This window comes from Schistocerca cancellata, chromosome 5 (genome assembly GCF_023864275.1).
Source record: "Schistocerca cancellata isolate TAMUIC-IGC-003103 chromosome 5, iqSchCanc2.1, whole genome shotgun sequence".
Classification (NCBI taxonomy): Eukaryota; Metazoa; Arthropoda; class Insecta; order Orthoptera; family Acrididae; genus Schistocerca; species Schistocerca cancellata.
Genome location: NC_064630.1, coordinates 561,612,464 through 561,734,359, shown reverse-complemented (window position 1 = coordinate 561,734,359; position 121,896 = coordinate 561,612,464). Strand labels below are relative to the sequence as shown.

General features: G+C 41.6%; 1 protein-coding gene across 1 annotated transcript; it reads right to left on the bottom strand.

Annotated features, from left to right (window-relative positions):
* Positions 1–4,497: 4,497 nt before the first annotated feature.
* LOC126187529 (GTP-binding protein 2) lies at positions 4,498–55,707 on the bottom strand. The gene is made up of 9 exons (XM_049928671.1): positions 55,553–55,707; positions 54,644–54,814; positions 50,236–50,460; positions 48,836–49,045; positions 25,541–25,864; positions 15,262–15,444; positions 14,713–14,824; positions 14,366–14,553; positions 4,498–7,733 (listed from the first exon to the last, which is right to left on the bottom strand). Exons 2-9 carry the CDS (start codon positions 54,806–54,808, stop codon positions 7,470–7,472), a joined length of 1,671 nt encoding a protein of 556 aa, XP_049784628.1. The 5' UTR covers positions 54,809–54,814; positions 55,553–55,707; the 3' UTR covers positions 4,498–7,469.
* Between the last annotated feature and the right edge of the window lie 66,189 nt (positions 55,708–121,896).

Here is a 121,896-nt window from a genome sequence, read left to right as displayed (position 1 = left end):
TAATATCGTCACTTGGATCAGCTACTTACATCGACAGTAAATTACATCCATTCTCTCTATCAGAATCTTTCATTTACTTACAGATCTTTTCCAGGGAAATTCCATTGTCTGAAACACCTTTCTGCCAAGGAAAATGGATTTTTTATTTTATGGCAGAAAGTAATTCCCACACTTCCAGCACTGTTTTTTGATTTATGTAAAAGTTCGTTGAATGACTGATTTTGTGAAATTGTCTATAACAGTGGGTTTCCTCCCAAAATTATTAGTTTTCCCTTCGTGGCAATTCTTGTAAAACATGTGGTTTATTTTCACGTTCCTTTCTTACAAATCCTATTATGTTGAGGCTGATGTTTGCATAAATTTCAGCCCTTTGATTGGGACTGGCAATATTAGCCAACAGTTCTTTTTGTGTTGCCTCTTTAACATGTTGTTGTTGTTGTGGTCTTCAGTCCTGAGACTGGTTTGATGCAGCTCTCCGTGCTACTCTATCCTGTGCAAGCTTCTTCATCTCCCAGTACTTACCGCAACCTACATCCTTCTGAATCTGCTTAGTATATTCATCTCTTGGTCTCCCTCTACGATTTTTACCCTCCACGCTGCCCTCCAATGCTAAATTTGTGATCCCTTGATGCCTCAGAACATGTCCTACCAACCGATCCCTTCTTCTTGTCAAATTGTGCCACGAACTCCTCTTCTCCCCAATTCTATTCAATACATCTTCATTAGTTATGTGATCTACCCATCTAATCTTCAGCATTCTTCTGTAGCACCACATTTCAAAAGCTTCTATTCTCTTCTTGTCCAAACTATTTATTGTCCATGTTTCACTTCCATACATTGCTACACTCCATAGAAATACTTTCAGAAATGACTTCCTGACACTTAAATCTATACTCGATGTTAACACATTTCTCTTCCTCAGAAATGCTTTCCTTGCCATTGCATCTACAATTTACATCTTCTCTACTTCGACCATCGTCAGTTACTTTGCTCCTCAAATAGCAAAACTCCTTTACTACTTTAAGCGTCTCATTTCCTAATCTAATTCCCTCAGCATCACCCAACTTAATTTGACAACATTCCATTATCCTTGTTTTGCTTTTGTTGATGCTCATCTTATATCCTCCTTTCAAGAAACTGTCCATTCCGTTCAACTGCTCTTCCAAGTCCTTTGCTGTCTCTGACAGAATTACAATGTCATCGGCGAACCTCAAAGTTTTTATTTCTTCTCCATGGATTTTAATACCTACTCCAAATTTTTCTTTTGTTTTCTTTACTGCTTGCTCAATATACAGATTGAATAACATCGGGGAGAGGCTACAACCCTGTCTCACTCCCTTCCCAACCACTACTTCCCTTCCATGCCCCTTGGCTCTTGTAACTGCCATCTGGTTTCTGTACAAATTGTAAATAGCCTTTCGCTCCCTGTATTTTACCCCTGCCACCTTGAGAATTTGAAAGAGAGTATTCCAGTCAACATTGTCAAAAGCTTTCTCTAAGTCTACAAATGCTAGAAATGTAGGTTTACCTTTCCTTAATCTATTTTCTAAGATAAGTCGTAGGGTCAGTATTGCCTCATATACTGTAATAACATTAGAGACCATTGAAAGCTCATTACTCCACAAATACCTCCTCTTCTTTGTATTCTGCACATTTACTTGAAATGCAGGGCGATTATCCATCACTTCCAGATACCAAAGTATATCAGTAAGTATACAGAGTTAACTGGCTGATGCTGGCAACTAAGATCCCACAAACAGAATTGTCATGTATCACTGCACGCCGATCTACACCGCTAGACAGGTAATGGGCAACTGATCTTGGATGCCCCTGTAGGCCAATGGAAAGGTTCTTCTGGGAAAGGCCAATTCTCCCACCAAAAGCGAGTTCAAAGACAGGCCATACCTCTGTCCATGTCAAACCTACCAACCACCAGCAGTGCCTCCACTTTGACAGCTGCCATCCATTCCATACCACAAAGTCCCTTCCATGCAGCTTACACATCCGTAGCTGTCACATCTGTAATGAAGAACAGTCCTCCTCCAAATATATCAAGGGGTCTCACTGAGGTCTTCACAGACCTAAATTACCCTCCCAACCTGGTACACAAACAGATCTCTTGTTCCTTCTCTCTCCAGTCACCCACCACCTCCTAAAGTCTCACCATGTGGCCACAAAGAAGCATTCCTCTGCTGACTCAGTACCACCCTGGAGCAACTGAATCACAAATCACATTCTCTGTCAGAGTTTCAGCTACCTCTCGTTGTGCCCTGAAATGAGGAATAGCACGCCCCATCCCTCCCACAGTGGTATTCCACCACCCACCAAACTTAAACAATATTCTCATTCATCACTACTCCACCGCTGCTCCCAACCCCTTGCCTCATGGCTCATATCCCTCTTGTAGATTTAGATGCAAGACCTGTCCCATACGTACTCCCACCACCACATACTCCAATCCGGTCAAAAGCATCACCAATTCCATGAAAGGCAGGGCACCTGTGAAAGCAATCATGTGATCTACACTGTAAACTGTGACAATTGCACTGTGTTCTACCTGGGCATAACAACGAACAAGCCGTCTGTCCACATGAACAGCCACCAACACACTGTGGCCAATAGACAGCTCCACCAACCAGTTGCCAAGCATGCTGCCTACTTTTGTGATTGCTTCACAGCCTGCGTCATCTGGATCCATCCAACCAACATCAGTTTTTCTGAATTGTGCAAGTGGAAACTCTCCCTGTAATGTATCCTATGTCCCAGTAACACCTCTGGCCTCAACCTTTGTTAGTCACTGTCCTTCACCTGTGTATCCCTTTCTCTGCTCCCACTCGAGCACTACACAGACTTCTACTCTACAATGCATCCACTGCCGCTTTACTTCTCTCTTTTTGTGCTCCCTTCTCCCCCCCCCCCCCCCACCACCCTGTCTAACCTCTTTACCGCACCTAGCTGCTCTACCCTGTCCCCACCACATCCTTGTATGCTCCAACAAGCAACACTTTACTGCCTCCCCCCCCCCTCCAACCAGTCAGCTAACCCCCCCCCCCCCCCTCATGCCCCAGCCTCCTCCTTACCCCCATCACCAGGGTTGCTTCTCCCGTTATGCTCAGTTGACCACAGCCTGCCCTCGGCAGTTGTCATTTGTCTGTTGTGTTAGTTGTGCTTTTATGTGTGTGTGTGTGTGTGTGTGTGTGTGTGTGTGTGTGTGTGTGTGTGGTATCTCAGTGAGTGAGTGAGAGAGAGAGAGAGAGAGAGAGAGAGAGAGGGAGAGGGAGAGGGAGAGAGAGAGCATTTTGTGTGATAGGTTATAATCATGTGGACCGGGTCGTTTTACATTCACGTCGCAAATTAATTTGTGCATTTGGTTACATTTTGAACATTTCCAAGTTTTTCAATTTTTTTTTATATCAAAAAAAGGAAACCTGACACCTGTGAATTAGCAATTCCTACCCACTACCCTTTACACATTACAGTAATAAAAAATCTTCTACAGAATAGATGGAGTTGTCAGGAAGAAACTTTCTCAGTTTGTTTCCAAATTTTACTTAGCTGTCTTCCAGACATTTTGTGTCACTGGCTAAGTGATCAAAAATTTTTGTTGCAGCATTGTGCAACCCTTCCTACGCTAAAGACAGTGTTAAAGTAGAGCCCTGAATGTCATTTTTCCCTCTGGTATTTTAATTACATACATTGTCATTCCTTCTGGACTGTAGTGGATTATTTACATCAAACTTCATGAGGGAAAAAGTATACTGTGAAGCAGTAATAAGAATGCCCAACACCTTAAACAAATGTCTACAAGATGATCATGGGTGAGCACCACATTTTAATCTTGCAGCACATTTTTGTGCAATGAAGACTTTCTTTCTTCAAGATAAGTTACTCCAGAACATTATTCCATATGACATTATTGAATGAAAACATGCAAAATACATTAACTCACTTAAGTGTCTCTCCCCAACATTTGCAATGATTCTAAGTGCAAATGCAGGTGAACTAAGTTGTTTTAGGAGTTTCAAAACGAGCTTTTTCTAATTTAAATTCTCATCAATCAGATCACCTAAGAATTTTGAAGTCTCCACCCTATTTATTATCTCCCCACCATGTGTTACACTTATCGCTGGTGTAATACCCCTAGATGTGCAAAATTGAATATGTTGTGCCTCTTTAAAATTGTGGGTGAGACCATTTGCTGAAAACCAGTCAATGATATTTTTAAGAATTTTGTTTATGATTTCTTGTGTTTCTGCATGTATGCTTGGACTGATTACAATAATAGTGTCAGTTGCACAAATAACTAGTTCTGCTTGTTGTGTATTACATGGAAGATTGTACATATATGAGAAAAAACAGTGGATGGAAGAATGAGCCTTGGGGATTTCTACCCAGTCGGAATTATGTACCCAGACTATGCTGGTTGAATCACTAAGTACAAATTTCTGCATTCTTTCAGTTAGATATGACATCATCCATTGGTTGGCTACACCGTCAATCACATAAAACTTAAATTTATTTATGAGAGTACAGTGACACACACAGTCAAATGCCTTAGACAGGTCACAGAAAATGCCAACCAGCACTATTTTATTATTTAATGCTTGTAAAATCTGCTGAGTGAACATGTAAATGACATTCTCAGTAGAACAACATGGCACTGAGAATGAAACAAAGAGAGTATTTACTAGCTTAATTTATTATAATGCAATCAAAAGCCTGGAGCAAGATGATGATACATCAGTTACTACACAGACTGACAAGTAATCAGATACAGTACTTTCTTTGCTCTTGTGACAGCACACAGCATGATACAAAAGATGTGTGTGTTTCAGCAATTATTGAAAATGGCATGTAATGAGTCAAACTAATATTTACACATGCACACAATATAACACATTTACACATTAATGATTGACTTACAACTGTGCAACAAAAATGTACATAATATATACAAAATATGTTCTCCATACAGGTACATGGGGTGAAATGAAATATATGAAATCATATTTTAAACAAAAGACCTAGAAACAATTATTACAATATGTTCTGCAGAAAATGTTGATTCCTTGAGCTGTATCATTATTACACTGCACCTATACACGTATTTCAAAAATATAGAAAAGAATAAGACTTTCACCATACATAAAGTTTACCAGCATTATCAAAGAAAGAGACATAGATTTGGCTGGAGTCCAAGAATCCAAACATAAAAGCATTAAGTACACAATGTAAAATTTATGACATATAATATACAACTCATTTTCATGAATAGAGATGTCAAAGAGCTAAATCTTCACTGGCAGCACATTTCACTTTCTGTCCATGCAGTTTGAAATGGGACCGCAAATGGAAATTAAATATAACTCACAGTACTCAAATTATACAAAAAATTTGCACACAATTATAACATATATTTAAAGTGTTATGAAATCATATTTCTTATGATTTTCAAATCTGTTATATCCAGCATTTATAAAATGCTTCATTAATTATTTCAAACAACATCACCATCAAAGAAATGACTGTATTATTTTAACAAAAGAAGCCTTCATTCACACAACATCAATACAAAAAAACCACTACTGATCTTCAGTGACAAAATCAGAGGTGGTATAACACACATGTTACTATGAAGATACAGACATGGTAGAGGAACATCAGAGAGATTTTATATGAAAGGCTAGAATGGATTTGTTTGTACTTACATTCCATCCATAATCCGTTGCCTACAAGATGAATTACTACTGTGAATTTCTTTTCTTCCCTAACTTGACGACTCTATTACTGGGATAGCATCTTTCCTGTTTGATGGTATTGTTGTTTGAAATTCGCAATCAAGATTATGTTGCACATACATTAATATTATGGTATTTTGTATGCATTTCAAAAGCAATTCCATTTTCAGGAAAATTACTTTTCTGCAAAGCACTTTCACTATAGTAACTACAGGCAGCATTGATCAGAGATTATCTATTAGAGTGGAAACTTTCACAAGTACACAACTGTTAACGAGTCATTTCATCACTTTTACAATACAGAGGAATATCTTTCCCAGAAAAGTAAACATCCTTATTATGAACTTACACCATGAACATAAATAACAAATAGTCTAAGCTTTCTAAAAGTAAACAAAATCATATTTCTGATGACTCAGATTGTCAAAATATGATAATTTTTCACATACAACACAAACTTTCCTTCATTCATACTGCATTTTACTCTTCATTATGAGAATGCATAAAATTCACAGTCAATGAAATATTGGATATTTTTAATTTTTCATAGGTAAATATCACTGACTGGAATACTGCAGAAGCAAAAACAACACAATGACACTGAAATCAGATCAGGACAAAGACAGAAGAAAATGTGTCTCGTGAAAGGGCTGAGTGACTATTAAAACTTGTCACAAGAAAATTAAATAGTAAAACAGTAACTATATCTCTGTAGTATATAATCTATACTTTTGGAATAACTTATAGTGAAACTAATAGCCTTTCCCGTGTAATAAACTATGTAATGCCCAAGCAATGGAATTTTCTCAACTTTAATTGCAATATTTTTTATGTGTCTCTATCATAGTTACAGAAAGTCATATTAAAGAAGATGAGTTTTGATAACCTTGACTATAGTGCTCTAATAAAAAGAGATTTACTTTGCACAACACTTTGTTATTATATTATGTGTTAGAGGGGCTTTACTAATGAATAGTGTTCAAAGAAAGTTTTTAACAATTAAATGTACATCTGTAAGATTATTATTAATATTAAAACACGAAGGAGTAAAGCCAGTACTGTTCATGAGATACTGAACTACTAGTTAGAATAAACAAAAACATATGATCTTTTCAAAAACATACACAGAACTGATACATCCAAAATTAGACCTATACATGCATCTTCATTGTTCAAGAATGCCTCCGTCAAATTTAACAAAGTCCTATTGCTCCATTTTGTACAAAAGCAACTCAGTCTCACAAATACAATGCTATTACTAAGACAGTACAAGTAAGGCTAAAAAAGAAAATGTCTTTAAATGGCACAATACATTAGGTCCAGTATCTATAAAATGACATTTTGTACTCTTGATTAAAGATCAGTGCCGAAATGAGAAAGGTTCATAAGCATTTTAATATTTCATAAGTAACTCAAAACAGTATTAAAAAATAACTTATGGCTCTGTATAATTAGAATGCACGGAATCTCACACATTTCAGAGCTCAGTCTCACAGCCATATTGATAGAATACTACCAGTGGGTTTTACTACTGTTTTATTTAAGAGAGACTGATTTATGAGAAAAGATAATAATAAAGCACACTCGAAAATGTGTGTGTATATATAAATGAAATGACGTGCAGTTTTCTTTTGTCTCATTGTCACTTCTTTGACTCTATGGGAAGTGAATCAGTACTTGTTAATTGGTGTTTCTTTGCAATTTTCAATTAAACATTTCAATAGAAAAGTTTCACTGCTGTTGGATTGGAAATACTTGTGTTATCTTGCCAATACCCTTAGTAACACCTTCTCTAAAAAGTAGCCTCATACCAACTCTAACATGTTCTGGGTGCCTCACAAACCTGAACAATACAGACGCTCTGTCATTCGTATGAATACCACCAACACCCATTATACCTACTATTACAGCAGTCTGGCGAATGTTTCCTATGTGGACAGTTGTCTGGAAGCCTCTGTATATTGCTGTGGTGTGAAATAAGACGTAAACTGTTGCCTGAAACAAAAGTAAGATATATTTTAAGTTCCAGTTTTGAAAATAAAAATAAAATCTTTGTTTATTAAAAAACAAAGATGCTGTGACTTACCAAATGAGAAAGTGCTGGTAGATAGACACAATAAAAAAACATGCAAACACACACACAAATTTCAAGCTTTCGCAACCCAAGGTTGCTTCATCAGGAAAGAGGGAAAGACGAAAGGATGTGCGTTTTAAGGGAGAGGGTAAGGAGTCATTCCAATCCCGGGAGCGGAAAGACTTACCTTAGGGGGAAAAAAGGACAGAATCTTTCCACTCCCGGGATTGGAATGACTCCTTACCCTCTTCCTTAAAACCCACATCCTTTCGTCTTTCCCTCTCCTTCCCTCTTTCCTGATGAAGCAACCTTGGGTTGCGAAAGCTTGAAATGTGTGTGTGTGTGTGTGTGTGTGTTTTTTTATTGTGTCTATCTACCAGCGCTTTCTCGTTTGGTAAGTCACAGCATCTTTGTTTTTTAATATATTTTTCCCATGTGGAATGTTTCTTTCTATTATATTAAAATCTTTCTTTGTATGATACGGGAAAACCATTTTTCAATACTGTTATCATATAAATGTCATTAGAGCATATGAACATTGCAGTGGGTGTGAACAATATTATAAGGACTGAAATAACTAATTTCTGAACAAATAAAGGAATGCCAAACCTAACCTAAATCTAACAATATTTCACAGAATGATTTAATGTGGAGGGAAGCAAATGGGGAATACCTGTTAGACAGTGGTATGAATTAACTATGAGGTAGTGTGTGTGTGTGTGTGTGTGTGTGTGTGTGTGTGTGTGTGTGTGTGAGTGTGTGAGTGTGTGTAAAATATAAAAAAATAAGTTTTTAAAATAATAATTATTATTAGAAAACACACACACACAGTTGGCAAGTGGCTGAATTCAAACGAGAAAGGTTAGTATCTACAAGAGTAGAAGTTGAACAGATGTGGAGAACAATGGCCTGAGGAATCTGCACTGAATTATTGCAGCAGAAAGTTACCCACACGTGGCAGGTCTCCAGAAATTTCATAGTAAACTGCAATTTCCTGCAAATGCCAACTATCAGCAATTTTGTGATCTTGATGACCTGTACTATTTCTGTTGTTAAGGTCCCACATCACATTTTATCTCTATTTTGTTAACAGAAAAACTGGGAAATACTGACCCCAGCAAAACAAGGTTGGCAACTGCTAGTTAGTACCTCCTAAGATGTACCTTAGGGGGAAAAACGACAGAATCTTTCCGCTCCCGGGATTGGAATGACTCCTTACCCTCTCCCTTAAAACCCGCATCCTTTCGTCTTTCCCTCTCCTTCCCGCTTTCCTGATGAGGGAAACATTCCACGTGGGAAAATATATCTAAAAACAAAGATGATGTGACTTACCAAATGAAAGCGCTGGCAGGTTGATAGACACACAAACAAACACAAACATACACACAAAATTCAGCCAACGGTTGCTTCATCAGGAAAGAGGGAAGGAGAGGGAAAGACGAAAGGATGTGGGTTTTAGGGTAAGGAGTCTTTCCAATCCCGGGAGCGGAAAGACTTACCTTAGGGGGAAAAAAGATCAGGTATACACTCGCATACACACACATATCCATCTGCACATACACAGACACAAGCAGACATCCTTTCGTATTTCCCTCTCCATCCCTCTTTCCTGAGGAACCGTTGGTTGCGAAAGCTGAATTTTCTGTGTATGTTTGTGTGTCTATCAACCTGCCAGCGATTTCGTTTGGTAAGTCACATCATCTTTGTTTTTAGATATATTTTTCCCAAGTATATATATATATATATATATATATATATATATATATATATATATATATATATATATATATATATATATATATATATATATATATATATATATGTGTGTGTTAACGTGCCACAGCAATGCCTCGGCGACGTGCATGGCGACGTCGCTTGCGGCACAGCGTTCCTGTGTATCGTTGCATTGAAGGCAATTGATATTGATCTGGCTGGACAGTTCAATAAGCAACAATTAATATATATATATATATGTCTGTATATGTGTGGATGGATATGTGTGTGTGTGCGAGTGTATACCCGTCCTTTCCCCCCCCCCCCCCCCATAAGGTAAGTCTTTCCGCTCCCGGGACTGGAATGACTCCTTACCCTCTCCCTTAAAACCCACATCCTTTCGTCTTTCCCTCTCCTTCCATCTTTCCTGATGAGGCAACAGTTTGTTGCGAAAGCTTGAATTTTGTGTGTATGTTTGTGTTTGTTTTTAGGTATATTTTTCCTTCGTGGAATGTTTCCTTCTATTATAACCATATATATATATATATATATATATGGTTATAATAGAAGGAAACATTCCACGAAGGAAAAATATACTTAAAAACAAAGATGATGTGACTTACCAAATGAAAGTGCTGGCAGGTCGACAGACACACAAACGAACACAAACATACACACAAAATTCAATTCAAGCTTTCGCAACAAACTGTTGCCTCTGTCTGCTTGTGTCTGTATATGTGTGGATGGATATGTGTGTGTGCGCGAGTGTATACCCGTCCTTTTTTTCCCCTAAGGTAAGTCTTTCCGCTCCCGGGACTGGAATGACTCCTTACCCTCTCCCTTAAAACCCACATCCTTTCGTCTTTCCCTCTCCTTCCCTCTTTCCTGAGAGGCAACAGTTTGTTGCGAAAGCTTGAATTGAATTTTGTGTGTATGTTTGTGTTCGTTTGTGTGTCTGTCGACCTGCCAGCACTTTCATTTGGTAAGTCACATCATCTTTGTTTTTATATATATATATATATATATATATATATATATATATATATATATATATATATGTGTGTGTGTGTGTGTGTGCGAGTGTATACCTGTCCTTTTTTCCCCTAAGGTAAGTCTTTCCGCTTCCGGGATTGGAATGACTCCTTACCCTCTCCCTTAAAACCCGCATCCTTTCGTCTTTCCCTCTCCTTCCCTCTTTCCTGACGAGGCAACCATTGGTTGCGAAAGCTAGAATTTTGTGTGTATGTTTGTGTGTCTATCGACCTGCCGGCGCTTTTGTTTGGTAAGTCTCATCATCTTTCTTTTTATATAATAGAGGGAAACATTCCACGTGGGAAAAATATATCTAAAAAGAAAGATGATGAGACTTACCAAACAAAAGCGCTGGCAGATCGATAGACACACAAACATACACACAAAATTCAAGCTTTCGCAACAAACGGTTGCTTCGTCAGGAAAGAGGGAAGGAGAGGGAAAGATGAAAGGATGTGGGTTTTAAGGGAGAGGGTAAGGAGTCATTCCAATCCCGGGAGCGGAAAGACTTACCTTAGGGGGAAAAAAGGACAGGTATACACTCGCACACACACACATATCCATCCGCATATACACAGACACAAGCAGACATTTGTAAAGGCAAAGAGTTTGGGCAGAGATGTCAGTCGAGGCGGAAGTACAGAGGCAAAGATGTTGTTGAAAGACAGGTGAGGTATGAGCGGCGGCAAATTGAAATTAGAAATTAGCGGAGATTGAGGCCTGGCGGATAGCGAGAAGAGAGGATATGCTGAAGGGCAAGTTCCCATCTCCGGAGTTCTGACTGGTTGGTGTTAGTGGGAAGTATCCAGATAACCCGGACGGTGTAACACTGTGCCAAGATGTGCTGGCCGTGCACCAAGGCACGTTTAGCCACAGGGTGATCCTCATTACCAACAAACACTGTCTGCCTGTGTCCATTCATGCGAATGGACAGTTTGTTGCTGGTCATTCCCACATAGAAGGCTTCACAGTGTAGGCAGGTCAGTTGGTAAATCACATGGGTGCTTTCACACGTGGCTCTGCCTTTGATCGTGTACACCTTCCGGGTTACAGGACTGGAGTAGGTGGTGGTGGGAGGGTGCATGGGACAGGTTTTACACCGGGGCCGGTTACAAGGGTAGGAGCCAGAGGGTAGGGAAGGTGGTTTGGGGATTTCATAGGGATGAACTAAGAGGTTACGAAGGTTAGGTGGACGGCGGAAAGACACTCTAGGTGGAGTGGGGAGGATTTCATGAAGGATGGATCTCATTTCAGGGCAGGATTTGAGGAAGTTGTATCCCTGCTGCAGAGCCACATTCAGAATCTGATCCAGTCCCGGAAAGTATCCTGTCACAAGTGGGGCACTTTTGGGGTTCTTCTGTGGAAGGTTCCGGGTTTGAGGAGATGAGGAAGTGGCTCTGGTTATTTGCTTCTGTACCAGGTCGGGAGGGTAGTTACGGGATGCGAAAGCTGTTTTCAGGTTGTTGGTGTAATGGTTCAAGGATTCCGGACTGGAACAGATTCGTTGGCCACGAAGACCTAGGCTGTAGGGAAGGGACCGTTTGATGTGGAATGGGTGGCAGCTGTCATAATGGAGGTACTGTTGCTTGTTGGTGGGTTTGATGTGGACGGAGGTGTGAAGGTCAGGTGGAGGTCAACGTCAAGGAAACTGGCATGGGATTTAGAGTAGGAGCAGGTGAATCTGATGGAACCAAAGGAGTTGAGGTTGGAGAGGAAATTCTGGAGTTCTTCTTCACTGTGAGTCCAGATCATGAAAATGTCATCAATAAATCTGTACCAAACTTTGGGTTGGCAGGCCTGGGTAACCAAGAAGGCTTCCTCTACGCGGCCCATGAATAGGTTGGCGTAAGAGGGAGCCATCCTGGTACCTGGTACCACCACCTACTCCAGTCCTGTAACCCGGAAGGCGTACACGATCAAAGGCAGAGCCACGTGTGAAAGCACCCATGTGATTTACCAACTGACCTGCCTACACTGTGAAGCCTTCTATGTGGGAATGACCAGCAACAAACTGCCCATTCGCATGAATGGACACAGGCAGACAGTGTTTGTTGGTAATGAGGATCACCCTGTGGCTAAACATGCCTTGGTGCACGGCCAGCACATCTTGGCACAGTGTTACACCGTCCGGGTTATCTAGATACTTCCCACCAACACCAACCTGTCAGAGCTCCGGAGATGGGAACTTGCCCTTCAGCATCTCCTCTCTTCTCGCTATCCACCAGGCCTCAATCTCCGCTAATTTCTAATTTCAATTTGCCGCCGCTCATACCTCACCTGTCTTTCAACAACATCTTTGCCTCTGTACTTCCACCTCGACTGACATCTCTGCTAAACTCTTTGCCTTTACAAATGTCTGCTTGTGCCTGTGTATGTGCGGATGGATATGTGTGTGTGTGTGTGTGTGTGTGTGTGTGTGTGTGTGTGTGTGTGTGTGTGTTTGTGTGTGTGTGTGGGCGCGCGAGTGTATACCTGTCCTTTTTTCCCCCTAAGGTAAGTCTTTCCGCTCCCGGGATTGGAATGACTCCTTACCCTCTCCCTTAAAACCCACATCCTTTCGTCTTTCCTTCTCCTTCCCTCTTTCCTGACGAAGCAACCGTTTGTTGCGAAAGCTTGAATTTTGTGTGTATGTTTGTATTTGTTTGTGTGTCTATCGACCTGCCAGCGCTTTTGTTTGGTAAGTCATATCATCTTTGTTTTTAGATATATTTTTTTCCCACGTGGAATGTTTCCCTCTATTATATATATATTACAAATGATTGAAGTGATTTCATAAATTCACTGTAGCTCCATTCATCGACATATGGTCACGACACACTACAGATACGTACAAAAACTCAAAGTTTTAGTTCGGCTGAAGCCGCACTTCAGGTTTCTGCCACCAGAGCGATCGAGAGCGCAGTGAGACAAAATGGCGACAGGAGCCGAGAAAGCATATGTCTTGCTTGAAATGCACTCACATCAGTCAGTCATAACAGTGCAATGACACTTCAGGACGAAGTTCAACAAAGATCCACCAACTGTTAACTCCATTCGGCGATGGTATGCGCAGTTTAAAGCTTCTGGATGCCTCTGTAAGGGGAAATCAACGGGTCGGCCTGCATTGAGCGAAGAAACGGTTGAACGCGTGCGGGCAAGTTTCACGCGTAGCCTGCGGAAGTCGACGAATAAAGCAAGCAGGGAGCTAAATGTACCACAGCCGACGGTTTGGAAAATCCTTCGGAAAAGGCTAAAGCAGAAGTCTTACCATTTCGAACTCATTGATGGGGACATGCTGTGCCGAGTGTGGGAGGAACTTGATTATCGGTTTGATGTCTGCCGAATCGGTTTGATGTCTGCCGAATCACTAAAGGGGCACATATCGAACATTTGTGAATGCCTAAAAAAACTTTTTGAGTTTTTGTATGTGTGTGCAAAGCATTGTGAAAATATCTCAAATAATAAAGTTATTGTAGAGCTGTGAAATCGCTTCAATCATTTGTAATAACCCTGTGTATATTTCTTATGTTGATAGGGAGTTGCTTCCTCTGTCCCTCAGTCTAATTCAGGACAATTCAACTCACTTCATTTCATAACATATTTTATGCTATTTACTATTGATTCGTTCAATTTATGTAAGTTATGAAATGCCCCAAAGTTATTCTAAAATAGATCTACTTCAAACAGCAATTATCAGCCTTCCTGTTAAAATATGTAGCTAAAAGCTGCACTTTTATCATCGTAATGACATGATGCAATTTCAAATTACAAGAAAATGAAAAATAAATAAACAAAAAAAATTTATATGACACAACTCGTTTTGGTATACCTGAAAGAAATAGCATCCAGATGCATCTGAATCTGGACTTAGGAGTACCATGCCGCTCCTGAGTCCACTGACCTCTCGACTCAGACCAAGAGAGGCACTCTGGCTTGCTCGAACTACCCGACATGGGGCCTTGTTGCGGTGAATCGACTGCACAATTACTGGCAAGAACTCACCATCATCAAAGGGACCTGTACACACAACACACATTTATGTATCAAAAAATATAGTATCATGATGTTATTATATATCACCTTTCTGGTAAGCTGAAAACAATAACAGAATGCACCTATGACCACAGATATTTTCTTGGTTTCTACATTTTACAGTAATGATCCAGCACCACGTACCTATAATTAATCTTGTTCCTTCGGTAACAACACCCTTTGTAAGGAGGCCACCCACAACTGTGCCCACTTCTGGTACTCTAAACGTTTCATCTATTTGAAATTCACACAATTCCTGAAATAAGACAAAATACATAGCTTCACTAATAAATAAGTTGCATGACAGTTCTTCAGTATTATCAAAATTACCATTTAAACTGTGCATTCTAAAAGAAAATCTGACAATATAACAACAACTACATTTCTTCACAGTTTGAACAATTCCATTCATTTCTGCATACAAGTAAAATATACATCTTTCAAATATGTACAAGCTGCATTTCACACACATCGACAAGCTTGAGATTGCAGTGGCAGTAGAAAACCTGTACTTCAGGAACTGACAAGTTTGATGTAGGTTTCCAAAAGATTTACTTGAAAATTGTGGCAAAGTATAATTAAAAACCTGAAATCACCTATACAAAGGGAGAGGGGAGAGCTTTTGAAGGGCAATTAACACATCTATTAAATGAAAAGGGATATTTTAATTGTTGAAGTGAACTATTCACTTACCTGTTCTAGACGTTCCTTCTCCTTAAGACTAATGCCTGGTGGAATGACATGCAGAAATTTTGTAAGCAGTTCAAGGCCTTCACCTGTGACACTTGATACACAGAAAATTGGTACAATATTTCCCTCCAACTGGTTAGAGCTTGCAGTAATCACATCATCTTCATTTTGTATGAGAATAGGAGCCTGTAAAAAATTGATATCAATTATGCTTTGTGACTACAAAATAAAACAGTGCAATAAAACAGACACTGAGGAAACTAACCAATTCAAGAAGTTTGTATTTTCTGTACAGTAAAATGTATCTGTACCCACTTAATGGAAACAGCAGCAACACATGACTTCACAAACTAATGTATAAACTCTTCCTATGTTACAAAATTACTATTTTCTTTATTCTTACAGTGAAAAATTACTCAAATAAACTGTTATGCTGACATAATAAAAGAACAGTGATTCCCTTATGTTAGAAGTAGGACATCATCATTCCATTATTTATGCTGATAGCCACTAAAACAGCAACACATGAAAGAATAGAAAAAACGAAATTTCACACAGTGCTAATACACCGCCAGGAGGGGGGAGAATTAGTACATCCTGTTAGAGGTTCCAATTCACTAAAAATTTATTGTTACAACAGTGCATGTTGAGTAGATGAAATGATTATATTTACAGACCAATGGCACCAGTGGTTCAGAGGTACCCAGTGTCGACCTATGCTTTAACACCCATATTAGTACATGGTGTAGCCTCCACAGGTGGCAATGCAGGTACTGACTGGCTTCCAGCCAATTGTACAGATGGTGAATACTGTCCTGGGATATGTTATTACATACCTGATTGACCTGTTCATGTAGTTCTGCAAGAGTTGTTGGTTGACTAGTCGCATGAACCACTTCTCATCCCATCATATCCTACCATGCTAGACTGGAGACGAGTGTGGAGATTGTGCTGATCAGAGAAGCTGCTACAAATTTTACAGAGCACAATGAGTTTCACAGGCAGTGTGCGGGTGAGCAGTGTCCAGTTGGAACAACACATCACCTTCCTGTTGCAAGCATGACAAAAGAATGGATCTAATAATATTCTGCACATACCGAGCACTCTTTAGCAGCCCCTCCAGAAACACCAAAGGTGAACAAGAGTTGTAGCTTATCGCACCCTGCGGTGGGGCCAGTATGTCTTGGACATATGCACTCTATGAGACAGTGCTCACCAGTTCTATGTCATATGCGCAAATGACTATCAGTTGCAAGTAGGCAGAATCTGCTTTCACTACTGCAGAGCACTGCACACCATTCCATCTTACACGTGATTCCCTGGCGCTACCAGTCGAGTGGTGCATGCTGATGATGTGGTGTGGGTGAAAGAAGGATTACAGGTGTGCATGCCCATAGTCCCACTGCTAATAATTAGTTTGCAACATTTCATGTTGAGACGTCTGGACTCACAAGCCTTCTTGTCTGTGCTGTGGTAGCTGTACGATCTGCCACTGCTGCCCTAACAATTCCACAATCCTGGCTAGTGCCTGTGCTGCATGGTCATCCAGAACCTCGTCTAAGGGTGTGAGAATGTTCACGTGACCACTGATATCATCACTGTTGCACAACTGATGCAGCAACTTGTGTGGCAATTCTCTGAGGAACCACCCTGCCACTCGGAAGACCACTATTTGACGCCTTTCAAACTCACTCAGTTGGCTGTAGGAAGCATATCCATGGCTTGGTTGCCTGGGACCCTATTCTGTATCTTTCTGCCATTTTGCCAATTGGTTTGGTACGCAAGTGCACCGAAAGGTCTTGTTTTCAAAACAGACCCCCAGCATTATTCAGTAAGCATTTCGAAAGTGAACCAAAATGCTGTTGTCTGCTTGCACCAATCAATGAAAAGCAATCTGCCTCAGATTTCGTGTGCACTGCAGCGCCACAAACTCGAAGCGGTTAGCAGCTGACACAGGCATGCCATTCTTCACAGTACCGAAAAGTGCAGTTAGAGTACGTAATACTGTTCAAATTTCGCTGACCATGGGCTTCCATGAGTGCATGATAATGATAGAATATTGACTGTGTTCTGGAAACTATTGTAAATGTCACATTATGTCATTTCATTCTCATTCAGATCAACATCTTGTTTTGGATTTTACATTTTGGCATATGAGTTAGGAATGGAGTGTAGCACCACATTGCACAAATACATCATAGAAACAACCAAAAAATTTGTCATTTTTTCTGTCGTTCCTTATTTGCTTCAGAATTCATGGAGGTGTGTTCCGTCTATGTAACTAATTGAAGGCAGTTTGTTTATTGCCACAGGCATTTTGCTTCCTATATTCGTGATGATGCTTCACAGATAAAAGAAGCAAAACGCATATGGGGATAAACTGACTACAATTTGTTGCGCAGACAGTACACATCTCCATGGACCCAATTTTTTTTTAAAAGAGTGTCAAAGAATAAAAAGATGCACAGTATGTGGTTGTAGCTCGCTCCTAGAGATCCAAATGATGAAGTAGCCTAGTGCCCTATATGATACATCAACGATTTGGTTCATAAAAACAAAATTTTAAAAATTGCCTTTTAAAGAGCATATGGCAAGCGCAGCTATAGTCTGAAAATATTTTGGCGGGAACCATTCATCTCTGTCTACTGTTGTTAACGATTTGATCGAAGATAAACACTCGGAAATCGCTATATATTTTTTTTTTTAAAAAAAAGGTCACTGTCAGTTGTTTCACGCACAGTAATTTCATCTTTCATTTCTTAAACATTTGGAAGCCACGAAATCGGAGATAACTCATTACTGAGAAAGCGCGCTCTTACATGTAAATTCCAATGAATATTTCAGAAAAATTCTTAACTTTGATGATTAAGGAAGTCTCAGAATGTGTTACAAACACGAAGAGGAAAAAAAAAAAAATATTTTTGCATCCAGTAGTGTATGAACCTAGGCCCTTTGCCACAGAAGATTGTTGCCTTACCAACTTCGTTATTACAAGTCGCATGGTGTCAATGCTTTATGTTATGTAATTCCATTCGAGAGAGATGCAGGCTGATTTCTTTGCGGAATGATGCAGTCATAAGCTGTAAATGCATGAAATTTTTTGAAGGTTTCCTCTATCAGACTTCAAAAAATTCCTTTGCATTGTTACTTAAAAGTTTTAAATGTATTTTGATAATTAATAAGTAAACCATTTGCAGAAAAGAGTACACGAAGTCACTAATAATTTCTGCAAACACTCATGTAATGTAACAACCTAATGTACCCATATCTTTAACAAAGGAAAATGGACTGTTAAGAACTCACTTTCCAACTGGACACGTCCTGTGGTGATTCTCTAGTAACACAATCACTAAATCCAAAGCTAAAACCATGCAATATGTTTAAAATAAGAAATTATAGGTGTAAATAAACCACAGCTAACCGAACGACAGGGCCATACCAAAATCCAAAACCTCTTGCTACAGTTGTTGAAAAATCGCCTGGAGGACCATTTGGTAACAGGTTTCAGGAGCTTAGTGATTATGAAATTTGGATGAAGAACCAAAAATGACATCATTACTGAGACTAACCTACTGTACCGATTGGTATGAACGATATAGAATAGGGTCCCTGGTTGGTTCACATGTTTGCACCACACTGAGCCTTCTGGCTGTGAGCAATCCATTTTTTTTTCTGTCAGTGTATATAAATGATTTGGGGATGTATAGGTTGTGAAATTTAATACACAGAACTGACACCTCTGGCAGCAACAATGGCTCTAACCCATCCGGTCATAAAGTCGCACTGAGACACTGAGCTTGGGTGACAGATACAAGTATGTCAATTTATGATGCTTCAACTCCATGCCACAGGTCAGCACCCATAATAACTGGCAAGTGGTGGTGTGCCAGCCCCTTGTCAGGAATCGAGACTAAATGTTTTAAATGGGTGAAAAATCTGGAGAATGTGCTGCCTAGGGCAACAATTGAATGCCCTCTGTTTGGTGCTAGATCAGAACAGCATGGGCAATATGTGGTCTTGTCATATTCTGTTGGAGATAATATCGTGAAAACCCCAAAGATAAGAGTACAGCCACTGGTCCTAATATACGAGGGCTATCCACAAAGTACATTACGTTTTGGAATTAAAAATAAATAAAGAATTGGAATTTTTTTATTATATACAGATGAAAGCCACACTTAAATACTACTTTTCTACAAAGTTGCCATTTAAATTGAGGCACTTATCGTAGCGATGGACAAGCTTGGAAATTCCTTCGTCGTAAAATTTGGCCGCCTGCGCCTTCAACCACGTGGTTCTTTTGGGACAGAAAAGGTGTGATTTTTGTGGATTTCCTGGAAAGAGGCTCTACAATAAACTCTCAAAGGTATTGCCAAACTCTGCACAACCTCAGAAGAGCAATACAAAACAAGCACAGGGGAAAGTTGGGCTCAAAGATCTTGCTGATTTACGACAACGCCCGGGCCCACATGGCAAATGCCACTCGTGAAGTTCTCGAATCTTTTAAGTGGGAGTTGTTTCCTCATCCGCCGTACAGTCCCGACCTGGCACCGAGTGACTTCCACTTATTCCCAGCAATGAAGAAGTGGTTGGCTATGCAGTGTTTTGATGATGACACACAGCTTCAAGAAGAGGTAACTACGTGGTTGAAGGCGCAGGCGGTCGAATTTTACGACGAAGGAATTCCCAAGCTCGTCCATCGCTACGATAAGTGCCTTAATTTAAATGGCAACTATGAAGAAAAGTAGTATTTAAGTGTGGCTTTCATCTGTATATAATAAAAAAAAATTCCAATACTTTATTTATTTTTAATTCCAAAACATAATGTACTTTGTGGATAGCCCTCGTGTAAGTGTAATGCTTGCTGTCCAAATTACTGGAGATGCAAATCTGAGGTGATCAAGTTGTGTTCCCAAAGGCATCCCTTACCTTTACACCAGGTGCTGGGCTGATATGATAGTGTCAAACCATGATGCTACACGCAGAATCAGGATTTTTCTGAAAATATGATGTGACGTTAATCCATGTCCACTGTTGTCATGGGACAAACAATATGTATGTGTGGATAGCTCTCTTTCTACAAACAAGCCCATTTCGTAAATCATGGTACGTGACATGGCTGTAAAATCCTGCGCATCTGAATTGTATGTCCATATAGTGAGGATACTATACTAAGTCACAGATAGGCACAACCAAAAGAGCTACGACTCATAGTCTGGCTTTAGCTGTCAGAGACTGTGCATGCGTGTGTGTGTGTGTGTGGGGGGGGGGGGGGGGGGGGGGGGCTGTTGTCTACTTTCAACGAAGGCCTTGTTGGCCGAAAACTCATTTTGTGACAGTTGTTTTGTTGTGCCTATCTAGGACTCAGCATTTTTCTGCTATGTGATGTGTAGCAACTATCCTTTTCATAATATTGCTATATTCCATCCTGGATATTCCTTTGTTTGAATTGTATGTCTGTCCTCTTGAGTGCTGTTCACATGGGGCCATTAGGATGCTGCTCAACATCGAGTGTGATCCTCCTGAGCCCATCGAATCTATATTCATATGACAGTCATAGGATCCAGACCACAGAGCAATAAACTATAGTCTTGAGAGGCTACAATGCCACCACTGTCAAATTCCAATAGCTGCTGGCAGACATTTCTCATTTTACATGAGCATAATATCTCCTCACAATCAACATGATTTCTGAACGAGAAACGTACAGTGTAATCCCCCCCCCCCTCTCCAACACACAATATGTAGGAGGACTTACCCCTACCTTCCTTGTGCAATTGTGCTGAAATGCTAATCAAGCATGTAGTACACTTCAGTCAATTTGATGTGTGTTGCATGGCATTTTCATAGTATTGCAATTTGAACGTCAGCTGGATAGTAGGAAGAAGTGCACCAACTATAGTTGGTCTAAAAATGTACAAGCTCATTGTTAAGGAGAAAATGAGAATATCTGTAGAATCAACACTTGAGAAGGAACTTTTTTTTCCTTAAAAACCTCAAAGATCAACTACTGACCTCAGTTTTGCCACAAGAATGCTTTATGAGAAGTACTGGGAAACAATTATAAATATTGTTCTGGGTGCAGAGAAAGCTGTATACTAGGTATGCACAAATGAGAATGTATGTGACACAAGAAAGTTCCTGAAAACATTTCTGAGATACAAAAGAGGTACAGAAGCATTCCAAACAGGATCTTTGTCAAGAAAAAATCCTTAATATGGGTCTTAAAATCAGTTAATTTAGTGCTGAGTTAGAACTATGCAACAGGTCATCTAAGAATTGGAGCTGAGCAGATAGATATGGTGGACAACTTCCAGTACTTGGTTAGTGTTGCCTCTTCAGACATTATATTAGAAGCAGAATACAAAAAGCTTCAAAAATTCTACCAGGCAGTGTGTCAGATACTTTAGGATAGAGCATTTTCTCAAGCGTCTATGACAGAACGTACCTCCTCTCTATACCAACACATGTACTAGAAGCAGTAACAGTTACTGGACTAAGTTAGAATTGCTTCCAGTCAAAAGAAATGAAGTTTCTCCATCCTTATCAACAGAAAACAAAACAGATAAAATAGGAAGGGGGATCCACATTACTAAATGGCTACAGTCACCTGGTCTCAGTTATGGATTGTCTATCTAAAGACTTCCACAAAGCAGGAAAAGAAAAACTGATTTTGCAGATCATATAATTAGCAACTGGATTCCACAATTTAAAATGCTGTCACAATCTACTCATTAAGAGGTATAATATTGCGTTAAAGGTTTGCCAAATATAGTCAAGTATTAAAATTAGAAACAGAAATGAGGCAGCTTAGCGTACGGCAAGCAAATGACACGGGGATCGATTCTTTAAAGAATCGGAGAGGGAAGGTTTACTAGTATCCAACTAAACTAGGATTAGGAAACACTGGCAAGAGGTCCTTGAACTTAATTGATTGCAGTGGTATGGGCATATGATGAAGATGATAATTCCCCACAAGTCTCCCTGGGCATACATTGACCAACATGTTCGTTGGTTCGCTTGGGGAAGGAGACCAGACAGCCTGGTCATCGGTCTCATCGGAGTAGGGAAGGATTGGGAAGGAAGTCGGCCGTGCCCTTTCAGAGGAACCATCCCGGCATTTGCCTGGAGTGATTTAGGGAAATCACGGAAAACCTAAATCAGGATGGTTGGAAGCGGGATTGAACCGACGTCCTCCCAAATGCGAGTCCAGTGTCTAACCACTGCGCCACCCCGCTCGGTGACCAACATGTCCCATGGAAGAGAACGAGAAGAGGTCCTCATGAGAGCAGGGAGAAACAGATTGTCAGGGATCTCAAAATTTGAGATGCCAACTAGCTTGAGAAGACAAATGAGCAACAGGGAGAGAAAGAGAGAGAGAGAGAGAGAGAGAGAGAGAGAGAGGCACTGAGCAAACTAGCTGAGGGAATCATTCATGACCACATCTGAAGGAACCAGCCTGGTAGCTGCCTGAAGTAGTTTAGGGAAACCACAGAACTAATTAGAGCCTGTACAATAACAATACTGGATTAATACTGACTGGTAGTGTAATGGTTGTCTTTGTGTAGTTACATTGTGCTAGTTAGCCTTGCCAGGTAATATATTGCAAAACTAAAATTTAGGAAAGACTTTATCATCAGCATCTCGAAGAGTTTCTAGCCCCAAGCTGGATATATTTGGCACATAAGCCTCTCCACCTAGTCCTGTTTTCCCACCATCTTTCTGTGTTCATTCTGGTTCAGTCCTCAGTTCTTTTTTCAACACACTCCTCCACACCTTTCAACCACCTGTCCCTTGGTCTTCCTCTTGGTTGTTTCCTTCGCATCTCCATGTATGAATCTTCTCGGGAATTCTCTTGTTTTCAATTCTCTTTAAGTGCCCATACCATCTTAGTCTCAATGTTTGTATCCTGCACTGCAAGGGCTCATCTTTCACTATTTCCCCTGCCCTTTCATTCCTCCTCCTATCTCTACTTGTTGCTCCTATCCTACTTCTGAGGAACTTCATTTCACTTGCTTGTAATCTGCTTATACCTCTTTTCTTCATTTGCAGGTGCATAGGCCAGTTGAGATGTAGTAACTTCTATATATTTAATTCCTTGCCTTTTTTATGTGACATCTTAGTTCCAAATCAAGCTCCTGACACTTCACATACGTACTTCTGCCTGGCTGCCACATTCACTGATCTCTTTCTCATTTCTTACACTTTTCCACTACTGCACTTCCCAACTACTTGACACTCTCCACCTTCAACTGTTCACTTCCAGTTCTTATTCTGCTTGTTGGTCTATCTTTCTTTCTACTTGTAACCAGAATCTCACATTTGTTTACATTAAACTTCAATCCATATGATCTCAGAGTTCCTTCCCAAGCATTCAGCTACTTCTAGATCTCCTCCTCCCTGTTTCCCCAGATCATCAAGTAATCTGTGAACGCCACTCTTTCATCTTGTCTTCTCCGGTTTTTTCTACCACCTTAGTCATTATCTACCAATGACCTTGTTGCAGTGATAACACCATTCTCGTCAAATTAGCAAAGTTAAGTGCTGATGGGCTTAGCTAGAACTTGGACAGGTGACTGTCCGAATCTGCCGAGTGCTGTTGGCAAGCATGGTGCACTCAGCCCTTATGAGACCAACTGAGAAGGTACTTGACTGAGAAGACATGGCTCTTGTCACAAAACTGATAATGGCCGAGAGAGCGGTATGCTGACCACATGCACCTCCATATCCACATCCAGTGATGCCTGTTGTGTGAGGATGACATGGTGGCCAGTAGGTACTGTTGGGCGTTTTGAGGCCTGTTCAGATGGAGTTTAGTCATTATTTCATCCAAAACCCCAAAGATGGGGTGAGGTGACAATGCACTGCTCTGTTTCACACCACTTGTTTGCTGGAACCAATCTGTCCTTTCATTTCTCACTTTCACACTATCAGACTTCCACACTACACCTACTCCACTCTGCTTGTTGTCTCTTTTTCCACTCTTTTCTTTTCTAATGCTTTCAAGACTTTACTTCTATAGACACTATCCAATACCTTTTCCGTATCACGAATAGCCATCACATGGTCTTCCCCAAGTTCGTAGTGGTACTGCTACAGTAGTCCTCCCACGTCTGAAGCCATGCTCTTCCTGTCTCAATTTGTTTTCGACCCTTGTCCAGATTCAGGTCCCCAGGATCTTTTCATATACCTTGGCACAGTGTAGTTTCCACAACCCTTCCTACTCCATTTCTTTCATACAGGGACAAAAAGGGTCCTCTTCCAATCTTCTGGTGTCTTCTCCACATTTCAAACCACCCCATTACATAATACAGCCACTGTTTCCCAACCTCCTCAGCTACCTTCACCATTTCAACATTTGCTTTGTTCACATCTGGTACCTTTCCTCCTTTCATATCGGTTTGGATTTAGCGAGTTCTCAAAGTACTCCTTACACATTATCTACAGTGCCTCTGTTGTTAACCTTTTTCCCACTTTCACTGCATGCAAGAGTGTATGAGATTCTTAAATGAAATTTTTTTAATACACAGATCTATTTTCCATTCCATTTTTGTACTGTCTTGGGTAAAAAGTGAAGATAATTTGTTGGAACCTGACAAGGTGAACAAAAAAAAAAAAAAATGGAGAAATCATAAAAAATGCTGAAAATTGTTGTTAACAGGGATACTTAAAACTCCCTGATTGCAACAATCTCTTAAGAAAACTTCATTGAAAGAGTACTCATGAGAGGGAAAGTTTGGCATTTTCCCTGTATTGTATTAGACACATATCTTAGATGTAATGTGTCACCGGGGATCAACAAGTTGAAAAACAAGTTTAAAATAATGTGTGTTCTATTTATTGACAACAAGGTAGCTGTGGACAATAAGGAAACAAGTAGATACAAGAAAATAAAGAGATAAGTGAATATGTGATCTGACAAGGATAAGAATGAAGCACTTAAGAAAGAATGGCAAGAATTTTGCAGGTACCCATGCCCTACGAGAGGAGAGAAAGGGACATCTGAAAGAGGCTTCCACAACAGAATGTACCAAGACCAGAGATGAAACCAACAGAATTGTTTAACAATAGCAGCAATGCAACCAGCATGCAAAAGGTGGCATGACCATGTAACAAGGGCGGAAAAGGAATGAAGGTTAAATACATAGTGAAATAGTAAACACTGAAAACATAAATTAGCATGCAGAGAAACATTTAAATTTGATTAACTTCAAAGTAAGACTGATTTTATTATGGCATAGGAAACAACGGAATATTTTAGACAAGAAATTTTTATACTTACTTTTCGGCAGCCAACGGATTTCAGAACTGAATCAAGTGATCGGACAGTTGCAGTAGGTGATGCAAGATCAATCTTAGTCACAACAATGAAAAATGGAACATCCAATGCAAGAGCAAGTGCCAAATGTTCCTTGGTCATGCCAACAATGCCTGCACTCCCGCTAACCACCAGCATTACATGATGTGGAGAGTAACCAGTGAGACCCAAGACCGTGGTGCGCAGGTACTTCCTGTGTCCTGCCAGATCTATAAAGGTCACCAGCTTTGTGGAACTCTCGCAGATTTCCTCTGCTGTCATTAGCTCACTGTAGTTTATGACCTGCCCCTGTATGAAAAAGAAGCAGCCACAGAAGTTAACAGGAGATCAGTATTATCATTTTGAATGCAATATGTAACTACGCTTTTATATGTGTGTGACAAAGATCAATTTTTTCAAATGATGGTACTTCTAGCAAGAAAAATAGTTAAATTTATGGTAGCAAATGCCATTAAGTACACACAAGTGAAGCATCTATTCTGAAATCATTCACCGAGATTTTTCAATACCAATACTGGAATACAACCACAACAGGTGAATTTACAACACATATTCACACAAGAGGGCATAGATTTCTTAGTCAATATGCTTGCTTGCAGTCATCATATTGTAAAGCATTTTAATGTGGGAGATGTGTGTTATTATTCTAGAGTACATAATCTTCTCCCATTTCTTGGAGGAGAAACTAAACTGGTTAGTAATTTGAGAAAAATAACTGCATTCTTAATTTCTCAGAGCATGGAGCAACTGTGAGTTTATTGTATCTACAATGAACTGATTCTTGTATATATTACATTGCTTTATCCCTTTGAATTGTGCACATATTTCTTCCGATCTACTTCTAAGAGAGTATGAAATATGTCAGCTATCTGGTTACTGTCACTGCCACATAATATGGTATGAAGCAGCCTCTGCAACATAACACACTATAAAGCAAGCTCTGCCACATAACTTCAGTAGCGTGTACTCTCCACCATTCAACACTGGTACACTGAGAGAGATGGTGCAGTAGTTAACACAATGGACTCACATTCGGGAGGATGACGGTTCAAATCTGCGACCAGCCATCCTCATTTAGGTTTACCGTGATTTCCCTAAAGCGCTTCAGGCAAATGCGAGGATGGTTCCTTTGAAAGGGCACACCTGACTTCCTTCCTCATCCTTCCCTAATCTGATGGGACCGACAACCTTGCTGTTTGGTCCCCTTCCCCAACCCAACCAACCAACTAAGACTGGTACAATGCACCCTTTGTCATGTAACATTGGTAAGATGCACCCTTTGTACTGCAACCTTGGTACGAAGCACCCACTGCTACACAACATTAATATGAAGCACCCTGCCTCATCCACTGATACAAAGCACTCTCTGCCACATAACATTTGTGCAGAACACTTTCTGCCATGCAACTTTGGTGTGGAGCACCCTCTGCCATGCAAGTATGGTATGGAGCACCCTCTGCCATGTCACGTTGGTAGAGAACACGCTCTGCTGCATAACACTGGGAAGAAGCACCTTCCACTAAGGAACACTGGCATGAAGCAAACCTCTGCCATGCACCATCAGTATGACGCACGCTCCATCATGCAACATCAGTACAAAGCAACAACATCAGTATGACACACCCCCTGTCATGTAACATTGGTAGACAGCACCCTCTGTCATGTAACACTGGTACACACCCGACAGCTGCTACAGCCTGCGCAAGCTACCATGATTCCAAGGTGTTCTGCCATTCACTGATAGGAGGCAATGCCATTGTTTTCTCAGGGGCAGGATACTTTTAATTCACCAAAGTTCAGCAAATTTGCACGAAATATTTACAAATTATATATGCAAAGCTTCATAGTAAATCTTATGTTTAGTGAAAGTCATATAAAAATTCTTACAGTAAGTCCCGAGATTAGCCTGAACATACAGACAAACCTGTGGAGACAGTTGAAGACACACAGATTATTAGTCTTGTTGGTAACTTGTTTTATCTTACCATGTGCATATTACACTGAAAAGCCAACGAAACTGGTACACCTGCCTAATATTGTGTAGGCCCCCCATGAGCACACATAAGTGCCGCAATACGAAATGGCATGGACTTGACTAATGTCTTAAGTAGAGTTGGAGGGAACTGACACCACAAATCTGCAACAGTATATTGCAAGGCATCCCAGATATGCTCAATAATGTTCATGTCTGGGGTATTGGGGTCTGACCAGCAGAAATGTTAACACTCAGAAGACTGTTCCTGGAGCCATTCTCTAGCAATTCTGGTCATGTGGCGTGTTGCATTGTCCTGCTGGAATTGCTCAAGTCCATCAGAATGCACAATGGACATGAATGGATGCAGGTGATCAGACAGGATGCTTATGTACGTGACACCTGTCAAAGCTGTATCTAGACGTATCAGGAGTTCCCATATCACTCCAACTCCACATGTCCCACGCTCTAAAAATCCGCTGCTGAATGCAGGGTCCATGGATTCATGAGGTTCTCTACATACCCGTACACGTTCATTCGCTCAATACAATTTGGAACGAGACTCGTACGACCAGGCAACATGTTTCCAGTCATCAACAGTCCAATGTCGGTGATGACAGGCCCGTTGGTATTGACAGGCCCTGGCGAGGCGTAAAGCTTTGCATCGTGCAGTCATCAAGAGTACACGAGTGGTCCTTCAGCTCTGAAAGCCCACATAGATGATGTTGTTGGTTCACACGCTGATAGTTGTTGATGGCCCAGTATTGAAATCCGCAGCAATTTGCAAAAGGATTGCACTTCTGTCACACTGAATGAGTCTCTTCAGTCATTGTTGGTCCCACTCTTGCAGGACCTTTTCCCGGCTGCAGCGGAGTCAGAGATTTGATGTTTTATCAGATTCCTGATATTCACTGTACACTCGTGAAATTGTAGTATGGGAAAATCCCCACTTCATCGCTACCTCAGAGTACTGTGTCCCATCGCTCGTGCACCAACTATAAGGCCGTGTCCTACGTAAATGACAGAAGCGACCGACAGTGCGCAACACCTTCAGATGACAAAACGCTACCACACCTATAGCTATGAAAGTGTCCTGCATGAGCAACATTCAGGGTGCTGTCTGTCCTCTGCTACAACTAGCAACGTTTGAATTCAACCATGTTTGAATCATGTCACTGCAGCACACACAACAGTGAGAGCAACAGCAACGAGCCTTCTCGGCAAAGCAGTGGAGCGGACGTACCAACAGCTGCAAAATACTTATCATTCGATTTTAAGAAAATTATTTGATGAAAAAATTTGATTCTTCCTTATCTTACAGCTTGATATCTTTGCTCAATAAAGGTCTGAATTTATTTCCATTAGTCATCATAATTACTGTGCTGCACAAAACTGAGTATATGGCTGCACGAAATTTTTAAGAGTTTGCAGAGGTAAAATCACATTGCGTAAATGGTATAGTTCACTTTAGGCCATACATTCTTGCATATGAAATGTAACCAATACATCTAAATTGTATTTAAAGTTGGGAGCAGAATGATATATCTTTTCATTCTTGAGATATTGGTTGTTATATCTGTAGATGGGTTGCTCGTGGCGCAGCTGAATCCTTTCCTGTGCATCAGGAATCAAGTGACCATAAAAATCATTGTATCTCATTTCCAAAAAATGTTGTTTTGATATCTTAACTGTTTATGACAGCGTGTAGAAAGGACTATTTTATCACATGATTAACATGTGATATGTTTCTGTCAAATGTGTGAGCAGAGTGAAAACAAGACTCCCTATAAATTACACAATAAGATTTTGTCTGAATTTTCACAGCCAAACAAAGAGAGAGAAACAGGCAAACAGGATATCAAAGTGACCAGCGTGAGGTCTAGTTTTGCATGAAATTATTTAATTGCTTGAAAGTAATCAGGGTAATTAAGGAAAACGTAATTAGTGAGTTGAGGAAAAAATGAAATATCTCACGAAAAGCTGCTGCAGGCTATGTAAATGAAGTGTCAAAAAGTTCATCTATTCAAGGCTTAGCTATTTTACACATAAAAAGACACATTGGTGCGATATTTAAATGTCAAAAAGGCTTCTTCTGAATCGAGTACCAAAATTAGGATTTTTTGAGAACAGAAGACATTAGGAACACAAAGCTGTCAATAAGATCATGCTTTCTGAATAAAAGGTGAAAATAAAAAATGTAATAAATCAGTCAAATATTTTGTGAAATAATTTGTGTAAAAGAATTAAATAGATCAGAGAAACATTCAACATGTCTTTGAATGATGTTCATAATTGTAAACAGGAAATGAGGTGCATCAAATGTTTCTCCAATATTTTTTTATTTCATAATTTGAGACAAATCATTTCACAAAACGTTTGACTTTTCTTTTCAAAAAAATTGTATGTGTTACTTACACAGACTATTTAGATTAATTCAAATATCAGTAAAATTTCATGATTGCTCATTGTATTTTACTAGGAATTAAATGTTGTGATATGCTGGGATAAGTGTGTATACACTTAAAGATCAAGTACTTTGGCAAGACCTAAATAATACACTTAGTGATGCAGTGTAAACAGTATACATAAAACTTAGTATATACAATTGCAGCCGAGTCAGTTAAAATATGAGAAACAGCCGGGACTGAACACAAGTCTTTATTTCAATCACAATTTCAAACAGTGTACACTACCGCTACACCACAGATAACTCTAGCATCCTCGAGGCATTCTTTAGTATTTACCGGAGTCAGTCATTCTTTCACACTTATTGGCTGTTAAAAGTTCTTGATCATGTAAAGAATACTTGTCTTTCATTTATTGATGAGATAGTCGAATGCTGCTCTGCTCATTCACGTGTATTCGAAGAATTTATCTGGTGATCTCCATGGTTGATGATACATGTTATGAAATTCTCCGTGAAGATTCCTCCTTTTGCAAAATCCATGCACAGCATTCCTTTTCACTTTCATTTCCTAAGTAAAGCTAATTTTGTAGCCTCACTCTCACCTCGAGCTACAATAGTCTATAGTTTAGGGGCGCCATTTTATAGAAATGGCTGGTTGGCTCTAAGTAGCCATCTTGTAGCGGGAGATGGTCGCTTGCATGTAGGACACCCAAGCTTCTCCCCCGATGCAGCTGCTTGTTGGAGTGTTGCATATCCAGATGTCGCCTGCTGTCGGACACTTCTGACGCTCACATATGCCATGGCCTAACACCACATTCAAACTCACTTTAACCTTGACAAACTGCCATTGTAGCTGCAGTCACCGAACTAACAACTGCGCCAAACACTTGTCATATACAGGCATTTCCAACTTCTGTGCTGTATTCTGCCTGTTTACATATCTCTGTATTTGAATACACATGGCTATACCTGTTTCCTTGGCGCTTCAGTGTAAATCAGCTTCTTCAGGGCAGGGAATAAGCACTAAATGTCTTCAACAGATTTGTTACACAGCAAACTACCTACCACTGTATCTCTAAGAAGCTGAAATAGCTCTGTTTAGAGGGGGGGGGGGGGGGGGGGTTGCAGTGGGGGGAGGGGGGGGGGGGTTGTGCATGCAAATGTTACAACTAAATACAATGGAGGTATTTCAGCAATAGAAAATATCAACAGAATTTCATTGTAAATTATTAACTTTTTTTTCAGCAAATGGGCTGTCCCTGAAGTTACTACCAATTTCATAAAGTTTGACCCCCAGGCTTCGAGTTCCTTGAGATTACACTGCAGAAGCACAACAATGTGTTGCATACCTTTTTCTAAATCGTGGAAGTATAATGTCTCACTTTAGAGGTAAATATTCTAGTCTGGTTGGAAAGGGAGTAACATACATGGAAATATCTACATAAAAGTATGCCTTGTGCACTGTCAATTCAGCAGGGTTGCAGATTCCACAGCATATTTTCAAGAACAACTTCCTTTTCAAAGTTTCAAGATATAAAGGTCTCTGTTTACTGGCTGATTTTTTTTTCCTTTCCAGTTTGTTGTTTTGTTGCAATAATGGTCTAGGAAGAATGTTGCAGACTGCGTCGTGGTGAAGTGTATGAACAATGCAAAAAGTGGAATGGAATCTCAGCTGTTGTGATTCACAGCTATTTTGTTTTTATACATACACTGCTACATAAAATGGCAATATCACTTTTAAATTTTTTAGCATCTCCATCCTTGTGCAACGTGTACTACTCGCAGATGCTATGTTTTCAGATCTCTGAAGTATATTTCATCTGTAACTGTCGACACAGTAATGTCAGGGTTTCTTGTCAGGTAGGTAAAATCATGTTGCCATTTTTATGGTTTTGTTCTCAAACGAGATAGATGATGTGATATACTTTCCTGCTTTGGCCTTGTATGAGAACATGCATCACTTACAGAGCTGAGAGAGATCCATGGCTATGATCACCCAAGTATTACCGAAAGTACGATAACCAAATTTCAAGAAGGGGGGCAGGGGGCAGGGGGCACAGGTGTGGGGGGAGGGGGATGAACAAACCCTACTTCAAAGAAAGGAAGAAGAACAGTCCAGTTATATGCCAGATGTTCATATGGGACAAGCTTTCACAGGCTTTGAATGATGGAAAATACAAGTTTCTTTGTGGAAAAACGATTTTCAAAAGTAATGGGCATCCTGGAAAAGTTGAGAAATGAAGTGGAAGATTTGATTGACTTGGGTAACCCTTTGGCATAGTGTTCGGAAATTGATCTTCAAATGCAAAATGCTCAACAAAAAGCTTATGCTGATGGAAAATAATTCAATAACAGTGGTAAGATATTGATTATTGTGGGAATTTAAAACACAAGTGATATACTGGATGGACTATTTGATGAAATTTGGTGTGGTCCAAATCTTTGCAGAAAGTTTTTATAACAGATACAAAAAATGTCTTATGTATAAAAAAATTGATATGATTACCACAGAGGACATGTTCAAGAGTGGAATGGCTGGAAAAACAGAATTCAAACTTTATACAGTTCTGGAAAGAAAACTGTAATATGACACATTGGTAACAAAGATGGATTAGTGCAAAATGCTGGCTAATGTGTATTGTTGGGAAAAAATGTGGTGCATATTACCTTTCTGACATTGTGAAAAGTGATTCAGGAGCATTATGAAGGAAAGTTCCTTGAAAAGTTACCCACTGGATCTCTGATTGTTATACATCAGGATCAAATCACAAATAGTAAATACACAATCACAAAATACATCTGTGAAATGGAAGATGGATTGAATTACTGGAAAACAACAATGTAGAGCTTAAAGGATGGCACTTTCCATCTATGGTTATAGAAGCTTTTATTCTCCTATAGCAATTTCTGGCATTATGTCATCATCAAACAGTTATGATGTCTAACACAATACATCAACTAAATATAATCATAAAACAACAGTGTGAACAACAATCTAGGGAGTTTGCTACAATGCATGTAATTACAAATCATCAATGCCATGAAACTTCCTGGCTCATTAAAACTGTGTGATGGACCAGGATTCTAACCTAGGACTTCCACCTTCCATGGGTAAAGTGCTCTACCAACTGACCTATCCAAGTACGGCTCTGAAGCCATCCTCACAACTTTACTTCCACCAGTACCCCATCTCCTACCTTCCACACTTCACAGAAGTTCTCCTGCACATCTTGTGGGACTAGCACTCCTGGAAGAAAGCACACCATGGGGACATGACTTAGCCATGGCCTAAGGGGCTGTTTCCATGATGAAATTTTCCTCTGGAAGGTCACAGGTCTGAGTCCAATTTTAGTACATAATTTTAATCAGCCAGGATGTTTCAAATTCAAGCAAACTTTGCTGCAGAATAAAAGTTTATTCTGGAAATTTGATGCCATGTCATGATGCAGATACAAGTTACAACTAATGGTATCCTTGTAGGGCTAAGACTCATTTTGGAACCTGTTAAAAGACCACTGTACGCACATTAGACAAAATGCCATGGATTCCAACTGCATGTGAGCACTAAGGGTATCAGGTAGAAAGAATACTTACAATGAAGACAACAGCCGTGATTCTTACCCAATGTAACATAATGCCTAAACCTGAGCTATTCACATGCAGGTATAAATACAGCTGAGGCAGTATGGAGTAAATCAATGTGGGGGCGACAATAATTATGAGGGACATATGCATCTCACTCACAGACTAACTGTGTACAGCACCACTGTGAGTAAATAATAATGGTACACAAGGAAAGTAAATATTTAATGAAATACTTATCTCTAATACATAATCTAAGGTTAAATGCAATACATTTATCGTTTATAATTACGCAGCCTTGTAGAATATAAACATAATGTTTTCACTGTAATACTGAGTAATGAAACGATCATGATATGCCAAAGTAGTGGGACCATCAACAGGAGTAAAACTGCATTGGTCAAAGAATGAACAGTTACATTTGGGGATTGGGCAGGCAGATTTTGCACAGAACAAAGGTGACTGATACTTAATTGCTAAAAAGGGCATATTACAACAATTGCATAAGTGCTACTTTTCCCACAAGTGCACACACCACATCGCTATCTACCTACACAACAGAGTATGTGCTTAAAACAATATAGAAATCTCTGGTTTTTGCAGTCTGTTTGTTCATTGAGGATATAAATGTTCATCATGTCTTCAAAGAGCAACCAAATCACATTCTATATTCTCTCTGCCACAATACCTACAACAGTAAATTTATCCCAGAATCTTGAATTGGACATTACTGTGATGAAACAAGTAGTCAGTAAACAATGAAAATCCTCCTGTAAATACAGAATTATTGTATCTTTAATCTGTGCGAAGGAAATTAACATAACCTGTGTGCTTTCATGGGTCCTTAAAAGCTGACAAGCCTCAAAATATCACTACGTATGTCACTGCCCATTCAACCAAAATATAATATTCACATCTGAAATAAAAGTAAACATTTCCATGATTCCAGTGAGGTTCAACACACTGGTGTTCATCATGTGATGTAGACAGAACAGGAGTTCGAAGCTCATTGTCAATCATTATGAAATGTATAATAGGTGTTATACAATGGACTGGCAAATTCGTAAAATAATAAAGGAGGGGAACCAACAACTCAATAAAATTTTTTTAAAACATTGATTAGGACCTGAAATGAAAGTTGTATGTTGTAGTTCTTCTTCCAACAAACAGCCCATCAACTGTAGTATAACTATAATAAATGACTTTGATGATTTAAATAAAAGAAAGTGGACTGATTTATCTAATTTTTACTCTAATGAGGTAATTCTTCATTAAAAATAAAGTTTTCATTGCACAGAAGCATGTTATAAGGATAATAAGTGGTGTTCAGGTTACAACTTCCTGTGGGAAACAAATATAAGTGGACAAGTGATACAAATGCCAAAAATGAAACGAAACGTCCTCCGAGTACTGCAAAAGAAAATTAGTTTTTAATAATAGGTGACTCCATGTTAAAAAACATCATAGTTCTAAACTCAAAAATAGACGTTCGCCCAGGAATCAGGACTAAGCAATTACAAAAACATTTCAGCAATATCCTAAAATCAGCAGCAAGCGCTACTAAGATATGTGATAGAAATCCCAAAGGTCTATTTATTCACGTTGGAACGAACTGTCTAAGAAGCAGCAGTGAAGAAGAAATCATCAACAACACAAGAAACCTAATAAGAACTGCCAGAAACGTCTACAACACCATGAGAATTATAATCAGCGGCATTGTGTACAGAAGGTCGGTAAGTGACAGATACATACACAGAATAAACAACATTATTAAAGAGGAATGTAATAAACTGGGTGTAATATTCACTGATCCAAACAAATTTCTTGATGACAAGTGTCTTGGTAAAGATGAATTGCATCTTAACAGACTGGGTTCTAGAATATTTAGTAAGATGTTCATATATGTTTGTCAGATTATAATGAACAAGGGAAACTTATAAGCAGTAATAGGGGTGAAAATACATGCATGCAAATACATTCCAGAGAAATGTTAAATTCCCATTGTAAAACATCTCCCTGTATATAAAATTTAAAAAATACCAGAAATGATGTATCAGATGAAATTCAGACCTCCGTCTCACAGCCAGGATTTTCTGTGGGGACACAAAATAAAAACTCACAAGTAAAACACAAAAATAGGAACTTGGTTCTTTTTCACCAAAATGTGCAATCACTAACTAGTAAAACAAGTGAAATCCAAATCCTATTAGAAAACGATTTAAGAAGTACCTCATTATTGTGTCTCACAGAACACTGGCTTGATGACGACAAGTTACATATTGTGTTCCTACCTAACTTTGTGCTAGGTGGTTATTTCTGTAGAAAAATTCTTAAACATAGTGGCAGTTGTATATTCATAAGAAATAATATAAAATTTCCTGTCGAAATAGTGAAGGAAAAAGATGTAGAGCTATCAGGAGTCGGATAGTAGACATTAAACTAGCATTATTTGTTTATACAGAGCTCCAACTGGTGACATAAATACTCTCCTAAAAAGTTTGGAATATTCACTTAACAGAATAACACAAAGAAACAGAAGAGTTATTCTATGTGGTGATTTTAATATTGACTTTGCAAAGAACACCAAAGAAAAGAATGAATTACTGAATCTCTTGCAAACATTTAACATGCAATCCACCATAGAAACAGCAACTCATATCACAAAGACTCCACGTACCACGATTGATCAGATTTTTGTAAATGTAGAAATGAACTGTGTTATAACGTCAAGTTTAACACATATATTTCAGAATGACACAACACATATAAGTCACAGAGTAAGTTGACAAGCAAGACACGTGTACACGTTAGCATTCGAATGAACACTGAGTCCCAGTCTAGCGGCCACTGATCGGCTGGCCACTTAGGTGGCGCAGCTGCTGCATGGCTGGCAGACAGCGCCGCACATAGAGAACGCACGTAATTGCGCGGCGGCGCTTTGAATGATCGGTGAGTCACAACACTTTTCTCCCCTCAGGCATCGCGATGACGGTCAGAGGGCTGCGTTGTGAGTATTGAGAGATGCCAAGATCCCGAGCGTCAGGTAGAGCCAAAGGTGGTGTAGCGGCATTCGGAACAGGCGTTGCTGGCACACGAGGCTGAAGCTGGCCGAATGACGCACTGCAACACCCATGTCCGTATGGATTTCATACAGGCATTGGCCACAGTGTCTTAAGATGTGGCCCGGGCTCCATTTTGGCCGCCTGGCATATCCCCGTACCCAGACGAGGTTGTCGCCAGTGAACCAGCCAAGTGAAGGCACCCGTGGCCATGAGGTGGAAGGCTGCAGAAGCTGAAGTAGCGTGCGGGGCTGTCGGCCATGTAAGAGCTCAGCCGGGCTGTGGTCGCCGCCCATGGGGGTGAAACGGTAAGACGCCAGAAACTGGAGAAGTGCATCATCAGCAGCAGGAGAAGAAGTCAGAAGTTTCGGCATCTGAGCTTTAAATGTGCGGACCAGTCGTTCAGCCTCACCGTTGGATTGTGGATGGAACGGCGAGTCCGTGACATGCATAACGCCATGATGAGCACAAAAATCCGCAAATTCGGAAGAGGAAAATTGTGGACCATTATCAGCAACAAGAGTAGAGGGGAGGCCTCCAAAGAAAAAATGCGGGCGAGAGCACTGGTGGTTGCCGCGGTGGTAGGCGACGTGCAACGGATAATGAAAGGAAAGTTAGAGTAGGCATCAATTACGAGGAGCCAATAAGTACCTAAAAAGGGTCCCGCAAAGTCAGCATGAATGCGCTCCCAGGGCTTCTCAGGCGAAGGCCACGGTGACAAAGATGACTTCAGGGCAGCGGCCTGTGACGCACAAGGGCCGCAGGCAGCGACCATGTATGCTATTTCAGAGTCGATGCCAGGCCAGTACACATGATGGCGCGCCAGAGATTTTGTGCGAGACACACCCCAGTGCCCTTGGTGAAGGAGGTGCAAGACCGAAGCACGCAAAGATGCAGGTACCACAACACGCGGCAAAGCATTGTCAGTGGAGAGGAGGATAACACCATCCCTAGCCGTGAGGCGGTAGCGCAAAGCATAGTAGTTCCTCAACGGATAAGAAGTCTTAGCAGACGGGCAATCTGGCCAACCCTTCTGAATACAGCGTAAAACCCGGTAGAGGGTAGAGTCAGAACCCGTAGCAGCCGCCAGCCTGTCCCCAGTGATGGGGAACCTGTCCAGAACCCGCTGCTCGGCAACATCCAGGTGGAAACACAAAAGTTCGTCCCTATCGAATGCCTGATCAGGACCCACGGGAAGGCGAGACAGAGCATCAGCATTTGCATGTTGAGCCGTTGGCCGGAAATGAATCTCATAATTGAAACGAGACAAGTAAAGAGCCCAACGCTGGAGGCGGTGTGCAGCCTTGTCGGGAAGTGACGTTGATGGATGAAACAAGGATCAAGTGGTTTGTGATCCGTAACAAGATGAAATTTTGAGCCATAGAGAAAAACACCAAACTTATGAAGAGCATAAGTAATGGCCAAAGCTTCTTTCTCAATTTGAGAATACTTTTGTTGGGCATCCGTGAGCGTTTTGGAGGCATAAGCAATGGGTTGTTCCGAACCGTCAGAAAAACAGTGCGCAAGGACTGCAGCGACCCCGTATTGAAAGGCGTCTGTGGCAAGAACAAGATGTTGGCCAGGTCGATAAGTAGCCTGTTTCAGCAGAGTCTTCAATTTCTGGAAAGCCGCTTCGCATGACGCGGACCAGTGAAAAGGCACGTTTTTATGTAACAGGCGATGCAATGGCTGAGCCACCGAAGCCGCCGACGGTAAAAACTTGTGATAGTATGCTATTTTCCCCACGAAGGCCTGCAGTTCCTTAACAGATGTAGGGCGAGGAAGGGCATCGATCGTAGCGACAGTTTGCTGAAGCGGACAAATACCATCCCGAGAGAGTTGAAACACCAAGTATGTGATAGATACCTGAAAAAATTGTGATTTCTGAAGATTACACTTAAGACCGGCAGTCTGTAAGACATGAAAAAGTGTGCGGAGATTCTGAAGATGTTCTTCAGTGGTGGAGCCAGTGACAACAATGTCGTCCATGTAATTGATACACCCAGGGACAGGGAGCAATAATTGTTCCAAGAATCGCGAAAGAGAGCAGGGGCTCTAGCAACCCTGAATGGCAAGCGTTGGTATTGATAGAGGCCGAAAGGCGTGTTAAGGACCAGAAACTGCTGGGAAGCAGAATCGAGAGGAAGTTGATGATAAGCTTCCGACAGGTCAATTTTAGAAAAATACTGGCCTCCAGCAAGTTTAGTGAACAGTTCTTCAGGACGGGGCATAGGGTAAGTGGCGATGAGGCATTGAGCATTTACAGTGGCTTTGAAATCGCCACAGAGACGAATATCACATTTGGCTTAGCAACGGCAACGACAGGAGAGGACCACTCACTGGAAGTGACAGGAAGCAAGACTCCTGAAGTAGTGAGATGATCCAACTCTCGTTTTACCCGATCACGAAGGGCCACAGGAATGGGCAGAGCCCAAAAAAACTTAGGCCGAGCAGCGGGTTTGAGCGTGATATGAGCTTCAAAGTCGTTTGCACAGCCTAACCCAGGAGAAAAAAAGGGACGAAAATGTCGTCAACAAGGAATCCAGTTGAGCATAAGGAATAGCATCAGAGACAATATTGACAGAGTTATCTATGGAGAACCCAAAAACGCGAAAGGCATCGAAACCAAAAAGATTTTCTGCATTGCTCTGGTCGACCACAAATATGGGAACAGTGCGAACGATGGATTTGTAAGATACCTCAGCATTAAACTGTCCCAAGAGAGAAATCTTCTGTTTATTGTATGTCCGTAATTGCCGAGTGACAGGTGACAGGAGTGGAGAACCCAACTGAAGATCCGCCTGAGAATTAATTATAGTGGCAGCAGAACCGGTATCCACTTGTATGCGAACATCTCGACCAAGGATTTGGACAGTGAGGAGTAACTTCCCTGAAAGGGAAGACGTGCAATTGACAGACAACACAGAATCAGAATCAGCGTCTTGTTCATGAACATCATGTATGCAGTCGGATTTGCAAACGGAAGACACATGACCTTTCTTTTTGCAATTGTGACACACAGCCCAACGTTCGGGACAATCCTCGCATGAATGTTTCGTAAAACACCGCCGACATGAAGGAAGTTGCCGGGGGTTTTGCTGCAGTTTCTTAGCGGGTTGTTTATACTTAGGCCGAGGCTGCGCGTGGGAGCACACTGCGGCCAAGTCGGCCGGCGGGGACGCGCTGCACGCGTCATCAACAGCACACAGAGGTTGTATTTCCCCGACATCACACCACGCCTCTATTTGCGCCCCAGCGGTGCAAGAAATTTCAAAAGACTGCACAATGGAGAGAACTTCATCTAGAGTTGGATTCGCCAACTGAAGGGCATGTTGCCGAACTTCTTTGTCGGACGCCGACTGAGGCCATGAAGTTCAGCAGTCCGAGCGCGATAGGATTGATGTGGCTATTTTTGACAACGATAAAAGGAAAAACGAGAGGCAACCACATACATTTGCTTTTGAAAATAGACAGACAGATGTGAGCACATTTCAGCAAAGGACAAAGACGCAAGGAGCCAATTGCGACAACAACCGATACATTTGAGGTGAAATCCAGGAAAGGAACAGAGACTTACATGGTTGTTCGTCCATGACATGAAATGCCAAGAAGTGCTGTCGAAGACGTTTTTCATAATCAGACCACTCTTCTGCCGTCTCGTCATAAGGAGGAAAAGGAGGTATAGCCAATGACGAGAAACGCCCCACATTTGACGCCGCGACGAAATCGCGAATCGCCGCTGTTAGAAGCGTTTGCTGTTCAAGGAAATTTTGCAATAGTTGCTTGACAGTAGCCATGGAACCCTGTGGGTCAACGGTGAAAAGGAAAAATCCACTACCTCATCGCCAATTGTTATAACGTCAAGTTTAACACATATATTTCAGAACGACACAACACATATAAGTCACAGAGTAAGTTGACAAGCAAGACATGTGACACATTAGCATTCGAATGAGCACTGAGTCCCAGTCTAGCGGCCGCTGCTCGGCTGGCCGCTTAGGTGGCGCAGCTACTGCATGGCTGGCAGACAGCGCCGCACGTAATTGCGCGGCGGCGCTTTGAATGATCAGCAAGTCACAACAAACTGTACAATAGAAACACTAAACACAAGCTTTGGGATCACGCAGCTCAAAAACTCTCTCCGAGTATGGAAACCGAGCTACAGCTTAAACACTGCCTAACAATCACCAGTAGAAACTACAGTAATGAAAATATAAATCATTTTCTCCATTACTTGAGCAAAGAAAGCTGGGAAGAGATTTATAACTGCGAACACACAGATGGAAAATATAATAACTTTATTAACAATTTTCACTACTATTTTGAACTGTGTTTCCCTTCAACCCAGAGGAAAACATACACAAGGAAAACAAAAAAATAAATGGATTACTCCTGGTATTCTAGTATCTTCAAACAAAAAAAGATTACTGCACAGATTGTCCAAACAACTCACATCACCAGAATTTGACTTATTACAAAACTTATAAAAAGATATTCAAAAATGTTGTCAAACAAGCAAAAATAATGGCAAATGACACATACATAAAAAATTCCAAGATGAAAGCCATATGGAATATTGCCAGGAAAGAAACTGCAGCAGAACAGATAGACTTCCATAACATTAACTGCCTAATGGAGAACTCAACTCTGATAACTGAACATACAAAAATTACAAATAAATTTAACTACTACTTTACACAGATAGCTGAGCATCTTATAAATCAAAATTTACAGTGTACTCCTATAAATCAATCCAGATGTACTATAAATAACATATCTATTTTTCTATACCCCACCAATGAAAAAGAAATACTTAATATAATCAAAGAACTGAAGCCCAAATGCTCTGTTGGTACTGACAATATCTCTGACTATATCTTGAAGAAATGTGCTCCCCCTCACAGCCAGGCCACTTATCAACATCAGTAACTGGTCTCTATCAGAAGGGGTGTTCTCAGAAAAATTGAAAGTAGTGAAAGTAAAACCCCTGTTCAAGAAAGGGACAAAAACAGAAGTATCAAACTACAGGCAAGTCTCACTATTATATGGTTTTTCCAAAATAATTGAAAAATCTATTACAAAAGACTAATCAGTTTCATAGAAAAAAATAATTATTTTCTCAAACACTCAACATGGATTCCGAAAATCTAAATCTACTGAGACAGCTATCTTTGCATTCCTAAATGAAGCCTTAAATGCAATAGACAATAAAGAACATATCTCAGCCATATTTTCCACCTCTCTAAAGCATTCGATGTCATCAATCACAACATCTTGCTTCAGAAACTTGAATCTGTAGGTATGAGGGGCCCGGCCTATGAATGGATAAAATCATATCTCCAAAATAGAGAGCAATTAGTTGAGCTTACTATCCAAGACAGGAACAAGATAAAGTCCTACTGCTCAGAAAAGCAGAGCATCAAGTATGGTGTACCACAAGGCTCCATTCTGGGACCAGTTCTGTTTCTACTCTTTGTAAATGATTTGAAACAGACTAGCCCATGCCATAATTACATAAAATTTGCGGATGGCACAAATGTGGTAATAAAAGGAAGGACTAAAGAAGAATTACTATATGAGATTAAAAATTGTACCACACACATTACAGACTGGTTTTCTGGAAACAACTTAGTAATAAACACAGAAAAAACAGTTACAATGCATACACACACAGTGCAAAATAAATGTCCACTACACCAGACATAGAGTTGTATACTAGAACCCTCAAAAATTTAAGCTCTACAAAATTTCTTGGGATATGGATCCAAGAAGATGTAAAATGGGTCCAATATACAAAATACATTACAAATAAATTAAATACCATTTGCTATACTATGAAAATTCACATCGAAAGAGACACTAAAAGATGTATACTTCGCCCAGGCAGAATCCTTACTGCAATACGGCATAATCTTTTGGGGAAACACATCTGCTAGCAAAAGATATTTTATATGCCAAAAGAGAATTGTAAGAACCATAGAAAATGCTGCATCAAGAAGCTCATGCAAGCCCTTATTCAAGAAACTACATATCCTTCCAGTACCATGTCTGTACATTTTACAAGTAATCATATTTGTAAGGAAAATCTTAGAAAATAGCAACAATCTTGTGTTAACTAACCAGAGTATCCACCTGTATAACACAAGGAGAAAGCAGGACATACATGTTCAACATGCACACACAACACTAAAACAGAATGGACCACTGCAAACAGGAAACAGACTATACGATAAGCTACATACAAACATTAAAACAATATAAGACACTTCAAAATTTAAAACTGCTGTCCATAAACATTTATTGCAAAAACATTATTATAGTATAGATGAATATCTTGAAACATAAAAATTTATTGCCAAATACTAAAAAAATTAAAAACATGTATTGTAAATCACAATGACTTGTCCAATATCATATTGTATGCCTTGTAAAACAAATGATCAAAAGGACCAATAAAAAGTATTGTAATGTAATGTAATGTCTTTAAATAGCTGTTCACACTACCACATCTCTCCAGGTGACACCACACTGTAGAAGCACTGTCCATGTGGGTGGAAAGGCTTGTGTGTTCACAAGATGCTAAGTGCTGTGCAGATAGTAGCACAGCTACTGGCAGGAGGTCTCCCAGGCCAGACAGGCCTCAGTGGATGAAATTGATGATGAGTGCTCCACTATACCCCACATCTCTCTGGTTGACTCCCTACATGCCCAACCCATGATGTGATGCACCCCCATGCCAACGGGTGTGTGGGACACAGGAGATGTATCAATGGGTCCTCAGAGGTACCGGGCAACCTCTCCAAGTAATTAGCCTTGCACCACATGGGGTTCTGTGATGTCGACGAAATAGATCCCCAATTCCTGTGGGATCAAAAACCGAGGGACTTGATGAGACCTCAAACACCCAAGGATTGGGGTTGGAACTACTGGAAACTGATTCTGCAATTAGACCTGTGACAGACCAGTCCAAAAAGTGGAAACAGTTACTGAGAAGTTGGACCAGGTCAAGATAAAATCCAAATCTCAGGCTCAGAGGAGAGAAACTCCTCAAAGAACAAACAGAAAAGGAAGGTAAAAAATGACTTTCCAAAAGTAAATGGAGGGAACTAAAAGCTCTTGAATCTGAGAGCTCCATAAAATGACTGTCTCAGAGTGTAAAGACCCCTTCTACGTCTACGACAGGCAACAAGAGAAAAAGGAACGAGTCTCATATTCCCACTTCTCAGAATAAATGGATCCAGGAAAAGCTAGGACAGGAAATAAGGAAACCGACCTTTAGTACTGCAGTCACAGTTTTCAGGACGGCAATTATAAAACAGGGAGATCTACTGGTCAACATCATTTTGCAGCAGATGGAGGTTGTTCAGTTGGCTCTCTTGAGAAGACTGGGGATGCCAAGTCCAGGACTCAAATTCCAGAGGGGGGGATATCTTGAAAAAAGTGCTCTTATCTTTGTGAGGGGATGGGAACAGTGGAGTGGCTTAAGGTGATGATCTCTTTGAAAGGAGGCAAAGCTGTTGATCAAAAAAGTGGGTGAGCTCTTCAAGACTGCAAAGGTATCAGTTTGAGTATTAAAACACCTTAAGGTTATTCCTCTAGAGACTCTGCTCAAGAAAATAAGGGCATAGAACCAGAAGGTCTCAACAACAGCAGAATGGAAGCTAATCAACAGGGAAGTTGTACCCGATGGCCAAATCGTTGTGGTGAAAGTTGGCAAAAAATCCCTGGTGACAATGTGAAAACAGGACCCAAAAGTGTGCTTGGGTTCTCACAGCTTGCCATCAGGATAATCAAAGACATGAGAAGTGAACATAGCAGAAAGTTGGAGGTGGCAAATGTTGCAGATAAACCTGCAACACAGTAAAGTAGTAACTGCTGCCCTGGGTCATCTTGGGCAAGACAGGAGGTGGACATGGCCATGATCCAGTAACCCTGTCTGTATAAAGAGGCTGGAGATAAGTTGATTTATGCTAGAAATCTAAAGATCTTCAGAACATGCATTTATATTTAGAACAGAATTTCATTCTCGCCAATGGCAGACTTCTGTTCCAAGAACTTAGTGACTCTCAGGATGAAAAATGTGAGGAAGGAAGCATGAGGGAAATTGTATTGGCCTCAACTTACTTTCCTTACAAAGACAGTACTCCTCTCCAAGAAGTGAGGAGACTGGCAGATAGCTGCTCACAGCAGAATGAGCAACAGCTGGTTTGTTGTGATACCAATGCTCACAACCTAGTGAGTGGAAGCAATGACACCAAACAGCAGAGTTGAGCACCAACTAGAATTTCTACTACAAAATAAAGTGGAAATCTTGAATAGGTGTAGGAAGCCTACCTTCATGAATACAAGAAGGGAAGAAGTAACTGGCATAACTTTTGGGTCCACTGTAATGGGTAGTTATGTCAACCAATCATGTAGTGATGGAGCCATCCTTATCTGACCATATGTGCATTAAGTTTGAGATTGAAATGGGAGTAAAACAGATCATGGCCTGTAGGAATCCTAGGAAAGCGAGCTGAGACTCATATGGGAAAGACGTAAACTCATGCTTATCTGAAGTTAGAACTTCAATAAGGTAATGACAGATGCAGTGAACACTGCCATTACAATCTCATCACCAGGAAGTGCATTCATACTTGCAGCTACTTGTGCTAGACGTCCTGAAATCCCCATTAGAATACCAAATAATCCAGGAGGAACTTTTAAGGGAGGTGGATGATGGGTATACAAGGACAGCGAGTGAGGTGCTGGATATGGTACTCGAGACTCACTTCTCTCACTGCACTCTGGCAGATAACACAGACCAGGAGTCAATCCCTCAGAGACACTGGTTTACAGGTAATCAAAAGGAAAGCAGTGAATCTGCCAAAGAATGTGTTGACTTAAAAACAAAATCCAGTGGTCAGTGTGAACACTTCACCTGTTTAAGTCTCCAGACCCACATGGTCTCCTTCAAGCTCTACTGTAACAAGCAAGGGTCAGCCTAGCAGCACGGATCATTCCTACTGCTTGGAGGACAGTGAGGGTTGTTTTCATTCTGAAGCTGCAGAGAACTGATCATACCAAGGCCAATGATATGAGACTGAGTCTCCTGTCTTTTACAGATATCAGACACACACATACTAGGGAGAAAATGTTAACTGATGTTCCTCTACATGTAAACCAACACACATCTCAACACTGCAGCACTTCACCAAGTTTTCTTGGACATCAAGAGAGCTTTTAGCAATATGGCCTTCAAATAAGTGGTTAGAGTTTGACAGGGGCATGGCACTGAGACCACCATATGCAGGTCAATTAAGACTATGCTAAGTAGAAGAAAGGTCAAAGCCACCATGATGAATGAAAACATGATGATCAACACCACCAGGGAGTGTCTAAAGGAGGGGTCTCTTACTCACTACAGAACTTAGTAGAGAATGAACTCATTGAAGAGTTAAATACTAGTGGCTACTTTTGCCAAAGATACACAGATGATTTAGTCACAGTAATGCTTGGCGAAATTTGCTAGTACTGTTAGAAAACTGGCACATATTGCACTAGTCATTGTGGAAAACTGGTGAAGAAAACAGGATTTAAGGGTCAGTCCAAAGGAACCTGTTGTAGTGCCATTTACGAGGAAGCAAATACAACACACATACTAGAATCTCTAGCTCCTTGATGAAACTCTAGCGGTAGAGGAAATAATGAAGTATCTAGTGGTAATCCTGGATGTGAAGCTATCAGGGGCACTTCATATACAAATATGTGTTCCAAGGCAAAAAGTGCTCTTATGAGAACTAGGTGGTAAAAACTAGGGTCTACACTCCAGGAGTATGTATTGGACATATGCCATATAATATAATAATTTATGAGGCTAGAGAATGGTAGAATAAAGTGGAACAGAAAGTGGCTGCTAAGGAGATTGGCAAAGTTCAGAGGCTGGCCATAACAGGCAGAATTAGCAGCATACCGATACAGTGAGTGTGGTAAATATAGGAACGGTGGAGAAATGTCAGCTGATCATACAATAACTTCTGGCTGCTTCAATAAATCGTTCAGTGCAGTGGACGAATGAAGCGTGACGCTGTTCAGGAGAGAGTCTGATGTACTGACAGGTCAAAAACACATGAAGGTGTTGGGGCCAGAATATATGGGGTATAGCCTACACTAGAGACAGCAGTCTCTTAAGCAAAGCTGGTCACAGAATACCAGGTGGAAACAAACACAATCAGGGTGTGCGAAGAGGAGAATTTGTGTGGGTGCTACAAGGATCATAGCATTTACATTTACTCAGGCAGCCAAGCAGCTCTTAAATCTCTATCAGCTCATGCTACAAGATCAAAGACTTTTGCACAATGCCATGAAGCCCTTGTGAGGCTAAGGGAAAGCAGCACGGTAAACCTGTTGTGGGTCTCTGGTCACACAGGAAGTAGTGACAGTGAACTAGTTGCCATGCTAGCCACAGCAAGTGCAGTGATTCCATTATTGGATCGGAACCCATCCTGACCATCATTCAGGAAATGGTAAAATAAAAACTAAATCAGTGGATCAGGAGGCAGCACACAGAATATGATCTAAAAACAAAAACATCACAAGCTAACAATTATGAAGCCATGTTCAACGAGAAGTTCTATAATCCTGGACTTGCACAGGAGACAGATGAAATTTTTGGTAGGACTTATGACTGGTGATGGGAACTAATAATAAACACCTACACATGGTGGTTATAGATGAAGAAGCCCCTAAGTGTAGACTAAGTGGTGAGAAGGTTAAGCACACCACATCTAATCTTCCAATGTGAAGTTCTGGAGGGCAAAAGACAAAGAATAATTGTGTCAGTAGAACCTGAATAAATTGTGTCTGCCAAGGGACAAGTAAAGGTCTCCTACTACTTCTTAAGGGTACTACTTGGCCTTACTAGAATTACAGAGCAAAACCGCACAATAAACTATTTCAGTGTGTCCAGCAGTGGGCTAAGAGCACTGTTCTTTTTGTCTCCCTGCATTAATCAAACAAAATCAATACTGACCACATCCACACTGCACACTTTCTTCCATTGTAAATTTGCTATCAACATTCGCTCACAGCTCAAAAACAACAGTAATATATGTAAAGACAATACTAGAGGCATAATGACTTACACTATAACAGTCAGTCTAAGTATGGTATAGAAACAGGAAAAGGATTCTACATCTACATGATTACTCGGCAATTCACAATTAATTGCCTGGTTCACCAAAGCACCTTCAAGCTATTTCTCTACCATTCCACTTGCGAACAGCAAGCGGGAAAAATGAACACTGAAAGCTTTTGGTGCAAGCTCTGATTTCTCTTATTTTATTATGATCATTTCTCCTTATGCAGGTAGGTGCCAACAACATATTTTCGCACTCTGAGGAGAAAGTTGTTGATTGAAATTTCATGATACGATCTTGCCGCAATGAAAAACATCTTTGTTTTAAAGACTGCCACCCCAACTTGTGTATCATATCTATGGCACTCTCTCCCCTATTTCGTAATAATACGAAATGAGCTGATCTTCTTTGGACTTTATTGATGTCCTCTGTCAATCCCCAACTTATGTGAATCCCACACTGCACAGCAATAGTCCAGAATAGTCAGACAAGTGTAGTGTAAACATTCTGTTTAGCAGACATTATGCCATAAAGATCTTTGATTATTTACCCAGTGACATGAAAAGCCTGACAAATAATAAAAATAAGATTCAACACAAATTACAATCACAACTGCTTATCAACCCCTTCTACAAAAGTCAAATACCATTGGAAAAAGTCCAATCATGTGTGATTTAGCTACGCCACTATACTAGAAGGAAAAAGAATTTTTTTCTCGCAGTGTGATCGAAACTGGAAAAGTGTTTATTGCATCTACTTGGAGCCTAAACAACAATCCATGCAATGTCTGCATTGTAATTCACCAAAACGGAAAAAGTTTAAACAAGCACATTCTGTACAGATCATAAGCTGTGCAAGATTTCATTGCGTAAGTCTTTGACAGGCAATGTTGTATTTAATCAAGGTTCAGAGATTATTTTCCCAGTGTTACATACTTCACTTCATGTCTCATGAATGTTTAAAGCAGGATATTGCTTCTATCTGTAAGTACTTTTTCAGATCTTACAGGAAGGTAAATACGATACAATGTGAGAACATATGACAAAATGCAATAATGTATTTGTCAAAAATAAGTAAACAGTAAATTGTGGGTAAGCAAAATAATTGTCTATATTTCCTTACCTGTGAATCAAATCCAAGAATTTCATGTGATATAGATGATGTCCTTCCTGACTGTACTTCGTGGAGATGACGGAACATGTTGAGCCGAGCACAACCTCTGCCATTGTCCAACTGTCCTTGGGTGAGTACTCCAAGCAACGTTGACTTTCCAGCATCTGCACTTCCCATTACAGCTACACGTACCTCAATGTTGTGTTGGTCATCAGGTACCTCAAGTAAAATACAACTGTTTGTCAATCATACAATACGATACAAGATTGACAATGTTTAGTCAAAACTAACACAATCAACATGAAAATATGGAACTACAACAAGCCGGTGATTAAAAATAATGATCTAATTTTAACAATTTATACTAACTGAGAGCCATACACTACAAAACAGGGACTAAGTGCAAAATACTTACAAAAATCATGCTTTTCTTATATTTTGCAATGTTATTATTATTGCCCTATGATCCAGTTATATAATATTCTAAATTACAACACAGTACATATTCCAGGAAAGAAAATGGTACCAATGACCTCAGCAGTTTGGTCTCATAAGACCTTACCACAAAAGAAATTTGTGTTGAGAGAATGGGTATGGCACAGAGTTTTAGAGAAACCCAACTCGATGTTGATCCATCAGCAATTGTGTTTTAACCTCAGTCTGAAACATGATGAGAACTACTCAACTGAAGGCTTTTCATATACAAGTGCCTTGTGTTAATAATAAAAGCAAACATGTTGGTGCCACCAAAATGCTCTTAGAGTATAGATTCTGTGGTTAATTTTCAGTGATGTAACATTTCATGCAGATGATAAATTTAACTGTCATAACACCATAACCTGCATGTATGGGGGGGCTCAGTGGCAGCAGAAGGAGTGTGTGTGTGTGTGTGTGTGTGTGTGTGTGTGTGTGTGTGTGTGCAAGAAGTGAGGGTGTTTTTGAGAGCAACACAATGACTGGAATGAGCTGCAGTTATGGTTTTTGCCACAACTCCATGAATGAGGACTATGGCAATTTCATACTCCAACAGGATTCCCCCCCCCCTTCCTACACATGTAATCACTGGCACAACTATGTATGGCAATTTCTAAATGACGCACTGTATAATTATAGACTGAAAGCATAGTACCCACATTCCAAATCTTTAACCTGTAAGCCCAAAAAATCAGTGGCAGTAACTTTTGTTGGTGGAGAGATCTTACATAATGTGTATGACAAATTTAGTTATTGCCTAGATATTGCCCTTTCAACTGTTAGCGGACATAATGAGTACTTGTAACAACATCGCAAAAAACTTCAGGTGTTTTGGGTATTTTGAAAATTTTTCCTGTTTTGTAGCATATTACCATCAATAAATATAATCAGTTAATTCTTTTTGAAACACTCAGTATTATTAGTATCATTCTTACCTTTCTGACAAGGACCTCTGCTACTTTTCTGCCATTTCCATTCTCATTATCAATCAGTCTCTCTCTCAGTATTGTGGTTGTGGCACCTAACTTGAAAGCCATCTGCTGAAGTGTCTGCAGGCTTGCAGACATTTCATAATCTGACAATCCTGCCAAAACTCCATTATCTTCTACACCAATTTCATAAATGGCTTCACCCTGGCCCTCACGCAGACGCCATTTCATCTTTGAGGAGAAAAGAACATAATTAATTATTTGAGAAACATAATATAAATAAAAAGTACTAGAAACAATTATTATTATTATTATTATTATTATTATTTCAAATATGAGATTTTCATTAAGTTTCATGTCAATGGCAACTGATCAACCTTACTTAATTTGTTACACTGATGTAAAGTGAATGACTTCCTCTCCTGATCTAATTCTAAACATAGCACATTAAAGACTGCAAGGGAGAGAAATTATTTATTGTGGACATATCTGAAGAACTGTAATCAAATTTATTTTCTCCACTGTACTATTCCATCTTCTACAGGTACAACCAAGTCACTTACTATATGAAAAATTCTGAAATCTACATGAAGCAAGACTGTATCACTAAGGATCAGCAGCACCACACAATTAATTACTTTCATAAATTTGAAAAATCTGTCTTTACTCAGAATGTAAATGATGAAGTGACAGCCCTTGGGTAACTTTCCAACTGCGAACATAATATTCTTTTATTGGAAGCTACAGGGAAAACCACAGAGAAAAACAGTTTATAAATGTGAATAAACCAATAAAAGAAAAAAACAAAAGGTTAAAATGCACATGAAAAGTCCACAACAATGATGGAATACAACACGGTTGTCAAGTACTAGTTTTCATTTAATTCATGTACAACTTCTAACAGATGAACCTGCACAATGACAAATGTTTTTGAATTGTGACTGTGACCTCTCCTAAACAGTTATTTCAAGGCAACATAAGAATGTTCACACACATTGATAAGGTTTTAAAGGGAAGGGAGGGAGGTTAAAGAGTTCAGCAACTCAATGACATTGAATTCATTAGAAACGCAGGACCTTCCTGCTTCCAGGCAGATATGATTGCAGTGCTCTAACCATTGTGCTGCCCGCCATGGGATGTATGTATTCACCATCTAAAATATTTCTACTAGAAAAAGGTGTTTCCTTGTTAACAGTTTTGAGTGTCCATCCGTGTAACAGCTGCAAAATACATAGTAAAATTCCCACTTACTAGGTGACAGGACTCACAGAGACAAAAAGATATATACAGGGAGAGTCAAAAATTACTTTACAACTTTGGAATGGTATAGAAATTTATTGAGATATCTTACAGAATCAGTAGACGTGTCATTTTGTAGCAAACAACCTCAAGTTTCCCATAAAAGTGTCGTGTCATTTTGGTTCGATGCAACTACCATTTGTGATGCAACATACATCCCGGTGGTAATCAATTTTCTCCCACACTCATTGCAGCAAATCAGGCATAACTTGTGTAACAGCAGCATAGATTCAATTTTTCAGGTCAGGTAAATTGTTTAGTAGGAGAATACACACGGTTTTTAACAAAACCTAAGAGAAAGAAATCCACTGGTGTCAAGTCTGAGGAGCAAAGTGGCCATGCAATTGGCCCTTCATGGCCAATACACTGACCTGTGAAGCAGTTTATCGAGGAACCCTTGAACTTTCGTGAGGAAATGAGGTCATGGACTGTCTTGCTGGTAGTAAACCACCCTGTCTTGGTCATCTTCATCAACCTGTGGAATTAAAAAGTTTTCGAGCTCTCCCCAACCTGTTCAATATAACAATCAACATGCGGGTGACCTGTTGATTTACCATGCCACTGTGAACAACTCGTCTCAACAAAGTTCTTGTGTCAAGAGTAAATTGTAGGCCTGCTTGGAGATTTTTTAGCATATTCAATGTGAAACTTACGCCAAACAGTTGTTGCAGATGTTTCATGAAACCAAAACACACAGCAAGCATGCTCTGCACCAGTGGAAGTAGTCATTTTAACTGACCACTATGCTGGCACTCCTGGTGGCGGAATGGGGTACTAATGCAATATGTGGATCAATCTTGAGGATGTTTGCTATAAAATGACACACCTACCGACTCTGTAGGTCATTAATAAATTTCTGTATCATTCTAAAATTGTATCGTTTTTGAATCACCCTGTATAAGGCTTTCAGAAGCAGGAGAATGAAAGAAAGGAAGACTTGTGTTTAGCATCATGTTGTTGATGAGGTCAGCAGATCGAGAAGAAGGTTGGCCAAGGAAAGTAATCAGCATTTTGCTTTTCACTGAAATCAGCCCAAAATATGCCTTGAAGATTTATAAAAATCATGAGAAACCTAAATCTGCATCACCAGAGGACATTCTTTCAAATTATTGTAGAGATAAGATCTTTCTCTAACTGTGGCATAAGACTGCCCACACCATCTACATATAATTTGTAATTGTGTTGGATTTTGTTCTGTGATACCTAACACATACTTATTTTCTGATTAAAAAAGGTAAACCTGTCCACAACCCACCGATGGATTTGAACACTACAAGAGTTTTACTAAGAACAGTTTTGCTGGAAGAGGAATGCACGTGACTCCTCAACTTAAGCACTAATTTGCCCAGCCAGTTATAGTGGAACAGTTTAACACAGCCTCCGAGTCACTGTACTACTTGGCATTTTTCAAATAAAAAAAAAGTGACAAAAAATTCTTGCACTGACTGGGTACTGAAACCTAGACCTTGAGTTTTGTACAGTTTGACACTTACCCAAAGAGCAACTAAGTCACAGCATTTTTTGATGACAAATGTAGTATTACTTTCAGAAAAAGCACTTTTGCAAGAACAATCTGCAAATCTACACGTACGTGTACCTGCTTCTCTGTATGGTATATTAAGTCTAGGAGTACACACACACAGTGTCAATGTCCATGTGCTCTTTTTCATCAAATGACCAACACATTCACTTCCACATCCTCTGTAGATAATAAGAAGGAGCACACTAATCACAACCTCCAATTCAACTTCCAGTTAATCAGTATGTGCTAATTAGTTATACTCCTGCCAAATAGCTGCCTCATTTCTTGACAATGGGCGGGCTCCAACTGTTTGTCAGCTCTAGCAGTGGTACTAGAGATAACTGGAGGCAGTCTACTACTTGGAACTAAAAGTTATTCTCCAGTTAATCAGACCCACTAACCAAGTCTACTTATAGAAGCAGAGCCTCCTTCAACTACAACAGGAGGAGGGTGTGGAAAATTAATAACGCATTGTGCAGTAAATTCATTCATGGTGCTAGAAGGAGGAGGGCACAGAAGGAATGAACATGAAGAAAACAACAATAAATGTGTGGGCATCACATATTGGCAAGAATTTAGTGAAATGAAATGATTTCTGATTTGGCTGCAATTAGGCAATGAAATAATTTCAATGGCGACAGGAGAAAATTTGTGCCGGACTGGGATTCAAACCCAGATTTACTGCTTCTTGCGAATGTACGCCTTGATTACCTCAGCCATCCGGACACAACCCCCATCCAACCCAAATTCCCATTTAGTCCCACACTACTGACGTAAAAGGATTCCGAGTTTGAATACTGGAATGTCTCACACAAGAGCTTTCTCTTATTCCATGCAGCAGGAAATTGAAGAAAACTTATAGCTCTAAGAAGAGTAACAGAGACATCAAATTTGAATGCTTTAGAATAGATATTAACTTTGCTCAAATATAAGGAAAATGGAAATTCATTCATAAACCACTCATCCTGCGCACAAGCAACACAGATAATGAACACACGCAGTGTAGCACCATACAATGACAAAGCAGGCAGTAACCATTTTTTTCAAAAGACATGCTCACGTTGACCGATATGCCTCACTATACAAACAAGCTTGTATGCACGAGAGGACATTTAAGTGCTCTTATACAGCCTGAGCTGCATTAACAGAATAATCTACATTACCGTCGCTGCTAGGTACAGGAGAAAAATTAATTGGACTTCATGGTTTTATTACTAAAGCTGTCTGCAGGTCATTCGTGTACTAAGGGGCTGAGAATTTGCAATGTTGTAACTGATTTTCTGTCATAGTTGCAGATCGTGTACTTCAAATTGTTTTGCAAGCACTTTTCAAGATACAACTACCTTATGGAAAGAAGTCTCACCTGTATGAAGACACCTTAACCTAATGCCGTTTAAAGAGATCATCCCCAGCATTCTTCTCAGAAGACTAATAGTATATTTCTCTTTGCATAAGAAATAAATAGATGATGAATTTCTACAAACAATGTCATTGTCTACTTTCCATTTTGAATATTTTCATGGACTACACTGAATTTATTTTCTTTTCCCAAGTGTCCGCAGTTTATATATGTGATAACCAGCTACATCTTACCTGTGTAACAAGATGTTCAAAGCGCTGCTTAGATGGGCTGACTAACTTCAGCTTATATTCCACATTCCCCACCTGTGGCTCTGGTGGGAGCTGGTCTGTGAAGGTCTCACCACCATCTCCCAACTCATCAGAGTTCGCTGGGTCGAAGAGTCCGAGGAAGTCCATTGGTGCCTGTAAAAAGAAAGTTTCTGCTTTAGAAATCTTAAGGGTAAAAGTTGACCAAAACTGTTGTTTTTGCACAATGAAAGTAGTTAAGAAATGTTTGATGTCATAAACAAGTGATGGATCTGGGGGGGGGGGGGGGGGGGGAGAGGGGGGAAAAAAAAAAAAAAAAAAAAAAAAAAAAAAAGGATATTGATATGGTATGCTGCTGTTCAGCATAGTTTTCCAAATCTTCACTACAAAAAATTCCTTTATTGAAAAAACATTGAGTTTGATATGGTCTTTTATCTTTATAAGAAACAGTGAAAGGGAGAAGAAAAAAATCTGGCAACTGGTATGCCATAATTGCAGTCCAGCACACAGAGTGAAAGTTACCAGCTGCCGGCTTCATTGTGTAACATGCAACTGTACTGAATGACCTACTTGTTCAATGGGTGGAAGAGTGAAACTTTCTTTACATCTGACATGATTCTATTTGATATGTGCATTGCGATTTGTAACAAAATGAATAATAGTGAATGGCTCCTTTGACAGAAACATAGCTATATGCCTGCTTTTGACAAATATATCAAATATAGCACACCCAGGAGAGTCAGTAATGCAATGTTAACACATTACATTTACTTATTCTAGAAATGAATTACAATGAAGCACTACAATTAAAAGTGCAGGAAAAAATTAGTTAATATGTATGGCTACCACACACAGAACTGACAAGTTCCTTCTTAACATTTTTTATAGACTTACTATTTGAAGATTTAAAAGAAGAAAACAAGCAAATATTAATCTGTAGAAATTGATGTATAACAGCCTACAAAATATTGACCTCCTTTAAGTGGCAATGTCATAGTGACACTACTGTCCCTGAAGCTACATGTTGAAAAACAAAGTGGCAGCTGAAGCCAAGAACCTGTGATGCCTCAGGCCTTCTGGCACAGTGCCTGTTTACGTTCAGCGCATTTTCAGCTTAAAAATAGAACATCAGCACAGCTACACAGAGAAAATATAGTTTCACTCTTTGATTACCAAACAGAATTAGCCTTGACCACTGAAAATTTGAACTATGGCTAAAAGAACAAGTCCCTAACAAATTAAAATAAAAGCTTCACGTGAACAAGGACATTAATTAGTCTGAAGGAACACACTTGAAAAGTCAACACGCTTGAAAAGTAACCTTACAATCAATCTGATACGGTAGCTAAAATATTGTTATCATTTGGGTTTAGCAGACTGAACTCTTATTTTAAATATATAGTTCTTATTTATTTAAAAAAAATATATACTCACAAACTAGTTACTGAAGTTTGCCAATTGTTTTCCAAAAAGAGTAAAATACATTTTACGAAATTGCTTTAATATCAGAAGAGTGGTGAGCGGTGATAATCCTAACTACAAAAGCAAGTAGTGCTTTAAGACTGTGTGATGCAATGTATTTGTGGAAGAGTGGGGATGTTTTCTTAGTAATAACAGTTTTAACTGCCCCTCTTTGTTAATATTAACTTTTTATTTTACCAAGATTACTGGCATCAAAAAACTGTCCCTATATTTCCATGAATCATAGGAATTATCATATTGATAAAGACATACACAACAGTCATGTTAAAATTTAAAAAGGTAATGTTAACTGCTGCCTGCCTACTTTATGATATTTTGAGGTCCTCTGTGGGTACTTTCATAGAATTCAAAGGCTTCACAAAACTGAAACCAAAACAATACTACATTTTGATGTATTTATATGACATCTGCAGCAGTACCACATTTTTTATCAGTTCTTTGACCAAGCAGGTTCTTAATATGCATCTTAAAATATTTTCTTTCTAATAGGTATTTTCTTGAAACAGATCATCTTTGAGTATCAAAGACAACTTTTCGTGCTACTACAATTATTACACAATTTGTATCTCTTTATGATAAGAGAATGGAGTAGATGAGATATTTTAATTAGACGGTGATTTTCAGTACACTTAGTCATTTTCATCTGGACTACAGAAATATTTACTCCAGATAAACTTGCAATCATGTCAGTGAAAGTTTCAGCTACAATGCTGTGAAAATTTCGACTAATGTTATGTATTGAACATTGTACGCCCCCCCCCCCCCCCCCTCCCACACCTTCACCTGAAATTTTTTTGTGGTGACAGACTCAGCTAGGTTAGAAGGTGATGAGTAGGTGAAGCCAACGAATGTGAAAGCGGAATATTGGAGTGTGGTAAACATTTGACTGGCTGCAAGGCCTATTATTTATGTCCATGCCATATCGAAAAATGCAAAGAGGGTCCAATGTGTAACTTTTACCAAAATCTCTGCCAACATTTCAAATGCAGAGCATCAACTTGATTTCATAAGAAATGTGAAATAAGTAAAAAAGTTAAATACAATTTAGTTCACTTATTGCCCTAGTAATTGCTAAAAAAAAAAAAAAATAAAAAAAAAAAAACCAATCCATACCAAGTCAGGACCAATGACCGTAGCAGTCTGGTCCCTTTAATCCCCCAAACCAACCAACCAACCGTACCAAGTCAGAAACAGAGAGATACCCAGCCAGGGCAACGAAAGCAAGGATTGAGTGTAACATTTGTCAATTATAAATTCTAATTCCAAATAAATGGAACTGAGTCCTATTTGTTGCAGTACAGTGTATGCAACATTAGTTACTTCTGAGTGACACACTCCCTTGTATCTACACAGTCATCTGAACTCTGGAAGTTACTGGTTAGAAAACAGTTGAGTCTATTAGCTGCCAAAAATATTAACATTTTCCATTGAAGGTAATGTTTTACAGTGGTAGCTTCTCAAATTTTGTGTCCAGTTTCCGATGATCAAAATCAGCTTCCAGAAGTTATGGTTTCTTCATGTGACTTCTGTATTAATTGTTATATGTGATAGTTTTCTATTTTATGTACCTTTCTCTAGTTTGTGCTGGCACCAATGAAATATAAAATTATTAAACAGTTTTTTAAGAGCTATGTTGGTACTCTATAAAAAAGTCTTGCAAGTGACGAGGACAAAAAAAGGATGTGATAGGGGGAGGTGAGGATGCCGAAAATACTCAAAAATACAATAAATAGTTTTCTTCTAATACAAATGGCAATGGCATTCATATTTAGTTTGTTATCTAATTAGATCGAACCCAGGAAAATGACTGGATAAGAGAAAGTGAGTGTGTTAGAAGAATGCTAAAAAACGTAGGGAGACAGTTGCAACATTATTTCAATTTTTCTTTAGTTATCCGACTCATTAACTGCATTTCGCACTTAAATATGTCGAAAGTTTTACATTAAAATAGTAGTGGCTGGATAATGTCTAACAAGTGAATTTCCTGCGTTATATTATGTTCAAGCGAAACCTTTGTCAAGAGGTAACATACACGTACAATACTATGATGAAACAAGTTTTTACAACTTTTATTATCATGTACGAGATGGTTTGCAACGTCCGTACACTTACGGATGTTGGTGATACGCTACTCCCAGTTTTTGTAATTAAGACGTAAACTAAAGTTTCTGAGTAAAAGGATATGCATCGATAACATTCTTGAAAGTTTAAGGTGAACTGTTGCTTATCAAAATGATGTGGTAAAGGGGCATTTCGTAAATTCTTAATCACCAACTGGCAAGCGCACAAACTGACAGTTCACAGCTTGTTTACAAACAAAGACAACAATACAATCAAGAACCAAAACAGAAAGCCACAAAAGCACGATGAGAATATAGTTAATGTATAACTATTTCGCCGGCAAAAAGGTTGCAGAATTACTTACCGTCCAACACAATTACACAAAAACCGAGATATATCAACATATCCTCTCTCCTGCTGCCATTTTCACTCTCTCTTCCCCCTCCAGTTTTATTTTTGCTGGTTGCTACGGACGAGCAATGCTGCCAACGTGGATGCCGTTTTAATTGCGTCGTCAAGGTAATATATATCTTAATTAACTGAATCTACAATGCGAAAAGTGTAGCCTTAACTCCGTGCCTTACATTAATATTGAACAGAGACTACATAAAAAGACGTTGTTGAGCTGTTTCTCCTTGTTTTCCATTTAGTTTGCTCCAGTGTGATAAGTATTCACTGTTGGCAAAAGATATATCCTGTAAGGCGGGAGTAAGTTGTGCCATGAATAACTCAAATTACATCAGTCAGCGAATTATTGCACTTGCAAAGGAAATCGAGTGACTGTCGCTCTAATTCGACATTAAAAGGAAAGATTAAACACGTTCATGATTTGAAGGGCTTCCTTCGTAATCTCATTAACCTGCATTCAATGTCCACCGACAAATAAACAGTTAACTAATCTTTCTTTCAGGATGGCACAACGAAAGACGCAGCTATTGAATAAAGCACGCTGCTAGTTGAAATGATAGTCGTTTTCATAATTGGATATCGTTTTACTGAGCTGCAGATGTTAGAACATGATACTCAGATTTGTAATATGCATGGTTTCATTAACGATAATAGTTTTCTGTACACGAAACTGTATACGATTTTATGTTACTACACGAAATCTGGCGAAGGTCACGCAAAACAATTGTATCTCAAGGGCAACAGTTCAACGTATTATTGGGTACACATTGTTGAATATAATTGGAGTAACCGGCCTCTGAAGATCATGCGACAGTGAAGAAGTGACAGAATTATATTTCATGAAAATAACTGATGATATCTGCATCTAATGACTGATATAAAACGACATTAGAAAAAGGGTTACCAATGAGAAAGAATGCTGTTTAAATCAGAATGCAAAAACCTTACCCATGGAATCATTAATCAATCATTATAATGTCACGGAATTCACTTTTAATGACGAACGCAACGTTATTTTATTGATTGCGTAACGGAATACGGAGTTACTTTCCCACTACTTGATAAAACAGTTTCATTATTTTTTCTCGTCTCTCTTCCCGTGTTAATTTCTTATTATATTTCACTTCAGATTTTTGTTTGACAGAAATGCTCAAAAGTGTTTTAACCCAAAAAATCGAAGATACGGTCTGGAAGCCACTGCTCTATAATCAGAATGATCACGGAATCTGTTATCTGAATATAGCCTTGAATGTCAGAAAAATATTGGATGTGAAGATGAAGCACAATGTGTGTGTTCTGTTTTGTATCTTTGTCAATTTAATATTTTTAATCGGATACTTACCACCGCTCTAACCAGTATTATTAGTAGTCAGAAGATGATATGATATAGCTTACCTACTGCACAGCTAGTAGCTTGTTTCACATATCTCAGATCGCATGAAGTATGTTACAGTGTGACTGGAGCAGCGTGATTTATTCACAGACATTCGCTATTTATTTGTTGTTTCCTGCACCAATTGCCTGAAGCTCCCGGACTTTAGAGGCACAACTAGTTGCGAAGACTCTGTATGGACAACTCTTTCTCCATATTTCCTTCACATAACAGCGAAACAGCGTGTAAGAGTTTCTAAACATGCGAAGCGTTAATTCTTGGAGGCTCTGTTTAATTTATAACTTGTATTTCATAGCTAACGACTTCTTCGAGACGGGTTATGTGTTTCTCATTGTTATCTGCTACGATATGGTTTCTTTATATCAAAGCACGAAATCCGCAAAAAAGAGCTTTTCTCATTAACATTAAACACGACAGTGACAAAAATCATGGAACTCCAAAGACGGTGTCCTTTTCTAAACCGAAAGAAATGAATCAGTTACGACACCATTACAGAAGCAGCCAAGCTTAAAAATAATGGTTCTGAGAAACCATGCAAATGCCGTATCATTACTGCATCCAAGCCTACTGCTTGGCGTCAAATCCCGATCACTGCGGGATTCCATTTTTTCCCCTTGCACACAACATTGCCAGAGATGAAAAGAAGCATTAACGATTAGAGGAAGTCATAGGAACATGTTGAGATTGTGTCGGTTGAGCGAATGTTAAAGTAAAAATTCCGTCAACAAATAATTACGATAGCAAGACAACATTTTGATTCGAATACTAAGATGATATTGTTACTCTGGTCATCAGGGAGAGGGGAATGACAGAGGAATGGAAGAAATACGCGGAACAGAAGATTTTTATCCGCAAAATACATTACCACCCAGGTCATGGGACTTCCATACTGCTCAAGTATGGGATTACCAGATAGTCGGCAATCGTCTGGATTCCCCAACTTTTCATACGATGTCCAGACTCCAGTTAAATATCAAGTCTCCCGACGAACAGCTTCTCGTAAAGTTCTGTACAAAAGAATAATTTGAATTTGCTGTGCGCTTTTATTTTAATTCGCTTCATCGCCGAATGGAACTCCTTCCTTCCAGGAATGCGGAGACATGGCTTAGCCACAGCCTGGGGGATGTTTCCAGAAGGTAGGAGACGAGGTACTGGTGGAATTAAAGCTGTGAGGATGGCTCAGGAGTCGTGCTAGGGTAGCTCAGTTGGTATTGGACCTCCATCAACGGACCGAATTTGTTAACGTCTATCAGGCATCACGAATTCCGTATATAGCGCAAACACTACCGATGCCAAAACACATAGCTCGGAGCATCATGGCGGCATTAGATTCCTTTGTCAGCGCTGGAATGATATTAAGGTTTGATACGGCTCCCTCACTCTTCCTAAAGGACGAGGCGGTCTTGGCCTTGTCAGTGTTCATGATTGAGCAGTGTCTCTATACGTTACTATGCACCTCAAGCTTTGGCGAAGATTCCCGACCAGCTTACTGATGGAGGCTGTCGATACCATATTCCCCTGACCTTCGGGTGGCGCTTACCCTTTTCCTACTTTATGAGGTTTTATCTGGTGTGTAGCTACCTATGGGACGTTTTCCCCGTCTCTCGCTTACCAACGGCTAGCGACATCTACCGCACACTAATACGCCGTCGGTCGTCTAATATCATCGAACTGACATGTCAAAAAAAGGTTCAAATGGTTCTGAGCACTGTGGGACTTAACTGCTGAGGTCATCAGTCCCCTAGAACTTAGAACTACTTAAACCTAACTAACGTAAGGACATCACACACATCCATGCCCGAGACAGGATTCGCACCTGCGACCGTAGCAGCAGCGCGGTTCGGCACTGAAGCGCCTAGAACCGCTCGACCACTCCGGCCGGCGAGATGACATGTCCTGCCGTGCGTTGGAACATAGTATGGCGCACTGTCAACGCAGTATCGCTCGATTCAGGTGTACTTTCGACCTAGTATTTGACGGTGAACAGAAAACAAATTACTCGAGAGAGACTCCATAGGATCCATCTTGCAGATTCGCCTTTATGTGTGAACTGCAATGTCCAGGATACAGACGAACACCGGCTCCATTGTGGGCCGGCAGAAGATACGGTATTTTGTGCGTTAAATTTCGGCTCTCTTTTTACGAATGTCGCTCTCTTATGTTGATTCCCGCACTCTCCTCTACAAGGACGCTGTTTATTACCCGAGGACGAAACACAACGCTGTCACGTGGATCAGAGGTCACGCAATTCATTATTTGTTTGGAGGTGGTGTGATAGGACTCATGGATTTTTTAAACTATTTACACGATCGTCGTTGTGCTATTGTGAAGAGCCCTAAGTACGGTTAATACTCTTCGAACTTCTTGTGGAGCATCTTCCACGATACGTCCCGTAGCTGGATTATTCATCGCAGGAGATAAATTTGATACATGTACACAAGGAGAGGAACAGATAAGAAGCCACACATTACAAGAAGACATGCCATGAAAATGGGGCCGCGGCGTCTGTAGAGTATCGACTCCGCATGTGCGTGTTTATTTTTCTTTCTTTCAGAGACAAGTCATGGAAAAGGCGGATACATTTTTTGTCAATAAAGAATTGAATATTCTGTTATGGCCATTTACACTTCCGTATGATCCTGTTTGGCGACGGAGGCATCGTGGCCAGGCCTCGTTCAATGACCCTTGCCCACTTTGCCCCCGAGACCATTCCTTCTATCCCGTTAAAAAAATTAAAAAAAATCGTAGAGCTCTTGGCCACGAAAGGCAAAGGTCCCGATTCGGTCTGTCACACAGTTTTAATCTGCCAGGAAGTTTCGTATCAGCGCACACCCCGCTGCAGAGTGAAAATTTCATTCTGGGTACATAAATTTCGACAGTTTTAATATGCTTAGAAATACTTCGTTTTCTTCATTAGATTTAAGCCCAGCTTCGTCATTGCCTGATGACAACTTGAATATTTTGTTCAATTGTGATGACCCTGACGCAGATGCAACATATGGGCAAGAGTGCAATTCTAATAGTTCAATAGATAGTGATAGTGTAACAGGAACTCCAAGGAAGAGCAAGAGCAGGAACAACAGCTGATGCTCAGCGAACATTTTTCTTCTCTTCCTTTTCCTACTTTCGAATTCCAGTCGCCCAGGACTATTAAATTTTTGCCTCCCTTCATTATCTGAATAATTTCTTTTATCTCATCGTACATTACTGCAATCTCTTGGTCATCTGCGGAGCTAGTTGACATATGAACTCGTACTACTGTGGTAGGCGTCGGCTTCGTGTCTATCTTGGCTACAATAATGCGTTCACTATGCTCTTCGTAGTAGCTTACCCGCGTTCCTATTTTTTGTTCATTATTAAATCTACTCCTGCAATACCCCTATTTGATTTTGTATTTATAAGCCCGTATTCATCCGACCAGAAATCTTGTTCCTCCTGCCACTGAACTTCTCTAACTCTCGGTATATCTAATTTTAACCTATTCATTTCCCTTTTTAAATTTTCTAACCCACCTGCCCAATTAAGGGATCGGACATTCCACGCTCCGATCCGTAGAACGCTTGTTTTCTTTCTCCTGATATCGACGTCCTACTGAGTAATCCCCGTCCGAAGATTCGAATGGGGAACTATTTACAACGTAAAAAATCAGTAAACTCTACTTGAACGAAACTATTTCCTCACATCGTGTAACTAGTTTCCATTTCGCTCACAATGGAGCAGCACGTAGTGCTATTTCACTTGTATCCTTTTGCCACAACAATTTTGCATGCCTTACCATGCTCCAAATCAGTGGCAGTCAACCTAGTCCCTACCACCCACCAGAGGGCGTTCCAGCTTTAATGGTGGGCCGTAGGTGGTAGGATTTCAAAAATATTTTCATTGGATTTTCAAAAAAAAAAAATTGAAATAAAGGTAAGTATTTATCACTGTATGCTTTAACTTGCTATAACTCTGCTTCTTAAATGTTATATAGTAAAGTTACTTGTCTACACTATAAATCACCATTAATGTGGAACCGATGGCCCGTTAGAATATTTTACTACTAACAGAGATACAAAAGTGAGCGGTAGGTTAAAAAGGTGTGTCCTCAAGATGTACTTATCTCATTTTTCTTTGGAAATGCCACCTTTTGCTTCTGACGTCCCTCAATTACGAGGTGTCATCGCAAATATGGATGACGTGATCGTCGCAACTAGCAAGCAACGAGACCATTAACTGTTTCTCTGACAAACCGCCAAAATTTTATCGACCTTCTGGTGCCCGTAGCACTCAGTTACCTTGTCTGTACATGGTGCCTAAATGATACGACCGTGTGGTCTGGAGATCTCCCATTCCGTTCTTCAGCATTCAGACTTGTTTCATTGATCACACTGAGAAGCGTCACCTAATCACTGCGTCAGTCGATGGTGGATAGTTGCTGTACACCAATTCAGCATGGTTCAAAAATGGCTCTGAGCACTATGGGATTTAACATCTCAGGTCATCAGTCCCCTAGAACCTAGAACTACTTAAACCTAACTAACCTAAGGACATCACCCACATCCATGCCCGAGGCAGGATTCGAACCTGCGACCGTAGCGGTCGCGCGGTTCCAGACTGAATCGCCTAGAACCGCTCGGTCACAGCGGCCGGCGAAGCTGCAGCGAAATAACACTTGTAGTAAGTAGTTCCCGTACGTTTCGCGTAACAGCGCGTTAACTACTTCCACTGTATAAATTCTTTTAGAAGAGTAAGAGCTGATCACGATGCTAATAAAATGATGATTGATTCTTCGACCTTTAGTAAGTTTACTGGAGACACTGTAGAGGGTTTGTTAGTTCTTCCGTTCGAATAGCGATATTAGTTCGCACTTTCTTTAGCTTTTAGCAATAAGGATGCAGTAAGTAAGTCGATATTGTTCGTTTAGTGAGGCAACAGAGAACAGTCCTGATGCTTTTCTCGTTTCGAGAGATAGTTTGATAGGACACTGCGAGTGTCTCCATCCATAAAAGTGAGTCAACGAGACTTCTTGCTGAAAGAGCGTGTACTGCTTTAACCTTCTTCCCATTTCCAAGCAGCTGTTTAATTCATTTGTGCGTAAAAAAAAATTTATAGTCAGGGCTCAAACAAGAAAAAATGCCTCTAACCGTCTCACCACCTCCACCGAAATGAGGGAAGACTAGGGTTGAACATCCCCTCGACCATGAAATCATCAGAAACAGAGCATAAGCTTGTATGGAAAGAGGTGGAGAAGTAAATCGACCGAGTCCTTTTCAAGGGAACCAACATGCTTTTTAGGGAGATCACAGTAAACCTACATCTGGACGGGGATTTGAACCGAAGTCCTCCCAGATACGTATCCCTTGCCTTACCACTGCGCTGGATCGGTCGGCCCCATCTCCCTCGCCCTACGCTCTCGTTCAGCATGTGACACTGTGTACCATGACTCATTCACTTTCAATGTCCCACAGACCAAGGACGGTACTGTTTGCACTGCTGTAAGCGACGTCGCACGTTCGTGTTTATCAGTGTCTTCTGGACAGCAGCACGACCGCGAAAACCGAACCCTGTCGCTTCTCAACAGATAGTTCTGTCACTGTCTCCAATTACGCGAGCCACAACGAGATCACACCCGTTCAGAGCACAGTTCATATCAGCCAAGTACCAGGTGTGTTGACAGAGGGGCACAGCGAGACTCGGTTGAGAATATTTGAGTAGGGAACACCAGTTCCAAAAATTGCCTCGCAATCAAGAGAAGTCTCTTGAAAACTTTGGCCAGATTCGCGAGACTGGAATTGCTTTAAATTTATTTCTGAAACAAAATCTTTGGAAATTACCAGATCCTGAAATTTATTTATAGGTTTATGAGAACAATGACTGTGTATACTACTTCTCTGCTGGGTAGGCACTTCATAATATCATCTGTAGTAGTGGACCTGGACTGTAGCTATGTGGCTCCTATGCAACGTCGCTGATGGACTGATCACAATTACAAGCCCCTACAACTATAACTCGCCCGAGTTCACTCCGTTAAGTCATTCCGATACGAAACTCGTCTTTTAAACTAATCCATTATGCTTGCACTCATGTGCACATTGATGCTTAACCTCATCTCAGAGGAAGTAAGATCAAGTTCTAGGGTCCCGTACAAGCAAAGTCATTGGACACGGTGCATCATCCCGGATTTGTGATGGATGGGAAAGGATATCGGCAGTGCCTCGTCAAAAAAGATAGCAACAGCAGATAATTACCTTTCTCTTCTTCACATGTGCTCGCTTCTTCCTGTCTATCCAAGCTAACCTCAGGAACTGCTGTAGGGGATTTGATACGGAAGACTGATTTATGAGGAAGGATTGTGTATAAATTTATAAATATGGAGCAGACTGACTGAACTATGATGAATTTGTCAATCACCGCTTTGAAAACGAGGCCATTGCGATATAGCGGTGAATGATAGAACTGCTTGGATCCACAGCTCTGCACAGCGCAATGCAGGGAGGTGTCCGATGTAGTAAAGGCCAGAATGAGCGCGGGCGAACGCTCTGTTTCCTTTGATTTGCCGACAACAGAAGGAACGTCTTTAGAGTGGTGCGGTCAGAGTGGACGTGACTTAACCTATTCAGTTACTATTTGTTAGGCCACTTGTAAATTAAGCAACATTTCATGCGCAGTACTCAATAACGTAAAGTGCACCAACTGAAAAGTAGCAGTGTAGCTTATAAACGATGGTGGATTCGTGGGCATCTTAAAGAAGGAAACAGACGTGGGCACGATTTTATGCACATCTTAAAAATAGGGGTTGGAATGGCATTCAGAAACTCCTAGCAAATGACTAGGGAAAAGACGCGGGGACGCTATTTCAGACTTCCGGTTCTTGCTTCTCTCACATTTGCGATCGCAATTCGCTCTCATAATTGAATGTACATTCTTTGAAGAACAGGCAGTGAGTTACTTAACTTCGAGGTAGCGAAAGCAATCGTTCGAGAACAATAAACAGCATAGCGAAAAAACAAAACAAAAAAAAACATGCGAATACAAAATGTGTGGTTTTTAATACATACATAGTAAGGAGACTGATTTTCTTATGTACCAAAGTTTTCATTCTTTTCCAGACGACACTATAGTCCCTTTCCAAGTAGTTTCCTTCGGCAACCATACACCGGCAGAGTCGTTGCTCCCAGTCTAGGTAGCGGCTCTGAAAGTCTTAAACTGGTAGGGCTTTCAACATGACTACCTTATTCTTTTGAATGATCTCCAGAGTCCCAAAATGACATCCTTGTAAGACAGTTTTTAATATGTGTGAGACTGTTTCTGATCTATCTTCCTACCACACTTGCGCAAGGACGCTCTGTGAGTGTTTTAGGAATTTGGGGTTGAACCTACAGACTGCAAGGTAGAAAGATACCATCGCACGCATGCAGAGTTCAGAAAATTCCAGCAGTACAGACAGTCATGTAATCAGACAATGATCTCAATGTCAGTTCCACTACACTCCCTGTAAGGGAAATGTTATCACTAACAGAAATTAGTGTACGGATACAGGCATAACTATATGTTAGCAAAAATGAAAATCTTACATTTTCGTTGTTAAGGTTTATTTTTACTCTTCGTCTGACTTCATAATTATAATACATTCAGGATTGCAAAATATTGATATGGGGTGTTCACAATTGTGAAGCGAAGTTCCTAACTGTTCTAAGGTTCTTTAACAGTAAGATGGTGGATGACCATGTCTAGGGTTCGATAACATACGAACAAATTAAATACAGTTGGGGCCAAAGATACCAATTACGCCAAAATGCACAATAAAAATACCCAAAATTGAAAGGGGATCGGCAAAGAGCATTCAAAAAGAAGTACACAGTTAAACCAATTTAATTACTTCAGGGTACAAAGCATTCTACAGTGGTTGCTCACTCCTTTTCATTAGACCAGATATCCTTCAATTAAGCCCAACGATCGTGATTAAGTTTAACTACAGGCCATGGTTGAAAGCACGAAAAAAATAGGAGAGAAAAAGACGATCGCAGTTCTGAATGTCAGCTGAATATGGCCAGCCGGTGTGGCCGACCGGTTCTAGGCGCTTCAGTCTGGAAACACGTGATGGCTAAGGTCGCAGGTTCGAATCATGCCTCGGTCATGGATGTGTGTGATGTCCTTAGGTTAGTTAGGTTTAAGTAGTTCTAAGTTCTAGGGGACTGATGACCTCAGGTGTTAAGTCCCATAGTGCTCAGAGCCATTTGAACCATTTTTGAACTGAATATCGCTTGCTGGCATAGCGTAAGCGCGCTGGTTTACCTTTTGTCAGCGGGGCAGTGGCGGCCGTTGGCGTGAGCTGTGAACCTAAGAATACAGGGTGATTCAAAAAGAATACCACAACTTTAGGAATTTAAAACTCTGCAACGACAAAAGGCAGAGCTAAGCACTATCTGTCGGCGAATTAAGGGAGCTATAAAGTTTCATTTAGTTGTACATTTGTTCGCTTGAGGCGCTGTTGACTAGGCGTCAGCGTCAGTTGATGCTAAGATGGCGACCGCTCAACAGAAAGCTTTTTGTGTTATTGAGTACGGCAGAAGTGAATCCACGACAGTTGTTCAGCGTGCATTTCGAACGAAGTATGGTGTTAAACCTCCTGATAGGTGGTGTATTAAACGTTGGTATAAACAGTTTACAGAGAATGGGTGTTTGTGCAAAGGGAAAAGTTCTGGACGGCCGAGAACGAGTGATGAAAATGTAGCAAGATCCAGCAAGCATTTGTTCGCAGTCCAGGAAAATCGACTCGCAGAGCTAGCAGAGAGCTACAAATTCCACAATCAACTGTATGGAGAGTCCTACGAAAAAGGTTAGTTATGAAACCTTATCGTCTGAAATTGGTTCAAGCACTGTTTGCAGCTGATAAGATTAAAAGAATCGATTTCTGTGGTTTTATCCTTCTTATGGGGGTATGTTAAGGATATGGTGTTTCGGCCACCTCTCCCAGCCACCACTGATGATTTGAAACGAGAAATAACAGCAGCTATCCAAACTGTTACGCCTGATATGCTACAGAGAGTGTGGAATGAGTTGGAGTATCGGGTTGATATTGCTCGAGTGTCTGGAGGGGGCCATATTGAACATCTCTGAACTTGTTTTTGAGTGAAAAAAAACCTTTTTAAATACTCTTTGTAATGATGTATAACAGAAGGTTATATTATGTTTCTTTCATTAAATACACATTTTTAAAGTTGTGGTATTCTTTTTGAATCACCCTGTATATTCTAAATCTCTCTCGACTGTTAAACACTAGTCTGATACATTTCCTACGTCTTAGGCGAAGCCGAGTCTCCTAGTTGTTCCCTAGCTAATTGGCATGGTACACGCTATTTGGCTGGAATAGCGCATACGTCGTTGGCCTCAAATCGCTCGCAAGCGTTAAACTGCCAGTGTTCGGTGCAGCTCTCCATGCTAGGAGAGTCCTTATGAGTCTATGAACAAGTGTTCACATAATGACTCTCGCAGTCGCTACAATGAGTCACTAGTGTTTTGCGTTCGGTTTCTCCGGACGTGTCTCTGCCATCTCAGGCCGTGTTCCTGTAGAAAGGCTTTCCAAAGGGTCATCGCTAAAAGCAGGACAAGGGCGGCTTTTGCTGTCGGAGGTCTGCACAGTGGCTCCGGTGTGTCATTGTGTCCGCTAGATAGCCTGCTGTGTGGGTTTCAGCCCAACATTGGGGCGGGTGTTGCCGTCGTAAAATTCTCCTTCCCTAAGAACTACGTCTCATAGTTCGGGTCCGGGAAATTACTTGCATGCAATTACTAGTGTGAGTGTTAGTGGTTTATATTCACAAAATGCTGGCTTGTTTATTCGCTTTGTCTATCAATAATTCGTACAATTTCACGTAACTATGTTGTGTGACTTATCGATTTAACCGGAATTGTTTCAGGAATTCAATGTAAGGTATGTTATTTGTTTGATACTTTACAAGTTTTCAATTTCGTGAAAAGGAAAAAGTCACAAGGACTCAGATCATTTGACTAAAAGGGCTGTGGGACAACGAGAATACCTTGAGGTCAAAACTTGCTTGATGGAAGTGACCATGTGACATGAGGCATGGTCATAACGCAGCATCCATTTGCCTACAATGTTCGATCTCACTCGATTCACCCTTTTCCTGAGCCTTTCAAGGACATATTTGTCAAACGCTTGGTTGTTGGTTTGTCGTGGAGGAACAAATTCCTTATGCACGATGCCCCCACTGTCAAAAAGCGAATCAGCATTGCTTTGATTTTTGATTTGCTCTTTCGAGCTTTTTTCCGTCAAAGAAATTTCTCGATGTGCCACTCCTCACTTTGCCGCTTTGTCTCAGAATCGCATTCAAATATTCTCTCAAGAAGATCAACACACACGTTTCTTCAACTGTCCTTCGGCTCAGTTGTGAGGTGTTTTGGCACCATTTTAGCTCAAATCTTTCGCGTGTGCAAAACTCTAGTCAAAATTTGGTGTACAGTGAAAGTGTTTAACAGGTTTTCTATCATCCTTGTTGTTTAACGTTGGGCTGAGCTCACTAGAGCACACACATGTTCGATGTTTTCGTCGGTTTTTGAATTTGAAGGTCTCCCTGAGCGACGTTCATCTTCAGCGTGTTCTTGGCTTCCCAAAATGATTTCTGCCAGCAAAAAACTTGTGGTCTATTTCACTTTTCAGACGTCACACTCGAGAATTCCCTAAGTTTAACACAAAACTTGACAGCCTAACGTCCACACACAATCCGCCGTTCCATTTTCGTAACACACAGCAAAAACACAATTTCAGTGATGGTGTTCTCGAAAATCACGTTATAACGTCTCCTGGGTAAACGATATATGAAATCATGATAAATTGTACTTAACCGTCATTTCCATTTTTTATTTCTTTGTGGAACGTAAAGGCAAAGATGTAAAAGTGATCGCAGCGGCCGGCAGAGGAAGAGACAGCCACAGACAATTAATTGATCGCTGAAGCTAAGATGATACAATATCATTGTGTTTTATATGTATAACCGAATTCAGGGCAATAATCTCTCTGTTCTTCTTGACTTGCCGACGAGTGGAGACGCACGTAGCGCCCAATCTTTACCTATAGTAGTCGTGTTTTGTCTGTTGAAACGTTCAGCCGCCATTAGGGGCAAGATTCTGTAAAAAGGTGTGTATCGTAAGAAACTTATGTTTTAGAATATAATCACATATGACAAAGTGTGCTATTAATTTTTTAGATAGCTTGCCCAGCAATAATACCTACTTTTTCAGCAAATTTAGCTTTTTTTTTTCGCGAAGAACGACGGTTAGCGGAATCTGCCGCCGCTGCGAGCATAGAAATTAAATATTTCAGCAGCCCGCCTACAGCGCGGGAGAAAGGAAAGTAATAACGGGAAATGACAGTCATCCATTTCTCTTTCACTAAAATTAGCAGACGCGGAGGAAAATATTTTATTTCACTGTGAATCTTTAGCTAGACATTGCAAGGATAAGCAAAGACTGCACTCTGAATTTCACGTAAACTTTCAAAGCAAATAATTCATTTTGGTAGAATTCCTGGTGGGTTAGGTACGATCTGACTATAAAAAATTCAAACAATTACCTTTTGTGTCTCATGTTCTAAGAGCAGCTTGGCAAAACATTTAATCGTGCCAAAGAAATGCACTGCATATTTTTCAAGTTTAGTGATATAACATATAAAGTGAAACTTCCTGACAGATTAAAACTGCGTGCCGGACCGAGTTCGAGTCTCGGTTCGGCACACAGTTTTAATCTGCCAGGAAGTTTCACATCAGCGCACACTCCGCTGCAGAATGAAAATCTCATTCTGGAAACATATAAAGTATTTGTAACTGTTAGCAAAAGTTTTAATAACCAAAATCAAGTGAGATAATATAGCGAAGAATAGTGAACAATTACAATTAATTTACCATTTCTTTACGTAGTCAGACCAGAGAATGCAAATAATAAATTTGTATAATTCGCACTGATAGAAAATTCCACCACGGGATTAACTTCATCTTATTATTCATCTGTCCGTGGGCAATATTACGGAGTCGATTTAAAATCAAACTTGTATTGTTACGTTGCTGGAAACTCTCCCAATGATATTCATCTGAATTTCTTATTATTTACCCCCGTAAGATGCAACGTAACGTAATACACAAAATTAAAATCAAACAAAAGCAGAGAGACAATAATTTGGCGCCGCAACGTCCGGCACGAATAGCTGTGGCCACATACCTGAGAATATAATATTTCATTGTAAATAGAAAATATTTAAATATATATGTGTGTGTTAATTTGTGTATACTGAAATGTATATATGTACGTAAGAACGAAAGCTGTGTTTTAATTAATGTGTAACCGCATTCCATGTAATCAACGGTGAATGTAGAAAGCCGGTCGTTTTGGCCGTGCGGTTCTAGGCACTTCAGTCCGGAACTGCGCTGCTGCTATGGTCGCATTTTCGAATCCTGCCTCGTGCATGGATGTGTGTGATGTCCTTAGGCCAGTTAGGTTTAAGTAGTTTTAAGTTTAGGGGACCGATGACCTCAGATGTTAAGACCCATAGTGCTTAGAGCCATTTTCTTGGATGGAGAAACGAGGCCCACCACTGAAGGACGAACAAACCATGCAGAGCATTAACCAGAATATAAAACAGAGAGAAGGAAACTCTAAAAGGTGTAAAATGTACAAGTTAAGGCTACAGTGTAGTGCGCCCTGTCTAAAGAACAAAGATTTCAGTGATGGTGTCCTAGTCACTGGTGGTGTAAATTTTAACAGTAGTCAATTGAGACAGGACAGAAGTGTTTTAGTAGTTAGAATGGTTTTTCTGTGTTGTGTGTGTATAGATATTTCTGTGTGTAGAGTGATAGCAAATCCGATGGTTCAAATGGTTCTGAGCACTATGGGACTTATCATCTGAGGTCTTCAGTCCCCTAGAACTTAGAACTACTTAAATCTAACTAACCTGACATGACACACATCCATGTCCGAGGCAGGATTCGAACCTGCAACCGTAGTGGTCGCACGGTTCCAGACTGAAGTGCCTAGAACCGCTCGGCCACTTCGGCCGGCTCCAAATCTGACTCTGGCAATCAATCCATAATTATGGTAAGGCTCAGAACCCAAAAACCAGAAACCATGGATACCAATGGGCAATCACAGGGTAATGTGATAAATGTAGACACGAGGGAATGTGAGAACACAGCCGCTGTGTTTGTGAATGTGACAAGCAAAGCAGCCAGTGTGGGGGCATCAGAATTATGCCACTATATCAGGGGCGGGCAAACGTTGCACGCGGCTCACGAGCGCACAGCGCTGCACGTGTGCTGCTCGCGTGCAGGCGTCGACCGGGGCTGTGGCGACAGCCGACAGGTTGCGGCAGTGTAGTGCCAGGCTAAGCTGCGGACGTTGATGCGAAGCGAGCACTATGTAGTGAACGTTGTATTTCAAGAAACGGAGAAATGGAGATTTGCTATCTTTTAAAAAGTAATGGGAGGATCATTTTTTCTTTGTGCAAAAACGTGAAAATTCGAAATGTTTAATATGAGGCAGTATTCTTGCTGGTCAACGGAAGTTTAGTATTGAAGGCCATTATAATAAATTTCACAAGGACGAGTACACTTTATTGTCGGATTCTGAGCGGATGAGGAATTGACTGAGCTTAAGAAGAGCGATCTGACGATACCAGATGAATCTGTCGTAGTTGGCCGGCCGGAGTAGCCGAGCGGTTCTAGGCACTACAGTCTGGAACCGCGCGACCGCTATGGTCGCGGGTTCGAGTCCTGCCTCGGGCATGGATGTGTGTGATGTCCTTAGGTTAGTTAAGTTTAAGTAGTTCTAAGTTCTAGGGGACTGATGACCACAGCAGTTAAGTCCCATAGTGCTCAGAGCCATTTGAACTTGTCGTAGTTGCTGTTGTCACGAGAGATCTGCGACTTTCTCTCGTCATGTCTCTCATCTAACTGATTTAAAATTTTATGGAGCACTGTTTTCAAGTTTTCAGGACGACAATAATAGCCCAGCAAGTTATAAGACTGCGCTTAATATAGCGAGAGCTGGAAAACCATTTACTGAATTAATAAGTCTCGGTTAAGAGCAAACATCAGTGATGAAAATTTACGTAACTGTTTGTGTTTGTCTGTATGTAGAAATTTTGTTCCAGATATTAAACGTATTGTAAACTCCACCTGTGATAATTAAATAAAACGTATCGTAGGTAATAGGTACTCTTTCAAACCACGATTTCTTTCAAGCACTCCTACTATCCTTATTCCTACATTCAATAAAGCAAGCTAGGAAACAAAACGCATTACAGAGGAAGGAGCGGACAGAAGGTATGGTGGGGATGGGAGATAAGCGGGTGGCCAGCTTGCCACTGTGTGCACGCGGAACACCTCTTAACTGCGCGCGTGCAAGTGCACCGCACATGTGCGGGATTCCTGCCCGCCCCTGCACTATATGGAAATGTAGATATAGATGTGATGCATGATGAAGCACAGGCATCAGCAAAGAGTAATCGGAATGCTGATGCTTTGTCAAGCGGCAACTCCACTCGGACAATGTAAGAACAATTATTGAACTGCCAAACGGATTTTTCTTTATTGGATTTCAATTCCCCCCGATGCGGATGAAGAAGTAGATAGGCACAATCAAAAAACAATGCGACAGTCTGTTTTCTATGTGCACGAGAAAAAAAAACACAACTAGCGACAGTATGGCGGCTGTTCACAACACTGACAGGGGACACACCACACGGAACACTCACTTTTAACAGTACTATACAGGTGAGACAGTGGCAGAGGGGGGGGGGGGACCTGTGGGCCTATGATGGGGAAAAGGGGGGAGCCGATGGACAGAGGGGACATAGAAAAGGGGGGGCTGGGCGGACACGAGAAGGAGTGGAAAAGGCAGTGGAGAGGAGAGCAGAAAGGACACAGGGGAGAGAAGGGAGGCGGAGAGAGGGTAGGCAGGGAAAAAACAGAATGGAAGGGGCGGGGGAAGAGGCAGCCTGGGGAAAGGACAGAGGAAAGGAGGGGGAGGTGAGGATCAGAGTTGATAGGAGGGATAAATGGAGGGAGAGGGCATCACCCGGAGGGAGAGTTGACGGAAGCCACCTTGGGAAAGGAGATAAAGGGTGTAGAGATGGAGGGTAGGGGGGACACAACAGTGAAGGCGCGGCAAAGGGCGGGAGTTGGAGAGGAGAGGAGCAACTAGGGGATGAGGGGGATCAAGGCGGCGGGAGGTGTAGAGAATGTGGATATGTTCGAGGAATAGGAGCAGTTTGGGATGGAACCAGGTCGTAGAGGATCCGCGTGGGGGACAGGAGCCGTGTACGGAAGATGAGGTGGAGTGCTTGGCGCTTGAGGAACCAAACAGTGTTTGCACGCCCGTAAGCTGAGCGAGGTCGACAGCAAGCCGAGCGAGATCGTCAGCAAAAGGAGAAAGATTAGTAAATGGAAACTTTTCTTCGTCAGCAAGCCGAGCGAGAGAATCAAGTGGTGCAATCCCTGGAACTTGTACAACAGGAGACGACACAGATGAAACTATTACTCGCGCAAACGAAGTTGACACTCGACACGGTGGCTCATGGGAGCGACTGTAAATGGGGAATGCCTTTACGGTCGCTCCCATCAGCCATCGCGCCGAGTGTCAACATTATTTGCGCGTGTAACAACATACGAAAACTTACCGAAAGCTGTGCAGGACTTAACTGTTGAGGTACAAAACCTGCACGCAACCAACACCAGTTTATTGATGAGATACGAATTTTAGGAAATCAGGTGGAAAAGATTGAGTTTGAATCTAATCAGACAGCATAACAAAGTTTAAATGAACAGGCAACCAAGAGCAAAGCCGAATTTAATACTCGGTTGGAGGCTAAAGATAATGAAATTGCTGATAAGATTGATACTAAACTGAAACTAGCCCTAGAAGACATAAATCCAGAGTCTTGCAGTGTTGTAGGTAATAAACAGGTGGAAAACGTTTTGTTAGTAATGAAAAGACTGCTGGGTACTGATATACCTCAGTGGCAAGAACACATGTCCAGGCGGATATCAGAGAAAGGTTTAACTAAAAATAACAAACTGACAGAAACTGACAGTGCGTAGCACAGGTAAATGTTTTTGGCAACGCAACGATATACAGCCGTCGCAACAACGAGAACATACATTCCGACAATATGAGAAGCTATAGCCCAAGGTCAGAAACAGCAGTTTACGCCGCGGGGGCAGCTTCGTATGGTTCAGATACAGTGGTTGAGGAGAGTTCAGTAAAGAACAGGCTGTTTCAAACATTTTACCACAGAACGGAAATCTGTCCACTCCATGGTGTTCATAAACAGTTTTAAAAATATTTTACCCAGTGCTGGAACGAAATGCAAAAGATTCGGTTTGTGATGTACACGCAGGGTAACGCGGCGCTGTGGGCTACTGAAGTAGCAGACAGCTGCGCCACGTACGCCCAGTTTGAGAAAACATTCTTGGCAAAGTACTGGTCACCATGTATACAGGAACGCCTACGCAGAGAGGTGTATAACCCAGAATCTTACAGTCCACGGCTTGGTAATTTGCGTAGGTATTTCGAAAAATATATAAACAGAACTAGGTATTGGGATGAACCAATCTCATCGCGAGATGTTATCCGATTATTGAAATTCCACATATCAAAGAAAAACTGATTCATGTACCAGAAGACGATATGGAGCACTTCCTGTCAGTTCTGGATTCAATAGATCTTATACAGGAAGACGCAAAACTAGGGCGAAGCAATGGCTCGACATGTAAAGGTGAACAAAGTAGTTACTCACCAAACCATGGTAGTGGTAATGGTGGTGGCAGTAACAAAAGACAAGAACAACTGCCAAATAATAGCAGACAGCAAAGTAGTTATGGTCAGACCTCGTCCAACAAAAAGCGAAGGTTTGATGATAGGTATGAACCAGGACCTGGTGCTCCTGCGGTTACTGTCCGTCACCTCGATTATGTGTACACTTTGGTTTTGCGGGTCCCACTGCTGTGCATTTTGTGCATCTTGCTGTGCGGGGCTGTTATGCTCATATCTTGGGAGCTCAAGGTGCCCACGCTTTTAGAAAAAAATAGAATTTTTGTCGCAGGTCGGGCGATACATAAGTCATCTATGTCAGTACGGTTTCCAGGCAGCGATAGGCGTAGCTCAAGAAGTACAACACGGTAATCCTAGGGACGTATTGTTGCGTCTCTATGCGAGAAAGTTTCTTTTCTTTTTTTTTTGTTTTCAATTTTTACCTATGAGCACTGATCATGCAGGTAAGCCGAGAATTATCATTCGTCGCCGTTAACCGAAATACTCTTTTTAATGTCAGTATAATAAAATATTTACATTCATCTGTTCTCTTTCCAGGTTGCCAATACCAACCTACTTACAGCCAAACCCTGGACTATCGACGGGCAAAAGTTGTTCTCGTGAAATGACAGGATATGAATAAAGTCACCCACTCGCATATAGCGACACATTGACAGAAAAAAAATCGCAAGACCAAGAAGGAGTTGTGCGTCATCAACGGAAGTTGGTAGACATGTTTCTACATTTGAAAGACGATTCATATTCAAATTTCGCGCCAGACTCATAAGAATGTCACTAGTTGCGCCCCTATGAGGATACAGATCAGATTTGCTTTAAATGCACGCTGCTAAATTCGTTAGCATTCGTGGTGAGTTGATGTTAGTCAAGAATGCCTGAAAGGTGGTGGTAAGTTCCTATGGGACCAAACTGCTGAGGTCATCGGTTCCTAGGCTTACACTACTTAATTTAACATAAACTAATTTGTGCTAAGAACAACACTCTATAGCATAGCATCCGGTAAAAAAAGAGTATAAATCAGTCGTCGATACTCAACAATGGAGAAGCGCTATCTGCGCTCTTTGTCCCTTTGTACAAGAAGAATGAGCGTATTTTTTTGTTTCATTATCTTATCGATTCTGATGTTCTAGCTGTCGGACGCTAATTGTTCACGATCTGTAACTGATACCATTATCTGTAGTACTAATAGAATTTTGTTTAATACACATGAAATTAATAATTGTAATATGTGTTTTTGTCAGTAGTGAGTACCTATCCTGCATATGGTTCAGTATGTAATAATTAAATGTTGCATTGGCCATTTTGTGTAGGCTCATTATTGTAGCGACGCCATTGATGAGAAAAATTATATAAGTTCTTTTAACAGTCATATAACGCTAAAAGTATTAAAAAGAATTATCTCAATAAATTGAAAACGGCATCTTGTAATATTTTCCAATTCATATTAGGCCCGATGTACAGTTTTTTATTAATAGGAGCATCCAGCCCCACAGAAAAAATAATTAAGCATTGTTTGCATCGTTTAAATGGATTATCGCGTAGTATTAAAGAAAGATTTTTAATCCATCACGAGTAAGACGGATGTCTTCACGTTGGGATACGTATGATATTTCTGGCGATAGCGCCCTGAATAAAATTAGCTGTGGCTTTTAACAAACATAAAAGAGTAATTTCAAAATCATTTCCTACAATAGGAGTAACGGCACAGTTATCGTTGTATGAAGCAGTATTCAAATTAATTCATTCAAAAAAAATTTAGCAATAACACACACCCATGCCGGAGAGAGGACTCGAACCTCCGACAGGGGTAGCCGCGCAAAGCTCCTCAGACCGCGAGGCTACACCGCGCGGCAATATCTTAAAGATGACAAAAACGCATTTGTCAACACCTCACGGAGTTTGAACGAGGTCGTGTAATAGGGCTACGAGGTGCTGGATGTTCCTTCTTCGATAGTGCAGAAAGACTTGGAAGTAATGTAGCCACTGTAAATTATTGCTGGCGGCGGTGCTCACGAGAATACACGGTCGCAAGAAGTTCGAGCTCCGGACGGCCAATTGGAACCGTAGTCTACAGCGTATGACTCTTGGCGCATCGTACTGCGTCTGCAGCAGCTATTTGAACAGCAGTTGGCATCACAGTGACACAACGAACTGTTACAGATCGGTTACTTCAAGGACAGCTCGGAGACAGACACACTGCAGCGTGCCTTCCTCTGACCCCAAACTACCGCTAATTGCGACTTCAGTGGTATGAAGGGCAACTTACTGGAGGGCGCGGTGAAGGTTTGTAGTGTTTTCCGATGGAAGCTGATTCTACATCGGTGCCACTGAAGGACATATGTTGGTAAGAACGAGGCGAGATGAACGCCTGCAACCAATCAGTCTGCGTGCTACACTACTGGCCATTAAAATTGCTACACCAAGAAGAAATGCAGATGATAAACGGGTATTCATTGGACAAATATATTATACTAGAACTGACATGTGATTACATTTTCACTCAATTTGGGTGCATTGATCCTGGGAATCAGTACCCGGAACAACCACCTCTCGCCGTAATAACGGCCTTGATACGCCTGGGCATTGAGTCAAACAGAGCTTGGATGGCGTGTACAGGCACAGCTGCCCATGCAGCTTCAACACGATACCACAGTTCATCAAGAGTAGTGACTGGCGTATTGTGACGAGCCAGTTGCTCGGCCACCATTGACCAGACGTTTTCAATTGGCGAGAGATCTGGAGAATGTGCTGGTCAGGGAAGCAGTCGAACATTTTGTGTATCCAGAAAGGCCCGTACAGGACCTGCAACACGCGGTCGTGCATTATCCTGCTGAAATGGAGGGTTTCGCAGGGATCGAATGAAGGGTAGAGCCACATCTGAAATGTAACGTCCACTGTTCAAAGTGCCGTCAATGTGAACAAGAGGTGACCGAGACGAGTAACCAATGGCACCCCATACCATCAAGCTGGGTGATACGCCAGTATGGCGATGACGAATACACGCTTACAATGTGCGTTCACCACGATGTCGCCAAACATGGATGCGACCATCATGATGCTGTAAACAGAACCTGGATTCATCCGAAAAAATGACGTTTTGCCATTCGTGCACCCAGGTTCGTCGTTGAGTACGCTGTCGCAGGCGCTCCTGGCTGTGATGCAGCGTCAAGGGTAACCGCAGCCATGGTCTCCGAGTTGATAGTCCATGCTGCTGCAAACCTCGTCGAACTGTTGGTGCAAATGGTTGTTGTCTTGCAAAAGTCCCCATCTGTTGACTCAGGGATCGAGACGTGGCTGCACGATCCATTACAGCGATGCGGATAAGATGCCTGTCATCTCGACCGCTAGTGATGCGAGGCCGTTGGGATCCAGCACGGCGTTCGGTATTACCCTCCTGAACCCACCGATTCCATATTCTGCTGTCATTGGATCTCGACCAACGCGAGCAGCAATGTCGCGATACGATAAACCGCAATCGCGATAGGCTACAATCCGACATTTATCAAAGTCGGAAACGTGGTGGTACGCATTTCTCCTCCTTAGACGAGGCATCACAATAACGTTTCACCAGGCAACGCTGGACAACTGCTGTTTGTGTATGAGAAATCGGTTGGAAACTTTCCTCTTGTCAGCACGTCGTAGGTGTCGCCACCGGCGCCAACCTTGTGTGAATGCTCTGAAAAGCTAATCATTTGCATATCACAGCATCTTCTTCCTGTCGGTTAAATTTCGGGTCTGTAGCACGTCATCTTCGTGGGGTAGCAATTTTAATGGCCAGTAGTGTAGATACACTGACCTACACCTGAAGTTTGTATGAGAGCAGGAGCCCTCTCGTGGTTATTCCACATACCCTGACTGCAGATTTGTACGTCAGTCTGGTGATTCGACCTGTTATGCTGCAGTTGAAATACATTCAAGAGGGTGTTTTCCAATATGATAACACTCGCCCGTATACCGCTGTTGTAACCTAACATATTCCATAGAGTGTCGACATGTTGGCTTGACCTGCTCGATCACCAGACCTGTCTCCAATCGAGCACGTATTGTACATCATCGAACGACCACAAAGAGCATTAACCGTCCCTGTATTGACCGACCAATTGCAACAGACATGGAACTCCGTCCCACAAACTGACATCAAGCACCTGCACAGCACAATACATGCATGTTTGTGTGCTTGCATTCAACATTCTGACTGTTACACAGTTATTAATGTACCTGTATTTCACATTTGCAATGGCTTATGTCGTACTTACATTATCCTGTGATCATGCAGTGTTTATCGCTTAAGTATGTTATCTAGACAAATGTAGGCCCGAAATTACATTACTCTATATTACGGGGGGTTGGACGTCAAACGGGCCGACTTGGAGCAGGAGAGTCACCACGGGACATTTTAATTTCTACTGTCTACACTTTTACAAATAAATTCATAAAACTTTGTCACGATGACCAGGAAGGATTGAGGACTCACATTGATCGCAGTGGAAGTTCAAAAACGTAGCAAAATACCTTTTTTTACGTGTGAAATTTCATCATTTTTTCACTTATTACTGGCTGCATTTGTTGCTATAGGTACACTTTTCTTCAAGAGTAAGAGAGATTCATCGATGAATTTTTCATAGAATACAAACAGTAGTTACAGGTGTATGAACCTCTAGAATTTTCCAAATCTATTGAAAAACTGTGGAAAAAATTGAGATAATTAACTATAAAACTTGAATTTTTTATAAACATGAAGTTTAAAATGTAACAGTTCATTCATTTTTTCATAAATTAAATAACTTCTTGAGTTTCATACACCTGTAACTATGGTTTGTATGCTGTGCAAAAGTCATCGAAGAATCTCTCTTACTTACGAAGAAAAGTGTACCTATAGCAACAAATGCAGCCAGTAGTAAGTGAAAAAATGATGAAATTTCACATGTAAAAAAAAAGTGTTTTGTTACGTTTTTGAGCTGCCACTGCTATGAGTATGAATCCTGAACCCTTCCTGGTCATGCTGTTAACGTTTTATGAATTTATTTGTAAAAGTATAGACACTGGAAATTAAAATGTCCTGTGGTGCCTCTCCTGCTCCAAGTCGGCCCGTTTGACGTCCTACCCCCCTTAACTATTTTTTAGGTGTTGCAATTTTCTTTCGTAAGTGTGTGAAGAAAATTATTGTCAACAGACTGTGTATGCCTACAAGACATTACTGGATCTTTTGGACCTAGGATTCAAAAAACGGTGGATTAGACTCGGCAAAATATAGGAATGGCGTCAACATAAACATTTTGGGAATTTACAACAGCCTTGTACGAAAACTTTTGACTGCTGCGTGGAAGCCCTACGTGCAGGAGAACAAATTCTCATGTTAATTGACTCGTGGGGAGGACAAACAAACCCAGAATTCTACGACAAGATTTTTCAAGATAAAGAAAGGCTGCCATCGTGCAATATTAAAGTTATTTCACCAAAAATGCGTTCCGCTGGTGCAATCCTGCGATACCTATTTTTATCAGGTAAAGAATTTGATCAGAAAGCCTCTCTCATCGAGAGAGAAAAATAAATCACCTCTCGAGAAGACTGAATCAGAACATATTCCATTGTACATCACCAGCTATTCTGGATAATACTTGATGAAATGATGCGCTAAGCGTGGTTTCGTCAAACTGCGCGATGAGCGAGAACCTTTTACGAATATAAAACAATTTTATTTTCCTATAGAAACCTTAAAAGAAACATGTAAAAATGTGGCTTTTGTATCGTGTGCAAGATGCCGAGAAGATTACTGCTTCCCCTGTTTTTATAATGAAAATCACCACAGCACAAGTAAATTATCGACTGTGAAACAATAGAAGTTCTCAAAACATGGCTCTGAGCACTATGGGACTTAACATCTGAGGTCATCAGTCCCCTAGAACTTAGAACTACTTAAACCTAACTAACCTAAGGACATCACACACCCATGCCCGAGGCAGGATACGAACCTGCGACCGTAGCGGTCGCGCAATTCCAGACTGAAGCGCCTAGAACCGCTCGGCCACACCGGCCGGCAATAGAAGTTCTCGTTTGATCCTTATAGTCCCTTCCTGGGAATTGAATCCGAAGTTTACCTTTGCCTTTTCTTTTCACGCCTTTTATGACAATATTAATAAATACAATGTATTGAGCATTATTGCATTTTATTTACAATGAAACTAATGTAAAACCACCCAACCCTAGGATTACCGTTCATTCTTTCACTGCGGCAACCTCTGGCTGCAAACTACACCACCATAAGCGGCCAGTGCCTCGCCCAATCCGCGCCAAAAATGCTACTTTCTCTAAACGCTTGGCCATTTGGACCTTCCACTTCTGTCACTGTCATTTCAGGCTAAATCCTGCACATGCCATAAATTTGGACGAAATCGATGATGACGAGTAGGCGTCTTCCCCTTGTGAGAGCAAACTAAACGAAAAGCAAGTGTTAAGGAGGAGCAGAAATGATATCAGCGACAAGTGTAATATCAAAATTAGCGACGACATGGACAATTGCACCTGTACACTTAGAGAAAGCTTTTGACAATGTTGACTGGAATACTCTCTTTCAAATTCTAAAGGTGGCAGGGGTAAAATACAGGGATCGAAAGGCTATTTACAATTTGTACAGAAACCAGATGGCAGTTATAAGAGTCGAGGAGCATGAAAGGGCAGCAATGGTTGGGAAGGGAGTGAGACAGGGTTGTAGCCTCTCCCCGATGAAAAGAAAAATTCGGAGCAGGTATTATAATCCGTGAAGAAGAAATAAAAACTTTGAGGTTCGCCGATGACATTGTAATTCTGTCAGAGACAGCAAAGGACTTGGAAGAGCAGTTAAACGGAATGGACAGTGTCTTGAAAGGAGGATATAAGATGAACACCAACAAAATCAAAACGAGGATAATGGAATGTAGTCGAATTAAATCGGGTGATGCTGAGGGAATTAGATTAGGGAATGAGACGCTTAAAGTAGTAAAGGGGTTTTGCTATTTGGGGAGCAAAATAATTGACGATGGTCAAAGTAGAGAGGATATAAAATGCAAACTGGCAATGGCAAGGAAAGCGTTTCTGAAGAAATTTGTTGACATCGTATAGATATAAGTGTCGTTTCTGAAAGTATTTGTATGGAGTGTAGCATGTATGGAAGTGAAACGTGGACGATAAACAGTTTGGACAACAATAGAAGCTTTCTAAATGTGGTGCTACAGAAGAATGCTGAATATTAGATGGGTAGATCACATGACTAATGAGGAGGTATTGAATAGAATTGGGGAGAAGAGGAGTTTGTGGCACAACTTGACAAAAAGAAGGGACCGGTTGGTAGGACATGTTCTGAGACACAAGGGATCACAAATTTAGCATTAGAGGGCAGCGTGGAGGGTAAAAATCGTAGAGGCAGACCAAGAGATGAATACACTAAGCAGATTCAGAAGGATGTAAGATGCAGTAAGTACTGGGAGATGAAGAAGCTTGCACAGGATAGAGTAGCATGGAGAGCTGCATCAAACCAGTCTCAGACCACCGCAACAACAATGGACAATGAAGTAAAGGAACTCTGTTACTTTGGAAGTAAAGTAATACGTGACAGACGAAGCGAAGAGGATATAAGAAGCAGGCTAATGAAGATAGCATTCCTCGCTAAAAGAAGTCTGCTGCTATCAAACATTAATTTGGGGAAGAAATGTTTGAGAATTGACGATGGAAGCACAACATTATACGAGAGTGAGTCATGGGCTGTGGGGAAACAGGATGAGAAATGAAACGTTTAAGATGTTGTGTTACAGAAGAATGCTGAAAAGTAAGTGGAGCGATAAGACAAGAATTGAGGAGGTTTGCGAAGAAATGGTTAAGAAAGGAGCATGTTGAAAACACACACTAGAAGAAGGGAAGGGCTTATAGGATGCGTGTTAGAATATCAGGAAATAGATTACATTCGGTCAGAGTGAATCTTAGAGAGCAAAACCTGTGGGGGAAGAATACAACCAATATACTTCGAGGACGATGGATGAAAGTGCGTTTCCGACGTAGAGGTAATGTCTCAGAAAAGCATACCACTTTTAACCAGACTGATAGTGTCCCCCCCCCCCCCCCTCAAAAAAAAGGAATGGTTAATTTCACTCAGTTCGGGCAAGGGTTGTTGGGGTGTTCTTAGATTAATCAGTCAATGGGAGAAACAGAAACTAGACGTTATTTGATCAACTGTTTTCAGTTTACGTTTTCGCTATACCGAGCGAAAAATATTATCATCACATTATGGATGATGCTGCAAGTGAACACATTGGAAAGGTATCACATGATCCATCTGGCATGTCACAGTTGTCAATTATTTATGTTACTGATTAGAATTACAATTCTCTGTGGCGAGTAGAACAACCATCAGATTCAATTAGTGTTGTTCGGGTTAAGTATTGTTACCAGGCTTGGTAGGGTATATAAAGGGTGTGAACAGTGTCAGATGTCGAGTGATAACTGTGATGGACATGGAAATGTCATGTACTGGTGTGAAACAGCGCTACCAGAACCTGCAGATTTTGAAAGGGATCTCATTGTGGGTCGACGTCTGGACGTCTGGTAGAATCGTGCAACATACAGATTTATAGGGCACTCAGATGTGGCACCTGATATTGGCGCTCGGTACTTCCCCTACAGGGCTTGACAGCAGCTCCCTCCACTATTGCTCTCCCCACACATGCCCTGCCCTATGTGCATCGACCGGCCACGGTATTCTGTGCAGACTCTACGTCTGGTAGTGATTGAGGGAACTCTGACAGAACAACGGTACGTCACAGACATCCTGTGTTCCCATGTATTACTTCTTACATGACACCATCATCGTGCCACTTTCCAACTGGGCACTGCTCGTCCACACATGGCAAGTATATATGAAATGTCTGTGTTAAGATACTCCTGCGGCCAGCAAGATCCCCAGTTCGATCCCTGATAGAACGTGTAAGGGACCAACTCTCTCTCAGTGCCAGTTCCCATGATATCAAGGGCCAGTTACAAAAGTTGTAGGCCAGCTTGCCTCAGGAGAGCATACAACGGTTGTATAACAACGTTCCCAATCGAATCAGTCCATGTATCCAAGCCAGAGGGAATAGAACATCATACTCTTAAATGGTCTCATACTGCCAAGTTTTTCATATATCTAACTCCTTTCTGTAATCACTAATCAGTGGAATAGCCCATTCTCAACCCTCGAAGATTCATTTCGTTTTCTCCTCTTCTTCTGGACGGCTCACATTTTTTGTCAGGCTGTTTATTTATGGGCCATGGTCGCAAGTACTCAGTCGAAACCTGTATCACCACTAAAAAAATAAAGGTAATATTTGAGAAAGATAAATCAGTGTTACACTATGTGTAAGGCTTGTTGCTATTTCCTTTTAACTGTATATCGGAAAATAGCGAAATGTTGTATAAAGCTTTCATGTGAAGGAAGATGGAAGAGTTGTAAATGCCTGAAAACAAGCTGCACCTAAAGAAGGAGCCCAGAAGTTCAGACATACTACTACGCTGACGACAATAAAGAAATTTTTATAGGTGAAGGATACCGATACATATGTGAAGACATCCACTTAGCATATTCACGGATAAATTACAAATGGGTGAATTTAAATTCTCAACATAGTTACAATGAAATGAATACCCCTATCTGTATACAGGCGTTAATATATGTCAACGGGGCCAGTTGAAAATGTATGCCCCGACCGGGACTCGAACCCGGGATCCCCTGCTTATATGGTAGACGCTCTAGACTTTTTTTGATCATTTTCTTTCGTTGCATGTGCTAGGGGAGGATGTCGCAAGACACCCGTTTCAGTTCGTCGTTGATCCATTAACTCAGTTGTTTTATAACAGAGGGCGGCTGACCCTCTGACCGAACATGCTGAGCTACCATGCCGACTCCATCCGAGCCACCGGGGACACAGATGATACTGCGACTGCAGGGACTTATCTCTGGCACGCCTCCCGTGAGACCCACATTCACAACTTATTGTCCTGCACTATATTCATACTGCCTCTGCCCATTATACTCATTACTCGCGGTCTTTTGCCGATTCCCATAAGAGTTCGGGCACTGTTTGTGCATCCGCACAGAAGAAGATGGTCAAATGGCAGGTGAGCCCCAACTATACAGGGTGGTCCATTGCTCGCGTCCGAGCCAAATATCTCACGAAATAAGCGTCAAACGAAAAACCTGTAAGGAACGAAACTTGTTTAGCTTGAAGGGGGAAACCAGATGTCGCAATGGTTGGCCCCCTAGAGGGCGCTGCCATAGGTCAAAAGGATATCAACTGCGTTTTTTTAAATAGGAACCCCCATTTTTTATTACATATTCGTGTAGTACGTAGAGAAATATGAATGTCTTAGTTGGACCACTTTTTTCGCTTTGTGATAGATGGCGCTGTAATAGTCACAAACATATGGCTCACAATTTTAGACAAACAGTTGGTAACAGGTAGGTTTTTTAAATTAAAATACAGAACGTAGGTACGTTTGAACATTTTATTTCTGTTGTTCCAATGTGAAACATGTACTTTTGTGAACTTATCATTTCTGAGGACTCATGCTGTTACAGCGTGATTACCTGTAAATATCTCATTAATGCAATAAATACTCAAAATGATGTCCGTCAACCTCAATGCATTTGGCAATACGTGTAACGACATTCCTCTCAACAGCTAGTAATTCGCCTTCCGTAATGTTTGCACATGCATTGACAATGCACTGACGCATGTTGTCGGGCGTTGTCGGTGTATCACGATAGTAAATATCCTTCAACCTTCCCCACAGAAAGAAATCCGGGGACGTCAGATCCGGTGAACGTGCGGGCCATGGTACGGTGCTTCGACGACCAATCCACCTGTCATGAAATATTCTAACATCCATCGTGTTCGAAGTACATCGCCATTCTGTCATGGAGTGAAACATCTTGTAGTAACATCGGTAGAACATTACGTAGGAAATCAGCATACGTTGCACCATTTAGATTGCCATCGATAAAATGGGGGCCAATTATCCTTCCTCCCATAATGCCGCACCATACATTAACCCGACAAGATCGCTGATGTTCCATTTGTAGCCATCGTGGATTTTCCGTTGCCCAATAGTGCATATTATGCCGGTTTACGTTACCGCTGTTGGTGAATGACGCTTCGTCGCTAAATAGAACGCGTGCAAAAAATCTGTCATCGTCCCGTAATTTCTCTTTTGCCCAGTGGCAGAACTGTACACGATGTTCAAAGTCGTCGCCATGCACAGAAATAGGGTACGGGTGCAATCGATGTTGGTGTAGCATTCTCAACACCGACGTTTTTGAGATTCCAGATTCTCGCGCAATTTGTCTGCTACTGATGTGCGGATTAGCCGCGACAGCAGCTAAAACACCTACTTGGGCATCATCATTTGTTGCAGGTCGTGGCTGACGTTTCACATGTGGCTGAACACTTGCTGTTTCCTTAAATAACGTAACTATCCGGCGAACGGTCCGGACACTTTGATGATGCCGTTCAGGATATCGAGCACCATACATAGCACACGCCCGTTGGGCAGTTTGATCACAATAGCCATACATCAACACGGTATCGACGTTTTCTGCAATTGGTAAACGGACCATTTTAACACGGGTAATGTATCACGAAGCAAATACCGTCCGCACTGGCGGAATGTTACGTGATACCACGTACTTACACGTTTGTGACTATTTACAGCGCCATGTATAGCAAAGCGAAAAAAGTGGTTTCTTTACTTACTACACGAATATGTAATAAAAAATGGGGGTTCCTATTTAAAAAAAACGCAGTTGATATTCGTTTGACCTACGGCAGCGCCATCTAGCGGGCCAACCATAGCGCCATCTGGTTTCCCCCTTCAAGCTATACGAGTTTCGTTCTTTGTAGTTTTTTCGTTTGATGCTTATTTCGTGAGATATTTGGCCGGGTCATTATCAATGGACCACCCTGTATATTCCGCATTCAATGCGGACCTGTTTCCGACGATGATGTGCGCAACGAAACGTATATACAGGGTGTTTCAAAAATGTCCGGTATATTTGAAACGGTAATAAAAACTAAACGAGCAGCGATAGAAATACACCGTTTGTTGCAATATGCTTGGGACAACAGTACATTTTCAGGCAGACAAACTTTCGAAATTACAGTAGTTACAATTGTCAACAACAGATGGCGCTGCGGTCTGGGAAACTCTATAATACGATATTTTCCACATATCCACCATGCGTAGCAATAATATGGCGTAGTCTCTGAATGAAATTACCCGAAACCTTTGACAACGTGTCTGGCGGAATGGCTTCACATGCAGATGAGATGTACTGCTTCAGCTGTTCAATTGTTTCTGGATTCTGGCGGTACACCTGGTCTTTCAAGTGTCCCCACAGGAAGAAGTCACAGGGGTTCATGTCTGGCGAATAGGGAGGCCAATCCACGCCGCCTCCTGTATGTTTCGGATAGCCCAAAGCAATCACACGATCATCGAAATATTCATTCAGGAAATTAAAGACGTCGGCCGTGCGATGTGGCCGGGCACCATCTTGCATAAACCACGAGGTGTTCGCAGAGTCGTCTAAGGCAGTTTGTACCGCCACAAATTCACGAAGAATGTCCAGATAGCGTGATGCAGTAATCGTTTCGGATCTGAAAAATGGGCCAATGATTCCTTTGGAAGAAATGGCGGCCCAGACCAGTACTTTTTGAGGATGCAGGGACGATGGGACTGCAACATGGGGCTTTTCGGTTCCCCATATGCGCCAGTTCTGTTTATTGACGAAGCCGTCCAGGTAAAAATAAGCTTCGTCAGTAAACCAAATGCTGCCCACGTGCATATCGCCGTCATCAATCCTGTGCACTATATCGTTAACGAATGTCTCTCGTGCAGCAATGGTAGCGGCGCTGAGGGGTTGCCGCATTTGAATTTTGTATGGATAGAGGTGTAAACTCTGGCGCATGAGACGATACGTGGACGTTGGCGTCATTTGGACCGCAGCTGCAACACGGCGAACGGAAACCCGAGGCCGCTGTTGGATCACCTGCTGCACTAGCTGCGTGTTGCCCTCTGTGGTTGCCGTACGCGGTCGCCCTACCTTTCCAGCACGTTCATCCGTCACGTTCCCAGTCCGTTGAAATTTTTCAAAAAGATCCTTTATTGTATCGCTTTTCGGTCCTTTGGTTACATTAAACCTCCGTTGAAAACTTCGTCTTGTTGCAACAACACTGTGTTCTAGGCGGTGGAATTCCAACACCAGAAAAATCCTCTGTTCTAAGGAATAAACCATGTTGTCCACAGCGCACTTGCACGTTGTGAATAGCACACGCTTACAGCAGAAAGACGACGTACAGAATGGCGCACCCACAGACTGCGTTGTCTTCTATATCTTTCACATCACTTGCAGCGCCATCTGTTGTTGAAAATTGTAACTACTGTAATTTCGAAAGTTTGTCCGCCTGAAAATGTACTGTTGGCACAAGCATATTGCAACAAACGGTGTATTTCTATCGCTGCTCGTTTAGTTTTTATTGCCGTTTCAAATATACCGGTCATTTTTGAAACACCCTGTAAAATACCTGTGTGAACGGATCAACGAAGAACCTGAACGGGTGTCATCGGACGTCTGCTCCGAACAAATTCAACGAACAATATAGAACAAAATGAGATCAACGTAAAAAAAAAAGAGAAACAAAGATGGATTGAGCGTCTGCCATGTAAGCAGGAGATCCCGGGATCGAGTCCCGGTTGTTGATGTATATCAACGCCTGTATGCAGCTAGGGGTACTCATTTCATTGTAATTTCATTATAACGAGATGCATGGTCACCGATGGTATCTGTTCTTTCGGACAGGCAGAAAGCACAGTGAAACCTCCCCTTAGAAAAATTTATGAATTACTGTGCCGGTAAACCTCTTACGTTATTTGATTTTCAAACAGCTGAGCAAAACTGAACGTACTCAGACATTTCTCTCTTTACTTATTCTGATCAACACTAAACTGACACACAATATTTTTAGCGCAACGCAATCTGACTTTCAATAATCAAATGGTTCAAATGGCTCTGAGCACTATGGGACTTAACTTCTGAGGTCATCAGTCCCCTAGAACTTAGAACTACTTAAACCTAACTAACCTAAGGACATCACACACATTCATGCCCGAGGCAGGATTCGAATCTGCGACCGTAGCGGTCGCGCGGTTCCAGACTGTAGCGCCTAGAACCGCTCGGTCACCCCGGCCGGCCTTTCAATAATCCCTACAAAAGAATGACCCTGACTAACAATAGCCTATACCTTTCATGAATCACTTACCTCACAAAAATCTTGGTTACTCGAACTAGTGCAATACAGCGAGCGCCAATACTGCCAGCTAAATAAGAGATTCTAACTAATGAAGGCAGTAACTACTGACAAGCATAGTTAGCAAATGAAAGAATTTGATAGAGAACAAACAATGTATTTACCTTAATAATATTCAAAAGTCATCATATACAGTATTACAAATTTACTCTTTCTGATGGAAACACGTCCAGATCGTCCGCTCTCAAAATTCTGCCATCTCTCTTTCCACATCCACCACTGCTGGCGGCTCACCTCCAACTACACAACGCTACGCGCTGTTCACGTCCAACTGCCCAACACTACAATAGCGAACATTCCAACAATGCAAACCAGCCACAGACTTCACACAGCAGTCAGTGATTTTCATATAGAGCGCTACGTGGCGTCACCAACATAAAAACCTAAACAGCCTACTTACAACAGATACCATCTTCATATATCTCAACATAGTAACGGCGCAGCCTTTGGTTTCTGTTTTCCCTTCATTGGCTGTTGTTTGCTTAGTCTCAGCTGTTTCTTACCTTGTAAGCGAAAGTCCATCTGTCCGATGAAGGAGAAAACGGAACCGATGGGAGCAGTCAGCTGACTGCATTCAATGCGGACCTGTTTCCGACGCTGATGTGCGGAACGAAACGTTTTCTGTGCAGTCATAGCGACAATCGCTTTTCCCCACACTGATATGTAGTCTGAAAATCACATCTGATAGTCCCTTGCGGCCATTCCTATCGTTATACATCCCAGACATTTTAAGATGTCTATAGGCTAAGAAATAAAATTCTACACAAGAAAATAAATTTTAAGTAGTGCAGTACAAGGAAAGGCAGCTACGACAGTGCTCTCAAAATGAAAGGTTGTGTAGGGCTACCAACGAAAATTATCCAAGAGAATATAAAATGGCGCAATACTATTTGCAAATGAAAGGTGTCAAATTTTAAATATCTGGGCTGGGACACGAATTGTAATAATGATGTAGATGAAAAGCTGTACACAGTGCAAGGAATATGTGGATCAAAAAACAGGAAATGTGATTAAAAAACTGAAAGCATACAAAAATTAAACTTTGTGAAACCATGACAGTATTACTGTTGCATGGGAGCGAGAAGTCGAAACGTAGAAAGATGAAAGCAAAATACAAGCAGCACAGATGAGGTTCTAAAGGAGAGTGAAGAGCTGGACAAGAAGATATTTAGTTGAAAATGAAAACATTGGAATAATGCCTTTGAAAACGTTGGAGTTGAGTAGAGCTTATAAGTCATAATAAGAAAACAGCTAAAAACAGTTATAGGTGGAAATAAGTTGCGAATAGAGAGGGAGATGAAAGAATAACCAAAAAAATCCTTAACTATAACCAAAATGGAAGGAGAGGCATAGGACAGAGGTTCCGGAACAACTGCAAAAAACGGGCCTACTCACCCCTCCTACTAGCCTACCCCCACGTCACGCAACTCAACAAAACGTCGCCCACTTATAGTCTTTCACATTCAGATTTCCTCCACACCCCACCCTCCCATTTCTCTCAAACACTACATTACACCATTACTCCCACTACTCTCCTCCGACTTCAGTCAAAAAGCAACATAAACAAGAAAACTAAAAAAAACTTTATTTTATTTTAAAAAATTTGGTGAAACGAAATATAATCTTAACATTTTTTTCTGATTTATCAATACAGGAAACAGATATTCGTACTTGCATCATTGACCATAAGAAATTCTGCATACTACTAAGGAAGATTCTAATAAGGTACAAGATCAGATTGTTTCTTATGAGAATCGTTATTCGATTAATGAGGCAACCTTATTACACTCATAATTATAACATTAAAACTAATTAATTAAAAGCTGAATAATGTTACAAAATTGAAATAATTACCTGATACTGAACTCCAAAACAAGGATCAGTAGATAGTTTCAAATAAGTTGATAACATTGAATATCAGTGTAATAATGTAAACTGGTAATGATAAGTTATTCAGTTACCGAGTTTTTCCTCGAACTTGTGTTTGCAGAACTGTCAACTATCTTAGAAAAATCAATTTTACCTCCTCTTTCATTTTCTACATAACTTATACATCTACAGCTTCATCTCCGCTGTAATCTGCGTGGCAAAGGAGACTTCTCGTCAAACCATGCGTTGAAGTCTGTTCTGTTCTATAGGCGGATGGAGCGTGGAAAGAATGAATGCTTTTGCACCCCTGTGAGAGCCGCTATTTCCATAATTTTATCTGGACGATCTTCAAGGAATAGACGCGTATGGGCTGAAAAACATTCGTGTTTTCTGCGCAGAAAGATGGGTCTTACAGTTTTCAAACCACATTGTTGAGAGATGTTCGGCTTATTACTTCAAGTTACGATTTTCAACATTTCTGTCACGCTCTCTCAACAGTCAAACAAGCCTATCACCATTCGCGCCGCCCCTCTTACTGGTAGCACTGCGAAACTATGTAGCCCTCCCTGACTCACTGTACAACATGATTTTTTAAAAATATTTTTAGCTTTGAGAAACAACGCTCAGTTTTTGCAATAGCCGATATAAGCTTTTTTTAGATACGTTAGGACCGCTCGGCATCGGCCGTGCTAAATATTGTAAACCAGACTTTTTTTAAAAAAAAATACGTGTAATTCTGATAAAGTTGTCAACATTAGCTGTGCTGGAAATGGAACAGAAATGTCAGAAAAATTTCACTGTAAAACTTCAGTGCTTCATTTTTAAAATCTTCACCACAGCCAGTAGATATGAAGGAAGTTTATATTGATAGTTATGTGTCAATAACATACTTCACTCCTTAAAAGTAGCCTCTGTCTGACACTATCAGTCGCATTGACGGAAAAAGTAGCAATATCAAGAAATAATTAATGTAGAGTAATGAAATTTCGGGAACACATTTATCTAGGTGCTGTAACATATTTAAGTGATTAGCGTTGCAAGTTCACACATTAATGTAAGCGCGAGAAAAGCCACTGCAAATGGGAAATGATGGTACGTTAATAACCGGAGTAACTGCCAGATGTTAAATGCAAGCAAGCAAACGTACGTGTGTTTTGTTGCACAGATGCCGGGTGTCAGTTTGTGGGATGGAGTTCCATGCCTGTTGCACTTGGTCAGTCAACGTAGGGACTGTTAATGTTGGTTGTGGATGACGATAGAGTTCTCTCGAATGAAAAACAGCCCACATTTGCACTAATTACAATTCTAAATCTTGACCATGGTTTCAACTATAGCCTTCTTCAGAAGCCATAAGCCTTTAAAAATGAAAAACGCCTTAGCCCAAAGGCTGCGTCAAGATCAGTAAAATAAAATATCTTCATCAGACATAAGCCTGATCGAAACAGGCTTACGTCTGTTGAAGTGGTTTTACTTTCAGAATGAGATTTTCACTCTGCAGCGGAGTGTGCGCTGATATGAAACTTCCTGGCAGATTAAAACTGTGTGCCCGACCGAGACTCGAACTCGGGACCTTTGCCTTTCGCGGGCAAGTGCTCTACCATCTGAGCTACCGAAGTACGACTCACGCCCGGTACTCACAGCTTTACTTCTGCAAGTACCTCGTCTCCTACCTTACAAACTTTACAGAAGCTCTCCTGCGAACCTTGCAGAACTAGCACTCCTGAAAGAAAGGATATTGCGGAGACATGGCTTAGCCACAGCCTGGGGGATGTTTCCAGAATGAGATTTTCACTCTGCAGCGGAGTGTGCGCTGATATGAAACTTCATGGCAGATTAAAACTGTGTTATTTTAATGATCTTGACGCAGCCGCTGGGCTAAGACGTTTTTCATTTTTTTTAGAATTAACATGATTAGTGCAATTGTGGGCTATTTTTCATTCGAGACAAATTCGTAACGGTTGCTGGCGTTGCTGCCATAATGAAAATAATGACGATAGAGTTATTGTCCTATGATGTCCCACACGTGCTCGACTCGCGACATGTCTTTGTAGAGCATGTTGTGTTACAACAGCTACATTTGGGCGAGCATTAACCTGTTGGAAAACATCCTCTGGAATGCTATTTATGAATGGCAGCACAACAGGTCGAGTCACCAGATTGATAGAGTACATCTGGTCATACGAAATAGCACCCTAGAGCATAACTGTAGGTGTAGGTCCAGTGTGTCTAGACCACAGACAGATCGGCTGTAGGCACTCGCCTGCCATCTTTCTAACCAACACACGGCCATCAATAGCACCGAGGCAGAACCAGCTTTCATCAGAAAACAGAACAGACATCCATCTGCCCTCCAACGGGTTCTTGCTTGAACCACTGACGTCGCAAATAGTGGTAGTTCGGGATCAGCGGAATGCACGCTACAAGGCGTTTGATTCGGGGCTGTCCTTTAAGTAACCGGTTTATAACTATTCGTTGAGTCATTGTGGCGCCAACTGCTTCTTGAATTGCTGCTGCAGACGCAGTACGATGTGCCAGAGGGGTACGTCGAATACGACGGTCTTCGCTCGTAGCACCGCGATGGTTGTCCGGTGTCTGGTCTTCTTGTGACCGTACCTTCCCATGACCACTGCTGTAGCAGTGATGTACAGTGGCTTCTTTCCGACCAAGTTTGTCTTCAATATCGCAGAAGGAGCTTGCAGCTTCTCGTAGCCTTATCACAAGACCTCATTCAATCTCAGTGGGCTGTTGGTACTGGCGCCTTCGTCGTCTTAAAGGCATTCTTGACTGTCATCAGATAACAAAAAAATGGTTCAAATGGCTCTGAGCACTATGGGACTTAACATCTAAGGTCATCACTCCCCTACTTAGAACTATTTAAACCTAACTAACCTAAGGACAGCACACAACACCCAGTCATCACGAGGCAGAGAAAATCCCTGACCCCGCCGGGAATCGAACCCGGGCGCAGGAAGCGAGAACGCTACCGCACGACCACGAGCTGCGGACGCATCAGATAACACGTCCAGTTTCCAAGATAACTAACATTCACGGCCGTTACTGCTTGTCTTTAAAGCAAACTTGATTCACATCATCCTTGTGTCTCTACTATCACCACTCTTATGCGACTGGATCGAAATTTGAATAGACATCATCTTTCAGATGGAGAAACACGCCTACCAACTTTCGTTTATCTCGCACAATTCCTTCTTGGAGCTCGGAGTGAATTGAACTTCTCTCAGTCTCTGCTGGTACTGCTGTGTACTGCGCAATACCATCTTCCATCTTTCAGATGGAGAAACACGCCTACCAACTTTCGTTTATCTCGCACAATTCCTTCTTGTTGCTGGGATTTTTTCCCATCAGTGTATTTAGTTGCGAATAAATGTTGTCAAGCATCAGATACAAAAATCATCTTTCCTGCTTAAATTGATTCGTTACACAATTTACACTCAATTTTCCATCTTTCACAGATGTTGAAAGTTTTTCAGGTAATTTGTCGCATGATCCCTTGATGCCAGCTACTTCTGAAGTGGTTTACTTCATCAGAATTTGATGAGATTGTCTTCAGCAGTCGATTTTACTTTTCTACCTCGATTCGTGGTTGGAAGACTATCTTTCGGCGTCAGTCCTTTCCTGTTGCGCCGCTTTTCAACTTTGTAGGGTTTCCTGGTCCATCAACATCAATTCAGCTTTTTCTTTGGTGTTCCAAAATTGGTATCTATGCAGCCTTTGCAAATATGGTACAGGTCCTTGCTTTAGCTGCTAAACTAGCGTTAGATGTAATTTCTGAGCATGCAGAATCATTAGGAGTGTTGGGTTCTGATTTGTCATATCAGCCAAGATAGTTGGTTCCATTAGGATGCTTCTCCGTAGTTTCTGGGCATCAACTGCAAATAAATAAAGGCTTTACGGGTATCCACCTTACCCCAAAGAAAACACAGCGTCTTTCCCAGGTATCACAGCGATATGCAAGTTGAAATGTATGTTCCATTCTGGCAGCAGACGGGAATTATAGTTCAAGACACAGAATACATGATAAACACACTGTTAGAATTGGTAAAAATGTATAGAAGTCACTATTATTGTTTTTTAAATATATCTGCGATTATTATACAGCACAAATTTTAATACATATCACATTTTTTAGGATCCCACTGAAGAAAAATATCCGTTACAACTGCACCCACTGTGCAGTCCTGAAACATCGACTCCACACCGGTCAGTGCAGCGCCGCAGAACAGCATCAAGTAGGCGTTGACCCGCATGCCAATGGAAAGAACGGGCTGTGCCACATCTCCAGAAAGAAATACGTCAGCGCCCCCTGTCAACGCTGATTTAACCAGCTGCCCATCGATGGTCGGACCCAGGTCGGTCGCATCAGTACTTCGGTCGCATCAGTACTGAGTGACAGGGAGACGGTACTTAGCCGGCGCTCTGCGAGTAGTAGTTGTGAAAAATAATTGCACTTAGGTGGCACAGGAAGCCACTTCATAACGAGAAGTAGTGTTATGTGTCTTTCATTCTTAGAAATAAAGAAAGTGTTATGTACATATCATTTTGGATTCCTGCCGCCGGTCATCACAACTTCTCTCCTTCCTTGCTGGTGCCGGTGCTGACTCCCACAGTAGCCGACAAAACACCTACAACTTTGCGCCTCGCGCGCGGTCCAGGTACAACGTCCGTTCTCCCGCCGTCTGGGCGCTGCGTCCTAGGTCTTCTCGTCAGGAGGGTCTGCCGGCACCGCTGTCGTTATTCTTCCCTCCTCCCCCGAAGTCGATACACAGTGGGAAATATCCATTTTCTTTTTAATCCGGGTGATCGCGGGTTCCCACGCCTTGCTAAGGATGTAACCGCTGTCACGATTTAGTTGTGGCTCCCTTACTCTAATCTCTATGGCTTCTTTGATGACACAGTCCCAGTATTTGGAAATCTGTGTCAGGACTTTGAATTGGTCATAATCCATGCTGTGGAGTTCCGACAGGCAATGCTCAGCGATTGCCGACTTACTGGGCTGTTGCAGTCTAGAGTGCCGTTGTTGATGTTCTCGGCATCGGTCCTCAATGGTACGAATGGTCTGTCCTATGTATACACTCCCGCATTGGCAAGGTATCTGATAAACCCCTGATTTACGTAGACCAAGGCTGTCCTTGACACTACCAAGAAGGCTCTTGGTTTTGCTTGAATGACGGAAGATGGTTTTCACTTGGTGTTTACGTAAAATGCGTCCAATTTTTCCGGATAAGGGGTTTATCAGATATCTTGCCAATGCGGGAGTGTATTCATGGGACAGACCATTCGTGCCACTGAGGACCGATGCCGAGAACATCAACGGCATACAAGACTGCAACAGCCCAGTAAATAGGCAATCCCTGAGCATTGCCTGTCGGAACTCCACAGCATGGATTATGACCAAACCAAAGTCCTGACACAGACTTCCAAATACTGGGACTGTGTCATCAAAGAAGCCGTAGAGATCAGAGTAAGGGAGCCACAACTAAATCGTGACAGCGGTTACATCCTTAGCAAGGCGTAGGAACCCGCGATCACCCAGATTAGGAAGAAAAAGGATATTCCCAAGGCTGTAGCCTTTCGTCCGTACTCTTCAATCTGTACATCGAGGAAGCAATGATGGAAATAAAAGAAAGGTTAAGGAGTGGAATTAAAATACAAGGTGAAAGGATATCAATGATACGATTCGCTGATGACATTGCTATCCTGAGTGAAAGTGAAGAAGAATTAAATGATCTGCTGAACGGAATGAACAGTCTAATGAGTACACAGTATGGTTTGAGAGTAAATCGGAGAAAGACGAAGGTAATGAGAAGTAGTAGAAATGAGAACAGCGAGAAACTTAACATCAGGATTGATGGTCACGAAGTCAATGAAGTTAAGGAATTCTGCTACCTAGGCAGTAAAATAACCAATGACGGACGGAGCAAGGAGGACATCAAAAGCAGACTCGCTATGGCAAAAAAGGCATTTCTGGCCAAGAGAAGTCTACTAATATCAAATACCGGCCTTAATTTGAGGAAGAAATTTCTGAGGATGTACGTGTGGAGTACAGCATTGTATGGTAGTGAAACATGGACTGTGGGAAAACTGGAACAGAAGAGAATCGAAGCATTTGAGATGTGGTGCTATAGACGAATGTTGAAAATTAGGTGGACTGATAAGGTAAGGAATGAGGAGGTTCTACGCAGAATCGGAGAGGAAAGGAATATGTGGAAAACACTGATAAGGAGAAGGGACAGGATGATAGGACATCTGCTAAGACATGAGGGAATGACTTCCATGGCACTAGAGGGAGCTGTAGAGGGCAAAAACTGTAGAGGAAGACAGAGATTGGAATACGTCAAGCAAATAATTGAGGACGTAGGTTGCAAGTGCTACTCTGAGATGAAGAGGTTAGCACAGGAAAGGAATTCGTGGCGGGCCGCATCAAACCAGTCAGTAGACTGATGACAAAAAAAAACCGACTTCGGGGGAGGAGGGATGAATAACGAGAGCGGTGCCGCCAGACCCTCCTGACGAGAACACGTAGGACGCAGCGCCCAGACGGCGGGAGAACGGACGCTGTACCTGGACCGCGCGCGGGGGTGGACTGCACCGACTCATAGGAAGAGCCTACAACTTGCCCCTTGAGACTTGGACTCAAGGAAGCAGTGGACCGCTGAATGCTTCGGTCTCTTGACACAGTGCAGTAACACGAGCAAGCAAAGCGTCATATACCGATTACCATCTTCCCCTTACTCGCTCTAAATACATCCACTCTCTAATCACCCAAGTGAATAGTGTGAGAACAGGAGGGTCTCTATCCCGTCCTCATAAAAGAACAGTTTGTCATCATGACGCGACATGTCAATTTCCAGTTGCGATACAGTGTGCACCTCAATGTCTCGTGATCGGATGCTTACTTGATGCCACATGACGATCACTCTCTGCCTGCCTTTGGGTGGCATCTGTTTCTATAAGGTATGTATACATTTTGGATCTAAGCCCCACTAACTCCACAATCTGCAACCTATTCGCCTCGTCTTTCATCAGGCCGAAAACCTTCTTGTTTTGAGGTGTAAAATCATAAGGCTGCATATCCAGTCACGTCAAATTTCTCGGGAGGAACCTTGTTACTTCGCATGGATCGCAGCCTTTCTTCCAGTAGATTAAACTGTCTGCATCATTATAAAGTAAATTTTGCTCAGCGAAGTTTGGCTTCACAAACTCATAGTCAAATCGGTACATGTGGAATATCGAAGGGTCCAATATGCACCTACCAATAAAAACAGGTTTCGAGAATTCTGCCGCAGCCTTAGTATGGGAGCAAGAAACTGTTCGGTTAAGTCATACAAATCAACAAGCCTCTGCAAACTATCACCTCTTGACTACCATCTTACCTCGGTGTGCAAAAGTAATTCGTTGAAAGTTTCATCATTTCATTTTACTAGACAAACCGTCGGGAATTGAGAGGATGAGCTTTAACTTTATTTATTGACCTGATGTGCATATTTAGAGTATCATCAAGTTCGCCACTCCGTTTTTTCGCTACAAGATGCTGCCCGTGTAGGACACAGCGAACAGAACGTACTTTAGGAACCTTTTCCTTCAGAAAGACGAAAAATCCTTGGTTATGGGCAACCATAGCAACCTATGCAGTAATATTCTCGAAACGAACGTTGTGCTTATTCAAATAATCTTGCAAAACATAAAGAATTGTCTCACATTTTGAATCAGTTTAAAGATGTTTACCAAGCAGAAACCCAACAATAGCCCCATTCAGGGATGGGCTATGAAACCTAACATAAACCTTGAGAAGATTTGATCTTCCGAAAGTCGATTCGTCGAGTTGTATAGTAGACTTACAATGTTGGAGCTCAAAGTTCTTTCCACATAATCGGCTATATCCTCATGACGTCACTGCACAGTATTTGCACTTAATGGCATGCATTTTAAAACTAGGTGAGAACCTTTTTTCACAACATTTTCCATTTCATCTTCAGTCCTCATTCTCCATTAACAGTAGATAACTTCAAATATGTATTTTTATTTGACGAAATCTCAGTTTCTCTTTTAGTGCTTTGAAATAGCCAAACTGTTTGTTATCCTTTGGGAATGGATCTTTTGCAAATGGTCTTTCATTTTCGCCCTCTTTGTAACATCATTACTGTTTTTTCACACAGTAAGCACATAGGAATAGTTTCATAAGCAAACGATGGCATAAAACGATATTTATAATACGCCTGTGAATATTGTCTGCATTTCTTCTGAGCATTGGTAGCCGACATTTTGGGTATTATTTTAATATAACAAACACGATACGTTTGCAGCACAAGAAAACAGCAGTAGTAAGTGGCACAACTTGCTCCACGAACTGTAAAGAATTGCCCGTCCTTTCCCAGAGTGCAGTGTTCCCCCCTTTAGCTGTTGTTGTTGTTGTTGTGGTCTTCAGTCCTGAGACTGGTTTGATGCAGCTCTCCATGCTACTCTATTCTGTGCAAGCTTCTTCATCTCCCAGTACCTACTGCAACCTACATCCTTCTGAATCTGCTTAGTGTATTGATCTCTTGGTCTCCCTCTACGATTTTTACCCTCCACGCTGCCCTCCAATGCTAAATTTGTGATCCCTCGATGCCTCAGAACATGTCCTACCAACCGATCCCTTCTTCTAGTCAAGTTGTGCCACAAATTTCTCTTCTCCCCAATCCTATTCAACACCTCCTCATTAGTTACGCGATCTACCCACCTTATCTTCAGCATTCTTCTGTAGCACCACATTTCGAAAGCTTCTATTCTCTTCTTGTCCAAACTAGTTATCGTCCATGTCTCACTTCCATACATGGCTACACTCCATACAAATACTTTCAGAAACGACTTCCTGACACCTAAATCTATATTCGATGTTAACAAATTTCTCTTCTTGAGAAACGCTTTCCTTGCCATTGCCAGTCTACATTTTATATCCTCTCTACTTCGACCATCATCGGTTATTTTACTCCCTAAATAGCAAAACTCCTTTACTACTTTAAGTGTCTCATTTCCTAATCTAATTCCCTCAGCATCACCCGACTTAATTCGACTACATTCCATTATCCTCGTTTTGCTTTTGTTGATGTTCATCTTATATCCTCCTTTCAAGACACTGTCCATTCCGTTCAACTGCTCTTCCAAGTCCTTTGCTGTCTCTGACAGAATTACAATGTCATTGGCGAACCTCAAAGTTTTTACTTCTTCTCCATGAATTTTAATACCTACTCCGAATTTTTCTTTTGTTTCCTTTACTGCTTGCTCAATATACAGATTGAATAACATCGGGGAGAGGCTACAACCCTGTCTCACTCCTTTCCCAACCACTGCTTCCCTTTCATGGCCCTCGACTCTTATAACTGCCATCTGGTTTCTGTACAAATTGTAAATAGCCTTTCGCTCCCTGTATTTTACCCCTGCCACCTTCAGAATTTGAAAGAGAGTATTCCAGTCAACATTGTCAAAAGCTTTCTCTAAGTCTACAAATGCTAGAAACGTATGTTTGCCTTTTCTTAATCTTTCTTCCAAGATAAGTCGTAAGGTCAGTATTGCCTCACGTGTTCCAACATTTCTACGGAATCCAAACTGATCTTCCCCGAGGTCGGCTTCTACCAGTTTTTCCATTCGTCTGTAAAGAATTCGTGTTAGTACTTTGCAGCTGTGGCTTATTAAGCTGATTGTTCGGTAATTTTCACATCTGTCAACACCTGCTTTCTTTGGGATTGGAATTATTATATTCTTCTTGAAGTCTGAGGGTATTTCGCCTGTCTCATACATCGTGCTCACCAGATGGTAGAGTTTTGTCATGACTGGCTCTTCCGAGGCCATCAGTAGTTCAAATGGAATGTTGTCTACTCCCGGGGCCTTGTTTCGACTCAGGTCTTTCAGTGCTCTGTCAAACTCTTCACGCAGTATCTTATCTCCCATTTCGTCTTCATCTACATCCTCTTCCATTTCCATAAGATTGTCCTCAAGTACATCGCCCTTGTATAAACCCTCTATATACTCCTTCCACCTTTCTGCCTTCCCTTCTTTGCTTAGAACTGGGTTGCCATCTGAGCTCTTGATATTCATACAAGTGGTTCTCTTCTCTCCAAAGGTCTCTTTAATTTTCCTGTAGGCAGTATCTATCTTACCTCTAGTGAGACAAGCCTCTACATCCTTACATTTGTCCTCTAGCCATCCCTGCTTAGCCATTTTGCACTTCCTGTCGATTTCATTTTTGAGACGTTTGTATTCCTTTTTGCCTGCTTCATTTACTGCATTTTTATATTTTCTCCTTTCATCAATTAAATTCAATATTTCTTCTGTTACCCAAGGATTTCTACTAGCCCTCGTCTTTTTACCTACTTGATCCTCTGCTGCCTTCACTACTTCATCCCTCAGAGCTACCCATTCTTCTTCTACTGTATTTCTTTCCCCCATTCCTATCAATTGTTCCCTTATGCTCTCCCTGAAACTCTGTACAACCTCTGGTTCTTTCAGTTTATCCAGGTCCCATCTCCTTAAATTCCCACCTTTTTGCAGTTTCTTCAGTTTCAATCTGCAGTTCATAACCAATAGATTGTGGTCAGAATCCACATCTGCCCCAGGAAATGTCTTACAATTTAAAACCTGGTTCCTAAATCTCTGTCTTACCATTATATAATCTATCTGATACCTTTTAGTATCTCCAGGATTCTTCCAGGTATACAACCTTCTTTTATGATTCTTGAACCAAGTGTTGGCTATGATTAAGTTATGCTCTGTGCAAAATTCTACAAGGCGGCTTCCTCTTTCATTCCTTCCCCCCAATCCATATTCACCTACTATGTTTCCTTCTCTCCCTTTTCCTACTGACGAATTCCAGTCACCCATGACTATTAAATTTTCGTCTCCCTTCACTACCTGAATAATTTCTTTTATCTCATCATACATTTCATCTATTTCTTCATCATCTGCAGAGGTAGTTGGCATATAAACTTGTACTACTGTAGTAGGCATGGGTTTTGTGTCTATCTTGGCCACAATAATGCGTTCACTATGTTGTTTGTAGTAGCTAACCCGCACTCCTATTTTTTTATTCATTATTAAACCTACTCCTGCATTACCCCTATTTGATTTTGTATTTATAACCCTGTAATCACCTGACCAAAAGTCTTGTTCCTCCTGCCACCGAACTTCACTAATTCCCACTATATCTAACTTTAACCTATCCATTTCCCTTTTTAAATTTTCTAACCTACCTGCCCGATTAAGGGATCTGACATTCCACGCTCCGATCCGTAGAACGCCAGTTTTCTTTCTCCTGATAACGACGTCCTCCTGAGTAGTCCCCGCCCGGAGATCCGAATGGGGGACTATTTTACCTCCGGAATATTTTACCCAAGAGGACGCCATCATCATTTAATCATACAGTAGAGCTGCATGTCCTCGGGAAAAATTACGGCTGTAGTTTCCCCTTGCTTTCAGCCGTTCGCAGTACCAGCACAGCAAGGCCGTTTTGGTTAATGTTACAAGGCCAGATCAGTCAATCATCCAGACTGTTGCCCCTGCAACTACTGAAAAGGCTGCTGCCCCTCTTCAGGAACCACATGTTTGTCTGGCCTCTCAACAGATACCCCTCCGTTGTGGTTGCACCTACGGTACGGCCATCTGTATCGCTGAGGCACGCAAGCCTCCCCACCAACGGCAAGGTCCATGGTTCATGGGGGGGCCCCTTTAGCTAACAACAGATATTTACAATTGGAACGAATTATAATTACATCTAAATTTTATCTTTTCAGTACTATTAGATAGGAAAAAGACAATAAAAAATATCTACATTTAATGATTTTTCCAAATATTACGATATCTTTATTGGAATATTGTATTTTTTCCTAGACAGTTTAATTCAGTGATCGTCAAACTGCAGCCCGTGGGACACAAGCAGCCCGAATCAGTTATTCGTGCGTGTCTGAAAAGTTCGATGAATGGTCCCAAAAATTACAGAAACAAGGGTTATAAACAAAATACCGTTACTGGTCTTCAGAGTAATCACTATTATCTACAGCACCCTTGTGATAGCGGTTGTAAAACTGTTGGAAACTTTCAGAAAACATTTCTTGGGAATCGCTCGAAGCACCGTGGTCATACCCAACATCTGCGAAGCGCAGGTCTTTCAAAGCTATTGTAAGGTGAGGAAATGAAAGAAGTCAACCGACGCTAAATCTGGAGAATAAGGAGGGTGTTGAAGAACAGTCACCTTGCCTTGAGCGGGAAAGTTGAGCAGTCCTACGTTGCCTATATCCAACAACGCGAGACCACGCTACCTCGGGCGATCCCAAAAGAAGCGTTTGTCGACGGTGTACTGTAGCTAATGGTGATTAGTTTGAACGCCAGGAAAGGTATTTAGCTTGTAATTCTCGTTTCCTTCTTTTCGTGAGACAATTCACTGACCTTTACAGAAATACCTTGTGTCACAATGTTTACAAAGCGCCTAAAGCCGATTTCAAAGACGTCGACCGACATTAAGAGATCTTAAGAGCGTAGTTTTCCTGCACGGTAACAAACAAAAATACTGAGACTGTGATATTTTAAACTAACAGCCTTGCCCACAGTCAGCCGGAGTGGCCGTGCGGTTCTAGGTGCTACAGTCTGGAGCCGAGCGACCGCTACGGTCGCAGGTTCGAATCCCGCCTCGGGTATGGATGTGTGTGATGTTCGTAGGTTAGTTAGGTTTAATTAGTTCTTAGTTCTAGGCGACTGATGACCTCAGAAGTTAAGTCGCCGTTTGAACCTTGCCCACAGTGGTAACACCGGTTCCCGTCAGATCGCCGAGGTTAAGCGCAGCCGGGCTTGGCTAGCACTTGGATGGGTCACTGTCCGGGTCTGCCGAGTGCTGTTGGCAAGCGGGGTGCACTCACCCCTTGCGAGGCCAACTAAGGAGTTACTTGATTGAGAAGTAGCGGCTCCGGTCACAAAAACTGACAACGGCTGGGAGAGCGGTCTGCTGACCACATGGCCCTCCGTGTCTGCATCCGGTGATGTCTAAGGGCTGAAGATAACACTGCGGCCGGTCTGTGCCGTTGGGCCGACAAGGCCTGTTCGGACGTTGTTTGTTCTTTTTTGTGATACTTTAAAAAGTGCCTAATTGTAATTGACGGTGAGTTCAGCCGTGAGCAAAATAAAGTTGATCACTTATTGCAAGGGCAAGAGGGGGAAGTAGTGCGGGCACTGCGTGTTGGAGAAAGTGAGATTGACTTTCCAGTGCTGGCAACACAAGGGCGTGTGCAAATTGTACCGATGAGCTGCTATAGTACAAATTTTGGCAGAGGAGTAAAATGGATTCGTGAATGTGCATTATAGAGAAGATCCTCATGAAAGGAGGTACACAGTTGTCGGGAAAGAATATAAAATTAAGGCTGTTGTAATACGAGGCGTGCTTTTTAAGTAAGTACCGTTCTGAAATTAAAAAAAAAGACGTGCTAAGATATCTCAACAATTTTATTTTTATGTGAAAGCCTGTACCTTAATCTACTTTACTACATAATTTCCGTCAATATTGAGGCATTTGTCATAACGTTGTACCAGTTTTTGAATACCCTCCTCATAGAAGTCTGCCGCCTGACTTGTTAACCGCTGCGTCGCCACTGTTTTGACTTCGTCATCGTCTTGAAGAAGCTGACCGCCCAACTGTTTCTTCAAGTGCAGGAACAGATGGCAGTCACTGGGCGCAAGATCGGTGCTGTACGGAGGATGATCTAGAGTTTCCCATCGAAAATATGTGATGAGATTTTGGTCTGATTCGCCACATGCTGACGGACATTGTCTTGCAGCAAAACGATGCCCTTGCTCAACTTCCATGGACTGTTGCTTTGATTCTGCTGTGACGTAGGCCACCCATATTTCATCGCCTGTAACAATTTGGCTTAAGAAATCATCACCGCCGTTGTGGTACCGCTCAAGGAAAGTCAATGCACTGTCTAAACGTTTGGTTTTGTGCACATCCGTCAACATTTTCGGTACCCAACGTGCGCACAATTTTCGGTAATTCAAGTGCTCGGTCACAAAACACTGCAAGAAACATTAGGAAAGTCATTCCGCAAGAAGGAAATCGTAAAGCGTCTGTTTTCTCTCACCTTATTATCCACTGCCTGCGCCAAACTTTCATTAACGACCGAAGGACGCCCACTCCGTTGTTCATCATGCACATTTGTGCGGCCATCTTTAAATGTTCTCACCCACTTTCTTACCATACCATCACTCATAATGTTTTCTCCGTAAACTGCACAAATCTCGCAATGAATATCGATCGCTTTTAGGCCTTTAGCACTAAGATATCTTATAACAGCCCGTACTTCACAGTCGGCGGGACTCCCGATTATCGGAGGCATCTGAAACACTCAGTACACAACGTAAACAAGGAAGAATCAGACTGTAATGGCGTCAGTGCGTAGATTAAGGTACAGACTTCCCTGTAAAAATAAAATTATTGAGATATCTTAGCACGTCTTTTTTAAATTTCAAAACGGTACTTACTTAAAAAAAAACACGCCTCGTACAACACAATGAGTAGAAGAAGAATGACATTCAAAACATTTAGTAAGCGTTTGTGATCATGTGATTTTTGAAATTTTCGCGGCGGAAAGAGGATTCCGTGAGAAAATGCAGCCGGATGACGTCGACATGCCGCGATATTTCGACTGACAGACATTTAGACGTCTTCAGCCACCTTCAGTAAGGATGTCAGCCGAAAAATCGTGGCAAGAAGTAGACATTATCTGGTTAAAATCCCCAAGCGTCTTGGAACATTTGTGACCGCGTCTCATATTGCAGAATGCATTTAAACAGAAGTATAGTTACTGTTATTAATTAATTTACCACTAACACAATACAACAACTCTTCGTCGGACAGTTACGTCACAACTTTGGGGTCGCCAAGGGTGGTATCAGTCTAGAAGAGAAAACACTCGACAGGAAGTTTTCCGAATGGTTCAAATGGTTCAAATGGCTCTGAGCACTATGGGACTTAACATCTGAGATCATCAGTCCCCTAGAACATAGAACTACGTAAACCTATCTAACTTAAGGACAGCACACACATCCATGCCCGAGGCAGGATTCGAACCTGCGACCGTAGCGGTCGCGTGGTTCCAGATTGAAGCGCCTAGAACCGCTCGGCCACACCGGCCGGCTTTCCGAATGGTACCGCCGAATTAACGATCAGTATTTGGGGGCCGACATCCAACCTACCTCGTCCTCACTGTAACTACCCTATTGGGAGCTTATAACATACCAATTTATGTAGGTTACGAATTAAATTTGCTGCCAAATGTGCCGCCCAACAAAGTCAGTATTGGCTCTTGAACAATAAGGTTGACGACCACTGGTTTAATTGATCCTCTTTTGGTAATAATCGACCTCTGGAGAACTCTTATCGACTTCTAGGGCTCGATATCGAGAACTTTGGGGACCCCTGATGCAGGCATTAGGGCCAGTGGTCACCACAGCTAAAATGGCTAAAATGAAACAAGTCTCCAGGGCTCTATAGAATACAAGATATTCATCTGCCGTTTTAGCCATAATATACCACAGACCCCTGGTCGAAAAAACTACGTCCAACAATTGGAAGAAAGCACAGGCTGTCTATAAGAAGGATAATGGAATGTTACACAAAACAACTTCTAATCTCATTGACGGCCATCTGTTGTAGCGTCCTGGAACATATTCCGAATTACCGTAATGAAGTATCCCGAATAGAATGACCTCTTCCATGTCAGCCAGCATGGATTCCGAAAACATCGATTATCCGAAACCCAACTTGTGCTTTTCTCGCAAAACATACTGAAACCCGCTTATTAAGGAAACTTCTAGACATCTGAAAAGCATTTGGCTCAGTATTACATCAAAGTTTATTAACCAAAGTAAGATTACGTGCGGTATCAGATTCAAATGGCTTCTAAGCACTATGGGACTTAACATCTGAGGTCATCAGTCCCCTAGACTTGGAACTACTTAAACCTAACTAACCTAAGGACATCACACACATCCATGCAGGAGGCAGGATTCGAACCTGCGACCGTAGCAGCGGCGCGGTTCCGAACTGAAGCGCCTAGAACCGCTCGACCACAAGGTCCGGCTTGTTGTATCAGACAAAATTTGTGGGTAGACTGAAAATTTCTTGGTAGGCGCTAGGCAGACCGTACCAAATATTGGCATCTTGTTTTAAATGTACATAAATGTACAATTACGGACTACCTATGACTACAATATCAATTATCAATAATCAGAGTCAGTCAACTCACACAAATACCTAGGTGTGACAATTTGGTGGTACGTGAAATGGAATGATAACGTCGTAGGTAAAGCAGTTGTAGACCTCGAGTCTTTGGCAGGCTACTGGGAAAGTGGAGTCAGTCCACAAAGCAAAAAAAAAGGTTCAAATGTGTGTGAAATCTTATGGGACTTAACTGCTGAGGTCATCAGTCCCTAAGCTTTCACACTACTTAACCTAAATTATCCTAAGGACAAACAAACACACCCATGCCCGAGGGAGGACTCGAACCTCCGCCGGGACCAGCCGTACAGTCCATGACTGCAGCGCCTTAGACCGAGTCCACAAAGACAAAGGAGACTGCTTACAAATCACTTGTGTTTCTAATCTTAGAATATCACTCAGATGGCCGGCCGCGGTGGTCTAGCGGTTCTGGCGCTGCAGTCCGGAACCGCGGGACTGCTACGGTCGCAGGTTCGAATCCTGCCTCGGGTATGGGTGTGTGTGATGTCCTTAGGTTAGTTAGGTTTAAGTAGTTCTAAGTTCTAGGGGACTTATGACCTAAGATGTTGAGTCCCATAGTGCTCAGAGCCATCTGAAACATTTTGAATATCACTCAGATGTGTGGGACCCTTACCATATAGAACTAACAAGGGGTACTGAACTTTTACGATAGGCGGCAAGAATACTCACAGGTTTGTTTCACTCACCAGAGAGCGTCATTACGTGACTGGAACGGGGAGAAACTCTTAACATATGGTACCGTGTTAAGTACCCTGTCCCATGTACATCACAGTGTTTTGCACAGGATGTATGTGGATGCAGATTTCCACTTTTTGGGTTCCGGCTGTTTCGTTACATACGTCTCATCTTTCTATCTCATAAAGTCAATTTGCAACTAATACGTTTATTGTTTGTTGATATTGTAGCTTGAGAAACATAAAGCAGCCGTCATAAACGAAGTATTATTGATGCAGTAATATTGTTTCAATATACCGCGCGGGAGTGCGTGGTCAATAACGGCATAGTAGTACTTCGTGATATTTATGTCGGGGAAGCTTCAGTCAGAACTCTGCCTTCACAGTGAACATTTCGGCGTGCTCGACTATGTGGAACATGCGTGTATTGCGATCGAGTTGCTTGGCTTGCACAACGCAAGCAGAAATTGTGCAGTACGGGCGCAACAAGCGTATAAGTTCCATTGTACGTTTCAATGGACCAGAGGCTCATTTATGACAGCAAAAATTCGCAAACCACTACAACAACATGACTGTGTAATTTATCATGTACATGTGCTGGTTTCTACGTACTTCTCTACTGCAACAGCTGGTGCAAAAGGAATAAAAAAAAATATTTACTGATTCAAAGCGCAAATTATCTATTGTATGAGCTGTGACAGCTGTTCCAAGAAAAATACAAACGTATGCTCACTGGACAGTTGACTTATCTGTCGGTTCTGAGTAAAATAAACTTATCTGCTTACTGTCATGGCACTAAGGTATTCAGTTTCCTCTGTTGTCGTGGACAACGAGCTATCAGACGTTCCCCGATCAATCAGGAATTTCATTTCCCACCGCATTGTGTTTTCATACAAGTTTTCTATCCCAGTTACTGACCTTTTGTCATTTACTTTTTTTTTTGCGGAAATTCGCTCGGAGCGAATTGAAGTCCTCTCAGTCTCTGCCGCGACTGCTGTGTATTGCGCAATGCCATCTTTATAGCTGCAATATATTGCACAACGTACAGATCGAGCTTCAGTACTTTTTAAAACTCTGCAGTATCCTTCAGTAAATTGCACGAGAAATATTGATTGTGTGAGAGCCCCTAATCCACTGCCTGAATTTCGATTGGCAGAAAGAGATTTGGATTCTAAGCCGCTTTGAAATTACATTGACATCATTTTCATATTTATTATCATATCTTCGAACGGTATCAATTACTTAACTTGCTGATGTAGGTTCCAGGGTCAACATACAGAGTTCTAATTATGCAGACTAGAACTGTGTCGGACTTATGCCATTTCTGTTGTTTCTGTAAGCGCCCGTCTGATTGCAGCTTCCGAAGTCTTCGTAAAAGTCGTTGAAATTTCTGAGAATAAGACCTCCACATTTGAGGAGAGAGATTGTTTTCTGTGTTTTAGCCGTAGTGTTGTCGACCCAGCATCGTATTTAGTCAGACGCTAGGAGCAAGTGACAGTCCTCTTTTCCGCCGCTGCTGTGTTCTAGTTTCAAGTTTCGTATCTTCGAGGCCTTCAGATGCGCGGCCTAGCACCGCTGCGATCGGTCGCGCCGAGCGGTGAAGCCTTTGTTGTGGCGCGTGGGTGAGCGAGTCAAGGTGAGGCAACAGCTGGGCGGATGACGTCAGCGCACGTCACGCTGTGCCAAACGCTGGCAGAGCACGCCAGCAGACGGAGTGGAGCGGTCGCGAGTGCTGCTACAATACACGTGAGGCAAAACATTCCGCTCTCAGTTACGAAAGCGCTCGACCAGCGTGTCCCTGTCGTGAGCAAACATTACAAGCCATCTAAAGAAAAACTTTAACGTCTTGCACAAATCGTTTACATCCCCGTCTACAAATAACACCTGGACTGCAACTACACGTACAAGTATACTACACAAGTCATCTTTAAGGTGTGTGGCAGATGACACTTCTTGTATCACTATCATTTTTTCTCTTGATTTAAATAACGAAAACTGCACCAGTTAACTATTTTTTCATGCTTGGCACAACGCGTTTCGAGAATTTATTCGCATTTTCAAATGCATTTATGCGTTTGTTTATATCATTATTTTTGTTGATGTTTGCATGCGCATGCAAACATCACCAACAATATTCATGTAAACGGATTAAAAAATGCACTCGAAAATGAGAATACATTATCGAAACGTGTTGCGCTAAGCATGAAAAAATAAGTAACTGGTGCAGCTTTCGTTATTTAAATCATGAATGACACAGTTGCAGGCTTTCCTGAGATATCGAGGAACGAAGTTAAATTTTCTCTCTCTCCTGTTCCATTCGCAAATGATGCGTGGCGAGAACGGCTGTCGTTAACTCTCCGTATGAGCTCTAATTTCTTGAATTTTCACTTCGTCGTCATTCTGCAGAACGTATGTGGGTGGAAGTATTGTGTTGCCCAACTATTGTTGAAATGTACGACTCGGAATTTCAGCAGAAAACCTAGCCTTTATGCACAGTTCCTCTCTTTTAGCGTCTGCCACAGGCGTCTGTGTTGAGATAATCTCGTGACGAAACACGCCGTTCTTCGTAGAATGTACTCTATCTCGTCTTTTAATTAAATTTGATGAATAATACCCAAGATCACGGGTCTTACATGGTATCTAGGATAATAAAAAGCAGTCGAACATGTATTCTGTAAGCCATTTCTTTCTTGGATGAATTATATCTGCTTAAGACTTATCCATTGACTCTCAATCTACACTCATGCTCATAAATTAAGGATAATTGCAGAAAGCTGTGCAACACGACGTGGCACTACACAAAACTGGCGTTAATAGCATAGGCACATAGGGAACACACTCGACACAGATCTGTAAGTCCGCGGTGTTGGTGATAAGTTGAGAAAACCATCCCGAAACACATGTTCTACAAAACGCCACTGTTTCCTGCGCATGTACCCCGACATGTATATGGGATATGATCACCATGCACACGTACACAGGTCGCACAAGGGGTTGGCATACTCTGGATCGGGTGGTCGAGCAGCTGCTGGGGTATAGCCTCCCACTCTTGCACCAGTGCCTGTCAGAGCTCCTGAAGTGTCGTAGGGACTTGAAGGCGTGCAGCGATACGTCGACCGAGAGCATCCCAGACGTGGTCGATGGTGTTTAGGTCTGGAGAACAGGCAGGCCACTCCATTCGCCTCATATCTTCTGTTTCAAGGTACTAGTCCACGATGGAAGCTCGATGGGGCCGTGCATTATCATCCATCAGGAGGAAGGTGGGACCCACTGCACCCCTGAAAAGGTAGACATACTGGTGCAAAATGACGTCCTGATACACCTGTTACAGTTCCTCTGTCAAAGACATGCAGGGGTGTACGTGCACCAATCATAATCCCACCCCACACCATCAAACCACGACCTCCGTACAGGTCCCTTTCAAGGACATTGCGGGGTTGGGTTCCTGGTTCACGCCAGATGAAAACCCAGCGAGAATCACTGTTCAGACTATACCTGGACTCGTCCGTGAACATTGGGACCACTGTTCCAATGACCATGTACTGTGTTCTTAACACCAGGCTGTACGGGCTCTCCTGTTACCAGGGGTCAGTGGGTGCACCTTGCAGGTCTCCGGGCGAATAAACTATGTCTGTTCGGTCGTCTGTAGATTGTGTGTCTGGAGACAACTGTTCCAGTGGCTGCTGTAAAGTCCCGAGCAAGGCTACCTGCAGTACTCCGTGGCCGTCTGCGGGCACTGATGGTGAGATATCGGTCTTCTTGTGGTGTTGTACACTGTGGACGTCCAGTACCGTAGCGCCTGGACACGTTTCCTGTATGTTGGAATCGCTGCCATAATCTTGAGATCACACTTTGTGGCACACGGAGGGCCCGTGCCACGACCTGCTGTGTTTGACCAGCCTCCAGTCGCCCTAGTATTCTACCCCCTCATAACGTCATCAGTTTGTGTTCTTTGAGCCATTTTCAACACACAGTCACCATTAGCACGTCTGAAAACGGCTGCACAGTTACTCGCTGTACTGTACTCTGACATGCACCAACACACCTCTGCGTATGTGGACTGCTACCAGCGCCACCGTGCGACGACCGCAGGTCAAATGCACCGCACGGTCATACCACGAGGTGGTTTAAACCCGCAAACCGTCCACCAGAGCGTTGTTTCACCATGTATCAGTATTATCCTTAATTTATGAGCATGAGAGTAGCATCTGATTTCCCTACGGTTTGTTTTTGTGGCCATCCCTCTTGAGGTCGTTACAATTGGTTACTATCTGATCAAAAGTTGGTTCAAATGGTTCTGAGCACTATGCGACTTAACTTCTGAGGTCATCAGTCGCCTAGAACTTAGAACTAATTAAACCTAACTAACCTAAGGACATCACACACATCCATGCCCGAAGCAGGATTCGAACCTGCGACCGTTGCCGCCGCTCGGCTCCAGAATGTAGCGCCTAGAACCGCACGGCCACTCCGGCCGGCTGATCAAAAGTATCCGAACACCTATTACTGGAAGTTAATATGGGGTATGTCAACCCCTCTCCTTTATGACGCCTTGAACTCTGCTGGAGACACTTGCGTCTGAGTGTCTGTTGAGAAATGGTATCCCATTATTACCCAAGAGCCGAAACTAGAGAAGGTAGTTATGCTGGACTCTGGGGTCAGTAATCGACGTTTTGACTTACGGCGCAATTATTCGATTGCGTTCAAATCGGTACTCTCGGCTGGCCAGTCCATTTCAGGAATATTATTGTCAACAAACCAGTCCCTGATAGATGCTACTTTACGACAGGATGCATTGTCATGCTGACATAAGCAACCATCGTCTCCGAACAATTCCTCTGCTGTACGCAGCAACAATGCTGTAAAATGTGTTCGTAGGCTTTCGCATTTAGCTTTTCTTAAGTGCAATAAGAGCACTACACCCTAATCAGGTGTAGGTGCAGGTCAGGCCACCTTGGTGCAGGTCTTATTACATTCGACGCCACATTGGGCGACCTGCGCGCCGGATGGGGATGAAATGATAATGAAGACAGCACAACACCCATTCCTTGAGCGGAGAAAATCCCTGACCCAGCCGGGAATCGAACCCGGGCCCGTAGGACGGCAATCCGTCACGCTGACCACTTTTCTTTTTTTTCGTTGCATCTGCTCGGGGCGGATGTCACAAGACATCCGTTTCAGTTCGTCGTTGATCCATTGACTCAGTTTTTTTATTATAGAGGGCAGCTAACCCTCTGAGCGAACACGTTGAGTTACCGTGCCGGCTAAAAATTCGGAAGTGTTCAGACGCCACTCAGCTATCGGGGGGGATTTCTTTGTACTTCTCTGTTGACACTACACACGATGGCAGTAAAGACAGAAACTGAAGTAACGAATTAAATCTGTGGCAAGGCTGAAACTTAAATCCAGGTCTCCTGCTTACTAGGCATTCGCCAAATCCACGCCTATCCATTGCACTGACACACGGTATAGCGTTGTGTATCAGTCCACTCACTTCGACCTTCACACTATCGCAAGCATCGCTTGGCACTACAGAAATGTATGGCTTATGAGGAGTTGCTGAACCATTGTACCCCATTCTTTTTAGCTCCATGCGCACAGTCATTGCGTTAGCTGGACTGCTGGTAGCACTTTGGGACTCAAGAGCGACTGCTTCTGCTCATTTCTTGCGGTTTTTTACAACCACCATGCGCAGTACCCGACAGTCGCTGTCAGCCGGTTTAGCTGTGGTTGTTCTTTCGCGTTTCCCCGCAACAGTCACCTCACCAATTGTTGACTTGGGCTACTTTGGAAGGAGTGAAATATCCTGAGGGATTTGTTACTCAGGTGACGTCCAATGTCTAGTCCTTGTTCTAAGTCACTTAGCTCTCCTGACCAAACCATTACGCTGTTACTACTTTTATGCTGCCAAGATAATATTTCTTTCCTCTTTTTATACCTCTGAGTCCTCATCTCGTAATATGTAGCGGCGGATTCCGCATTTTGTGTTGGTGTTCGATTTCTTTTGATCCTCATTATCATTGCATCATCACCAGTGGAAGGCAACGGGAAACCACCACTGGAATCACTTCCCTAGACGCTCATGCGGTGGACCTCTTTGACGAGGCTTCCCCCACGACAAGACCTGCCGAAAGGCAGAACACAAAGTAATTTTTACGGTTGTTACTGTTTCCAGTTATATATCGCCACTTAATAAGCCTACTTATGTCAGTACGTTGCGTTCATTTATGTTCAGTGTCAGCTACCAGTTCCGGCACCAAACGTCGACAGTCAGGATGTGTAACTGTGTTTTGCTACTCTTACGGCGTTGCAATGTCCTTACAGACAACAGCATTGTTCACAAAGAGCCTCTCAAAGTTTCCTACGCTATCTACTTGATCATTTATACATGCTGTAAACAGTAACGTTGCTCTAGTACTTCCTTGAGATAGACCTGAAATTACCTTTACATACCGTTAAGAACGATTTGCGGAGTTCTGTATGCAAGGAACTTTTGAATTCAATGACAAATTTTATCCGATCCTTGTTAATTTTTTACGAGTTAAGTTTAATCCATTACGCTTTCACTCATGTGCACATTGATGCTTAACCTCATGCCAGAAGAAGGAAGATCTACATCTACATATATACTCCGCTAGCCACCAAGCGGTGTGTGGCGGAGGGCACAGTTCGCGCCAAAGTCATATCCATCCCCCCTCCCCCCTCTGTTCCACTCGCTGATCGCGCGAGGGAGAAACGACTGTCTGGACTTCTCAGTACGAACTCTAATATCCCTTATCTTTGAATGATGATAATTGCGCGATTTGAAAGTTGGTGATATGCTGTACATCCTCGGTGACGATTAGATTTCGGAATTTAGTGAGCAGCCCTTTCTGTTTAGCGCGTCGTCTATCTGCAAGTGTGTCCCACTTCAAACTTTCTATGAGATTTGTAACGCTCTCGCGATGGCTAAATGTACCAATCACGAATATTGCCGCTCTTCTTTGAACCTTCTCAATCTCTTGAATCAGACCCAGCTGATAAGGGTCCCATACAGACAAACAATAATCCAAGACTGGACGATGTAACGTATTGTAACCATTTTCCTTTGATGAAGGACTGCATCGCTTCAGGATTCTACCAATAAACCGGAATCTAGAGTGCGCCTTACCCGTTACTTGTGTAATCTGATCATTCCATTTGAGATCATTTCGAATAGACACACCCAGATACTTGACTGATGTTACCGCTTCCAAAAACTGATCATTTATTTTGTACTCATACATTAATAGGATTTTCGCCTTGTTATACGCGGTAGGTCACACTTATTAATATTGAGAGTTAACTGCCAGACATTACACCACGCATTTATTTTCTGCAAATCCTTATTGATTTGTTCACAACTTTTGTGTGAAACTACTTTCCTGTAGACTACAGCATCATCGGCAAACAGTCTAAGGCCGCTGTCAATACCATCAACCAGATCGTTTACGTAAATCGTAAAAAGCAGAGGACCTATTACGCTGCCCTGGGGCACACATGAAGTTACGTTTGTTTCTGTTGAAGTCACCCCGTTCAGGACGACATACTGCTCCGTGTCTGTTAGAAAACTTTCTATCCAACCGCATATGTCATAGGATAGACCGTAAGCGCGCAATTTTTGGAGCAAGCGACAGTGCGGAACTGAGTCGAACGCCTTTCGAAGGTCGAGAAATATGGCATCAACCTGGGAGCCGGTATCTAGAGGGCCAGCTGTGTCTCGCATGACCGCTGTTTCCTAAAACCGTGCTGGTTTCTGCAGATGAGCTTCTCAGAGTCTAGAAAGGTCATTATGTCTGAACACAAAATATGTTCCATGATTCTTCAACAAATCGATGTCAGTGAAATTGGCCGGTAATTATATGCATCCGATTTTCTACCCTACTGTTTCATGGCGTTTCGATTGGTGGCGGCGTTGTGCATAGCCTCCAAAATGGCGTCTGTAACGGAGGTTCGTTCCAAGCAGACAGCGATCAATGAGTAGCTTTTGGCGGAAAACCAGAACATCGTAGGTATTCACACGTGCTTGTAAAGCGTTTTCGGAGACGTGGCTCTGGACAAAAACACGGCGAGTCGTTGGGTGAGGCGTCTGTCATCATCGCAACAAGATCGCGCAAACCTGTACGATCTCCAGCCGGCCACACACGGCTATGACTCCTGCAATGTCGAAATGTGCAGACACCCTCATTTGAAGTGATCAACGGGTCACAATCAGACACTCACTGCTCAATTGGACGTCTCTGTTGGTAGCACTGACACATTCGTCCACCAGTAGTGATTCTCAAAGGACTGTTCTTCGCTATCCACCTTACAGCCCGGAACTCGCACCTTCCTCCTTCCATCTGTTTGGTCCAGTGAAGGATGCACTCCACGGGTAGCAGTAAGTAGATGATGGGGAAGTTGTTGATGTCATCATCGCAACAAGATCGCGCAAACCTGTACGATCTCCAGCCGGCCACACACGGCTATGACTCCTGCAATGTCGAAATGTGCAGACACCCTCATTTGAAGTGATCAACGGGTCACAATCAGACACTCACTGCTTGCCTCTGACGTCGACCACTAGACTGGTATCTCGTGGGAATACGGGCCCTCGCGATAAGGTGGCGTTAGACTGTCGCATTGAACGGAGATAAAAAGGATTTTATAACCAAAAGAATAGGGAATAATACGGTGTATTGTAATCCTGAGTAAAACCAACCTGCCTTCAGAAAAAAAGTGTTGCATTGCTTATTGAACACCCCTCTTACTTTTTTCACAGAACGACAGCGTGAATCTGTATCTAATGCCTTGCGAAGGTCAAGGAGCACGATATCAACCTGAGCGCCGTTGCCTACAGCATTCTGGTTCTCATGAACGAACAAACCGAGCTGAGTTTCGCACGATCTTTGCAGAATCCGTTTATTTATATAGCGGAGACGTTCAGTCTACAAGACGGTCGTATTGTGTGAGCGTCAACATGTTTATGTAAGGCAGCAGCTGGAATCAAGTACTAAACACTGGTGGGTCCTCGTAATGACTCGTGGGGCAACTTATTTATTCCTCTCTCTTAATGTACCTAACTCTTTTTCATTTCTTTAAGAGTGAGAATTCATCCTCATTTCTGTAAAGCTAGCCAGTACTCTCTCTTAATTTAGACGTTTTTCTTAACGTTTCTATCACTGATGTATATCTGTTATAGACATTTACTTGTCTTGTTGCTTAAGGTATCTAATTCTTCATCACATCCTTTAGTGTAGCCGATGTCTCTTCAAATACGTCTTAATGTAGCCAATACTTCTTTACATTTCTTACGGAAGCAGTTTGTTCTGACTAATAAATTCCATCGTATTGTATCTTGTGGTAACTAGAGCATGCCTCGGGCATGGATGTGTGTGCTGTCCTTAGGTTAGTTAGGCTTAAGTAGTTCTAAGTCTAGGGAACTGATGACGTCAGATGTTAAGTCCCATAGAGCTTAGAGCCATTTTTTTCTTACGTTTTAATGTCAATATGTGCCAATTTAATGTCTACGAAGTAATTTTTGCTGCTTCAGTTACTTTTTACTAATATTTACTAGCATGACGCGTTTAACTAATTTATAATACGCTCGCCCACCTCAGCCACTCCCATACAAAGTGAATAAATTCAATTTAGTATTATTTAAGGATGTTGCTAAGTAAGTCGTTGCTCTGTCATTTCCAAGTTTCCATGTCTGAGATATTATATGACTATTAAAAACACTGTGAGCTGACAAGTCTTGCATTTTCTTCTTTGAACACCAAAAAGACCACTGTTTTCTCCGCATAGACGAATTCTTGATATTTCAGTGGAATCTAGTCAGTTTTTCTCAGCAAGAACTATAATCCCTATCTACCAAGTAAAATCACCAAGGAGCCGTATGTTTTGAGAAGTTATTTTATTTACACTACCAGTTTAGACATCTCAATAGAGCCATTCCATGTATAGACAATCAGATATATCGATACTTGCATACTGGAGTCATCAGTATCTGGATTCCGTGAATTCGGAGTGTTTACGTTGAAGTCTTCAAAGTAAACATTCCAAAAACGAATTCAGGGCATCCAGATATTGATGGCTCCAGTATACAAGTATCGATATATTTGATTGTCTAAACATGAAGTGCGTATGGGCCTGAAGATGGCATTACTGAGATGCCGAAAATGGTTAAATAAAACAACTTCTCAAAACATACGGCACCTTGGCGATAATCCTTGGTAATTGTTTGACCGGACGCTGTCCCGCATCACAATGAATCAACAGAGATAATCCTTATCTTGTTTTCCGGCATCATGTACACAATCTGATGGGTTATGAAGGAGAGTAACAATGAAATATATCCACAGAGTGCATAACACGTTGAGTTGTAACGACGCTGTGCGAGGGAATGTGCAACTCTTTTGCTCCTCAGAAAATGATTCAACCGGGCACGTAATGGAAATATTAAAATTGGTTTTTATATCCTTTATTTATTGTGGCAAAGGATTCTAACTCTTTTTCGTTATAGATCTCTCTCCCTCCCTCCCCCCCCCCTCTCTCTCTCTCTCTCTCTCACACACACACACACACACACACACACACTCACTCACACACACACACACACACACACACACACGCACACACACACACACACACACACACATACACACACACACACATTATTAATGTTCTGATGTGCTGAAAAACTCCTCAAACTCAGTTGGTGATTGAAATCGTATATTTTTCATCAGACAGTTAATCCCCCTGATAAAGTCGTGTCGGCATGCAACTATCACACACGAGTGACGGAATTCTGGACACGGATAATCAATGTTACCAAGAGAAAATACACACATCAAAAAAAGTTTTGCTTCATCCCGGTTCCCAGAATGTCTGAAGATAGACGTTGAGTGTGGATATTGTATCAGAGATACTGTCCCTTTGACTGTTCAGAGATGTCACTAAACCCGCCCAAAAATGTAAACAATCACGCATGAGCAGCGCCTATTAGACGGAGGGGTCCGACAGCCGACCAGTTCCAGTCATTCCACCAGGAAGGAGGTACACGGGTCGTGTTGTCTGTAGTTCAACCATGCCTAGACGGTCAATACCGCGGTTCGACCGCTTTCGCATTGTTACTTTGTGCCAAGAAGGGAAGTGTCTAGGCGTCTCGGAGTGAACCAAAGCGACGTTGTTCGGACATGGAGGAGATACAGAGAGACAGGAATTATAGATGACATGCCTCGCTCAGGCCGCCCAAAGGCTACTTCTGCAGTGGATGACCTCTACTTACGGATTATGGCTCGGAGGGACGCTGACAACAACGCCACCATGTTGAATAATGCTTTTCGTGCAGCCACAGGACGTCGTCTTAAGACTCAAACTGTGTTCAACAGGCTGCATGATGCGCAACTTCACTCCCGACGTCCATGGCGAGGTCCATCTTTGCAACCTCGACACCATGCAGCGCTGTACAGATGGACCCAACAATATGCCGAATGGACCGCTCACGTTCTCTTCATGGATGAGTGTCGCATATGCCTTGAATCAGAGAATCGTAGGAGACGTGTTTGGAGGCAACCCGGTCAGTCTGATCGCCTTAGACACACTGTCCAGCGAGTACAGCAGGGTGGAAGTTCCCTGATGTTTTAGGGTGGCATCATGTGGGTCCGACGTACGCCGCTGGTGGTCATGGAAGGCGCCATAACGGCTGTACGATTCGTGAATGCCATCCTCCGACCGATAGTGAAACCATATCGGCAGCATATTGGCAAGGCATTCGTCTTCATGGACGACAATTCGCACCCCCATCGTGCACATCTTGTAAATGACTTTCTTCAGGATAACGACATCGCTTGACTAGAGTGGCCATCTTGCTCCAGATATGAACCCTATCG

What these genes read in the sequence shown, in the direction of transcription:
- LOC126187529 (XM_049928671.1), bottom strand. Translation starts at nt 54,808, where the DNA reads ATGGACTTCCTCGGACTCTTCGACCCAGCGAACTCTGATGAGTTGGGA. An exon ending in TTGAACATCTTGTTACACAG is followed by an intron (nt 50,461 to 54,643) that starts GTAAGATGTAGC and finishes TTCTCCTCAAAG; the next exon opens with ATGAAATGGCGTCTGCGTGA. An exon ending in AGAAGGAACGTCTAGAACAG is followed by an intron (nt 14,825 to 15,261) that starts GTAAGTGAATAG and finishes GTCTTATTTCAG; the next exon opens with GAATTGTGTGAATTTCAAAT.